The sequence below is a fragment of the Myripristis murdjan genome, chromosome 13, assembly GCF_902150065.1.
Source record: "Myripristis murdjan chromosome 13, fMyrMur1.1, whole genome shotgun sequence".
NCBI classification, from domain to species: Eukaryota; Metazoa; Chordata; class Actinopteri; order Holocentriformes; family Holocentridae; genus Myripristis; species Myripristis murdjan.
In genome coordinates, this window is record NC_043992.1 from 39,251,965 (window position 1) to 39,363,869 (window position 111,905).

Here is a 111,905-nt window from a genome sequence, read left to right on the forward strand (position 1 = left end):
AAAGCGGCACTAGGTGTGACTCAAGTGTATTTTTTCTAGTTGGCAACCAATGCTGTTGTCATTTTCTCGTCCAGCTCCCATGTTGTATAAATAGCAACGTCACTTGTGTCCATCGGTGCACACACAGGCGTGTTGGTCTTCAAATGGTGTGTACATTTGGTGAACTTTTTTCTGCTTTCAGCAAGACGAGCTCAATAAAACAGAAAAAGACAATAGTTATTCCATGTGTCTTAAAATTACAATATATAAAATGTGACACAGTATCTTTTCACATCACAATATCGATATATTGTCCAACCCTTTACTGGCCCGACAACACCACTTTCAGTGAGGCAAACAGTGCAGTATCAAAATCACAACAAAGCAAAGCCTTTGAACAAGGAACTCGAGTATTTCTGCTTATTCTGAGGTAACGACCACTCAATTTTTAACGCTGGAGTGTCGTATTTTTTATTTTGTTTTTTATTTTTTTACAGTTTTTTCCAATAAAACTGACAATTTTTTACCTGTATTTGAGGCTCACAGGAAAATTATCTTAAATTCACAAAACCTAACTGTTTATTTAAATGTATAATGCGATTTAACAAAATCTGTGAAAATAAAATGCATTGACTATGTTTTGACAGATTTTATATATCAGTTTACTAAAAGATTGACTAAAACTAAACAAGAAAACTAAAACTAAAAATAGAGCATTGTTTTGCTGCAAAATATATACATTTACTGTAATTTTACAAAAAAAATACTCTCTTAAGGTGACATATCACTGTCAAATACATTAAAAACACTGTTAATAATACATTTAAGTACATGTAAGTAAAATGATTGAAAAAAACAACAACAGATATTCCTGCTTATAAAAACTATGTAGGTTAAGGAAACCCACTGTCTTGCACCTATACATTCTATAAATAAAAAAAAAAAATCTAGCTGTGAAAAAATGTGGCAGAAATGAATTCTGTCTCTGTTGGTGACCAACACCTGAGTGAACACCAGTCAGTGGAGTTTCCCAGCATGCTGTTGGGCAGCAGACATTTATTTAGCACAGCTGATTGTTGGTTAATGTTTCCTATTTAGTTCTTTAGTTTGCATGAGTGGTGTTCTTTGTGGTCTTTATGTTGTGTTATTAAGTTTAAGGTTGGTTTTACATTATTTGTGCGCCGTGACTGTTGTCTATTCTTTTTGGTGTATCACCATCCACTTTCTATGATGTCATATCTGGATTTATAATGCTTCACACCAAAAGAGTGAACACTGAAGATGGCCAAAGCAGTGTCAGCTATCATAAGTAGACCAAGACTGAGGAAAAATGACATGACTGTTCTAAAGGATAATGTACTTTCAATGTTATAATGCTTACCCAACGTAGTATTGTGTTTTTATGTTTTACACATGAATGGTCCTAGATTTATAGTATTTTTATTTAAGAAAAAAAACAACAACAACAACAACAACAAGTAATTCACTGTACTTCACATTTTATTATCATTAAAAAAAATCAATTTGTGGTGGTGTATGACTCTATTCTTACAATTAATATATGTTCAAAGTAAAGTATTTAATGTAATTATATAGATTGTTTGTAAAAACACAGTAACACTGTGTTTTTATGCCAGAAAATAACAGTCTTTTTATTTTTTTGCAACCCTTTTTTCTGCTGTTAAAATAGCTTAAGTGGATTTGGACACTTGCACCGTACTCTTCAGACCGTGCACTGAGACTGTTAAAATAGAGCCTTTAGTCTTAGTTCTATTTGCAAATCCTCCCATAATCCAGTTTACCCTCTCTCACGAATAAGGCCTGAGAATCCCAAATTCCTTCATTTGAGATAGGTGTTCATCCCTCACCTGAACAGGACAGGAACTTTTTTCCTGGGACAACAATGGTGATAACTTGAACTCAGTTGAAGAGTTTATATGTTGTGCAGACTAAAGCCAATGTACAACCAGGCACAGTTTCATTCATGATACGTACTGTAACAACCTGAACAAGAGTTCGTTTGCTCTTTTAAATCCAGTTAGTTAATTCATTTTATTTTTCTAGAGTTCAAAATACATAAAAATAATGAAGAGAGCAAACAATATACAGTGCAGGAAAAGACAGAAAACCAAAACCCAGTGGGTGTATTGAAACCTCCACCTCACTAATGTTACAAAAAATCACAATATTCCACAGAACCCAAAACTGAGATATAGTGAATAATATGACTAGATAACATGAGTTTAGGATTCAAGATTCAAGGATTCAGGGATTCAAGGAAACTTTATTGTCATACCAACAACATATGCATGCACATGAGGAGGTACGAAATTAAGAACTGAGGCCTGGTCAAGCCAAGAACAATAAAAAGAAAAAACACTATATCTATATATCTATATCTATATCTATATCTATATCTATATCTATATATGTATATCTATCTATCTATCTATCTATCTATCTATCTATCTATATATCTATCTATTAACGGCAAAATTCACATCAGGTGTTTGATGCTCCAGCTCATCGAGGTCGTATCATTAGGGAACGGCTGCTGGAGACTGGGGTACCTTAAATGGAGTGGGCTGCACTTTCTCAGACCTGAATCCCATAGAAAACCTATGGGATCAGCTGAGTCGCCGTGTAGAGGCTCGGAGCTCTGTACCCCAGAACCTCAATGTCCTGAGGGCCGCCCTTCAAGAAGAGTGGGATGCCATGCCTCAGCAGACAATAAGTCGACTTGTGAACAGCATGAGACGTCGCTGTCAAGCTGTAATTGATGCTCAAGGGCACATGACAAGTTATTGACACTGACATTTTTTGTTGTGGTATATCCACCACTGTTGTTGGCTTTTGTTTCAAGAAATTGTTTGAGATGAGGAAATCACCAGTGTATGCTTCTACTTAAATGCCCTACTTTCATGATATAATATCACTGTAGCGTGAACTTTTTATATTTTCCATAAATTTCACCCAAAAGCCAAATATCCCTAACTTATCCCTAACTTGTATATAAAAGTATATATAAAACTGTGCGATAAATACTTGTCTAAATGTATTTACATTTACATTAGGACTAAATATTATAAATATTACTCCAATATAGAGAACCCATCCAGTTATTATGATGTTTTTTAGAGTGTTTTTATTGGATGCCCACTTGCACTGCATTGTTGTTTCAGGGAAACGCAATTTTGTTTTTATGTACTTGTTCTGAGAAATGACAATAAAGCTATCTTACCAAATAAAGTATGATTGATTGATTATCTTATCTTATCTTGTCTTATCTTATCTTATCTTATCACTTTTAACTCAAGAACTACAATCCATACTACTTTCTTACTGGATCATAATATGTCTTCATTTTATATTTCTTGGAGTCAACAAACAGAGGTGCCCTTATGTCAAGAGAATCGCCCTGTAAGATAAACTTTCCTGACTTTCCTTTTCTTTCTTTTTTTTTTTTTTTTTTTTTTTACACTCATCCATTATTGAGTTGGCAGCTGGTCGAGCTCCTCTCGTTTGTCTGTGGCTCTGGTAAACATCAGTGAATGTTTCCTCTAACAGGCTGAACAGCCATAAGACACAGGAATAACACATTTTAAGATGAAATTCGTTAGAATTTGCCTTAACATTGACTGGCTCACTGTGGCCAGCTCAACTAGCCTGAGGAAAATATTGGTTTGACAATAGTCGCTTATTGCCTTCATTCATTCATTCATTCATTCACTCATTCTTATAGCCAGTTTTGTCCCTGTAGGGATCAAGCCCTCGTGTCTACCACTGCAAAGGAGGGTAAAGCGACCTCAGGTCAACAACCACCCATAGCCTATAAAAGCCTCAAAAACAAAACAAACAAACAAACAAACAAATAAACAAACAAACAAACAAATAAATAAATCATTTGTAGGTCTTTTTTACAGACTCTTTATCTTTAGTTTGATTGTATTATAGATGAATTATGAATTTATCTCATGATGTATGTCAGTCAAAAACAGTAGTCAAACTGTATTCCGCATATAAACATATAAAGGTGAGAAAACGGCTCCGCCTGGTCCCTGGGACTCACGGGGTCGGACACGGAGACAGGTCGTGCCATTTGAATAATTTCTTGTGAGTTTTTGTGAAGTCAACAACAAATAGCCAGGAAGACACCGGATGGTGGCTGGTTTTGCCTTCAAAATTAAATTCCAAAATGAAAATATCAAGGACGGGGCAGCAATAAAAGCCCACTGGAAACCACGCAGTGATCTAGCGAGAGGTGCAATTGTAGCTGTCATAGTGATATTCAAGAAATATTGTAATATTCAAGAAATTTGCTTTTAAGTTCTTCTGATCAGATTTATTTTGAAAGTTGTCACCGGAAAGTATTTACTTTAAAACATGGTTGACTTAACTGCAGCTGATTTAGGATTTTTCCAAATTCCAGAGCTGAGGAAGTGGCGCAATGATGGTTACCGAAGAAATATGTTCATAGTTAACATGCCCGGAATGCGCAGATTGCTCCTCCGGTTGAAAATGGGACAATCGACGGGATTAAGACAAATTAGAAGTAAGTGCAGCCAATCGCTGCCGTCCTGCTGGATTGCGTATTGATTCGGGTTGGAGCGTCTCCTTTTGCCACCGGGCTGCTCTCATCAATCTTTGCCTGCGCTCGGCACCTGTGCGTCTCCTGTACATGGATCTGTTATTTTAAGTCAAAGGGACTTGGGCTACAGGTAAGATCTATCCTCCGGGTACATCTGGATACAGCATGGAATGAGAGAAGAAATTAAAATTCTCGAGAGTTTGGCGGAAAGTGCAACTCGTTTGAATGCGCCGTGGTCTGTTTTCTGGACTTGATCTCAAAATAAAGCACGGAGCCGCCAGCGCGACGTTTCGTCTCGGTGCGATGGGGGAAAAGAATGCACTCTGATCCATAAGGAGATAATTATTAATAGAGGAAACACCTGGTTATAGCCTATTACTGCGGAGTCCACATCAAGTCTCTAAACTGGATTTTAGTGCGGGCATCGATTACGGATTTGACTGATCACTTTCAAAGACTAACACCCTCGAAGGTAAGTCGGGGTAATGGCACTATAAATTACCTTCCTCTGAAAATGAATAGCGCTTATTACAGCCTATTGATGTTTGCTCCACCTGCATTAAATCACACAAGTGTTTGACGGAGGCCCACACCTGTTGTTCGGGTTGGTTAGCACCGGATACTCATTCCGTGATGAGGTTTAGGCGATAGAAGTGTTTCCTCCGGGCGCATAGCGGCTGCTCACACCTGCTACGTTTGGAAGGTTTTCTCTCCATCAGCGCCGAGGGGATGCCGCTGGGAGAGAGACGGCGTGTGCGCTGGGGAAATAAATCAGCCACATTACAGTTCCTCCTGTTTCCTTTCACTGTAGACCTCATCCGGCTAACCTGACCGACTGATCCGGGTTTACATTTCTTTTCTTTTCTTTTCTTTTTTAAAATTGTAACTTGAAATCAGTAGAGGACTAACGCATCCGTGTGTAACATATCCTGTTCCCCATTTGAGCGTTTTCAGTGCGGTGTGACTTCCCTCCAGCGGAAAAATCTCCGAGCATTAAATGATCTTTACTGTTTTTCCATTGTAATGGATTCTCACCAGGCCACTCTAAATGTCAGCCTGTTTTAATGAGCCTGCCGACACTGAGGCCACTGATGACAGAGATGAGTGACTGATGACTGTAATTTCTTTCCTCTGATGACGAGCAGTGCACAGGAAGTGTGTGTGTGTGTGTGTGTGTGTGTGTGTGTGTGTCGGTTTGATGTACTGGAGGTGTGTGGGGCTCCGCAGAGCTTCACAGCCTCACACACTGGACCCCCCGCCGGGATGCCGGGCGCGTGCTCCGCGCGGCATCCAGCGCGCGCTCCGGTTCCACAAGGTGGCGCACGCCTCGATGCGCGACGCGCCGCTCTGATCCGCTGTTGCTCTGTGCAGCGGCTCCGTGTTGACCTGCAGAGCGCACTGTGAGCGCAGTCCTCCGCGGTGTGTGTGTGTGTGTGTGTGTGTATTTTCTCTCCCACACACACACACACACACACTCTGTCTTGCTCTCTGTTTTTTTTTTTTTTTTTTTTTTTTTTTTTGGGTTTGTTTTTTGCAAGTCTGTCCTTTCTCACCGTCAGTTCCTCTCTCTCTCTCTCTCTCTCTCTCTCTCTCTTTCTCTCTCTCTCCCAATCCTACAAAAACAGCATTGCCAAAGCATGCATGAGCCTTATTGATCAATATTTCAGAAACCAATCCCCATTTCAGAAACCAATCCCCTTACTATGTATCACATAATTGTAGGCTTATACATATGTGCACCCATACGTATGCATGTACATATGTTCTGTCCATAAACTGTACATCGGTGCATCCAAGCGGCTCAAAGAAAGAAGAAGATTTGCTGGCAGATTTGCCGGCTGCATAGAAGTTTATGGTTGATCCTCTTATGGAATATTTAAGAAAAAGCTTAAATCATTAAACTAGGCAGAGGCTTTAGGTGGATGAGCCAGTTTCCACAAGAAAATACTTTTCTTTTTTGAATAGAGGAATATCAATTCAAGAGTGTTCATCATATTTTTGTTGCCCTGTTCACTTAACCTGACAACAAGCAACATACTGTTTCAGATGATCAGAGAGGCAGCTGACCTCCAGGTGTATTTGACTTCTCAGATCTCTTGTTGCTTTATGCCCACCCCCCACCCCTCTCTCTCTCCCTCTCTCACTCTCTCTCTCTCCCTCCCTGTGTGTTATGTGCTTGCAGCCGCAGGCAGGCAGGCAGGCTGTGTCTGTCATTGGGACTCAGTAATGAGCCTTCCACTCTGTCTCTCCATGTGGAGGAATGTTTGCACTGGGGACTGAGTGAGCGAGAGAACAAGGGAGAGAGAGGGAGTCAGGAGGGAGAGAGAGAGAGGGACAGAGAGAGAGAGAAGGCGAGAGAGGGAGAGAGGGAGGGAGGGAGGGAGGGAGTGAACAGGGAGTCAGGGAGTGGAGCGTGAGAGGAGCCATACCTGCTGCTCTCACTGCTCAAATATTAACAACGATTTTGCGGGAACCGATGCTGCTGCTCTGGGAGAAACTCAGATTGTGGAGGCTTTCGGGCTCAGTGGTCTGGGCACAGTCGGTGTGCCGCTGCTGCTGCTGCTGCTGCTGCTGCTGCTGGACGCATCGCTGCATCTAGGAGTCCGCCACGCCGGTCAGTCAATGGAGGAGGAGGTCACAGAGCCCGATCCTCAGACAGGGGAGCCCGCCGACACGACAGAGGAAAGGACGTGGTCCGAGGTAAACGGAGACTTACCAGGCAACCCCTACATGAGGGACAGGATGGTGGATCTGCTGGAGAGTCCAGAGAGGGAGCCTGTTGTGCTGCAGTATCCAGATGAATACGATCACCAGTATGGGTAAGAAAAAACAGGAGAGAGAGAGAGAGAGGGGGTCTCTTGTTGCAGGAAGCAGCCTGGAACGTGTGCAGTGAGCTGGCTCTCACACTTGGCTCCTGCCTCGGGACGCCGTCCGCTTCCCCCCCCCAGCCTCAGGAGCGTTTGACTCCCTTTGTTTTGCGATGATTATGTGATCCGTTGGCTGGTGTTGAAGCACCTTGCCCCGTCTCAGTTTTTCAGGGTGTGACCTTAGAGTACGGACAGTCCACAACTATGGAGGGTAAGTGAACGTCTGACTGCGCTGAGACGCTGAGACAATATTCATCTCCTGGATCCATAGTGCTGTTTGTCATTTTGGTGTCATATCTTACAGAGACAGACAGGCGGTGACACACTGATCCATTTGTTTCTGTCTGTGTTGCATAACTTCCTTGGTGTGTCATCAGCAACCTAAAGAATGAATTACACAAAGGTGATCGAATGCAGTGTGGAATTTCTCATTTGAAAAGTGATCTGTCCGAGGGAACCACACTCTTCTTCTTCTTCTTCTTTTTTTAGTTGTTGTTTTTACTACACGGCTGTGATGTTTGGTATCTTCTCGGACTCTTGGCTGCAGCGTCGCCAAAGGGTTCCTGTCTTTTCACAGATCCATACTGCATGTGTGGATCGAGACGTCACGCAGAACACCCAGCTCTCCTGCCACATGGCCACATCACTGAGAGTGGAAATAAAATTAGTGAGAAGCGTTGACCAGAGTGCATCACTTCTCACTCCATTTAGAGTTTCCACACTCTCAGAAATCACCCTGTCTTTTTTTGGTTGTTTTGATAGGGCTAACGTGCCAGTCTGATCATTTTTGATGCTCAGTTGCCTTCATGTTTTCCACACTGCTTTACAAAAAAAAAAAAAAAAAACTCTGTCCTTTCATTTGGCACTGCAGCGTGCCACAGCCTGCCTTCATTATTCATCATGGTAATGGAAATGACATTTTATTTACACCCCAAAAGGGTAATTTAGTCCTGCTGGTAATTCAAGCAACTTACTTACTTTTCTATGAGCTGTGACTGCTGTGTCTCCAGTGAGGCTCTCCTGTCTGCGTCTGTGATTAAACGCACCGATCACAAACGTGTCACCATGTGGGTGATGGTCCTCGGTGCACAGTTGTTTATGCAGTCGGAGGTGAGCTCAGCGTTGGGCTTGCGGCTCAACTCCACGTTCACCCCGTCGCTGCTGGCTCTTGTGCTGCAGGGTCTGATGTGAGAAACTGCCATCTGGCCTTCTCGTCATGCACAAGGCTGTGAATAAAGCTGTGCTCTTCTCGACAAGTTGCACCCGGACTCGTCACTCGGGCTTCAGGGCTGGTCTGGTGTGTGTGTGTGTGTGGCTGATGGCTGATTAGTCACACCTTGTGGCAATAAAGCGGGTCAAAGACAGAGATGGCTCACGGAATCACGCTGCAGGTTTTTTCACGTTTTAAAGAGGAGCAGGTCAAGGCGCTGTCATCGTCTGTGTGCCGTCGGGCCACTCAGGAAGAGATTCATTCCAAATCAGTTTAAATTCACTTTGGACACAAAACATCTGATGTTGATTGTTCTGTACTGCTAAGAAAACATCATATCCCCTGAAGGATACAGAGTAATGCAGAGGGATTTTAAAGGTAAACTATGTGGTTTCAAATGGGAGGGCACACCACTTCCCCACAAACCCCTCAGGTTGACACACACAGAATAAACTGAATACTTTGAAATGCCTATCTTGAATCTAATCTTTTCACTGCAAAAACGCAAAATCTTACCAAGATTATTTGTCTTATTTCAAGTAAAAAATGTCTTATTCCTGTCAAAATATCTCATTACACTTAAAATAAGACATGATCACCTCAGAAGTAAATTGTTTTTAGACAATTTTCACTTGTTTCAAGTGAAAATTCACTTGACACAAGTGAAAATTTGCTTGTTTCATTGGCAAAATTTGCCCGTGGAAAAAGTGAAAATTCACTTGAAATAAGTGAAATTTAGCTAGAAACAAGAAACAAATTTTGCCAATGAAACAAGCAAATTTTCACTTGAAACAAGAGACAACTGTCTAAAAACAAGTTACTTCTGAGGTGATCATGTCTTATTTTAAGTGTAATGAGATATTTTGACTAGAAATAAGACATTTTTGACTTGAAATAAGACAAATAATCTTGGTAAGATTTTGAGTTTTTGCAGTGTTGATGTCAAATTTACACAAACTAACAAATGAAATGCTCTTATATTTTGGGTTATGATGGAGTGAAAGAGTTGTCCTCAACTCCTGAGGCATTTCCAAGTTATTTTCCACTGAGATTTGAGCGACATTCATCACTTTCCACCACATTATAACAAAGTGTGGTACCTTCTCCACTGAAACTGCATAACTTGCCTTTAATATTCATGCTGTCAATTATTCTCTTAAGAGAAAGTGTCACATTTTTTTTATGCTCTTCTGCATTAAAACTTTGGAGCACGTTTTGTGCTTCAGTCACCCTTTTAAGTGCAAACCCCCTCTTGCTACATGACGAGCCCTTTTTTCTTTTTGCTTTGAGTGCAGTGAAGCATCTGCATTTTGATTAGTCATGTCTGTTACTGGGATGCTGATTGTGTCTTTTAGCGGGTTAGCAGGTGGATCTTTCACAGCTAAACGTATCCCATTACCTTTCTCTCAACTGCAGATTGTTGTGTGTTAAGGGAGGATGCTGGCTGTTCATGTGCTGCTGCTGGACAGGATGGCTTTTTGCAGGGAGAAATGAGTTGGATTCATGACGTCCTCACCTCCCGCACAGGACGCACACACACTTTTAGTGGCAACTTCATAATTGCATTTCTTTTTGCTTTCTCTCTCAGGGGGTAAAATGTTTTGATTAATCATCATTGTCTTATCCTTGAAGCGTCATTACAAGATGTTTGATTATGTACACACACACTCACACACACACTTGCACCCACACAAGCTTAGTGGTGGTGGTTTTATTTATTTCTCTACTGTAATTAGGTTCAGTTCTGCCATAACCCAGTCTAACAGCACTGAGCAGACTTACACGTTGTATAATGATGCCGTAATAGTCTGTCTACTGTCTGGCTACACTGAAGGAGGGCAACTCCAAATTACTCGGTAACACTTTACAGTAAGAGTACAACAATTAACGTTAGTTAATGCCGTAATAAACATTAAGTAACAGTTAACTAACCGTTAACTAATGTGTCTAAGAATCATGTACTAATGCTGTTCATGCTAAGGTATTAATTTATATGTTATTTAAGGCATATTGTAGATATTATTAACATTAGTAAATGCAATAATAATCATTAACTAAGTTAATTAACCATATGGCATTAACTAATGTTAATTAACGTTAATTGTTGTACTCTTATTGTAAAGTAACCAATTACTCTACAGCCACTTTACACTAAATTAGTCACTGATGTTCATGGCTTGGTATTTCAAGAAGGCAAGATTATGTCCTCCTAAAAGGTCTTTAATTTGGTATTGAATTGGCCTAACAGCGTCCAGAACAGTCCAGAATGAGTTAGGGTTAGGGTTAGGGTTAGTTTTGCAAAGGTAAATCATGCATTTAACAAAGCTAGCCATGAACAAAAACATCCGATGCTCTGAAAATGTACGCAACCACTCTATGAACGTCGTTTTTGACATTCTTGCAGTCTTCCAAACACGGAGAAAAAGCTCCCACACACTGTCCTCTGAACTTTGCTGTTAGTGCATCTTTATTAGGAATGTCTCAATAGTTGACGGAGACCTCCAGTTTATCAGATAACATAATGAGGGATGTGCTGACGCCTTATCGGTCATCAGATAATGCTCTTAATAAAGACACTCTAGTAGCAGTAAAGTTCACTAGACTGCAGAAGTTTTTCTTTATTTGCAAACCAAGTGTTGAAAATCTCTTCTCTTAATATGAAGTGCACTTTGAATGTCTGTCTCCTCCTTTTCGCTTGCCAGAATGAAGTATTGACCATAAAGAAAATCGTAAATGACGGGTGATGACCATGAACACTGAAGCTGTGGCAGACTTTTCTCAGCTGACGAGCTTGCTGATTATCCTGAATGGATATTTGGTGATTTGTTGATTGCTTTGTTCACAGTGTGGAGGCACAGTTAGGCCTAATCTACAAACATAAAACAGCAGGCAGCAGGTGACCACTCAGTAAGCAAAATGATCCCCACGGCAGCCAGTATCCATCAGTAGTCATGTGTCCCCTCAATGTGCCCCTGAGCCAGACGCTGAATCCTGACTCGCTCCCTCGCTCAAAGTCACTTTGGATAAGAGCATCAGCTAATGGCCTAAAATGTCATGTAAAATTTGAATTACTATGCCATACACAAGCAGGACAGATTGTTATCTGCTTTTAGCGTCGTGTACATGTGCCACTTCTCTAAAGGGTGTCCGCCCAGGTGCAACTGCTGAGCTAAGAAGATTTGTCTCCATTTTGGCCTCCATACTCCTGTTGAAACACAGTTCAGTGTTTGTTTACAGAGGCTCCGCTCATGCTCACTAAAATCTGTTGCAAACAAACATTTCATCAAAGACAGTCTCTACCAGATATATATCTCTGACTGTGATGGGTACATAGTGATAACATTTACATGTGCTGAGGATTTGTCCCCAGGCTATACTGTGGTGCAGATACACTCTTCCTGATATTATTGTAAGTCAGTGTTTGTTCACAGAGGTTTTGTTTGGGTCCACTAAAGCTTATAATACATACATTTACTGGAGACGGTTTCTTTCTCATATGGCAATTATCATGCAGTTCCTTGTCATTTTTTTTTTCTTACAAATGTTCTAAATATCATTAGTTTTAAAAAGGTAGCTGCACAAATGCCAGTAGAATACCATAAAATTACAGCACAGCCTAGTTGTACCCTACCGCTGTATACTGTAATCCAATATACAATAAGATGCTGTTGAACTAAATTACAGTAAAAACACCGTAGCTGAAGTAAATTACAGTCGAAACACTGTAAAAATAACATGAAAATGCTGGTGCCTCTGCTGACAGTATTTTGCTGTTATTTTACAGTGAAATTCTTTACAGTGTTTAGACGTGGTGGGGGAAAAAAAGCAGAAATCTCACTGAGTGAAATCCCAGCGCCCCATCCAGCAGTTATATCTGAGTGATTTCTACAGCTCATTTTTATCAGCCTGTAAATCTGGGTGTTAAATCCCAGAAGGATCCCCGTCTCTGTGCTGTGTCTGTGTTTAACGGATCAGCAGAACATGCAGTGAAATCACAGTGATTAGAGGAGAAAAACAGAAGAAGAAACAGAGTGTGACAAACCTTGGATTTAGACGAAGCTGTGGTGAGGAATCTGAAGCATGGACGCTTCCTGATTTAAGTGATTATGTTGCTGTGCTCCTGAAGGGCAAATTAATTTGCTCATTTGAGACCTTGATCACTTTAATCAAGCATAATGTCGGCGTATGCTGCAAACAGCTCTTTACTACATCTGGCTCCTCGGGGCTGAAGATCAGTTGTTCCACTGTTTCAGCCCATAATCTCACAGTTGAGTTTCCGCATTAATAAATATTATGGCCCAGTGAGATACTGCATTAATTTCTCCTAAAATCATGTCCTGTTAATGTTCTATGCTCACTCTCTGGTCTTAATTCAACTCTTTTTACATGCCACATCAGTGTCTTTGAGTGTGTCTGCCAATAATGTCAAGTTTTTGTTCGTCTCAAGAAAGACGATTGCCCATGGAGAGAGATTTGGAGAAAATAACAAAAAAATCTCTCTCCCATTGTTATTTAAAAAGAACAAATACTACGTATATATTCAGCGTTGCAGCACAGGTGATTTGTGTCACTGATTCAGAGGCACTGGCTCAGGAGAAGGTTCAACACAATATGCATCACCTCTTTCCTCTCAAACTTTACTCAAAGTCAACTTGACTTTGACTGAGACACTTATATCTTCTCACTCCGGCCCCAAAAAAGGTTTTCAAAGGGACATTAATGGTTTAAACAAGGCCACTTTAACAAGGCAGATCTAGAACAAGCTTAGATCTACAACACTGGAGGCAGCAATTGGTCAGTGTTCTTGAATCTTTGTTTCTGGGTTAGATTAGGATTTAGGCTGTAGCTTGGCTTTGTTGTGTCTGAGCACTTTCTGGTTTCACTCTCTGAGTTTTGATAGGTGGGTCAGCTGATGTGGGCCATGCCCACTATCTGTTCCTTTGTTGTGGAAATCTGAAAGTGATGGCTTCAGCCCTAGTAATGAGCTATGTCTAGGAACTGCTGTGGCATTTTCTATTTTTTAAACACAGCTGTGCTGCAGCATCAGTGGAAGCATCAGCCCTTCTTTTGGAAAGACCTGTGAGTCTACTTGGGCGAGTCCGCTGAGCAAGGACACAGATAAACTACTCTTATTTACTCTCTTGGTCTGGGTTTGCGCTCACTACGTGCTAACCTTACATCCCTGTCATTCCGGGCAACCGCAAAAAACACATCAATTACAAAAGACTGTGCAAGCCTGAGAACCTCGTCTCTCCGGAAAGCCTTTGCTACTTCCTCGGCTTTTTCTTTGGCTTACTGAACTGTCCAAGCACCGAAACCTGGATTCATCCAGAGAACACAGCCAAACCTGCTGTGCTTTCAGCTGACTCTACTGTAGGATACTCACTTGGATAGGCTGTCATAAGCAATATGAAAATTATTAAAATGTATTTTTAGTCACCACGATTAGTCTACCAAGGCAATTTTACCTAAAGCTAGGTGTGATACTAACCAATCAAAACTTTGTCTCTTGGTGATCGGGCAAGAGAGCAGCCTACGCCGGGAATATTACCTTATTTATGATAGCCTAATCATACAAATACACCCTGTGATCAATTGAAAGGCAGGCAGATCTTTTCTGAATAGGGATCGAGATTTCCACTCATAAAACACTCAAACAGACATGAATTTGAACACACTTTATTACTACAACTACTAAAAACACATAACTAAACTACGACACATAAACATGACAGACAACAACAATAAAAAACAGAAAACGAGGGTGGTGCACGTAGAAGTGAATGAATAGTGAGCCAACACCAACTGGTAATATAATGTGACACTAGTGAACAGTTAACCGCCGTGTACCTGGAGTATCGACACTACACCTTTCTACAAGTTAATTTGGAAATTAGTTAGAGATGCCGGTACCAGGGACCAAGCAAGTAGAGGGCTGGAATTCTTGCTTGGGCCTGGGGAAGTTTCTGCTGCAGTTTGGAGTTGCGTGGAGGTGATGGCAGAAGGTTGGGTTGTTTGCAGTGGAGTCCTGGGAGGGAGTCATGGTTGGCGAAGTGATGTCAGAGCTTGAGCTCGGGGATGACGCGCTCTCTGATGGAAACGGACTCTGCCTAACTGTCAGGTGCACAGTGATTTTTAACCCCTTGAGTCCCTTCTCAGGCGGGGAATATTTAGTCAATCAGATGTTTACCCATTATCGGGGAACTTAGGAGGGACATCCCTCGTCTCAATTTCCTGGCCAATCAGTCCTGCCCAAGTGGGTCTTTACTGACAGCAGTAAAACATTCTTCTTTCTAAAATTCCAATAGCATTTGATATGTCAGAGGAATTTTAGGAATTTGTTGAAATTAAGCTTCACCTTAATCTAGGTAGCACAATGACACCAAATATAGCACATTAAAACCTTAACATTGTCGACATCTACATCTCCAGTATAATTTATTTGAGACAATTTTGGCTCCTCCAATTTCACTAACTCTGTTTGCTGAGCATGTTGGTAATATATTGTGTTGTATAGTTAAGTGAGGAGCGCACAGTCCAGTGTTAGTGGAGAACAACTGTGGTTCTCCATTTCTGCAGAGGGAATGCTCCTGGGTTGTTCTCAAGTTTAAACAGACAGGGTGTCCTTCAGTGCAAGGGTGTAAGTGTGTGTAGGATGTAAACACCTTGCTTTGGTGGTGTGAGTCTTTGACCAGTCTGGCCAGGTAATCTTGTTACCTGTGGAATGCCAGACTTACCTGTCAGGTCTTGGTTTGTGAATTAGGGCATTGTTGGTGTCCACTGGGTCTTTGAATTTTGAATTGTATGTATCTTGATGAGGCTCTGGTTCTCCATATGGTGTGGGGAAATGTTTATTCAGTCCGTCACACAGTCTTAAACCAAGTCTCTGAATTTCTTGTTGCGAATAATGTACAGGAACCAAACATGTCTGACCTCAAAGGGAGACGCTCTGCCAAGACTGCACTCCTGTTTGAAATGGAAACACTGCGATCAGCTAGAGCTGCCGGTCAGTTCTCTGTCTTACTTATGTTTGACCTTTCAGCCGCCTTCAGAGTGTCATGGAGAAGGGAAGTGTCCAAATCCTACTGCTTGTCCACAGGGGTACCTCAAGGGTCAGTGCTTGGTCCCCTTCTCTTTTCAATATACACCTCCTCCCTTGGTGCAGTTATCCGCTCACATGGCTTCTCTTACCACTCTTATGCTGATGATAGCCAGCTCCTCAGGTCATTCCAGCCAGACGACCCCACAGTCTCGGCTCAGATATTGGCATCCCTCATTGATATCTCAGCATGGCTAAAGGAACGCCACCTCAGCTCAACCTGTCAAAGACTGAGCTCCTCGTCTTCCCAGCCGGTCCCTCTGTACAACAACAGATCACTGTCCAACTGGATTCTACACAGGTCATCCGCACAAAATCTGCCAGAAACTTGGGTGTCATGATTGGTGACCAACTGACCTTTGAGGAACATGTGACCTCTGTGGCTTGCTCATACCGATTTGCCCTGCACAACATCAGGAAAATCAGTGAACAGCGGTTTGAACATGCAGCACAACTCCTTGTACAGATGCTTGTGATTTCACACTTCAGCCTAAAACTGCACGTCACTCCACTGTTCATATCCCTCCACTGGCTGCCAGTTGCTGTTCGCATTAAATTCAAGTCCTTGACACTCGCCTACCAAGCAGCAACCAAAACTTCCCCCACCTACCTGGACTCCCTCTTTCAGGTTTACACTCCCTCCCGCCCACCTCATTTCATCATGGAGTGGTGCCTGATGCTGCCAGCACAACAAGGCCCTATATCACTAACTAGACTGTTCTCTCCTGTGGTTCCTCAGTGGTGGAACAAGCTACCAAACTCCATTTGATCTGCAGAGTCCCTCTCAATCTTTAAGAGAAGGCTAAAAACCCAACTGTTTAGGGAACACCTCACCTAATGAATTGTGTAATCCCCATATAATAATAATAATAATAAAATAAATAAATAAATAAATAAATAAACAATCTGCCTCCATGCTTTCTGTCTTCCTCTATTCAACCTTATGCACTGTATACATTACCTCCTTTCACTCTCTTGTAGCACTGTCTTGTAGTACCTATGTCCTTGGGACCAGAACCAGAGCTTTATGGCACTTGATGTTATTGTTCTCTCCTGAATAGATCTTCGCTTGTGGCGTATAAAAATCTCATATTTGCTTTGGATAAAAGCGTCTGCCAAATGTAAGTTCACAATGGCAGTTGCTCAATTGTAGCACAAGCCTCCAACTTTGTACAGATGAAACTGCTAATCCTTAAGAAATTCCCCAGTCATTAGTATTACATTTGGAAAGACTGTGCACTGTTTGTTGCCTGTTTTGGTGTCGGTCTTTGGATTGGGTTTGGTTGGCTTTATGTTGCATCTTGGTTTGGGATCGACTTCATTATGACTTGGTACTGAAATAAGATTAAGGCATTGAATACAGTCCTGAGAGTATCTGCATGATTTGATTATGTGCAGTCACTGAGTGATGCTTTTTAAGGCTGTAACTTTACATTAAAATTCAGGCTCATTTGGTTGCATGATACAGGGTTTTATGTGACTGAAAAAAATCCTTTGTTATATCTTAGGGAAACAAAAGTGCAAACTGTGAAAATAGTGAATACAGGTTTATCAAAGTTAAATTTTATATAAGACTTTTGCATTTAATCCGCACAAGTATACATCTCACTCAAACAGAAGTGCACAGAGAAACAGCTGCTTTCTTAAGACCACTGGAAACATACTGAGCAAACATACTAAGACTGAAATGCAAGGTTTTAACATCTTACCTGAACCTGGAATTTCTCCTTGTGGTGTGGTTGCACCTGGTGCAGCCTATTGGTGTTACCTGCAAGGCTCTTTTACAGCATACTTGTAAAAGAGGTCTTGTCAGCTGTCTTGTTTTCTTTTTTATTGGAAACCTGATAAACGAGGAGCCTGCACACTGTTCTTGCATAGCAACAACATTTATTCATTGTAATTACCAAGGAATTACAATATCATAAACCCGTCTCTATGCAGGTTACATCAGCCTGTCCCTCAGTCCCCTCTAGACTTCTGTCAGATAATTCAACATCCCAATTGGTCCGAATAATCTGAGGAAGGTCTAGAGAGACTGAAGCATCATCATGATGAATAAATGGTGATGCTAGATTAGAGCCGTGTGCAGGATTCTCCATAATCTGATTAGATATCACTTTCCTCCCGACAGACCTGCCTCCACATTGTTTGGATGTGCAAATATTTCTCTTGTAGTACTATTTTCTGAAAACTCAGAATCTGTAAATCTAGCTGGTTTGTGTTCAGACAGTGCAAAGAAAAACACATCATCTGAGAGCCATGAATTAAATTTCAGATTGCAGCTGAAATTGCAAACAGTTTTTCCAACGTAACATTTCATATCGTGTTTCATTTTCTTTACATACCCTGTGTGTATCAGCTGGTTGTTGTTTTTTTCCAAAACTTGTTCAGTAGTGGCTCAGTTCAGTATTAGTAGAGTAATTCTACTGATTGATGTCTTGTGGTCATGTGGATTAGTGCTGTTGTCTCCAGGTTCATACGCATATGCTCATTGAGTTAACTCTGCTTTTCTTTGTTTGTGACATCTATGTATCTATCTATCTATCTATCTGTCTGTCTGTCTGTCTGTCTGTCTGTCTGTCTGTCTGTCTGTGTCACCAAATGAAGTACAGATAAATGCACTCAGTGGGACAATGCATTAAACAAATTAATCCACACTGTTATTTGTAAGATTGGATTTGTGTCTCCAGACATCACCAACCTATCTGCACAAGTTGCTATGGTAACAACGTAGATGTCAGTAACTACTTACGCTGGTGATGCAGCTTTCCAAGCAGGAGAAATGTAGAGAATCTGCCGGCAGACAGTTTCTTTAAGCGTCCGTCAGTGGACTCTTGTTCTCGGTGTAGTCCTGCATAACGCTCTGCTAGTCGCAACACTGATTTTGCTCAGCTGCTCTGATGCACTTCTGTCACTCTGGATTTTATTTTATCATTGTGTCACTTTGCAAGTAACTCAAAAGACAGTTTGAAATCTGAGTGTCAAGAGCATCTGGACTAGGACGCATCTGTAGAAATCCAGTTGGAATCGCATTTCAAACCACCTTTAAATGTGGTTGGGATCCAGTTTGCAAAAAAATCATGTGCTTTTGGCTGTCCAGACATTCTACAGTCAGTCTGGATACAATCTGGCCATGCCCATAAATGGATTTGGGCTGGCAGTCTGAGCAAGGCCACCTTACAATCTGTCCTTGAAGAGTAAAAATCAAGCTAGAAACCTCTGTTGTCTTAAATGCAGACCTAAATCTCAGTAGTCATATTAATTCTCAAAACAAAATTTTTTTACGGCCTTAAAAATATCACAAGGGTCAGAGATTTGATGTAAAATCATGATCCTGAGAAACATGTACAGAAGATGCTGGACTCCTGCAGGACTGCTCACAGATCTGATCCAGAATGCTGGTGAAAGGCTTTTAACAGCAACAACTGAAAAAGCTCAGCATATTACTCCAGTTCTTAGATCACTACTCTGGCAAGCAGTTTATCACAGAATCAACATCAAAATACTATCCCATACATAATACTGTCCATAAATCACATAATGGTTTAAGTCCAAGATACCTATCAGCTCTTCTGACCCAGTACAGACTGTGCAGGCCTCTCAGGTTGCCTCTGGATTGCCAGCGAGTCAAAACTAAACATGCTGAAGCTGCTTTTAGCTTCCACACTGCTCAAATGTGGACCAAACTGCCAGAAGAGCTGCAACTTAAAACAATGACTGCTTCCAAGTCCAAGCTAAAGACCTACCTGTTTACCATCGCTTTTATTATTATTATTATTATTATTATTATTATTGTTATTATTATTTTTAAAAATAAAATGTACTTCCTTGCTTGCTTTTGTTGTTTTGCTGTGTTTCCTTTGGCTATGAAGTGCGCTATATAAATTTTAGATAGATAGTCACATTACTCAAGAACACAGAACCAAAGGTGTGAGAAGTGCCAGGCAACTGCAAATGCAAGCTACAACCCCGCCTACGCACTCATACACTTACACACACTCACATGCACACACCAGTCCACCTGATGTCTTAATCCATCGTGGGTAAAAGGATGATAATTACTGCAATCAGTTTTTGCCTGTCAGTCATAGCCTTTCCTCTCCAAAACAAAGCATTTGCAAAAGTATTAACATTTTCTACACATTAAGGTTTAATTTGTTGAATCACAGTTACATCACACAGCTGACAGAGTATAGGCTAGCTCGTAACAGTGATATTACAGGAGCAGATAAGAGCGATGATTGTAATATTCAAAATGACAGCTGAAAGATGGCTAAATAATTGATGAATTGGGAAATGAAAAATCCTGGCATTATGTGTGAGGAAAGCAGCTTGTAAAGAAAGCTTTAGGCATAGTTGCAGACGTCTTGATGTATGTGGTTATTAAAATGACAAACAAGAGGGATGTAGAAAACGGTTTTCAGTTTGTGCAGTAATGAATGCCTGGCAGCACCAACCTGTGAACTTTGAGTCTCAGGTATGCCTAAACTTTTGAAGACTTGGAAATTTCAACACTCAGTGTTTCAAAATTCAAAACACTAAAACCCCTAAAATGAATTCTAAACCTGTTTTTGCAAAGCATGTTAACATGATGTTTTTGTAGAGGTGGTTAAATGTGCAGTGATGACAGCTGCATATGCATTAGAGCCTGGGGAGGTAGCTTGAATGAATGAATGAATGAATGAATGATCCATACACTGTGTCTGTGCGATGAGGTGAAGTTTCCAGTCTGCCATGATCCTCACAGTCTCTCAGAAACCCAAATAATAAATGCCATGAAATTCTATGGGTTTTATTTTGTGGAGGTCAAACTGTCACATGAAAAATTCAAAAAGAACAGCTCTTTACAAAACCAGTGGCATGGATACTGTAATACCCAGCCCTTGGGGGCAAAGAGTTTCCTATAGGGGAACTATTTTCTGCCAGCCAACACTGGCAAACTCAATTTCTGCCTCAAATTTGTACATGTTGAGGGAGGATATATATACAGTGTCCTTTGAACTCACCTCCGTTTACCTCTGTCTTCTCATTTGACTTCATGCCATTTCCTCTCTTAATTCACTCTTAACTCATGGTTAGTGCTTATGTTAAATGTTTCTGTTTGTGTGTCAAGAAACTTTCATGTAGTGCAGTGTTTAAAACAGCCTTTGGTAGAACATTTCCAAACCTCTTTTTTTTTTAACTCCTCATTTGGTTTTTACTCAAAGAGTCCATCAAGATAAAATCCAATTAGAGAGAGGGAGGTACTCCTAGTCTCACTGCTCTATGTGCTCTATTTTCCCCCTATACTCTCTGGCTTCCATTTATTACATAATTGATGGTCTTATTCATTCATATGTGCACATGTGCATGTACACATGCATGCACGTGCACACATACCCCTAGTTGTACTGGTGTCCCTCACTGTGTGATTTTTCTCTTTGATGAATGAGTTCTGCTTCATTTATACTGTGCACACAGGGCACACATTGGTTTTAACATTACGTTTTTAAACTAATACCACAGCTGGTGCAGACAGGCCTCCTGAAGCTGGATAAAGTTTCACTTCTCACTTTTATTTGACTTGGTGATATGGTGTAAGTTTAGATGAAGAGGGAATTTATGCCCCAATACACTTAAATTCTCCATCTCTTTTGCAAGGTAGCTGATTTGCATGCCTATTACAATTTTCATGCACAGTCACATATGCAAGAAACTTTAATTGTTGCAATGAAGTCACTCACATGGAGGTTTTCCTCTGTTGATGAATGCTGTATTGATAGATTAAGAGTAATGGGAGGAATTTAATTGGCATTTGTGTTCGAACTAACCTGCCAAAAGCCCAGGAGATAAATTTCCTCTATTTCTCAATGCTGTCCTCCCTTTTTCACTGTTGACTAAAAGTTTCCCTTCGCTCTGTTTTCTCTCTAGGGAGAAGATGCCGTTCCACCATGTGACAGCAGGCCTGCTGTACAAGGGGAACTACCTGAGCCGCTCGCTGTCGGACAGCGACAGCGACGTGCTGGCCAGCATCTCCGTGGAGGAGCTAGATGGTGAGACTTCTCCGTAAAGGTCCTGGCTGCTGTCCTGCATCACATTTTAATGTCCATTAACAGCAATTTGGCTGCCCATTTTCCTCTCCCATAAGAAGCACTGACTTGTAATTTTAAATAAGGGAAGACAGATATTTACATGTAGCGACCATCATGTATGAACAAAATTTGAACAGCATGCTTAATTTGTGTTGCATTTTTCCCCTGGTCTTGCATTTATTTACTTGCAAACATTTTAATAGTTGTTAAAGTGTAATCTTGGGTGCTATGGTGGCTCATCCGGTGGAGCCGTCACCACGTGTCGTTGTTGAGGTGGCCTGGTTTCAGTTTCAGCTCCAGCCCTTTGCTGCCCTTTGCTCTTTCTCCCCGTCTCTCCTCTCTCATATGATCCGATTCTTTTGGAGAGCTCTTTGGTATGAACGATGGGAAAAGAGTCATATGTTTTTATTGCTACACCCAAATGTCACTGCCTGCCCTGAGCCACTCCTCTTTACATGAGAACTGTCACAAGGTCAACCCGGCCCTACTGTGCCTCAGACAGCTGTGCCTAACCCTAACCGTGACCCTGACCTACCTAAAAACCAATGGAGGCAACGTGTAGCAATGAGTACTAGCCAATATATATATATATATATATCGATACATGTGTGTTTTGTTTTGTTTGTACTAGCCAATATATATATATATATATATATCGATACATGTGTGTTTTGTTTCACTATTACTAGTTATTATAACTCAATAATGATTCAGGCTATACTCAATTCATGATTGCTTTTTCATGTGTCTGGTAAAACTTTGGTTCACACAAAGTAATTTCTATTAGATTCCTGGCAATGGTGATATCTCTGGAGTAAATAGAGAACTGGGTAGTTACATTGACCAGCGATGGCCAGCATGGCTGAAAGACAAGAGAAACTTAAACTAACAAGGACCACTTAGCATAATAATGCCGGCAAAATAAAATAAAATACAAAATAAATAAATAAATAAAAATACTCCATCTAGCAGTTTGATTTTTTTTTTTTTTTTTTTTAAAGGAAATTCTGTCAAAAGCATAAAATGTTCCATCACAGAGATGATCGTGATTTCTGACCAGTGGTCATTTTCACGACTCTCACCATACTTTGCTCCTTTGCTCTCCTCTTTATAGACAGTGAGAGGAATCTTGTTACTGTGCCGCTGTCTGGTGCTTTTAATGGACATTAAGCATTAATGCAGGAGGGGAGGTCTGCATGGAGCTGGTCAGTAGTTGGGTCAGGTGAAATCTGAACAGACAGTGACTCCAGGCCAGAGGCTGGGAGGACTGAGCTTTTTCATACAAGGCCATTTTGAGGCACTGTCAACCAGCGACACTGGACTCTTACTGGCAGACTTGGCAATAAAATAATCCCATCAGGCTTGGAGTAACATTGTAGTCAGCAATTATCTCAACAGGCTTTTTCTGCAATTTTGGGACCCCCGTCAACATTAAATATTAATGATTTTTTTTCCCTGTAAATTGTTGGAAGGAAAACATGTTTTACTTTTTGTTGAGTGTGCATTGTTGATAAATGCACATGTCAGTGGAGTTTTGGGAAGGGACTGTGTTTCCATGCCATTGCCTTTTGGGGAATACTGTAACATCTAGAAATGTGATTTAAAAAGGAGCAAAAACTATGAGACACCCTCTGGGTTTTACATCAGATCCAAGCACAGTATATTACCTTTTTGGACATTCTGGCTACAAATATGATTCTTTATAAGTTTTGTTTTACTCTGTTGTTTAAGACCACGTCACTCAGTCATATATCTCCAGGTATGGAACAATTTTCCTGAACTAGTTACTTTACAAAGGCTGCTAATTTTGTCTTTTTGGGCATGACAGCCAAAACTAAGCCACAAACCTGTGATAGCTGTGTTTCAAAATACAGATGCTCGTCCCAAGCAGTCCACTCAGCACTTTAGACAGTATACATTGCAATAAAACATGCTACAAACAAACAGCCTTCTCATCATCTGAGCCAACAGGAGTTTAGAGTTTCCAATCACGGTAATCTGTTATTCTTATAGCTTATCTCACCAGGAACGTTTGTGGTCTGCTGGCTTCACGCTTTTCACCATCAGTTCCCAGCACTGTAGCCAAGGCTGTGTTTATGAAACTTTTGTTTTGCGACTCTGTCTGCGAGTAATCCCCTCAGCCTGTAGAACACAAGCCTGATCGATAATAGTCTGCCAGAGTAAGCAGCGGCAGCCTCACAAGGAGTGAACAAAACCAGACACGCTAAAGCCCCTGAAATATTAAACCAATGATCTCACATTAAGTCACTGCCAGGCAAATTGGCTGCAGCTACTCTATCAGCATTGCTTGGACTTTTTAATATGCATAGGGATATTGGCAGTGCATGAATTTCTCATTCAGTCTCAATGAGTTAATATTGTATGGTGAAAGAGAAACAGCTTGTGGTTAGGAGAGGTCCTCGTGAGGTCAGTCAAATACTGTGGCACTGACAAATTGGAGTGTGTGAGCATTCATGCAGAAAATTATATTTCATTATGAAGACATACTGTATTTCAAGTGGCATTCGTAGCTGCATTCAGTGTATGAAAAGTGCCATATAAATAGTTATTATTACATGTTAGGTTAGTGGTGGTCTGAAGGTTTGAAAAGTGATGTAGCTAAACGAGTAATATAAATAAATACTCCATGACCTTCACAAGTGTTTAAGTGCTTTTGAGCAAGCCATCTCAAGTGCAAGTGCATGTTGGTCAACAGTAAAAGACTGTGATTGTAGTTTTGTCCTAAATATGTTTGTGAGCATAGGATAGGAAACCTTTTTGAAACATACATGCTTTTTTTTAATCCCTGAAAGTTGAGTTTTTGGGCATAAAAGAAAAAAAAAACTACCATTTTCTGTGCTCTCTGTATTTTGTCTTATTTGCAAAAAATAGCATTTTTTAATTCGGAGAGTTGGGATAACAACATGAAATCAACAAATATTCTTTCAAAGGAAAAAATCTCTGTAGACTGTTTAAAACAAACATAAAAATGCAGTATATTAATTAATTCATCTGCTAGTTCAACATATAATGAACACTCACTCTCAGTTGCCGCCATCACTGGTCAGATCTTTGCAGGGTGTGTTGTTACGGTTTGGTTTTGACCTCTAACAAAAGTATCTCAAGTGACGACAAGTGATGACACTTGAGATAGTTTTTGTTGCTTTGTAATTCAATTTTAACATTAATTAGCCATCTCTGTATATCTCCTGCTCATTCTCGTAACCCCAGTACACCCAAGACAGCCTTCACTTTCTGCACATTCAACACCTCTGCCTCACAGTATTTAAAGAGGCAATTTACTGTATTTGTCCAGGGCCATTAACAGTCGTGCTACACTGGGCCGAGCTGTCACATGGCGGCCAGAGTGGAATCAGTCAGCTGGTGTACTTTGTTAAGCTCTCATGCCTCTGGAGAGGGAAGCTGCTATTGCCTATAAGGCTACACAGAGGGAACAATCGCCCCTAAAGACTTTCTCACTGCATGGACAGTGCCCTGTAATTTGACAATACCATTCTTTGGCCACTGAAAGTTAGTCAACTGTGGATGAATTGATGTGGATTTGCAGCAGACAGTTATTCTCTGCCAGCAGCAGCATAGCAAAGGCTGGTAATTTACCAGCGTGGGCTTGACACATGCATGAACTTGGCACAGAGTTTCTGAGGTGTAATAATTTAAGCACCAAGATTAGCTACTGATTTTTTTTTTTTATCACTGATGAAGAAATTAGATATTGCTAATTCTTGACTATCTGTGGCTACATGTACTGCCCATGCCATCACATTTACCCTTACAGGATCAGATGTCAATGTTAATCTCTGGTGCCAATAAGCTGAGAACTAGCTTTGTAAATTCATAAAGCGTTAGTTTGACCATTTACATGCAAATGCAGGATAAAGTTGATATCGTGCTGCTTTTGAGGGGATTGTCTCATTTTCATCCAGAGACCTACAATATACACCCATTGCTTTTAAACATAGTACCAGGTGTGTAACAATTACCATTAGCAACAGATTCATCTAACATCATAACACATACAAAAGGTATAGGTATTTTTTATACCAATAGGTATAAAAATTTATACCTATTGGATTCAACAATTATTCAACAGTGCAGTATCCCTGTGTTTGTGTGTTTATATCTATCTATCTTTCTTTCTATCTATCTATCTATCTATCTATCTATCTATCTATCTATCTAACTATCTATGCACACACACACACACACACACACACACACACACACACACATATATATATATATATATATATATTCTTTTTTTGTGGTTGTGTTTTTGTGTAGCGGTTGTCCGGTAACCAGAGGGTTCCTGGTGTGTCAAAGTGCCCTTGAGCAAGATACTGAACCCTTCAACGCTCCTGATGGACAGCTAGGCGCCTTGCATGGCAGCCTCTGCCATCAGTGTGTGAATGTGTGTGTGAATGGGTGAATGTGAGGCAAAAACATTGTAAAGCACTTTGAGTGGTCAGTAGACTGGAAAAGCGCTATAGAAATGCAGTCCATTTACCATTTATACATAATGCATACTTATACATACTTTTTAAAAAAAATTACTAATGTACATATTTTTGTATTTCTTATTTCTTTTTCTATTTCTTATCATTTAACTTATGCTTATAATATATTCTTCTCTTAAGAATTTGAGCAATGGCAACTGAACCAGTTTCCCCTCAGGGGTCAATAAAGTATTTCTGATTCTTAACCAGGGGGTGAATGAGGTGGTAAAACATCATAATACAATTACTTTGGCAGATATTATGACATGATTCACAATTTTATCAGGAATGGTATTGCATCATTATTTTTATTTTCAGTGAAAAAGGATTCAAATTATGATGATGCAGTTTTTGGTGGGGTCTTTACCAAGCAAACATGATTTCGTAAGTCTGGGGATCATGATTTAGCACCATAATACCATTATCATCATATTTGGATATTGCCCTTGGCCAGTTTTTGATATCATTTCAATTAAGTGTCCTAGTTATGACTATGACTGTGTACACTGATCCTTCTGTATGTGTAATGTGACTGATACCATGTTGTGAAGCCACTTGATGTACACCTGAGTTGGACTACCTTTGCTCCATGACCTGGATTGGATTTCTTTCATGTGACAAGTTTTGGAAAATCACTGTGGTCCAGATTCTCAGATGTTACTTTGTAAGGGCAATTTTCACATATTTTGCACTCCAGCAGCTGGAGCTAAGAGCACAGGACCCTCATTTTGTTCACTCAAACATTTATGCAAATTACATCAGGGTGCAAATTAGCCCTCAGAAAAGTGCACTGCACAGGAAAATATCCCTTTTATACCACAAGCGTAAAGTACATGCTTCACCTTTGAGACTAATCCACCGACACTGGCATCGCTGTGCCCTGAGATGACTTTATAATCTGAGTTCTTTCTGATCTTATCTGAGAGCTCAGAAGAGAAAGCATCTCTCTTGCATACCTGACTTCCTGCCAGTGATGCCTTCACCTTGATAGCAGTCATTCTAAATGGCCACACTGATCTCCTTTACCAAAGGCTTTTACGCTGCCTTTCAAAGTGCCTTTATACAAGCCACAATTACTTGAAGGAATGGTGTCACAAGGTGTCAGTAAATTGCTCGCAATCTCGACATCCTCACTTACCAGCAACTGTTATGCTGATAAAATGAGATTTACACAAAATTTACATATGCATGAACATGACAGGCACAAAGAGGCTTTATTTTTTGACCAGTGATATGACACACCTCCCACTCATTGCACATGGCTAGTGAATAGCATGGCATTTTGATATGATCACTTTGCTGATGTGGCACACACTCTTTGTAAACCTTTGGTGGACCTGTGTGTTTCATGTTCTCATGATCATGAATTGCTGGTTGAGCAATGTTGGTGGTTCACGTACAACCAAGGGCAACTGCTGCAGGAACCCAGTGAAAAGTTATATTTGTCCTTTGGCACAAAACTTTTCTTTCTTTCTGTTACACAAATCAAATATCATTCAGTCTTATTTCTGGCCTCAGGCATTGGTGGGAATTTGTCAGAATATGACTAAATCCAACAGCAGGAACAGCAGGATATGAATATATTTGCAAGGAGTTTTGCGATGAAGTGCTCTTTGTTTTTTGTTTGTTTTGTTTTCTTGTTTTTTTTTTTTTGTTTGTTTTTGTTTTTCACTAAAGTGTGTCAACTGTTTACTAAAGAATAATGGGCTGGCCAACATGGAAATCATGCCGCTTTTTTAAAGGTTCAAAATCACCTCTCCAGTATGTTGGTGACAGTCTAGCCAAGCTATTAGATATTCTGTCCATCAACAGAAAGGTTAGAGGTTCAATCCCCAGAATATCTAATGTTTCCACTAGCAGAGGCCATGTGTCCTTTCACAGGATATTGAATCTCTACCAGCCCACTTATTGTAAGTCGTGTTGTGTTTAATGTCTGCAAAACGCCGTAAATATAAATAAATTAACATGCCGTGCTATTCAGATTAAAATTGACCACAGTCACGCTTGGATAATAAAAATCAAAGTGTCATATTACACCTGTTTCTTTTGTTACTCAGAGACACTTGTAGAGAGCAGGTGGAGGTTAAATGTCTTTTCAAGGACTATGAAACAGGATGCATGGCGAGTGATGAACACATTGGTTACTGGGGGGATCAAACCACTGACCTTCTGGATTTAAGATTAGTCTCTATAGCCAGAAAGGCACCTTTCCAGCAGCTGGCATGTGTCATCTGTATGTATAAAGAGGGGCAAACTTGGTATTTCATCCGTACAGGCGTGGTTTTTCCAGGACGTGGTAGTGCATGCTTTACGTGACTGTCTCAGCCTGTGTTCTAGGCAACTTCATATGATAACCTGCATACAGCTTAGAACAAAAACACTGAATTATGGTTTCATGAAAATCAGAGATTGGACTATGAGGCAGCGTATGGGCTGGTTTAATTTCTGAAGCTTAGACTTTATTTGATGCATGTCAAGTGGGAAAGCATACAGAATATAATTTTCATGTTTTATATAATTTGTGCATTTGGTCTCATACCTATGTACATGGAAACTGATATTCTGCTTTGTGAGCCCAATCAATCAATGGTATCAATGGGATTCACTGATGCCGGATACTACACTGTTATCAGACGCCCCATCTATGCAGATTTTTAAGTTTTTATGGAATCCCTGTAAGCTGCTCATATTGTAGCTTGTTGGGCTGGGTGTCGAAGTTCTGTGTTCTTGATATGATATTGGGGCATTTGAAGTACAGTTTTGTAGTACTGTTTATGTGATCTGTTAGTTGGCATAGATTTGCATGGTTAGTCAGTTTGTGCTAATTATTTCTGATCAGTGTGGCTGCCACCGTTTGCTGTTTGTTTGACTTTGATGTGATTTGTTTCAAGGCTGATAAGTGCTTGTCTCAATATGGGCTTGGATTGTATGATTCATAATTCTTGTAGGTTTGATAATTGCAGAGTCATACATCATGTGTCGCTGCCTATGACATTATGTAGTTCAGGCGCTTTAGCAAACACTTCCCCAAATGTCCCATCGCTCTGCTGCGTTCACCACATGTGTTCAACAAGCTGTAGTTTCATTCCAACATCGCATCCAGAGGGCATACACATGCAATAAGTGGGAGTAGAATGAGGGAAGATTGAACATGCATATAAACTCTACTCAAAATATATAAGAGTATAGCGGCATGAAATGAACTTCTTGATGTAATTGGCTTTTTTTGGCCTGTTTTTACCTGTTTTTAATGATTGGTTGGGTGTTTCAGGCTTAATTACGTTCATGTTTTACGTCACATAACCATAATTACTGTCTTAAAATAAAAAAGAGTACTATATCATTCATTCCATTTGACTTTCATTTTGATCATCACTTACTTTTATCATCACTTACTAATTCATAATTCATGTATTCATGTATAATAGACTTGTGACATGGAACACAAAACATTAAAAAGAAAAGAACATTGTTAATTTTGTTTTTGTTTACAGTGAATCTCTGGATGACGAAAGATATGAAACAGATCAGTTGCAGTTTTGAAAGATAAAAGCTTGATTTTATCCCTCATTAAAAAAAATTGCGGCTATATTTTTCATTTTTTTAAAAAAATGACATTTAAATTCAGCTCTATTCTCTACAGTTTTACTTAAAGAGACATAAACCTGAAAGAAAATTTAATTGATTTTTTTCCTGGTGTTTTTTTTTTTTTTTTTTTTTTTTAAATACTGTTCTTAAAGAAATTCTGTGGGCTAGCTGAAGGCTGCATGTAAAGGGATAGTATTTGAGTGGAATGTACCTTTAAAACCATAAATGTGTAGTGGTAGCCTGTATATGAAAAGACTGGGTCATCAGTGGTTTGGGGCCTGAAAAGTTCAAGGTTTTCAGGCTCTTGGCAAAGTTTTCAGGAGTTTCAAAGGCAAACCCTGACCAAACAAAAAAAGAAAAAAGAAAAAAGAAAAAGAAAAAAGAGAGGACCGTTTTGCCGTGGAGGACTGAGTGTCTCTGGCCTTGGTGCTGAGTCTCTCACGGCGCTGTCTGTGGTCCTGACTGCACTTGCTCTCTCAAACTGGAGCCAGAAATGAATCTGCTTTGCCTCCTGAGCCAACAAAAATACCACTCAGAGCAGGAGTTGCTCTAAAGTTAAGCTTAATGTTTTTTTTTTCTTCTTCACCACGGTGCCCAAGTTAAATAAAACTTTTAGATCTCAGTCTCAGTGCAGGTATTGAACTCAAAGCTCTGGTGTTGTGACAGCACTAGTATGCACCAGGCATGTCTCTGCAGCTGTATCTGAAAGGTCAAGCAGAAGGCCACAGTGGGCAGATTACATAATGCAGGCGAGCAGACAACATTCACTCAGGCATGCGTACGTGTACACACCCATACACACTGCACACAGAGGTGTGCACGCACCCGCATTAACATATAATTGTATATATCACAAAAGAACTTTACAAGGCATCCCACATATAAAATTAATACAGTCTCTCAATTTAGGATTCTGCTCAGTGTAAGCTGGACGTTTCTGTGCCTTCTTTTGTTTTTCTATCCCGCTGGTATTAACATTTTTCTACTAAATGCCAGAATTCAGTTGAGAAATCTGGCATATATTTCCCACTTGCCACAGGTCCTAATGGAGAGTAAGTAGTTCATGTAGATTGAGTCACACAAACATATAAACCAAGTCTCGATGTTGTTACTGTGTTCCGACAAGCCACAGACACAGGAAAGTTCTCTACAAAGGCCTGAATCACCGACCGGCTTATTCATGAAACGCTCATTTCAGTGTACGAAAATAAATCCCTGTGCCTTTGATGTAGCCATGTTGGCTTGTTAGCACTGTGTGTGTATGTATGCATGTGGGTTTGCGGATGTTTGTGTTTGGTGAGTGAGTGTGTGTGTGTGTGTGTGTGTTAGACAAAATGAGTGTCTGGATAACAAGACTTTCTGTTGTTACAGTTCAGGTTGTTGGTTTATTTGCAGATGTTTGTGGAATTAGCAGCAGGGGAGATGCTGCTCAGGCGTTAGCCCTCTGATATTTAGGCACTAAGCCTGATTCTTTGTCAGAAATCACTAATATAACCTGTTTGCTTTCTGCATGATTAACTGCAGTCATAATTTCTCCTTGATTACAATAAATATTTGAAGAAAGAGCTTAACATGTCTGTTCAAGCTGTTGGACTTGGTGTTGGGGTACAGGCTGACGATTTCCACCTCTGATTCTGCTCTCATTGGCAATTTCTGTTATCCACATTTGGTCCTAATGGGTTTGAGACTAGCATGGAGAAAGCAGCAATGGAAGGGGAAAGACAAATAGCTTTCAAATTAATCTGACCACATAGTGGCAAGTTGAAATGTAACACAATGAAACATCTTGTAACCTTTAACCTAAGAAAGGGGATTGTTGACTATCAGTAATGCACGCATGCACTTCTGTGTGCAGGTAATGCCACAGATGCTCTAAAGTAGGAGACAGGGCATTGAGTTTCATCTCTGATTAATTTAATGATTTAATTTAATTTAATTTGCAAATTTTGAAAAAATGTACCATTGTCAACAGAAAGACGAGATTGCTTTTCTTATTATATGAAAAGTTGATCATGGAGATGCATGGTTTTGGTTGGCCAGCAGTGATTTGCTTTTTGTATTTAGGGGCACTGTCAGATTGTGCAGAACATGGATTGCTAAAGTTCCTTCTGAAGGACTTAAGAGCCACAGAAAAATGTCTCATATGTATTTTCTATCCACAGCTCCATGAAACAGCAGGGTTATGACATTCTGCTTTGTGGCAGCCCTTGTAAATGCCAAGAGCTGCTTGTGTGTCTTACTTAGATGATGTCACCATCTTAAGCTTTTCCCCTTCAAATACTCATAACCTCGACAATAATAACACATATCACAGACGAACAAATCATACAATACTGTATGTATACAATGCAGCCAAATTGGCTATATTACAAATGCAAAGAGATAAAATAAGATAAAAGGTAGAAATAAATACTTACACCAGTTCAAATTCATGTGTGTATTTTATACATTTTATATCTTTTGTTCCTGCACAGATGATTCATATCATGTGTCAAGAATATAATAGAATAATAGAAGAAAAATAGAATAATAAAAAAAAGATTTCCTCTTCTTCCTCTCTGAAATTTCATTTTGTGGATAAAGAATGTACCCAGTCAAATAAACAAATTTGTAATAACTGTCTAATACAAGAAATTATGAAATTTTGTGAAGTCTGTGTTCAGCTTTACACAAATATACTGTATATTCTTAAATCTCTCCAGAAGGCCTCACTGTGCACAGAACTGAAGAACAGATGTTCAGGGTGATATTACAGGGGATGTGTAGGATTTTAAAAGATGACCTGGTGTCCTCCCATTTTAACCCTTTATAGGGCACTCATTGAAATACTTTGAAATTCAAAAAAAAAAAAAAACAACAACCCTAGACTGTTATTAGAGAACATGACAGGACTTTATTACTTCTATAAAATTTTTCTAAAATTTTCATTTTGTAATAGAAAATCAAAGCCAATGAGATTGGTCAAATGCAACGATCATGTGACCTGGAATGTAGAGCGATCTTTGCTGATTGGCTGGGTGAAGACCAAATGATTATTGAACTAACTGAGACAGGGGATGGGCCTGATATGGAAAATTTCTGAAATTACCAAAAATAGTCACTTGCCCTATAAAGGGTTAAACAATCTCTCTTAATATTGTTTTCTGTCTCAACTTCTAAATATCAGTTAACAATCTAAAATATTTTTCAGTGTATCTAGTCCTTTGAGAAGGCAGTGTAATGTCCTCTGTTCGCTGCAGAGAAGACCTCAAGCTCCACAGAACCCCCGACTCCTGGAAGGTTTACAGTTCAGCCACATAATCCTCCACCCTGCCTCGAATTATTCAGCGCTCAACAGTGTGCTCATGCGTGCCATGCAATCATAGTGTTCTTCAGAGATGTGACATTCCACCTCTATTTAAAAAACACCAGATGCTTGTCACTCTCTCTCTTTCTCTCTTGTCATACACCCTCTCCTGTCTGTGGGAACACTTATGAAATATGCATTTATGAAAGCACAGCCTGCCGACTTCTTCCACTGAAGACTGGATTACACGCCAAGCAGCTTAGTGAGCGGGTTGCTGAGACATTTGTGTAGAAATGAGGCGGTGCTGTCGCTACTGTAGAGGTGAGTCAGTTTAGTAAAGATGGGTGGTCACCGGATGGCTGAAACAACAGAAAACTGCAATCAAATGCAGTCAACTACTAATATACTGATTTTTAATATTTATGTAGTCCAGGGATATTAATCACAAAGAAGACTACAAGCAAAATCTGAGTACACACATGCACTGTCAGTCCATACATGCATCACCTTGTTCATTTACAGGTGTATAGTTGTCTGTTACTTCATATATATCTTGTAGCTGGTACTTTGTAGATACTAGTTGTCGCTGTAATAAAGTGTTTTACTTCACATCAGTTGAGTGTTTTCTGAGTGGAAATCTTGATCCCTCTTCAGCAAAAGACCTGCCTGCCTTTCAGTTTATAACAGAGTGCACTTGTATGCTTAGGCTATCAGTACTAAGCTAATAGCACTGATGTAAACTGCTCTCTTGCCTGATCACCAAGAGATGTAGTTTTGATCGGGTATCATTACGCCTATCCTTAGGTAAAATTGCCTTGGTTAACTAATAATCACTCTTATGGTGATTAATAATGGCTTTCAATAATTTCCCGTATCATTTATGAAAGCCTTTCCGAGCAAGTATCCTACATCACCATCATCCTTTCATGTATCTTCATGTTGGCATGGATGTTAAACAACAAATCCACTTGAGCAAAAATGTTTGACAAAAAAAACAAACAAAACAACAACAACAACAAAAAAGGTTGTAATAATGGACTTGCTACAAAGAGGCAAAAGTGGAGGCGGCGTTGTAGATGGCAGTGGTCTGTGACGTTATTGAACACATCATAACAGGAGGACAGAAAATTCTCTTCTATAACACAGGGTGGATTAAATGAGGCAAAAAAAAAAAAACTTCAATATCTACTCCTCATTTTGTAATAATTTCCACAGATTTGTCTGTTCATTTGCTTTTGTAATACATTTGTTAAATTAAGAGACTTGATGGACACCCTGTATTACCAGTGAGAGAAATTTCTTCCTCATGCCTCACTATTGGCTACACTGCCCCCATGATTTCCAGTGGTACTGTTCCTTTTCATCCATATCTGTAAGCTCCCTGAAAACATGCACAAATGTGGACAAAATGAACACAGGGCATGGGCATAATGGTCTGTCCATACACGTATCGGTTTCAATATTTAACATTTAGCATAAATGTATTTTAAGATGGTTTTTCTTGCTTGTTTATTTTAAATTTTCTATGGCACATGTGTTCGTTATTGGTCCTTGTCTTGATTTTGCTCCTGACCAGATCACATGGAGAAAAAAAAAAATCTCAACTAGACACGTAAGTGCTGATAGACAAAACAGTTCCCTAACCTGTAAGGTCCGCTGTGGTAAAAAAGATGATCACTCCATAGCATTATGTTATAAGTAGTGACTGTAGCTGCATAGTCCTGTAATAATTCTATTTCGTAACTGAACTGACTCCATGCAGGGTGGGAAACTGACACCAGCCAGGTGTGCTGATGGCTGGTTGGCTTTTTCTATCCAACACTGGCAGGAAACCAGCCATAACAAGGAGCTCCTGGACTCTTCTGAAATTCTAGTTAGCCTGTAGAAACTAGCCACTAGCATCTGCTACTGTGACTTGTTGACAAAAAGTGTGTTTTCTTCCCACACTACCAGAGCCTTTTACTAAGGTGAGATGCCATGCCAGCATTTAACTTCCTGCTGTATGAAGATGGATCTATTAATCTGTTTCTCTCTAAAACTGTAATTTGCACGTTTGGGTTCTCTGTCTCTCCACCCTACAGATTCCAGATGTACAGGGACTGACCCCCACGGGGGCACCTGACGTGGATTACTCTTGAAGTCACATCACCTGTGGTGGTCATGCACTGATTACACCTGTGGCTATAGAAGCACCATGCATGGCCTCTCTGATTCCTTGATTTCCACGGTCAAGCAGTCAGACGTGTGTGCTTGTTGGTGACAGCTGAGCTGTGTGTGTTAAGTGTGTGTGTTGACATCAGCGTTGTCCACTCACCTAGTGAGAAGGAGCATTGGTTTACGGGCCCCTCTCTGGATTGCTGTGTTATCTTTTCCACACACGCCGGTGGAAGCGCAGTAGCTGTGGCATCAGCTTTGCCGATCGGCTTACATAGCAGTTGTCTCCTTTGAAATCTGACCTGGTCGGGGGAAGCTGCAGGCGTGTTCCCCAGCTGATCGTTACATACCACCATGGCAAAGTGTGGCTTGTGTATATTAGCAGCAATGCTGTTTAACGCTCACAGCCTAGTCCCTTGTTGAACCTAACGTAGTCGGAGGGCAGAACAAACAGACGTGCATGGTGGCAATGTTTTAAGCAAACAATACAAACAAAACAAAAGAGCCTGGTAGCTAACATGTCTGCCTTGCTTTATCCTGCCAGAAAGAGTGAGGGAGGCCAGGGCTTTTTCTCATTTTCTCAAAAATTCCCAGCCACTCTCACTGAGCAGCTTAAGTAGAAAAAGAAGACGAAGCAGCCAAGATTAGTGATTTTGAATAACGGGGTCCCAGTCACTTTACACCCTTTATACTTCAGTGCTGATGATGTCCCCCCTGCCCCCTTCAGCTATGGGGACAGCCTCATCTACTAGTCACCACCCCACCTCCACCCTAGCAGGGCAGGAGGAGCCAGATCTGGTATAGTCTATGTCTGATGCTTCAGACGAGGGTGACGTTGATATCCTGGGGTGTGACACAGAGAGTGAAGACCTCCCTCCAGGTCAGGTGTGTGTGTAGGAAATGGAGGAGGAGCAGGAGCATCTACCTCCCCTCTATCATCAGTTCATTACACGGGCTACTCAGGCACTGAAAATAGAGATGCTGGCAGAGCAACACCGTAGCACCTCCCGTTTTGATGATGAAGGGGTAGGTCAGTCACACCCTTTTTCAGTTCCACTGCTTCCTAATTTGGATGAACTGGTACTCAGACAGTTTGAAAAGCCATCTGAAACCCATTGGTGGTCAGGATTATGTAGGCGACTGGCATGGTCCATGGTCTGGGGATTAGTTGTGGCCCATCACCTCCCATGGATCAGGCTTTAGGGGCCTTGGTGTCCCCCACCAAATTGGTCTCGGGGAAGCCAAGCTGCCCAAGCAGGAATATTAAGATGATGGATGCCATGCTTACCAGAATGCAGAGAGCAGTGGCAGTCCAGGGTCAAATGGTTAATACTGGGGCTATTCTGGCCTTGTATTAGTGCCAGCTGGCAAAACACTTGGAGATGAGAGATTCAGATCTAGCTGCTGAGGTGCAGCAGGTATCCTCCCTCCTAGCTAAGCTGATTAAGGAGCAAATGGTGGTGACTGGCAGGGCCCCCCTGTAGATGGTGAGGCGCTCTCTGGCTGTCGCAGTCATGGCTGCAGGGGGAAGACCAGCCCTGTTTGCTTAGGCTACCTGTGGTGCCATCTGCCTTGTTTGGGCTAGATGTGAATAAGATGCTCCAGCAGGCCCAGGATGCCCCCCATGTGTGCTTAGCAGATGTCAGGGATGCTCTGGCAGTGCTGTGAACAGCGTGCCTTAACAATCCCACAGGCTAGGCCTCATCAGCTGGTTTCAGGGGCTCCAGGTGACATAAGGAACTGGTTGGAAGCCAACCAGTGGAGCCGTGGGGACCCGTGGGGTGGACACCTGGGTGATTTCCACCATGACTCAGGAGTAGTGACTGCAGTGTCTGTGCTCACCCCCCCAAGGTCAGTTACCTTCAGTGGTGGCAGACTCTTGGAACAGGGCGTTTTGGCTGCGGAGAGCCACACTTTTGGCAAAGAAGGCCATCAGGGAGGTGGAGCAGAACAGTCAGCAGTCTGGATTCTATTCACGCTACTTCCTGATTCCCAAGAAGGAAAACTCAGACAGATGTTGGATTTAAGAGGGCTCAGCACGTTTCTGCGGCCCCTACACTGTGGAATGCTGACGGTGCCAAGGGTTTGACAGGCCACCCCCAGGGCAACTGGTTTGCCTAATTGCCTTGGAGGATGCATATTTTCAGATCCCAATATTGGAGGGATACACACGCTGTCTCAGATTTGCCTTCGATGGCAGAACCTTTGAGTTCTGTGTCCTCCCATTCAGTATATTGCTTGCTGCCCGCATGTTCACACGGTGCACAGATGCAGTTCTGGGACCCTTGCATTGGGAAGGTCTTTGAATCCTGAACTACTTGGACAATTGCTGGTGTGTGCTCGCTCAGAGAAGCAGTGCCACAACAATGTGAAAACACCTCGGCCTGCGTCTCAGCAGGACAAGAAGAAGGCTCCAGCCATCACAGTCCACAGAGTTCTTAGCTTTATGGTTGGATGCCACAGTAGGGTTTCTTTCCTTAACTCCAGGGAAATAGGCCGCCATCACAGCTTGCCTATCCCAGTTCCATCTGGGGGCCAGAGTAACCAGACTAACCCCATTTCTTGGGGTTGATGGCAGCCACAGTGCACATTGTGCCTCTGGCTCTTCTGAGCATGAACCCAGTGTAGCGCTGCCTCCTGAGCCTTGGTGTTTGTCTATAGAGAAACCTGCAAACCAGAGTGCTGGTGATATGCAGGTTGTGTACAGCTCTCCATTGGTGGGAGTGGCCAGCCAGTTTAGAACAGAGCAATGCATTTTGGCCAGTGGTGCAATCCCAGGTGGTATCATCTGACGTATCTCTGGTAGGCTGGGGAGCCATCCACGAAAGCAAGGGCATCAGTGGCCAACGGCATGAGCGCTGGCTAGAGCAGCACATCAGTCTTTTGGAGTTGCAGGTGATCTATCTAGCTCTTCTGCTTCCTGCCAGAGCTGAGGAGCCAACATGTGATGGTGAGAACAAATAGCACAGTGGTAGCGGTAAATATCAACAGACAGGGGGGTTGGGCTCCCCCTCGCTTTTGCAGATTGCTTCAAATCTGTGAGGGCAATAAATGTGTTGGGTTCTACAAACCTAGCAGTGGATCAGCTCTCCAGAGGGGGACCCCTCCCCAGAGAATGGATGCTGCATCCAGAGGTGGTGAGCGAGATCTGGGACTACAGGAGACAATGTGCTGCTTCCTGGGAGACAGCGCACTGTCCCCACTTTTTCTCCATAGGGAGATAGACTCTCCCTTGGGCACAGATGTGAGGGCACACCAGTGGCCACAGGGCCTGCTGTATGCCTTTCCTTCCTTCACCCTCCTGCATTCACTCCTACAGAGTGTAGGTGGAAGAGGTAAATCTCATTCTGGTGGCTCCCAATTGGGCTCAGATGATCTGGTTGTCAGCAATTGCACCCCTTCTTCAAGGACATCCCTGGGAGCTCCCTCCTTAGTGGGACCTTTTGTTCGCGGGACTCTGAACCATCCTTTTCCCCAGGGGCTCAGGCTGCCGCATGAGAGGGTGAGTTGTTAGCCATGGGGTTGCCCCAGTCTGTGGTTAGCACCCTTCAGGGAGCCCGGGCTCCATCAACTCAGGCAGCATATCGCTGGGAGTGTTTTCATCCTGATGCAATCTGAGACATGTGGATCTCCTCTCCTGCACAGCCCCGAACATCCTCCAGTTCCTTCCAGAAATGTTGGAGGTTAGCAACTCTCCCTCAACTTGGAGGGGAATGGTGGCAGCCCATGTTGGGCCTCAAAAACTGGCAGAGGGCTGTTGCAACCTTATGGCTCAGTTTCCTAAGGCTCATAGGGTTACTCCTTACGTCAAAAGGCCAGCTGTCCCCCAGTAGGATGGCAGCAGGACGTGGCTCTACGTACCATGCCTCCGCGACCACGGCTGTGTTGTGGTGTTTTTCTGTTAGCTAGCCTTGCAGCCTGGCAGGCTAGGAGACTGTTCACCCATTCAGAGTTGGCCTTAGTGTCTGGCGGGGCCAGCTAACATATGGAATATGTAAGGTGGAGAGATAGGCTTGATGTGATAAAGAATGGATGGTTACATGCGTAACTGAGGTTCTCTGAGTGGAGAGAATCTCTCTCCAGCTAAGACCCACTCTGAAACACAGCCCAGTCAAGGTCAACTGAAGAGGCAATGCATGCATGGTGCTTCTATAGCCTCGGGTTTAATCAGTGTGTGGCCACCACAGGTGATGTGTCTTCAAGAATAATTCACATCAGCTGCCCCCATGGGGGTCAGTCCTATGGACTCAGTCATATGGAAAATGTAGAATGGATTGATAGATTCTCTACTCAGAGAACCTGAGGTACGCATGTAACCATCCGTTATATGAAGTTTATTTATTCACTATTCTCAGTGGCCTTAGAGGTGATTTCTTCATTAAAAAACCATCAGTGAGTGATATTCCAGACATCAAACCAAATAATGAGATCTGTAACAACATAAATGATTAAAATGCAAACAGCAAAGTATGAAAACAAATAGCTTGGGGAGAGGCATTGCAAGCTTGCACATCAGAGAATATGAAGGTAAGGAAAGGAGTGGAAGTGACAGCAGCCGTGACAGCAGGTGGAGAAAATGAATTGATAGGTAGAATTGATCTTGTTAACTGGAGGCAGCAGTGTGAGACCAATCACATAACGCCCCCCCTTCCCCCTCCCCCTCCCACCCAGAAGCTGGGTCAGAGGGGGAGGGAGGGAGAGGGGGCTTGCAAATGGTGATGAATCGAGTGGGAAGGGTGAAATACAGAGAATGTTTAAGAGATGTGAGATGAATTGAAAGACAGCGAGAAGTATATTACTGTCACAGAAAGAGATGGAAAAACAAAGCAGGGTGTGAAGAAATAAAAGGGAGGGATGAGGCCGAGTAATGCAGAGTCACAGTGCTTTAGATGAACAGGGAGAAGACTCCATGTTTGTGCCACTCTGTATTTTAAGCAGGAGGGGTGAGGGAGCGGCGTGGACATTGTGTATGGATGCTGAGTCGTGTTCCTGTCTGTCTTGGCAGAGATCCGGGAGGCGTTTCGGGTGCTGGATCGTGATGGCAACGGGTTCATTTCCAAACAGGAGCTGGGCATGGCCATGCGCTCTCTGGGTTACATGCCCAGTGAAGTGGAGCTGGCCATCATCATGCAGAGACTAGACATGGACGGTGAGTCACGTCCTCATGCAGCACATGCACACACACACACACACACACACACACACACACATGTGCAAAGATATGCAGCACAGTACATATTTTGCATCCCAGCTCCCCTCATCTCTTCCGTCATGTACAGGCACATGATAAAATTGCAATAGTGTTCTCACCATGAGGAAAACAGTCCTGTCAATAGTGAAATTCAAAGAGTTAACATATATGACACTATTTTTCCTTGCACTCTCCTCACTTCAGATGCATACATACATATTCCCACGTGTGATGCATAAAACATGGATGGATACATGTTTGAGTGTGTACTGTTGTTCACCACTCACCACTAAACACGTGTACGGACGTAAAAAGTGGAAATGATCTCACTACAGATGCACTGGACATTTTAGCTCTTTGACATGAAAACACTATTTTTTCATATGCATATATCCTCGAGGCCTGCTGATGCAAAGAAATAACATCGATGGAGAAATGTGAGATGAGATGTGATGTGTGTAAAGTGGTAATCCCAGTCTCACGTTGCTCAGAAACCAAACTGTGTTCATTGCATTTGCAGGGACTTTGTAACCTGACCGCTGAATTACCTGCCCACTCTTCAGAATTTTATTCATTCAATTCAGAAGTCTGGTGTTGCCCTCATCAGTGACTTTGTTGGAAATGTATTCAGGCCAATCAGTGCCTTTGTTGGTGGGAGCAAACCTTGATGATATTATGAAGCTGTGCCAGAGCTATAACTAGAAAAATGGTGGCAGCCATGGTTAATATAGATGCTCCTATCCTGACCACACAAAAATAAGAGCAATATTATGCGCTGAAGGCATTTGTCTTAAATGTTTAAATGTCATGATTTGTAGACACTGAGTGCCATTGTCATAAAGTTGATGTTTATTAAACATAGTTTGTGCACTGACTAATGCCGTGTTCATCAAGTGAGGAGGTTTGTTCACTATAACTGGGAAGCCAGACAAAAATCATGTAAAATGGATTTGTGGTTGACACATAGCAGCAATACATCCGAAAACAAGGAGAGAAAGTGAAGAAGCAAAAACTGAGACATGAAAATATTGTCAGTCTCAGGCTGTTGTTTCAGACACTGATGGAGCTGTATTGTACCCCTTTATATAGGCTTTTTTTTTTCTAGCAAATATTTTTATAAGCACTGGCCAAGGGGTACTTGGCTGAAAAAAATATTTCAAAGGGGGCACCTTACTGAAAAAAGTTTGAGAACCACTGTATTAAGTGATACCTGTAGTGGTGATTATGACTAATAACGTCCATTCAGTGGTGTGATAACAGTTGAATCAGGTGCAAGAAAACACAAACACAGCTAATCACTGTGTTTTCCAATCTGTGTACTACATGGACAACAACCCACATTTTAAAAAGAGTATGAGGCGCAAATGTGCAAATGTAGGACATGGGGCCAGATCACAGGAAAAATATCTGAGTTTCCCTCGCTGCTAAAACACAGCCTTTGATAAATGTTTTTCAGTTTGGCTGTGGTGACAGAGAAAAATACTACAAAATGTTCAAGGCTCATATTAAAGTTTAAGAACTTGGACTGCGTTTATTCCTCCTCCTGACTCATCCGCATCGCAGTCTTGGAGACTACAGCTTCTTTTGCGCCTCAGGGCAGATCTTACTGCTCTGTCTGCTGTGAACCGAGAGGCAGGGCACCAACGCCTCTGTTTTAGGAATTTTCTGAAGTATAATGTTGTTTATTTATTTACTCATTTAAGTTCTCCTCTTATTTGCGTCTCCATGTGTGCAATACAAGTTCCCTGGGCTTGTTATGTGGAAGAGCTCTTGCTCTTTTAAATGGCCCACAGCAGCTTGCTCTCACTTACTGATATCAGTGGCAAAGGGTTTCTGAACCTGAGGTGGGACATTAGCTGACTTCTCAGCAGGAGCTTTTTCTTCTGGTATTTGGAAGCCATTCAATAAAGATGGCTTCCAACTGGTACATGTGGATGAATGAATGAATGAATTAGTTAATCAATGAATGAATGAATGAATTCAGAAAAAAGGCACACTCAGAGATGGTAGAGTGATCGTTCGGATGCAACCATAAAAATAAAAGTGGCAAAAACACTTTTTGCCACTTTTTGCACGGAAACTTCCACTGCCACAAGACAGTGTAAATGTCCGTGCACTCACATTGTTTATCAGCAGACTCTAAGGGTGATTTCTCACAGGCAGGGTTTAGGTCGGCCCAGCTGAGCTCTGGGCCTCAGTGCGGTTCATTTGGGCCGGTGTGAACACAACAATCAGAAAATCAGTAAATGGGAAATGCTAGCAGTCGTGGACAAACTTGGACTCAAAAGGAGATTCGTTGTCTCACAGAAAGACTTTATAAACATCAACGCATTTTTTTCAAGCTGCCTCGTGCGTTTCATTTTCAAACACTGTCATTTGCTGAGAGTGATAAATACAGAGAGTGTAGAATGAGATGACCGGCGATACTAACAAACTGCATACCTGCTGTGTCTTCACTGTTCAGTTTACTTCTCCTTACTTTTCAGAGCTTCCTTTTTCCGGTCGGTAGTCATGGAAACACGACGCTCTGCCAGTGCTGCAGCATTTGGACCAGAGCGAAAACGCTTTTGAATCCCAAGCATTCTAGCTGAAAAATGAAACAATGATAATGATAAATAATGATAATTCAGTGAGGTTACTTCCTATAAATTTGGCTGATGTCACATAGCAGCTAAGGAACATACTGTTAGCTTTTCCTGTTCAACTTCCAGAGGGTGGTTGTAGGCACACGGCCACTTCACTTTTTCAGCAGTTTGGGGAAACAGCAGACATGACTTTTCTTGGTCTTGAGGAGCGGCAGCATTTATTATCTGACACACCGCCGTCTTTACTGCACCTTTACTCTGCTCCACTCACATTCACTGTCAGTTTTCTGCCGCTTGCTCTCTCACACACTCAAAACCACACACTCGCTATTCACATACATTATGCACTGCCTTCCTGCTTAACTGCTACACTGCTCTTAAAGGAGCACTTTCACATGGGTGGCCTTTGCCGTGTGGTATGTCTGATGCAGATGCAGATCGTGTGACAACAGCACATGATTCAGATAATCGATTGATAATTCAGAAACGATACAATCGTGCCTAAAAACACAAGCTAATCCAATATCTAGCAACTGGATGAAAATACAGGATACCTTTTCCAAAGATCCAGAGGGATAGATGCTGCTTAGATGTAAGCGTCAATGAGAGTAATCCAGAATACTGTCTTTGGATGCCTCTATTCTGCAACACAGTAATAATAATAATAATAATAATAATATATATATATATATATATATATATATATATATATATATAAACTACCAGTGCCCATTTTGTTAGGAAATTACACAATTCTTTTCTTGTTATTTCCTGTTTAAATTGGAAAGTAGGTCCAATGTGTAGCATCTGCAAAAAACAAACAAAAAAAACAAAAAACAAAAACAAAAACAGGAAGAAATAACCTGATAGTACTTTCACAAATAATTGTAACTATGCAGTGATGTGTATTGAGAAATGCTGTTTTTTATTATTATTATTATTATTATTATGGTTTTATCCAGTTTGTTCATTTGTGTTTATGTGTTAAAAGTGTCCACAGATGAGAGCTGATCATTTTTTATTTTTCATTTTTTAAAATGTTTTCTCTTTCTTTTTAACATCCAAGACAAATGTTTTTTTTTTTTCCCCATACACAGCAGTTTGACCAATAACTGCCCTCTGTTGAACCCTGACATGATATCTAAAGAATGCACAGTGTGTATGGGGTGTAGCTGGTGTGTGTTTGGCTGATCAGTGTCTGAGCAGATAGAAAGGCCCATTCCTCACCAGTGATTTTGGACTGATAACACTGCAAAGAACCATCCTTCAGAAGATAAATGGACCAACATAAGTGCTGTAAAAGGGCTGGCCTGTGTGTGGATGCACCTCCGCTCGAGGTTGTTGTCAAAGCACTGATGTTCAAAGCAGTTTGTGAAATTATAATCTCATATTCATGTGCACTGACATAGTACCAAAGAGCGGGCGATCAAAAGGACAAGGCAGTGAAAGGCGGATGAATGGAGATTGATGTTAACGACTGTATCTTAGCCAAACAGGCGGCTGTGTGGGTCGGATCCTCGTTCACAGCCATCGATTCTGAGCTTCAGCAGCCAAGCCCAGCTGATTGCTATAAGATACTGATGGATTATCTGATCATTGTCTCTGCTGTCGAGGCGAGCTAAGCGACTGTTATTGAGCTCTGCATGCCCTTCATGGAGACGTGAGAATGCACGTCTTTGTTGGAGATCAGAGCACTGCAGCAGACTTTGGTTTTCACTATAGATTATCCACTCTGCTCTTCATCTCTGAGGCCTGGTGTTTATCAAATGACCTTGATGTTCACTCTCTCTTATCTTTGCTATTGTTCATTACAGAGCAGCAATCAGTTTTGATTCCTCTTTTAATTCCTCTCTAATTTTATTCTCTTTTTTTCAAAGACACAAGGAAACAGCATTTGATGTCTCACTTTGCAGAAATACGAAATGTATTTCAAGTTGAAATAGGTTGAAATGTAACACGAGGAAGATGATTCAGTTTCCCCTGGGTTTCAACAGTGATGTTTGAGTGAAAGGAAATAGGGTTTTCATGATTGCACACCAACAATGAATTCACCACTTAGCCATGTTGCTACTCCACACTTTGAAAGTTACAAAGTTACAGCTTTTATGTTGTGGGATTATCATTCAAAAAGCTGTGTTTTTTTTTTTTTTTTTTTTTTATGCTAATTTCAAGGTCATTTTTCCTGTAACCTTTTAATAATTTCTTGCATTCATTTCATGGTAATTCCACATTGCCTTTTGCCCATGGTTTTAAAAACAATTTGCTCAGGATTCAAAGTGTTGTTCAAACGCCTTTCACAAGCATTAAAAACAAGAAATCTGATGCTGATCCAGGATTCAAAGGGTTAATCTGAACATTTTCTCATTTACAATGAAGACAACAGTCAGAATATTTGGTCTCAGTAAACATATTGGTTATGATAGGTTGAATGTGGAATAATTGTTATATACTAAATCCAGCTAAGGGCGGCAAGGTGGTGTAGTGGTTAGCACTGGTGCCTCACAGTAAGAAGGTCCTGGGTTTGTGGAGTTTGGAGCCCTTTGTGTGTGGAGTTTGCATGTTCTCCCCCTGTCTGCATGGGTTTCCTCCCACAGTCCAAAGACATGCAGCTTAGGTGAACTGGAGATATTAAATTGCTCCTAGGTGTGAATGTCATTAGCTGGGTTTCCATCTACCTATTTTTATTCGCATTTTGAGAAATTGCGAAAAAAAAAAAAAAAAAATTGGATGGAAACGCCAGAAATTCAAAAAACGGCCGAAAATTTGCAAAAATGTTTTTACGCTTGGAGGGGGTGGATTTCTCAGCGTATCGATAAAAGAAAATGCGACTTTTTGCTGTGGAAACAGGTTTTGCGAATAAACGATGACTGGACCGAACACCATGTCACACTTCTACGCTACAGTCTTATTATTAGTTATTATTATTATTATTATTATTATTAGTCTCTTATTCCTTATTTAGGATGGTTCAGTACGAAGTTAGCACTGCCAAAATAGTAAGCAGACTTCTCCCAAGAGCCGACAAGTTCAGCAGGAATCTGTCCCTGATCAGCTGTTGAGTGTCAGCTGAGTGTTTGTTGTTGTTCAGTCGACACACAGACGCTATCTTATGACATCATCTCACGGCGCACTCTCCTCTCAATAATCGCAAAACAAAACTAATGGAAACAGGCATAAATTCGCATTTTCTTTTGCGCATTTTGACAAAATTCGCTCAAAAATTTCGATATATTTGGAAGGAAACCCAGCTATTGTTTGGGTGTTTCTGTTCTGTTGCTGGAGCTGGGATAGGCTCCAGCAACCCCCCGCGACCCTTGTGAGGATAAGTGGTTTGGAAAATGAATGAATAAAGTCAGTTTTCCATCATGGCATTTACAGTTTCTTTTCCGTGCGTCTCAGGGTGCGACTCTAACCTTATTTTGACCTGAGCACAATGCCAACCTATCATAGCCAATACGTCACTCATGAGTCCCAATATATATACTCACAATTACTGTATTCTGCCTTCATCCTGTGTAACATTAAACCTGTTCACCCTGTCGACCCTCATCTCCACTTTCATCCATCTATCTTTCCATCCTTACACAGCGGGGGTCTCAGCGCTGCCTCATTTGTCCCCCCGCCGTGCTCTTGCCACACGGTTAAAAGCGCGATCGATGGCATCAGTTGTGACGCTGCAGGTGCCAGTGTTGGTGGGGGCAGGTTGAGCAGCGCTGCATGAGTGGCTTTCCCAAACTCAGGGAGAGGTTAAATTAGAAAAAGGAAAAATGTGGGTTTTGAAAGAACGGAAAATTGGCAAGAATCGCAAAAGTCCTAAAAGTCATAAAATTGCATATTCTCTGTTGTATAACGTGAATCTCCTCATTCTAATATGCCTTCAATTAATTCAATTCCATGACAGCTGCAGAATCATCTATGTACCCCTCTAATCACCCCACCTCGCACTGTCTCAGTTAAATGACTTTTGGATGTTTTTTTTTCACTCACCTCTTAGTTTTCTTAGCTGTTGGATTGTCTGTTTTTTCAATGTAAAGCAAGCGGTTTCTCGTTTAGGTTTCATTTAAACATGCAGATTGTAAAGACTGGCAAACTCAGAGGAACTCTTGTTTCGTATTTTGCCTTCACACACTCGTATTCATATTCACATTCATACATAAACATGTACACTCACACATGTACACATACTCACATAGGTCTATGCACTCTTTTTTACACGCCTTTACACACATTTACTGCATTGATCTAATGTATATTTGCTCTTTTTTGTTGGCTTGTTTTTAGGTAATCAAATTTTGAGGTGGGATTCTCTTATAAGCCCCTAGAGGTTTTCTGTATCTCACCTGCACAATCTATTGTTATTTCATTCTTGTTCTGATGTTTTGCTTTTATTGTGCCAAAAATAAATAAATAAATAAATAAATAAAAAATTAAGAAAGAGTAAGGATTGTGCAAGGGGGGCCCAAGAAGCCCCCGCTGGGTCTATAAAAACTTTTCACAAACAAACAGAAGGGAGGAATAAAGTTCAAAATAAAATTGAAACGCAATTCAAGGTTGCACTGCTGTTATAATCCTCCTGTTACTCATCGGAGTTATTCACTTGAAAGTCAAAACCATATAGGCAGCCTCCTCAACAAGAAGCTATGATCCATTAGAGGGAATTGACTGGATGTTCACTGCTGTCTGCAGTTAAAGGGCCTTGATGTGCTGTTGACATCTGTCAGCGAGTTATTAACCGGTGTTTGAATCAGTGCACACAGCGGGTAATAAAGTTTCAACATTGCTGTAACTTTGATCTGCTTCACATCTACAGTTGTATTACATGAATCCCACTGAGCCAGTCAGTGCTCACTGCTATTATTACAGTCTCTGATGTAAATTGTAAATGATGTTTTAAGATGTATGAATTGAAGGGACCTCGCCCCAGATAATTACAACAAAGACAGGATGACTTTCTACAAACACATTGCTCATGCAAACCTGTGGAAACTTTTTTTTTTTTTTTGCAGCTCTGTAGGCTTCAGTTACTTGAGCGCTGTGCAGCCGCTGTGCAGCTGCTCATTGCTGTGTCCTCCTTTCCCTTCGTCGGCCTGTTTCACACTCATACGGTTGCAAACATTCAGACTTTGGAGCTGCCTGGTGCAAACACAGCTCTGTTGGCCGCAGATTGCTTTGCTCACATCAGTCTTTGTTGTTTGGAGTGGAAAAAGCATTTCACTTTTCCCTCTCCAGTCCTCTACTCCCTTTAAAAAGATTCAAACCAACACTATATATTTAATATGAAAGACCATTTGTGCATTCATTTGTGAAATTTCCTCTGAGCTTCATGATATACAGTTGAAACTGAATGGCACTATTGGGGGAAGGAGAAACGGGGGCATGCGTCTGCAATCAGATGAAAACCCATAAAGTTGCAAGAAAATGACAAGCGTCAGTTATTCTATGAGGTTCTGTTCTGTTCTCATGGATGTTGCCTTTTGTGTATTTCAGTCTTAAAGGTCACTCTTGTGCCCACTGAGCCACTTGATATCTGCTCTAAACTGCACCACTGAAGGAGGCGCAAACATTCTTATTATGAAGTGTCAGTCTCAAAAAAAAAAAAAAAAAAAAAGCATACCTCAGCTGTGTTAAATGATGCATCAGCCATCAATAATGTGTCACCGCTGGTCCGGATACTCGGCTGAGTATCCAGTACGGATAAAGAACTTTTGACGAGTACGAGTATTATCTGAGTAATATGAGTAATATGATCTGTGCTCGTGATGAATGAAAGTCCTCATTGGGTAGCTGCCTGTGTCCACGTTGTGTGATAGGCCAGTCGCACACAGCGCCCCTCCCCTACACACACACACACACACACACACACAGTTCACTGCAGCTGTGGAGCTGCGCTGCCACACACACTTTTTCTTTCCCCGATTCCAAATCTGAATTATTGCCCCAAAACAAACACAAATACAATTAGTGTTGCAGCCGCACTCCTCAAGTTCTCACATCGTCTTTCTAGCAAAATGTTGTCGGTGTCGCAACATAGAAGCATCACACACGGAGCATAGAGAGAGTATGACTGTTTAGCCATGATCAGATTGTGGCAGGTTTTCAAATGACTGATAATAAATGCGAATGCATTCTGTATCAACTTTCACTGTGGCCAAAAGCAACACAATCTAATAAAATTTTGTGAAATGAATACCAACTCTGATGTGGGCAAGACTTATGTGAATATTCCAAAAGGATTATAAGATAATGCTGCCGATGAAACATGACATTTTTATCTATTTGTCACATGAAAAGGGTATCTAATAGTTAAGTAAAGCAACTTTGGTTCAGGTGAGGGTAAAGGCTCTGGTTGTGGATAAAATGGGAAAAGCTTAAAATTAAAATTTTACTTGCAATATTTTCCTATTCTATTCTGTTTTTAGGGTGACTCTGTAACATCTGTCCAGGGACTACAGATGAAAAATAGCCTCTTGGCTAACTCTGGCGCATTTACAACAATGTTAATTAATGTGCACTGTCACTGTTAAATAAACAAACAATGCAAGAATAAATAACAAATATAGATGTGTATCGGTTAAAGGGGTAAAAATATGGAATGTATTAGATAATGAATTAAAAAATTGTAGTTCAATAAATAAAGTTAAAAAGATGTACAGATCAAATATAATAGCCAGATATAGAGCAATAGTGTGATATAAATAACGTAAAGGCTAGTTTCTAGTACTTTTCTGTATTTCTCTCTTGTAAATTCAAGTGATTTATTGTTTCATTTCTTTTTAGTTGTTTTTTGTGGTTTTGTGTTTTTTTTTGTCTGTTTTGTGTTAGTCTCTGTTTATTGTTTGTTTTCTGTTCTTGTTCTGATTGTGTTGTTGTATTTTCTAGTAAGAAGATATTTAAGGGTCTAAAGGTTAGGCACAGTAAGCTTAGGCTTCAGCCTACACCTTTTTGGTCTGTTCTCTCTGTGAAAGTGAAAGAAAATTGTAGTGTATTAACTCACTCTCCAATGACCAAATAAAACTACTACTACTACTACTACAAATAAAATGAATAGAAATTTGTTGGTGTGAGATAGGATTTGAACCTGTGATGCTGGAATTGAAGACAAATATCTCCACCCACCATATCAGTCACAATGCCCTTTTTCTCTGCACGTTTTCTTTTTCTTTGATTCTTGTTTTGGCTGTTTATGTAATAGTTATCAGTGGAGATCGACAGGACAAGGTTGGGTAGAAAGAGGGAGATAATATTCCACAGAGGTCGCAGGCTGGACTGAAGAAATGGACCCAAGAAAATATTTTCAGTGAACTTAACATTTTGTTCCATTTTGTTCCTTTTTGTTGTCATTAGGTGATGGGCAGGTCGATTTTGACGAATTCATGACGATCCTGGGACCCAAACTCCTGTCGTCTGAAACGAGAGAGGGCTTCCTGGGGAGCACGATAGACACTATCTTCTGGCAGGTAAAACATTATTATCCTAAGCACTCCTGTTTAACTTTACTTTGCAGAGATAAAGGTTCCGTGGAAATGGGAATTGAGGTGTGGATCTATCTCAATTTGAATCGTGATCCCGTAGAAATTGAACGGAAGCAGAAGAGACATTGAACTGTTTGCCGTGGTCGTTTGACTTGCACAAAAGAAATTGGTGGGACCATAAATCAGCCTGTGCAGTGTCTCCTCCATAAAATGTGCACAATCCTCAGTTCCCCTCTAGCAGCAAGGCAACAAAGACTGTGCACAGAAAATGCCTCTCCGTGCTTCGTACGGCTCCACGACTCGTTTGGTCGTTACAGCAAAACATTACCTCAGTGAGTCTGCGACCTGCTACTAGTCAGTTTCTATGGAGTTTGATACAGCGACAGCAGTGATGAAATAAAAATGGCCCCCGCTCTGACTGCCCTGCTGTGTTCATTTGAAAGGGAATGTCCGTTCTGCTGGAGCGGAAAAGGGTCTAACGTGGTTTATTCTCCACGGTATACTACATCCAAAAACTATATATTTTAGAACAATGACTCACCCTGTGTTGTCTTGAATGTCACAAAGAAGTTTCTGATCTCATGCCTGATGGTGAACAAGGGTTCCAAAAATAGCTGATCCACAAGCAGCAGCACAAATGATATGAAGATGTCTCTTTGAAAAGGTCAAACTCTTTGTGTAGCATCATCCAGTTCTTGATTCTTCATTTCTACTGTGTGTGTGTGTGTGTGTGTATAAACAACATATAGTTTTGGCTGAAGTACTCCTTGAAGTCTTATCGGAGGAGAGACTGTGTTTCCTGCTCACCAAGCCAAACAGTAACTATTTTTCCTGTTATAAAGGTGAAGACAGCAGTTCACCTTTCCTCTCAACAAAAGTACACCTATACATTCTATTAAAGGAAATATTGCCATTTTTTTCTCAGTTTCCCCCACTCACACAGTTACTGCACCCCAGCATAGAACAATCTGTACTGCACTGCGTCTGATATCCTCTGTGTGCTTCATTGCATTTTACTTTGTACTTCATAATTGCATACTCACTGCAAAAAGTCAAAATCTTACCAAGATTATTTGTCTTATTTCAAGTAAAAATGTCTTATTTCCAGTCAAAATATCTCATTACACTTAAAATAAGACATGATCAGCTCAGAAATAACTTGTTTCAAGTAAATTTTCACTTGTTTCAAGTGAAAATTTACTTGAAACAAGTTAAAATTTGCTTGAAACAAGAAACAAATTCTTACTTACAAATTTTTACTTGTTCACTTGTGTCACTAGTAAAAACTTGCTTGTTCCATTGGCAGAATTTGTTTCTTGTTTCAAGCAAATTTTAACTTGTTTAAAGTAAATTTTCACTTGAAACAAGTGAAAATTGTCTAAAAACAAGTTATTTCTGAGGTGATCATGTCTTATTTTAAGTGTAATGAGATATTTTGACTAGAAATAAGACATTTTTACTTGAAATAAGATAAATAATCTTGGTAAGATTTTGACTTTTTGCAGTGGCATGTGTTGTATTCATTGTTGCACTTCAGAATATTCATGTTCTGTACTTGCTCTGTAAATAGTTTGTTTACTATTGTGATCAAAAACATTGATCTGAAGCTTCGGAGGCTGTTCTGTAAATAGTTTTCTAATAAACAATAAATATAGCAACTTCTGATCAACCCGTATCAATTTCAGGCTTAAAATAACATACTAGTTAAGCCCCGCCCATTTCCGGTCAAACCCCACCGTCTTCCGTTTTAGACGGGACTCCATGTAGCTGAACAGTCGCTCAGAGGACAGTCAGTTGAATAAGCAACAACAAGATGCAAAATGTTGAGAGTGAGAGTGAAAGAAACCGATTGAGTGAAGCTGGCACAAAGTTAGCGATGAACGTGTGAACGATGGAAAGAGTGAGAGCAAGAACGGGAATGATGACAAACTGAGCAGACGCAAGGGAAGGAGAGGGCCTTGCCAAGTGCACGGATAGTAGCGCTTGTCAAGGCCCTGCCCTCGATGTAATCACGGGCTTGACCCGGGCCTTTTCGCTTGTGGTTTACACACCGAGGACACGAGGCTTTGGAGGCTTGAATGCAGACAAAGTGGATGCTCTGCCAGCTCTGTTTGGCTGCTGCAGTGACCTTGGCTTGCATAGGAGAGCGGTTTTTGGGGCTTGTTTGTTATACACACAAACCCACATTTATCTTTTTATGAATGAATGCCCTGTCGTAGGCACCAGCAGGAAATATCCCCGATGTGTATGGAATATTTGTCTGTTATTTGGTGGGGAAAATATATATATATATATTAAGCTCGATTCATCAAGGTTACTCATCACTAATGATTGGTCGGTTTTGCTGTTCTGTTTTGTGCTTAGATCCTCCTGTTAATGGGCAGTGCTGTCTGACTCACCTTCTTATTTATTCACTTTGTGCTCACTGCACATCCTGTTTGAATGCCTTGTCTGAATCAAAGGTTTGTCAGGTGTTTTGAAATGCTAATATCATTTTTTGGAATAGCTAACCCTAACCCTTTTTGGGTTGGCCTGTGGGTGATGGACACTGTGCAGTCGATTCATGGTCTCCTATTTAAAACCAATATTACTCTTAATTCTGGGTATTTCGGCCGTTGTGGTTATCACGGCCAGGAGGACGAGTGTTTTTGTGTAAAACCAGCAGGAGCAGGACTGTTGAAGTAGTGATGCCTCAACTTGATACAATAATGTTGTGCTGTTACTATTATTGTTTAGATTTTTGATAGTAATAATGGCAGTAATAATGATAAGGGCTAGGGTTAGGAATTTAGTGGTGCAAAATATTGTCAAACAATTATGAATAGCTACAATAAAGACTTAATGGTTTACTGTAATTTAATTGACTTAACAGACTGTGAAGGAGCATAAGAGGAAAAGCAGTATTACAATGTAAATTATCTTAGCAATACAAGCAGACATAAAGTATTAACACCACTCTGAACTCCAGCTATAAACTTGAAAGTCCCCCCAACAATTAAGCAAATATCACAGTGATAGTTCTGATTTTAATACAGTTGTTGGTCTATGTAAGTGTAATACATCCAGTAGGTTTGGTTCTGTAACTCCTTCACTCATAATCGTGTTGTTTTTCTGGTTTGGATCTACTTCATTTGGTTTGGAGCAGTAGATTCCCGGTGAAGCTCTCGCTCCGGTGACAGGGAAGGGAGTTAATGGACAAAACTTACACAGACCAACTAATACCACTATATGTGCAAAAATCCAAACTATAAACTCATTATGGCTTATCAATGTGCAGAAACTAAACTAGACAATGTTTGTAAACTTGCTTATAAAAATAAGTTTTCATAGCTGTGCCAAAAATGAAGACAGAGTTTCAGAAACTGTCTCTGTCCTACATGTTTCTTGAAATTCGGAGGTCTGACTGCAAATGTATCATGACTTTTTTGGCTGCAGCTTAAGGTTTGGCAACGGTAAAAAGAGATGAGCACAGTCTTAAAACCCAAGACTTCCATCCCTCCGTGTGTAGAGTAAAAACTAATATAAACTGAGTTCAGCTACTGAAAGTAATGAACAAAAACAAATGAATTGAATGAACTGAATGCATGCATAAATATGAGCCAGTTTCCATGGGGGTACTACAATAGTACAATAGTGTATTGTTAAATTGACATGAAAAGTAATATTATGTCTATGCCTGTATAACCACATGTTAACATATACATAATACATTGTGACCCAGAATAGAGACTTGATGTACTCCACAGTGTAATTTCACTCTAGATCAAATTATTCAGGGCATCAGGGACCTGCCTGTCTGAGAGATACAGTATAGTAAACCATATCATAAAATAATAAAAATGAGCTGTTTCTATAACAGTGTGAGCCGGCTGTGTGTCAATATTAACATTCACCAGTATCAACAACAACAAAAAAGATCATTTGTACTAAAGCAGTCTCTGAATTCTGTTGTAATGTTGATCACAATTTAAGTTTTCAAATAATGTATGTTCATGTAATTGATTACATAATACCATCAACTAATACAGAAATAGGAGTTTAGAAATTGGTCTGTTGGCAATGAAGGGATCCAGACCAGACTTTTTCAGAAGAGACAGGAAAAGTGTCTATTTGCCTACCACCATAAAATTTTCATTGTGTTTCACTGACTTTATTTAGTACTAACCTGTCACTTTTAACGGGCCTGCTCTGGAAGAATAAGAACATTTAAACCTCATCTGGAAGGGGTAATCACTCCACCGTAATACAGAACTGGAAGAAGCAAATAGTAATTACCATTTTTCTTAGGTTCCGAGACTGCTGTACCCTTTACCTTAACACCGAAAAGCAAAACAGACACTAAGCAGCAAGACCAAAGTGCCTGAAGCCACTGAACAAAACCACAAACCTCTGCAGCTTTATGACTGATAAACCCTGCATACAGCCTGGGTGAAATCTGAGCAAGTCTGAATATACAACCTGCTCCATAAAACATGAATGATGACATACCACATGAGCGCAACACCGACAGCATTTAGCTGGAAGGGCTTTATGTTTACATTTGATTCAAATCTTCATTTATCAATGCATTGGACAGTGTTTCACAGATCTCCTGTTCCTCCGACAGGCATTTTGTAGGTCCTTGCAATGAAGTATTTATTTTCCCCAGCATGCTGTGTCAGAGTTCATCTTCATCAGCTCTCGCTCAGTAAGCGGCACAGTGACGCAAGCAGACCCCAGCTAACTTATTAAATACCTTTTAGAAAACCTCATATGTTCTGCTGTAGTATTTTGGGCCGTGATAGCAGCTGAGTCCTGTCTTCGCTGAAAGATTTTTCTCTCTCCACTAATGTCAGGCAAAGCAAAGTGTTGCATCCGGACCAGCTGGAGTGACTGGATAATGATTCACTCTCTGTCACACACTCACCTTCCTACTCACTCATATCTGCTCTTGTACTGTTTGCTAATGTATCTAATTATCCCGTTTGGATGAGTATGAGCATGTAATTGAACAAATGCATTATGATGTTTTTTTTGTTTTTTTTTGTCCATTTTCACTAATCATCATCAGCATAAAGAGGGCTTCAAAATAATAAACACTAAGAGACATGTGGAATTGTATTTTCCTAATGAGACTTTTAATTGCTGCTTATTTTAAAATGCCAACTCCGTCCATGATGCGATGACTATATTCCTTACAGCTACATACAGTAGGACTACATCTCCTTCACTTGATTTCAACACATTTTCTCTCATTTGTTCTGCCAATTACAAAACGCTTTCATGTTGTGAAATATCAGCATCACCATAGTTCCCCACATGTTCTCACATGTGATTCCTCAGTGTACCACTTTGCACCATTCAGTGTGCCAGCTAGATGGGGGATGGAGGGGCAGGCATGGTGGAGAGGATGAAGGCCTCTCTGTGCTTTCACTTAGCTGTCAGTGTCCCTTTATAGTGTCCTAATTAATCCCAGAGCAGGATAGTGACTTGTCAGTGAGATGGTGATTTGTACCGATTAACCCCAGCTACTGAAGTAACTGTTATGGTGAGAGGGAAGGTCTGTATAACTCAACTGGTTTATTACGATTGTGCCCACCAGTGGGCATCAGACAGAATGCACTACAGCCAAGATGTTCCTTTGGTTGTTCACTGAAAACAGGAATGAGTGTGTGGTAAATGTCTTCCATGTATACATCGAAATATACTTCACAGGTGTCTGAATTAAATATTAATATTGGATGCCTGTAAAGCAAATAGAAAAAACAGAAGAAAAAAAAATAACTGAGGAAACATGTGATTACTGTGCAAACAAACACAATGCCACATTATTAGGAGATAAAACTAGCAACAAATGTCAGGGTTACCTACTGATTGTTGCACACACACACACACAAACACACACACACACACACACACACACTCTTGACATGAACATTATTAAATATTAGACACTCTATATACAAACATTGCAGTCCCTCCACATCCACAGTCTCTTCCAAACCTAAACACCCAAACATGGGGCCTTGTGCGGCTCTGATTGGCTGCTTCTGAGGACGCCAGGTTCTGACTGACTGCAGATGTAGTGCCTTATCACCGTAATGGTGGATCCACAGCAGCTCTGAATGAGATATGAGGGACTATGGATAAGCTTTAACTTGTGAAAGTCATAAGATTTGACTTGTGAAAGTCATCAGTCAGAACTCAAACAACAGCGTGCTCCATCTCCATTTATTTCAGATTTATTAAATGATTTGCGGAGAATGGCAAGCTGAATTGTGAGGTTTTTGGTTATACTGGGGCTGACGTAATACTATAAAATGTTCCATGTTGCAGTATTCCTCCTGTATATTTTGATGGTGTTATGATCTAAGACACTACACAGAGTTGTTGCTGTTTTTGTCAATTACTAAAATCTAAAAAATGAATTTGGAATATCATTGCACTGTGTTGTTTCATTCATGCATGCCAGGGATTGTCTCCAACATGAAAATATTTTTAGGAGGCTGGAACACACTGCTCTTAAATCAATATTGGAGGCTCATTCAGTGCACGTATCATGGCACAAAACACTACTCCATGCTACACTACCACCACAACGCCGTGAACTGCAATACAGTTTTCATCATCTAGCTGACACGTGGCATCTGGATTCCATCACATCTTCAGATGTGATTAAGTTAAGCGGTACGTTCAAGGACAGGCAGCAGCAGAGCATGGTTACATCCTCAGGGGTGACACAAAGTGTCACTACAACATTCAACGTTTTATGTAGAAATCAACTCAGAGAATGTGACAGTACTGTGAATGTATTATTATTGTTATTATTATTATTATTATTATTATTATTATTATTATTATTGTTATCCTTTTGTTGCCTCAGTTTGAATATATTATCTCCACATTGGTTCTGTTTAACATAGCTCTTACACTACAGCAGATTAGATTAGACTAGATTAGATTACAATCCCCTTGGGGAAATCAAGCTGAAGCAAAGTAAAAGGGTGCATCAAAGACAAAGAATATGTGAAACAGCTGCAGCACTAGCACCAGAAGATAGGCAAGTATACAGTATATAACAATAAGAAGAATTGGTAACACTTTACAATAACAGTACAACAATTAATGTTACTTAATGTTAGTTAATGTTAGTTAATGCTGTAATGGTTAATAAACTGTTGATGATTATTATGGCATTTACTAATGTTAATAATATCTACAGTAACCCTTAAATAACATATAAATTAATACCTTAGCATGAACAGCATTAGTTAATGGTTAGTTAACTGTTACTTAATGTTTATTAAGGCATTAACTAACATTAATTGTTGTACTGTTATTATAAAGTGTTACCGAAGAATTTGAAAGGTTGAGAAATTACAAAGAAAAAAATTACATTGTACAGTAACTTGTTAGTATTCTGAATAATGGGGCTACAGGGGCCATATGTGTTTATTGAGTTATGTATGGCACATATATATTGTGAAAAACTACACTGCAACCAAATAATTTTTCTCTATTTGCAGATGTAAATACGCAGTGTACAGTGACATTCTATCTATCTATCTATCTATCTATCTATCTATCTATATATATATACATATGTGTGTATAGATAGATAGATAGATAGATAGCTATAGATATAGATATAGATAGATATAGATATATAAACAGTGCCTTCAGAAAGTACTCAGTGCCCCTGACTTTTGATGCATTTTTTGATGTTACAGCCTGAATTCAATATGGGGTGAGAATTTCTGTCAACAATCAATACAGATTTGCTCTCAACAATCTACAGTAGCAACTAAGTGAAAACATGTTTTGCAATTTTTTTTTTTTTTCTGTTTTTGGATATGAAATCCAAAAAGTGCAATGAAATTAGTATCCAACACCTTGAGTCAACCCCTTTAGACCCCGACCCCCTTTAGACCACAAGCACATTTGGCATCTTTAAAATTTTGTAAAATCACCTTTCAGAGTCTACTCAGATACACCACTATCTATCACTAGCAGAACGGATTTTGGCAGACAAAAAAAAAAAAAAAAAAAAAAATTGGATGAAGTTAGGTTTGTAAAAAGCCAGTGAAAGCTGACTGGAAGGACTGAGATTCTGTTGCGTTATTAAGAGAGGATCACAGGTTTTCCAGGGATATGTATGGTGTATGGTGTTCCTTGATTTCCAATTCATGAGAAATGTTTTCTTTGTGATTGTTAGGGCCATGAGAAGTCCTTTGTTTGTTTTGTCCTGGTTTGATGTTGTTAGGCCTCCTAGTGGGCAGAGTGAGGGAGATGATGGGATGTGGCAGCCCAGAAAACGGGCTAGTGACTCGGTGTTTGATGGGTGAGCAGTACCCGGTGGTGTGAATATAAGTGTCGGGACAGTTTTGTGTGCAACGTGAACAGATTTCTGAGGTGAACCCCATTCTAAACATTTTTTTGCCCAGTGTAGAGAATTCTGTGGAGTATCTTATATTATATGAGCTGTAGGTTATCATTTTTAGTCAAGAAAATAATGTTTTTATAGATTTGCGTCCAGAAGTTGCCATTTGGAGTAATGGGGAGGTCTTGTTCCCATTTTATTAATGGTAGGGATATGGTTTTGTCACACTGTAGTATTATTGTATATATTTTGGAGACAAGCTTTTTCAAGGAGGGGATATTAATGGAATCTGTGGTTTCAGGGGAAAGGTATAGGTTGGTGGCTCTAATGTTAATCTTAGATGATTTGAGGTGTAAGTATTCCAGGAATTGATTGCTCCCGATGCCGTACTCCTGGACCAAGTGGGGAAATGAGACCAGGGTGTTAGTATGGAAAATGTGTTTAAGATGGGTGATAACCGTGTCAGCCCATGTGTGAAAGTGTTTTCCTTTTTTTTCTTTTTTCTTTTTTTTACTTAGGAAGTCAGTTGTTTCAAATGGGGGATGAAAGTGGATGGTGCTCAGGTCGAGTTTGTGATTTTGTGGAATTTCCATCATGTTGTGTCAGAGCTGAAGCTATTGTTATTACATTGAAACATGGATGTTGTTTGGTGGATTGACTGAAAATGAAATATTTGAAATCTCAATGTCTTTACAGTGTTAGTTCTGTGTCTAACCAAGTGTTATCTGAGTGATTGGGGTGGATCCATTTGTATATATATATATATATATATATATATATATATATTGAAGTTAATTTGCCAGAAAGTAATGGTAGAAATGTGGAGCTCCTAAGCCTCCTTGTGGTTTGGGTTTTTGCAGAGTGGTCATTTCAATCCATGATGTTTTATTTTTCCAGTAGAATTTGGTGATGATTGAATCCAGAGATTTGAACCAGGTGAGAGAGGAGTTTATTTTGTGAAGTATTGCCATTTTAATGCTTTCTATTCTGCCCAGAATGGATAGTGGTAGATTCATCCACTGGTTGAGGTCACCTTCTAGTGTTTTCAGTAGTTGAGTGAGGTTGAGTTGCTGACAGCCTGGAGGAAACGTTAATGCCTAAATATCTGGTGTGGCCTGTGCATAAGGGGATAGGTGATATATGGGCTGCCGTTTCCCATCTGGTGTTGTGCAATGGGAGGATGGAGGATTTGTAGATTCAGTGAGTTAAATTGTTTCTTTAAGAGATGATTGAGGGTTTTGTAGAAAGAGTAAAATATCATCAGCGTATAAACTAATCTTATGCTGTGTTTGCAGTGTTTGAATCCCTTTGATGTGCAGATTCTGGCAGACAGTACTACTGCTTAGCCGCAGCTGCTAAGGGTTTGATAAAAATGGTAAATAAAGAGGGAGAGAGTGGGTATCCTTTCCTAGTCCCCCTGTGCAGTGTGAAGCTTTGTGAGGTTAATTCATCAGTGGTGATGGTTCAGTATGTAGAATTTTGATCCAATTAATAAATGATTCCACTTTCACATTCTTGTGGATTCTTGTGCACACAACCAGTGTTTATTTGGCTGTATGCTCAGAATTCCTGCCTCACTGGAATAAATTGTCACCCCAGCTTGCGATCTTTGGCAGTCTTAAGCAGGTTCTCCACAATCATTTGCCTGTATATGGCTGTATGTATTAGGTCCTCTTTTCTTACAAGCTTCCTGGTCCTAGCTGCCCCCCAAATACACACATCATGACACACTTTGTGGTGGGTAGAGATGATGTTAGATGGGTGATGAACTGTTTTGGTTTGTAGATTGGTGACCTTTTTTTTTATTGCATCCGTTTTGAATTCAGGCTTCATTGCAATACCACAAAAAAGTCAAGGTGGCACAACCCATGCCAAACGTGTATAAACCCTCACAGAACTGTAAGGTTCTTTGGATTTAAGCGTCTATCAGATGGCAAAACAAACAAACAAAACATATTCAGTGCAGTTTGTTCTGGCAAGATCTTGTATTTCATGACCACATGCATCCTCACATTGTTCAACATGTTCACTGATTGAGTCGTACATTAATCTATATTTTCTCAGTGGCAGTTTCTCATGTTATACTCTCATGGTACCTAATTTCTGATGCCAAAACTACAAATCTTTGTTTCTTTAAAAGCATTAGTGAACTTGAGGACTGAGAAACCATTCCCAATTGGTTTCTGTCTGTTATATATATAGAGAAATAACTTTTGCTTTACATTGTATTAAAAAAAAAAAAATCTCACAGATACAGCCTCATATCTTCCCTCTCAATAAGAACGGATGCAAACTGCTGCTCATAATTTATACAAGAAGTTTATTGGAAGGTAACAACTCTTTAAATGTTTAACAGTGGTTATGTGTTGGATTCTCAAAACAAAGGATTGAATATGACAGTAGTGTTAGTGATGCAGCAAGTCTGCAGTGGAGAGGGACGCACATGATTGAACACGGTGCATCTATAGGAGTTACACGTAGTGTTTTCACAAAACTACTACAGGCTATGTGCTCATGCTAATTGGTTGTTTGTGCCAGTACAGGTGCACCCACTTTACACCGGTATAATGGTTTGAAAAATGGCTTTTCAAATGTGCATTGTTCTGTGGAGTCCTTTGGGTGTGTTTCTGGATGGGTGTGCGTGCATTTGTGTATGAGCGTGTGTGTGTTTGTGCATGTACACGTGTGCATATGTGTGTGTGTGTGTGTGTGTGTATATGTCTGTGTGTGTGTATGTCTGTGTGTGTGTGAGGTCTGTACTGCAAAATGAGACTCACTCACTGGACTATAGGGTTCCTCATCAGCAGCTTCCTGTTCACCACTGATCATGGGTAGCAGTGGGTAAGTCTTGGATTAACCGTTTATGTCCAGAAGCGAAATGCAGAACTCAAGGGAGGAGGGTTAAAAAGGGTTGTTAGGACTGTACTCAGCATGTACTAATCAAAAATATAAGAGGTGGATCTTTGTGGCTACTGTGGCTGGATTTAAAACAAACAAACAAACAAACAAACAAACAAAACTGAGGTGCATGAATGCTGACCATGGCCGGCTCCCATTTGTTCCCATAGCGTTAAAAATGATAAAAACCTAAATGCATTAGACACAGAGCTACAGTCTCCTCGCTTATTTTCATATCAAATCAAATCCACCCCTAGATAATGTTAACAACACCTATTGCCTTTTGACTTATCTTGCATTTCTGAGTCCATGTTATTATTTGATAGTGTTGCTCTTGCTGTGTTGCTGTGGGTAACTGGCCAAATGTAATGACATGTCATCCCATAGAGACATCAGAAAATGTTTTAGGGATCTAAAACATGGACAATACACATCAGGTTTTAGTGTCAGGCCCTCACAATCAAACAGCACGAGCTTCTTTCATGGCTCGTTTTGCACCAATGTTTAATAAGAAAATCCATAATATTAGACGCAGTGATAACAGTTTCTCCACCAGCAGTAGACTCAGCAGACCAGAATGCATTGCAGCCACAAGACATTCATTGCCTTTTAAGTAATGGATGTGATCACAGTCAGAAACATGAGCCAATGCTCACAGACTCGCAGAGCAGTTAGCTATGTTTATATGCCATCTTTTGATCAAAAGCAACACGTTCAGATGTTCAGAGAGAAGACGCTTCGACAGAACCACGAGTGATAATTTTACTTTTTTCATTGTTATTGAGCCCCTATGGAAAATGAGTTTCCAGATACATAATCCCATGTGCACAAATTCTGACTTTTGGTGGGGGGGTTGTAAGCCTTTTTTGTGAGACAATGACCCTTTCCATCTGTGAAAGCTTACTGAAGTGCGCCACACCATGTAGGCTGTTTCATGGGTTCTCAAAGCGTTCCTTTTGGCAATGATATGGTTCCAGGTTAAGTTCCCGGAACCTTATTCAGTCCCTACTTCAGAAATGATACTAAAATCCAGGAAAATCCAGGAAAGAGTTCCAGGAACTTTTAGGAGGAGCTAGTGGAGCTGTTGTCTTGATGAGCACAGGCAGTGACTTGACAAGTTTCCATATGCACTATCAGAGGAATACAACACAAAGCAGCCAGCAGAAAACAAACAGCAGAACAATGCAAACTGTAAGTTTTGCTGCTGGGTGCAAACCGTGATCACTGTTAAGGGAGAATAAAGTATTTACCCTAAACTCCTCGTTTACACAGTTTAACAAGCCTGCAGGCTGAATGGAAGAAAGCCGCCTCCTGTGTGCAGGAGAGAAGCACTATAAAAAGTATCAGAGTGTTATAATCTGCCAGTGAGCGGGGATTAAAATAAAGATAAACAGCCTGACGCTTCACAGCTGTTCTGATGTAACTGACTCAGCGTTTAATTGAAATTTTACAGTATTCAGCAGGATCTCAATTTGGCTGTTAGACACACTGATAGTTAATAAAAAAATTATAGATCAGTGGTTAGAAACGAGAAAAAAACAAGTGTTTAAAAAACCACTGCGTTTAGGAGAGCAGGGCATCCAATGCATTGCCAAACATCACATGCATATGTGGTCAAATATGGACTCAGTACAGCACATTTTAGGACCTATATTAGGATACTTGATATATCTTATTTTTTGCCATATATGTGTTCCACATATGACCTTATGTCATGTCTAGAAATATCCAAACTCAATATTTTTCTAGAATACTGAGTTTATCTCTGGCATATCTGTGTGTGCCATTGCACAAACAAATACTGAGTGCATATGTGACTGAAAGTCAGATCTTACTCTGGATTCTCTAAAAAATACAGATCATTTCCAGTGCAGATTTTTGTCTGCATATACCATATCTGGTGCAATATGGATGAAGATACATCTGCAGAACATATCTTGCATCATTCTTGGTGAAGATCCCAAGAATGCAGGTATATAATTTTCCTAATTCTCTGTAGAATCTGGTAATATTTTGAGCATGTGTTGTTAAAAGATAGGCATAATATCCCTGCATGTATCAAGTTAGCATTTGGCGCACAGACATATAGTATATTCATTTAAGCCTTTGCATGTCGTATTAAGTCTGGATATGGCATCATCTAGTATACAGTATACAGTATAATATACTGATCTTGTTTTGGGGAGATTATTTAACTGATACTGATAAAGTGACAGATCCAGATATGACCTCCAGCCATATCTGATCCCCATATATGACTGCAGGTCATATCTGGATTTGGATATTTCACTGTCATTTTAGAACATGTAAATCTGGAGATAAATATGCGTAGGGCTGCGGCCTGAAAGTCAACAAGTCGAATCATTTGTCAGAAACCCCCGATGCATCTCAAGTCAAGCAGTCCTGTTTGTTTTTTAATTTTAATTTTATTTATTTATTTATTTTTAAGATAGTTATTGGGTGTTTAAATATGACAATAACATGTCACTTTGAATTCAGGGGCTGCAATAGGGAATGGAAATATATGATGTTTTTGTATCCTTTTAGAACTGGTAGATGATGTGCAATTAACTGGATTAACTGAACAGAGAGAATATACCATAGTCACACTGCTATCTAGAGAATATTGATCACGTTACAACATATTTGGAGTTACGTTGGTATGCAGTGTATCTGAGCAAGTGTTTCTATGTCCTCAGAATTATTTACTGTTTGGACATGACTTGTACCAAAGGGCCAGCATCTGGAGAGAACTACAGTTAACATATTGCTGATTCTCACTGATCATTTTAGATTACATTTCGAGTTATGTTGATTAGCAGTATATGCGATCAAATATTTATTGAACACAGTTGTACAACAGCTTTTATGACAGACAAAGACATTTTCAGCTCCTGGCATCATATAGTCCCAGTAAAGTCATTAAGAATAAGAATAAGAATTCACTCAATTAAAATAAACATTAACTAATAGATTGATTAACCAACAAGGGAGATAGACAGACAGACAGACAGACAGACAGACAGACAGACAGACAGACAGACAGACAGATAGATAGATAGATAGATAGATAGATAGATAGATATGCTTATAATAAACACATTGGAGAAAATATAGATTATATATTTGAAAAGATATGATTTGTGCCTAGACTAAACTGCTCCTAGACAAAAAAACTCCTGGGTGCCACATTTGTGGTCTATTGAAAAGTGAAATGTGATTGGCTGTTGTTTGCTTTGTGGTCCAACAGCGCTTTTTCTCTCAAACAGTGAGACTGCCGTCACAAACTTTTTCATTCAGAAGGCAGAAGGAGAGAAATGGAAGGCAGAAAGAGAGAAGGAAAATAAGCAGGTCCAGGTCCAGATCTTTGGCCAAGGAAGACACAGCTCCCCTGAGCCCCTGGGACGGCAGCACATGCTCCCCCAGCTGGAGCCACACACCTCGGAAGCAGGAGTTTGACACAGTGGACCGAAATGACATGTGGGGGTAAGATTTGCTTGGCTCAGCACTGCCTTACATTATAATGTCTTTTGGATTATTATTTATTTATTTTTATGTAGAAACAAGTTTAGCTTTCGCCCACTAGCAGCCTAGGGTGCAGTTCATTCGCCAGTATTGACAGAGTCTATAGCCATTGTAATGGTAGCTTGCTGCCAAAAAATCTGAAAAGGTTTAATGGAAAAAATAGGAGTATATTTCTATGTGATAAAGTGATGGAGCGTTGGTATAGTGGTGGCTCCTGCAACATAAAGACAAAGATTGTTCCTTAGGCTACACACTGAACAGTGTTTGTGGACAGCTGTGGATAGCGTAAATGCCTTGACTAAAAATATTTTGGTGGAGCAATGACTGAATAATCCAGCAGGGTCATCAAAAGACCACCAAGACCACCAACTGTTATGTCAGCTTTCCCTCAGAAATACCTTTGAATGTGAAGAGAGAGAGACTTGGGTTACTATTAATCAAATAAAACTGAGTAAGGTCTTCACTCATAATCTGATCTGGTCGTCATCAACATTTTATTTTAGGTGCAGCAAATCTAGATCTTCTGATTAATCAAAGAAATGAATATAGGCACAACCTCCTACTTACAAGAATGCACAAGACTCAATATACCATCAGTCACTGATACAGACAGACAGATGGACTTTAGTTAGCAAGGGAATCTTTGGTACGAGCAAGAAAATCATTGCAGCACTCACAAAGTTCATGAATCCAAAAAAAGTAAGAACATACTCAGCTACTGGTGGAGAACAAATGATGAAACTGTGATATTGAAAAGCATTATGTTTCATAGGCAGCTTTCAGTCGGTGTGAGTGAGTACTAGGTGAACAGAAAATTGGATCAGCTGATGGAGAAGATGGAGCAAATGAAGAAGATGGATTTGAAGACGCCTAACACCGAAAATTCCGCTTGAGGTTTCGTTATGTATTTGGTTTTTCACTGTCGCTCTTCACAGCACAGTGAAGCCTCATTGTACGCCATTATGATTAATTTCTATGTTCCATAAACCAATTGTTTTAATAATAGTTATTAATACTGTATGTACATCCAAGCATCCAGGTTTAATTAACATATTCTCTGTCTTCCACTGCACGATTGCACACCACTGACTATAAATGTCCTTACAGTTCGCCAAACTCCCAGAACCTGCAGTGGCACGTCTGGACAGCTGGCAGGTATGTTCTTGTATTTATTTTGAAAGGCCTCTGTAACATTACAAAACACATCAATCAATTTGTATCATATATGCCATTTCTAATGGACAGGTATCTTCGGCTGTACAAAAGTGTGTGTGTGTGTGTGTGTGTGTGTGTGTGTTCAGCTTCCTAACACCTCATAATGAGGAAGTCACAGTGGCTGTGCTCCAGGCCATAAATGATATGGAGCTGGAGTGGAGAGCCCACCAGGTCTGCAGTATCTATAATATTGGGGTTTTCATTTTGGGGGTAATGCTGCATGTCCTTAAATTGGTTGTAGTTTTAACAATTTTATTGAATTGGATGAGCGTTCATTATGCACAGACACAGTTAAAGATGACAGTCAGCACACTGACCTTCATCTAATATTACCCAAATAAATTTAAAATACTAACTAACATTGGAATGGCAGCAAGCTAACACATAAATTAATATCCATTATCAGAGCTGCCAACTTTTCAAAAAACCTTGGACTGGGCCTGACTGGGTGGCCACTCACTGTGTGGTGCCGCGGCCGGTGCCGGCCGGCACCAGGTCTGCCGACTCTGACAGGTGCGCTGCGCACACAGACTGCTGTACTTCCATTATAAACCGACTTTTGTTTCTATGCGGTTGCAGCAGCACAACTGACATCACAGACAACATGGTTGATTATTGATTGCGCAACTCGGCGATTCACCGGTAATCGCACTGCGCGCATTAAACGATTTTGCGGAGGCAAGAGGAAAGTTGCATGATTTACACCGTATCCACGTTCGCGCTGCGTGCGTGACCGTGCATGTGCTCGTGCATGAACGCTTGGGTGCGGTACAAACTTTGTAATGTGAGTAGCCTCTAACTCATTCATTTCATTGGATAATATGCTGGTGGGGTGAGGGGAAGTCCCTGACTGATCAAAAAGATTCTTCTGATTGGCTGAGCCTCTTGTAAAAGTGGCCCAGCCGCCGCAGCCTCTGTTCTGCAGGCATAACTTATCGATCACAAGTGGCTTTTCTCAGGCTCAACAGATAGATCACAGATAATCAGAACCATTTTTAGTCAAAAGTAAAAAAGGCTCTTGATGAGCACTTCAGCGTGAGAAATCGGAGGTGCGGCGTGAGAGCGTGTGAAGCCAATCAAATGCGTGAGTCTCACGGCCAATGCGTGAGAGTTGGCAGCTCTGCATTATCCTACATATTCCAAACAAATAGAAAAGCACGTAAAAAGTTCCCACCTTGTGCACAATTGGGAGATATCTCTTTTTACCTCTGTTTGCATAAGTAAGATAATGTTGTCGGCAGCATTTTTAATATAGCCTCTTTCACACAAAACATGTAAAGGCAGCAGTTTCTCCTAAAAAATGCACTCTGTTCTCCTGTTTTCCCATAATGCTTCTTTTTAAAGTAAGAAGGCAAGACTGTTACATTGTAATTTCCAATTTTTAAATTATCCACTGGAGTCAGTCAGTTATCCACTGGAGCTAAGCAAGTTGGCTGCATAGTTATTTCTGTTATTTTTATAGTTCTATAGTTCTATCTGTTATTTCCACATCTGCCAAATTCCACATTCTGGTCAAAAACTAAAGCTGCAGCCTGTTGTGTAGTGGGTTGTAGTTCCTTACTGAGAACAGAGCATCCACACATTGTACTGCTTGTGCCATTCATATGACTTTATTGTACACACATACACTTGACACAGAACTTTACCAGTAATATTACAACACCAAACTGATCATTCCATGATCAAAAATTGCTTTACTATTCATGTTGACATGCCTTTAATACATTTTGAGTTCATAATGTGTTGTGTGCATTTCTTCTGAAAATGCTCATTCAGGAGCCTGCCTCAGGGTATATGAAAATCTCAGAACAAATGAAATGATCGAGCTGGAGGGGGACAAGGACTACATCAAGAGGCACAAGGTTCACGTGAGTTGTTGCCCTGCTTAGCTATGGCTGTTACTTTTATTAATCATGTGAATAGTGGCCTTGTTGGTAAAATTATTATTATTATTATCATTATTATTATTATCAATATGTGCCTGTTGCAAAGCAGACACATATTGCTACTACTGCATACTAAATATTATTATTATATTACTTTATTCTTCCGTACAAATTTTGGTTCGCTGCTCCCACAGTTTTAGTGTAGACCTGTACAATAAACATGAAAAACGTGTGGCTCAATGAGAAGTGTGCTCTGACTTTGCTAAGCAATCCGACTTTCCAATATCTCAGGAATACACTTACAGTGAAATTTTTTCCCATCCGCGTAACATGGGTGAATTTTTGCTAGACTCTCCATTGCACAGCTTTTGTTCTACACCCACGCCCCAAATATGAAAAATGTGCGTCTTGGTGAGGAGAAGTGGTGTGTCAATTTTCAAATTGATCTGATTTACAGATTTTTTTTGCAATAACACATAAAAATCGCAGAAATCACAACCTCACAACTACTGCATACGTTTCCCCAAAAAACTCCATTTCAACCTTAAGTATCATCTTGACATCTGTTGTACTTTGGGAGAAAACACAGTTTAAGTTTGAAGAACAAACAGCATATTGAAAGAAGACTGTAGCTACAATGGGTGCCCCTCCCCCGCTCTGCCACACACTCAGTGAGACAGACATTATCCAAAATAAAAAAGGTAGTTTTTCATTACAAGAGGCCACCATTCTAACAGACATGCACATATGAGACATAAATGTTTTCAGTGTTTTTGCTGAATCAGCAGTACCAAATGTGAAACAAACAGCAGACAAAAGAAGCATCAAAAGCCGACGGCACCATTTTTTTAATATTGCCAGCTGTAATGTCCTCACACTGCCTGTTACACAGGTACTTTTTGTCTGTGTGCCTTCACACATTTTTTGGAACTAACATACAGATAGTGGACTTCTACTTTCCCAGCGTCTCATGCTGATCCAGTGATAGCAGCCTCCAGTCAGTAACATGTTGCAGTGTGCGGTCATCAGGTGTATAGGAGTTGCAGCGGTCAGTTTGATTCCTGTCCCCAACAGAGTGAGCTGACGGTTTTCTGACCAAGACCCTGGCAACTACACAAACCACGATAAACATAGAGCAGCAGGCACATTCAAAATTTCTCATGAAATTTTCTAGTCGTTAATACACTTGTTTATAATGTAATGTTTGTTTGTTTTCAATCTCCCCCTCTTCTCTTTTATCACAGCTCTTCAGAAAGCGGGTCAAGGTCTGGGAGAAACTGCTCACTAAAGATGACCTGGCTCACTTAAAGGGCGCTGATGCCGACTTGGTCAGTGATGAAGGCAGAGACAAAGACAAGACGGTGTACAAGTTTGACAAGGATCATGTCTGTCTGCCAAAAGGCCTTAGATGAAAACCACAGGAAGACAGTGGAGCCCAGTGGAGCCCAGGCCGACCGACACACAGACTAATTCAGGACACTTCTCAAAACGACACCCCAGAGAGCAGAAGAGTCTGTGACGGAGAGAGAGAGGCTTTTAAGTTCTTTTTGCTCTGTAGCTGGCATTTGGCCATTAAATCTTGTTGCTGTTTTTTTAAGTGCTTTTCCACTTAACTTTTTAAAAGTTAGCTTTTGCACATTCTCTGTTTTGTACATTTGTGTACTGTAATAAATGTGACTTATCTGCAGTCAAGTGGTTTTCTATATGTAATTTTCTTTGGATATCCTCACAACAGAACACATGTTGGTCTTTTTCTGTAGTTATCAGACAAGACGAGTGAATCCTGCCTAAAAAATTCAGAAAACAAATCTGCTTGATCTTAAAATATGATTACTGGTCACATCTACACTATCCTGATGTGGGACATCTCTGCTATATCCTCATCAGATCAACTTAGACTCAAAATAACTTATTTTGAAATTAATATTTTGAAATATCCACACAGCCAAAATCTCTGGTTAAAACAACAAACAACGCAGACAGACAACGCGGCTTTGGTAGTATTTTGAAATATCCAGACATATTATGAAGTAGTGATACTTAGGAACTGTGTTAAACTTAAATCAATCTGACTGAGTCATCTCTACCGTTCAGTTGAAGTATGCTGTGCTGAAAAATTCTGTGTCTGAAAGTGTCGGTGCATCGGAGATGTGGACTTTTCACAGGTAAGCATATTTTCTCAAAACATAATGGTTTTAGAGATCTAACTCAACAGAATCATGTATCTTTATTCATAATACGTTTAGTAAAGGTCAAACAATTTTCTAAAAACATGCTCAACCAAATCGTTGATTTGTCATTTTATGGAAAAGCTAATGATGAAAAGCTAATGTAAATAAAATTAACTCTTGCCATGAAAAAAAAAAAAACAACAACTTTTGATCTCATTTAATTTGGTCCCATTACATAAATGTGAAAACAAAATCATGGGTGCGATTGATTATTTAACTGTTTAAAAACATTCTGTATCAAACGGTCGATTTGTCATTAAATGGTAAATGTAGTGATATGACAACATTTTTATCTAATACAGTTCCATGAATATTCACCCTTGTTATGATCATGTAATTAACAGTATTTCAGAAAATGTTTGAATGAAAAAAATCGTCCATCATTACAATTTTTACCATGTCTAAAATGTTTTAAAAGTATATAGGGTACTGTGGAGACAAAATATACAGAAATAAAACTAGTCTGGTTATACTTTTCATGGTAACAAACTGACGTTGATATACAGGAACATATAACAGCTATTACATGATAACATGTTTTTTAAAATTGTACTTTTCTTTGTCTGTTTTACCAATTACAGATGGACACTAAGACGTTTTATGGTGCAAGGCCACGCACTTCTCTGACCCTTGTGCCAGAAAATCCAGGAGACTCTGATGCAGAGATGATGACAGTGTAGATGATCCTGATTACCAGCCCACACAAGTGGAAGTGACAGGAGACTCTTTTCTTGAATCAGTGGATGAGGATGAGGCCGGCTCAACAAGCAGATCTTCTGCACCACCACCCCGTGTGAAGAGCAGAAAACGGAAATGTGCCTTGAAAACAGTTTCCTCGGTGGAATCAGAGGACACTCCTGAACCAAGTTCAAGTTACCAAATTTCCCCCTGGGGACAAATAAAGTATGATTGATTGATTGAAGTTCACCCTCAGGCCCATGCAAAGGTGCAAGGACAATCTTGAAACATGAAGATATTGTGGAATTCCAGGTTCCTGATGCAAGATTTGAACCCTCTGAGGGTGGTATTGGTCTTTCTGACACGCTGGTTCACCTGTACAAGACCCCAACCAAGGCCAGCCGGTGGTGCCTTCCCCTCTTTGGATATGGTCCTGATCTGTGCATCTCAGACTCCTGGCTGCTGTACAAGGCAGACTGTAACCTACTCAACAACAAACAGTGCCTCTGAAAAGGTTCTGCTTTGTGATTGCCCACAGTTTGAGGCAAGTCAACAAGCCAGCATCCAAAGTTGGCCGACCATCAACCTCCTCTCCACCTGCCCAGAAGAAACACAACACCCAAAGACTCCCACACTCACATGCACAGCCAGATTTGCGTTATGACAGTGACCACCAGAAAGAAAGTGGATCAAATGCCCAAACGATGCCTGTGCTGTGTTTGAATGAAAAACTTCAATGTTTTGTAGCCTGCCAAGAGAGAAAAAGGGGATTCGATACCCCACGAAACATCTGAAATGTGTGTTTGCTCAAAAAGTTTACATTTTGTACGACCTCCTCTACGTCTTTCAATATTTGAATACATGTTGGTACTTTTACCAGAGCGTCAGGTCAACCTTTTGGTAGAGGTCGATATCTCAAGAACAGACTAAAAAAAACATTGATTGTTGTTATTGTTGTACAAATGTAATTAAAAATGCTTACAACATTTTTTTCTATTCCTGTTTTCTTTGTGAGGCAGTTAAAGGGATAAAGTGGTTCCATATCGAAGTTTGATACACTATATTACCAAAAGTATTCGCTCACCTGCCTTTACTCATACTATGAACTGAAGTGCCATCCCATTCCTAACCCATAGAGTTCAATATGATGTCGGTCCACCTTTTGCAGCTATTACAGCTTCAACTCTTCTGGGAGGACTGTCCACAAGGTTGAGGAGAGTGTTTATAGGAATTTTTGACCATTCTTCCAAAAGCGCATTGGTGAGGTCACACACTGATGTTGGTCGAGAAGGCCTGGCTCTCAGTCTCTGCTCTAATTCATCCCAAAGGTGTTCTATCGGGTTCAGGTCAGGACTCTGTGCAGGCCAGTCAAGTTCATCCACACCAGACTCTGTCATCCATGTCTTTATGGACCTTGCTTTGTGCACTGGTGCACAGTCATGTTGGAAGAGGAAGGGGCCCGCTCCAAACCGTTCCCACAAGGTTGGGAGCATGGAATTGTCCAAAATGTTTTGGTATCCTGAAGCATTCAAAGTTCCTTTCACTGGAACTAAGGGGCCAAGCCCAGCTCCTGAAAAACAACCCCACACCATAATTCCTCCTCCACCAAATTTCACAGTCGGCACAATGCAGTCTGAAATGTACCGTTCTCCTGGCAACCTCCAAACCCAGACTCGTCCATCAGATTGCCAGATGGAAAAGCGTGATTCATCACTCCAGAGAACGCGTCTCCACTGCTCTAGAGGCCAGTGGCGGCGTGCTTTACACCACTGCATCCGACGCTTTGCATTGCACTTGGTGATGTGTGGCTTGGCTGCAGCTGCTCGACCATGGAAACCCATTCCATGAAGCTCTCTGCGTACTGTACTTGGGCTAATCTGAAGGTCACATGAAGTTTGTAGCTCTGTAGCAACTGACTGTGCAGAAAGTCGGCGACCTCTTTGCACTATGCGCTTCAGCATCCGCTGACCCCTCTCCGTCACTTTACGTGGCCTACCACTTCGTGGCTGAGTTGCTGTTGTTCCCAAACGCTTCCATTTTGTTATAATAGAGCTGACAGTTGACTGTGGAATATTTAGGAGCGAGGAAATTTCACGACTGGATTTGTTGCACAGGTGGCATCCTATGACAGTTCCACGCTGGAATTCACTGAGCTCCTGAGAGCGGCCCATTCTTTCACAAATGTCTTGTTTCACAGTCTGCATGCCTGAGTGCTTGATTTTATACACCTGTGGCCAGGCCAAGTGATTAGGACACCTGATTCTGATCATTTGAATGGGTGAGCGAATACTTTTGGTAATATAGTGTATACTCCGAACATTAAATCTGTAAATGACTGTAAATATCACTATGGATATCATGATATTTGGATCATATCTTGGAATATTTGGGCAACGATTCCTACGATACGATACGATACGATACGATACGATACGATACGATACGATACAACTTTATTGTCAGTGGTACTGAAATTGGTTGTACGACACAGCACCTGTATGCAGACATAATCACATAAAGCAACAGAAAGCAACATAGGGGGTTCCTGGGGGTTCCTGTGGTTTTTGCACAGTGACGGTTGTTTTTGGTTCTGTTCAGAATGGCAATTCAACATTTATAGGTAGCAGATGTTTGCATTTTGTGTGTAAGTCAGAATTTTGGATGACGACATTTTTTGGTTGGGCAACAGAATTAACCCCACCACTGCAGTTTACTAATTACTTAATCTAGTTTATTTTTCATCAGTTATGATATGCTATCATTTATGTGAAATATTAATAAACACATTGTATTTATAGTAACCACGTTATGAAATCAGATAGTGTGAAATCGCATTTAATCATCTGCTGAATAACACAGAAGAACTGATTATGTAGATGTTAGTTATTATAGTTTATGTTACAGTTAACAGTCTGGTAAAGGAGCCTGATTTTATTCCAATATTTTTATTTCAAGACATGCCGTTGAGTGCCATTAATTTAATGTAGTTAACTGACAGAGCTTGTTTGTTTGTTTGTTTGTTTGTTATTTAAAATTTTGGAGTGTGTACCGCTTCAGTCCACTCCTTTCCACATATAATATATGTGCCTTTCTGCATTAAATAACTACGGCCCAGTGAATTAGGTGTTATACAGCCTAATTCACTAATTCACTAATTAAAAAGATGCACTTGTGCCAGTATTTTTCCCAGTTTGTTTACAAGCCTTAATTCAAATCACACTCATTACAGAAATATCATTTACTTGTTTTCCAAAATGATAATCTTTTTAAAGTAATTGGGGATAAAAGAGTCAGAGAATTTCCAGTTGGTTTTTCTGCCCTCTGAGGTGGCGTCTGGTGCTACAGAGCAGATGTCAGGAAGACGAACTGCTGTGTGGAGGGAGGTGTGAACAGCCTTGAGCTTAATGAGCAGATTTTCACTTCACATAGCAGCACTCACAATGACTCGTCCAGATAAACTGATTATCAAGGGATGTTGTCCCATTTGTTTCAGACAGCAGGCTGGAATACACTTGTAGCACTGCAAAACGCTAAATCTTTTAATTCTCTTCAGTTGTTATTATCTGCCCCAAATGTTAAATGTTTCGTGCATGAGTCATTTCTGAAACGGTCCTGGTTCATCGTAGCTGTCAAACCAAGATCTTACTCCAAAGAATCTTAAGGGGGAGGGAAGAGGTGGAATTTCTAATGAATGAGAGAAGATGTCCTCAGTCTCTGCCCATAGACCGCAAATGCCAAGCTAATGTTGCCTGTTGATACTGTGGGTGTAATTCTATTAGTCTGTAACAGCCATGTTATGTGCAGATGTGCATTGTTGATTGTTGAATTTGGTTGATTGTTAATAGGAAAGGTTTTACATCAAAACTAGTGAGGTTTAAGGGCACTAGTTTAACACCACAGGGAATCAAAGTGTAGCCCAAATCTTTTTTTTTTTTTTTTTTTAATCAATAGAATGACATTCTAAGTTAAACACGTCAAAATATTGCAAAGGCCCTGTTTATTTCAAATATGCTGGTCAAACAAATAAGCCATGCGTTTACTGGACTTCCTCCTTCAGGTTTACGCTCCCGCCCGCACACTTTGCTCTGCCATGGAGCAGCCAGCGCAGTCAGGCCTGAAACCAGCAGCTCGACTCCTCTTCTGTGCTGCCTAACTCCATTCGATTGCAGAGTCCCTCTCAATCTTTTAAAGGAGGGTAAAAATCCAGCTCTTTAGGGAACACCTTCTCAGGTACTGGATTGTGTAGTCCCCCATTTAATAATAATAATAAAAAACATCTGCCTCTATGCTTCTTCCTTCCTCTGTGCACTTAATGTAGTCTGTACATCACCTCCCTTCACTGCCTTGTAGCATGGCCTTGTAGTACTTATGTCCTTTGGAACAGAACCAGAGCCTTATGGCACTTGATGTCATTGTTCTCTCCTGAATAGATCTTTGCTTGTGGTCTATAAAATCTCATATCTACGTCACTTTGGATAAAAGCGTCTGCCAAATGCAAATTGTAATTGTAAAAATAATACCTCCAGCGGCATTTATTTTGACTGCCGAGGCCTGTTTATTTTTCCAGAGCTGATGACCAAAGTAGTAAGTGAATGCATCGGCTCACTTCTTTCCCGCCTCTGCTTATTCACCTGGAATCAATCCGGAACTCAGATGCACACAACTAACTGGCTACTAGGACAGAGAACCTGCAATACTCTGCATCCCTTGGACCCGCTTACTGTTACTGGAGGCATAATGCGAGTTAGCTTAGCTACTGACAAGTTGACTGCACTTGGCTAACTTTGCAAGCAAGCAGGGTTTTTTTTTTGTGTTTGTTTGTTTTGTTTGTTTGTTTTTTCAGTTGTGAATTGGACTAAACTCTAAACTTTCTAATTCTCAGTGCTCATTCTATTCAAACATGAAACATAAAATCTAATGCACAACACACAAATGAATTGCTAAACCATCCTGACTTAAATCATCACCTAGCAAATTTATTTATTCTAGCTTTTATAGTATCTGTTCACAACAGTATCCCAGACTGAGTGCTGTAGGAATGGGTCAGCTTATAAACCATATTATATTGCACTTTCGGACAGTATTCACCGACAGCTGTACATTTCCAATTTTCTGGTCCCAAATGTCCAACAATCATCACAAACTCGTGACTCTTTTTGAAAATCTAGCCTTTACCTCCTTGAAGCCTCAGAAATGTGAACTTTTATCTTAAAACAAATTCCTTATTCTTTCACTTTTCTCTTTTCTGTGCCAGGGCACAGTTTTGGATTTGGCATGACTCTGAGACAACTCATCTGTGATGAATAAAACATGGTCAAGGCTGCTTTTTCTACAGCAACGCAGGAACTGGCTAATGTTTGTGTTGGCCCCTCCAGTCAGCCCAGTGCTATGACAGTCAATCATGTGCTCTGTAATTGTATCTCTGCTGCAATTCTCTGTGAGATGTATGGATCAAATAAACGGAACATCCTTGAATGGCGAGTCATTTATACAGGCTGTCAACTATTGATTCAGACTGCATGCTATATTTATTACATGATGAATACTGGGAGGTGGCAGCAGGTTCTTGCTAACATAAGCTGAAGGTAAACACTGGGAGCTGACATGATAAACAGCCATTTCTCTAAGATGTTTCATTAATCATTTCATTAATTTTGCATATAAATGACAGTCGCAGCCAGTAGCTAAGAGAGCTATTGCCTCATAATCATCCTATTAAAATAAATGATCAAAAGCAAGATTTAGCAGGACAAAATTGGTCACCACCCACAAAATATTAATATTTATACAAATATTTGCCCCAGCCAAAACAGACTAATAAATAGGTAATTACTACAACTAATGACTAAAATAAATTTTACAGCCATATCTTATCATTGATTTGTTTCTCAGCAGTGTCCAGGATGTCCAGGATGAGCACACACAAAGAATTAAGGTGCTAGTTTTTCAGAATAGTTGGAGGAGCAGGCTGCTAACTTGGCCGTGATGAAGATCGCTTGAAAATCTGTTTAGGTTATTGGTAATATGCCAGTTTATGATATAAATGCGGTCCGGTGCTGTTCCTGGCCTGTGCATCATCTTTCTTCATTGGGTGTGATAAGGGAAAGATATCATTGGGAAAATTTCATGCAGCTAATTGCTCATAGGAAGTTGTTTTTCAAGAATGAACACAACCAGCAGGCGTGCTAATTAGCACTTTCCCTCCCCGTTATCCATTATTTACTGCATTTGGCGTAATTCCAATCTCTGAGGAGCCAACTATCACTTGTACACTAGTTACACCGGTTTCTATTTTGTTTTTCTTGCTGTCAGTCTACAGATTAATGACTAAACTTTGGGCAGAATTTGTGTATGCTGACAGGTACCCATTCATAAGTTTGACTGATTAATTGTCTGTAATTATTGTCATTTTTTATCCAAACTGGCCACATCACTTCAGGTGAAAAGATGCAGAAATGAAGTTCCCTCACCAAATTGTTGAAATGCAAATGTAGAACTGCTTCATGTCGGCAGCCATGCTTCAAGCAGGTACGCTGAGGAGAGCAAGCACTTAGCCGTTCTTCTCACATAAGCCCCGGGCTGCAGTGAGGTTTACCATGGCTTTTCACCTTAATGCATAAAAAACATCTGACACCACATGTTTCTGCCTCTACTTTTTCCTCACAGATATACATTTTAATGTAGGTGAACTGCAGAGCAGAGAACTCAATGACACCTTTTTTCATCAGGGAGAGTGGTATCTGATGATTTGTAGGTTGATAGTGGATCCTAACTGTGGGCTGTGTCAAACTCTCGAGTTCGTCTCACCCACATAGCCGCGGGAAAGCCTCTGGCACTGCAGATACTTGCCATTGACAATGGCCTGCTGGTTGTCTGATTGATTCAAGGCTAGCATGTAGGATGTAAATACACTGAGAGGGCGTTCACCTGCCTTCTGCAAAGGCAGAAAGGGTAGAAAATCATAGTAATATTCCCTTTGTCAGCCATGGCCTTGAATACTAATGAAGGTGGCACACGGACGTGACATTACTGACAGCTGATCAGCACCTTCCCTACCCCGCTCCCCCTTCCCTCTCCCTCTCCATATTCCTAATCAGACTTTTCCCAACCAATCCTCTGTGAGCAGCATTCGTGTAATATGCTGATCCTCAGATTCCAGTGCAGAGGTCGAGCATGTTGGATTATGATGCATTATTGTGGTGAGAATGACTCCATTTGTCTCAATCTCTCCAGCCGTTACAGTGCCGTCACACACAGAGGAGAGCAGCATTTTGATCCCTGGCCAGAGCTGGCACCTCTTCTGAAGTCTTCACTCCACATATGCATTCACTTAGATCTGTATATGCACACGTATATACACATACATAAGCCAGAGACTCGGCAAGTACTCTGTGAGCACCAATTTTCTCTTAATATTCCCTAAATACAATGACATTCCTTAAACATGCACTATGGATTTTCATAACTAATTAACAATCCTGAAATGACTTTGTGGTTTGTGCACTCTTTTTGAGACGCTATGATACAAACCAATCCCAGCTTTCGGAGACCAGCTATGATGCTGTTTTCAGGCCTTTTTTTTTTATATATCTCCTCAATGTTTGTTGCCAAAACTTGTGCCAGACTCAAGCTCCTCCTGCTACTCCACCTGTTGTTTCAAAGAGGAGCTCCCGCCTTCTGTTCTTGAAAATCCACAGTGGTAGAACCCATGAATCAAGTGAAAGCAGCAGTTGGGGCAAGTGGTGGCACAAAATCAAAAAGGCCATGTTTAAGTCAAAAAGTGAACGTGAATACAAATGTAAGGAAATCCCCCATGGTTGGTTTGGCTTAACTCTTAGCCAGTAAGCGCTGAGTTTAGCACAGTTTGTCCTGGACTGGAGGGGCAAAGGAAACAAACATGTTGTTGATCTTAATACCATCTCGTGGTCAGATAAAATTGCATTGTGCGTGTTACACAGTAATCAGTGTAATCTGATAATTATAGCCCACAAACGCTCATTTATTTTGTGCTGTGTGTTGCATTTGAAGATACACATTCTATATTAAACAATGTAGTTACACATGTGCAATACTATATTTAAAATGTATTCTTCTCAGCAAGTTTTCACTTCTTTTTTCATTCAAGGATGCATTAATCCAGCCAGGCATCTATTTTTTTCACTGCATGGAACAAATGGTTGACACAGATAGACTTATGGGGTACTCAATGGAATGCCTTCCAATATTCATGTGCAAAAAATACAGGAGAAAAAAAAGAGAGTCATGGAATTGTCAGACAACATAATTTGTCTTACTGTAGTTGCGCAGTTCTAGTGTGGTTGATGTAAAACTAAAGGTCAACTGTCCACAATAATGCACAATGCACGGAGTTTAATCGATGGGTGATTGGCTTAGTAATCATGTCTGAAATTATTTGGCATTAGATTGAACAAAACAACGCATATTTATAGCTAGAAGTTCCTTTCTGTAAATTAACAGTACAATATTTACGCAATCTGTATACTATTCAAAACAACCCTGTTATCCCATTTATGAAACACCTGAAAACATATCTGGAATATGTCAAGTTTAAATGCTTTATTTTACACCTTATGTTAACTTGTCTGCAGCTGCTCTGCCTCATGATGTATAATCACAGCATTCCCAGCATGCATCACTTCATGTCCTGTAGATCTGCTGAAGAAAAGCACCACCAACTGTAGCACAGAATTGACTGGAAAATGACAGTTTCCAGCAGGAACATCATTTTTGGATGCAGGATGACTGTGCCTGTTACAAACGTAGGGGAACCAGGATATTAAAGATGCACCTAAGAGGCTTATTCAAAATAAGACCTCAGCCACGTGCTATTATCCAGAACGCTGTGTGCATATTAATGAAGATGGAGTCTGTGGCGAGAGTCCTAAGCAGTACAGCGTTCCTGCACAGCAATCTGTCCTGTGTAAGTATAGGTTGGACGGATGCTCTCCTCTCTTAGCCCTTAAAAACGAGCACAGTGCTGTTTGAAGTTTTGCTGCTTTTGAAGAAGCAGCTCTACCAACCCGTCCTCAGCTTCTCCAGTTGTTATGTCTCTTTCTTATGCTTACTCTGCACCAAATGAAGTCTCTCTACATGATCTTTTAGAAAATTTAATTTCTGACCTTTTTGATCTTTTTCTCCAGCTTAGCTCACTGCCCCCTGCTGCATGCCATCCTCCATGTGTTCTATATAGCTTTATTTACATTGGAGTAACCTTGGCTACTAGTGATTCTGGAAAGTTTCAGTAGCACATTATTGCATCTCCTGCACAGTCACTTAAATTAAACACACACACACACACACACACACACACACACACACACACACACAAAATGCAAAAAAATGTCAGTTTTCCAATTTTCAATTCATTTTAATTGAATTCAGTGTCAAATCATAGCAAAAGTTATCTTAAGGTGCTTTACAGAAAACCAACAGATATTGGCCAAATCCATGGACCAGAGCGCAGGGCGACAGTGGTGAGGAAGAGGGACAGAAAGAGAGAGAGAGTAGGGAGGAGCACATTGCAGGACATCAATCAATCAATCAATCAATCAATCATAGTTTATTTGTCCCCAGGGGGAAATTGTCCCCAGGGGGAATGCAAGTTCGACATAGGCCCGTATAGTAATACTAGTGGTGATAATAGCAGTAACAACAATACTAATACTAATGGTTGCAACAACAGTAATAATCATAATAACACTAATAGCAATAACTAGAATTGGAAAACAATTCTGACGAAACTTTAAATGTGCCTGCCCCCGTTGGCGACTGTGTAGCCATGTGGTAAACCACCAACCCTATGCCGTTTGCAGGTTGTGTTTGTTTTCTTAGTTATTTTGCTAAACTGTTGCTATTGTTAGGGGATTGGCAGGCAGTTACTGTGGTCCAGGTTGTTGCCAGGCAGCTGTTGTGGTCTTTTGAGTGGTCACTATGATGTCTGTGGGCAGTTGCTATGGTGTTGTGGGTGGTTGCAAGGACGCTGCTAGGTGGCTGCTATGGTATTCCAGATGGTTGACTAAGGTGGTTGCTGTGGTGTTCCTGATGGTTGCTAAGGTGTTTTTAGGCAGTTGCTATGGTGTTCTAGAAGGTTGCTATGGTATTTGGGGTGTTTGCTAAGAGGTTGCTAGGGTGTTTGTGGTGGTGGCTGAGATGGAGTGGCAGCAATGCCAGTGGCCACTGAGACCAACATGTAGAGATACATAGAGGCAGGGACATTTGGAAATTCTAGAGTCAAATGTAAATCGCTTTGAAATGTACACTAAAAGTAAATATTTATAGACATTATAGACATAGATGAACAGGTGTTATATGGCCAGTGGTGAAAGACATCTTCTGACAGATCTTCTGCTAAAGTAAAAGTCATACTTATGCACTAGGGGTGTCATTATTTCGATTTTTAATTGAAATCGATCAAAATTATGTCATGGTCTCGATCATCGAAATCAAAGAGAGGATCGACGATGCCAGCTATGCTATGTGCGTGTACCATACCCGGCCACGGGAAACACAACCAACATGGCAGGACACATTCGCAGGCATCATTGCACACCTCTGTATCAAAAAGAGCCACTAGATGGCAGGCATGCTCTGTGTCCTCTCATTTTTGTTATTATTATTATTATTATTATATTTGTTATTGTTGTTTTCCACTTGACTGAGAACAAGATTGTTACTTTTATATTGTAAATAAATTATTTAAATTTGACCATTAGTGTCTATAATGTGATACATTACACAAAAATCATGAAAATTGCATCACTTATGAGACTATGTAGCCAATCTTTTGAAATAAGATTTACAAAATTTAATGAATAAAACCAATGATTGTAGACTAGACTTGTCTAAAAATGGCATAGGCGCCTGTGCTATAAGAAGAAGAAAAAATCGAGAATCGAATCCAATCGTGACCCTAAAATCGGAAATCAAATCGAATCGAGGATTTGGAGAATCGTGACACCCCTATTATGCACTGTAGAAATATTCAGTGTCCAAATATACTTATAGTGCAGAAAGAACACAGCATTCAAAATGACAAAAACCTTAAATGCTACTCCGGGTGTCAGCTAGCCAATGACACGCAGGTCTGTCAGTGTCTGCTCAGAGACAGAAGTCATGTTCTAAAAAGTTCACCGCATGAGTGCCAGTGTTCAGTGTGAGATAATCTCTTCAAAGTAATTGTCAAACCAATGCTTATTAATCAATGACAGTAAGTCCCATCAGCAAATAGAATGTATCAGCAGAAATGTAAGGCTTTGACTGGCAAATTGTGCAAAAACTGTGTGTCAGTTCCCAAAAATGTCAGAACTGGAGCGAGGTAAAAAAGTGTGTTTCCTATAGGCAACCTATGGGCAACATTTTTCGTTTAGGTGGAATTGCAAAAAATTGGTAAGTCAAATTGCTAATAATTGTAATAGCGTACTTCTTGCAATTGGACCGCACGTTTGTCATATTTGTTGTATGGGGATAATGCAAAAGCTGCAGGAGTAGTAGCACACCGAAAAGTGTCCAGAACAATAATAATAACTAGAAAATTTCAGAAGAAATTTTGAATGTGCCTGCTGTTCTGCGCATATAGTGGTTTGTGTAGTTGCCATGGTCTTGCTCAGGAAAAAAAAAAAAATGAGGATGAGAATTGAACTGGGGATGTTCTGATTAGAAGCCCACTGCTCTGCCCACTGAGTCACACAGACTGCACTGTTAGAAACTGCAGTAATCTTGCTCAGAAAAAAAAAAAAAATCAACACACAGTGCTGGGGATGGGATTTGAACTGGGGACATTCTGATAACAAGACCACTGATCTACCCACTGACCCACACAGACTTCACCTTTGTGCAGTGCAGTAATCTTGCTCAGAAAAAAAAAAGACAATCAAGACAAACAGGATTTGAACTGGGGGTCTGCTGATTACAGTCCCACTGCTCCACCCACTGAGCCACACTAGCTGCCTGGGTTTTGATGGTCATGAATCATAATGTGTTATTCATGTGAGGCTGTTATGACCAGACTGAGCAGAAGTTGCTGAGAAAGAAGACGTGCACCATCTTTATGTTAACAACATGTGTTAAGGCCCACAGATAAAGAGTTAGTGTCTATCAGGCAGTGTGAAGGCATCCCAGCTGGCAAAAACATCGTTCAAAATGGCGCCACCAGCTTTTCACACTTACCTCAGCCGCTGCTGGCGTCACTTTGTTTCACATTTTGACGACGACGTCACAGACACACTGTTATGTAACAGTGTGGTGCTGCAATCTAGTGGTTGTCTTTTTTAACTGCATCATATCTGAAACTGTACAACAGATATTCATAGCAATATGATATTTTACACACCAAAAAATGCCACTGATGCTAACCTGTTTAAACTTGAAATAAAAAGATATTAATAATTTCAGAGTTAATCAAATTTTCTCAGACTTCAGTATTTTCTGTAGAGAGGTCATATTTGGTTCCCATGTTCATGATTGCTTAGAAAAGTTACAGCACACTTCTCCCCACACGCTGGTTGAGCGATCTCCGGCGGGAGGTACTCAAAACAATAACTCTCGGTGAGATCTGATTCACCGTACAGTGTCCCAGTCCGTAATGGGTCTTGCCGACAGGAAGTCAAGGTGTTTGTTGTCATGGAAACAAACGGGACAGACACAAGGAACAGCCACATCGGGGAGAGCACCGCCATCTTGACACATGTATTCTCTTTAACTTCATCACCACAAACACCGTAGCAAGTCCCTGGTAACCACCCCAAACACCTTAACAACCCTTTAGCAAACACCTCGGATACCATAGCAACCACCCAGAACAACATAGCAACCGCTTTGCACCACCTTGGCAGCTATCAGGAACATCACAGCAGCCGCATAGCAACGCCTTAGCAACCACCCAACACACCATAGCAACTGCCCAGGAACACCTTAGCAACCACCCAGAGCACCATAGTAACCGCCTGCCAATCCCCTAGCAACAGCAACAAATAAGTAAAATAACTAAAAAAACAACCGCATAGCGATGGTGGTTTATCACATGGCCACGTGGCTGGCAGCAGGAACGAGCACATTTAAAGCTTTTTCAGAAACTTTAGCCACTTCTAGTGTTTCAGTATTATGCGCCTGCTTTATCATGTCACCATGGCAACCGCTTACCAAAACCCTGGCCAGCACACACGACACTAAATGTGTCGAGCAGCAGGAACATTCAAAACGTCTTAAACGTCTTAAACGGCTTTTTTTCTAGTGCAATATTATAAATGTAGTGAAAAAATGTCTCTCTTCTTCCTCTTCTGTCTCTTGCAGTGACCAACGTCTGAGTGAACTCCAGTTGGTCGAGTTTCCCAGCATGCTTTTGGGCAACAGGCCTTTACTTAGCCCAGTTGATTGTTGTTTGGCTCATGTTCCCTATTTAGTTATTTAGTTTGTATTTGTTTTGTTTATCATGTGGTCTCTGTGTTGTGCTATAATGATTTTACATTATTTGTGGACCATGACTGTTATTGTCTGTTATGCCCATCTGCTTTGCAGTTGGTTGTAGAACATCTGTGTGTGTATGCTGCTTCAAAGCAGAAGACTGGATGTCAGACAAGCCAAAGCAGTGTTATCTTTGACAAGCAAACTCATGTTGTGACACGGCCTAGTTCTTTTGTCAGAAATCCATAATTTGTTGCTTGCCAGATATGGATTTGAAATATTGAATTGAAAGAATGGAGTCCTAGCAGCTCTATCAACATTTTCAACGTGACTTTTTATGTTGAAAAAATTCTCCTCTTAAGTGGGTTTTACTCATAATGTTAAGCCAGCAGGTAGGCATACGTTTTTAAGATGAACTGCCATCAATTTTTTTTGCAGTTCACACACACACACACACACACACACACACACACACACACACACATAACCAAGAGGAGGATCTCCTGTGGTCTTGAGTGCCCAGAATTTTAATGATTCCTCTGTCAGTCAAACTAAATGCCTTGGACTACATTATGCCACTGCATTAGATTTACTGGAGGGGTGCTTCTTCATTTTTATCTGTTAAGTAATCACAGCGTAGGATCCGATGCAGATGAATAGTCAAAATCGGTCGTTGGATAGATTGAGCTGAAAAGACGTAGGCCTGTTGCTCACTGCTTGCTCATCATTTCACACCAGCACCAGAACCTTCAAGGACGAAGGGCTGGATGTTTCATATTGGATATAAGGCTTCAAAAAATTTAGGCCCTTTGCTCATCATTCATCATTATATGCTTCAGTGTATTAGCATTTCCTGTGATGGTTTGACTTAGGCTTTTCTCTGAGCTGTGCTCAAGATGGTAGGGAGCCAAAAAAGGGATGAATTCCTTGATTTTTTCCTTCATTTGAGTGTATGCTTTGAGTCCTTAGTCCTCGACGACAGTGAATATATATGATTTAAAATAAAAAAATAAGAAAAACGAAACCTTATCGTGACATTTCCGTGGAGTTGATTTTAATTTCAGATATGTGGAAAAAGGAGGTGGGCCAGGGTATAGATGCTTCTCTCTGCTTTCTCTTGCATTTCATGTTTGAGGTTGTTTTTTAAGGCCTTTGCTAAGAGCAAAGAGAGAAAATGGCAAAATAGATAAACAAACAAAAAACAGAGATCTTTCATGTGCCTCTCTGTCATCCAGTGATGTCTGTGGCATCTGTAGAAGTTAAGAGCCGCAAAAACATCAAGATCACTTCTAGACATCTTTGGAACTGGTAGTGTTATTTGTATATGAAACCTGTTTTTACAGCTCGACAATAATGCCTGGACAAGATTGGTTTTAGGTAAATTCGGGCTAATCTTGACACTTACTCAGTCAGATTTGGGTTAAGCTGGGGTAAAATTTGCAAATTTAAAAATATGAACTTCAGCAGCATCAGCAGTTTTGAGTATGGATTGGATTTCCAAAAAAAAAAAAAAAAAAAACCTCATACCCTTTGGGCTTAATTATAGTCTAACTTACTAGAAGTTGTTCAGATTTTTATCAGGCTGCGTGCAAGTTCTACTCACAGTTAATTTGGTTTCCTCCTTTCCCTGCCCTCAGCCCTTTGTCTCTTGCTGTCTTCTACTCTGCCCTCTCTTCTCCTTCTCTTGCCACCTCATATATTCCTCATTCATTCTCCGCTAAGGTAATGAATTAGATGAGTCTGGGCATATAGATCCACTGAATCCCACTAATGAGGGCCATAACCCCCAAGCAGCTCCTCTAGCCTTCTCCTCTCCAGGGGTTAATGGGAGTAATTTCTCCTTGATTAATCATACCAGCAGTAATTGGCTACCGATAGCCAGCTCAATGGCTTCAGGCAGCTCTCATTGTTCCCTCACCTTCCACAAATAGCCTTAGAGTTCAACACATCTGAGGTTAGCTGTCCTGTGGTTTTGCCTTGGGCCGTGGCTTCACGTCATTGTGTTCGCAGTAAATGAAAAGTGAATATAAAGAGAGTGAACCTCCTCTTAGAGGTCAAAGTATTGTCTGTTCAGTATTGAGCTCCAAATAGATTTCCCAGAGGGTTTCACACAGTGTAAAAGACCTGTGAGCAAATGCTGCTTCTGAAGTCCTTTGATCAGCTTGAATATGTTCAGAAAAGCCACAAGAACAATAACTTCATATATGGTGCATACATGTTAACATTAGTTTTTAAATCTGTGAACCTAATATGTTTTATTGGCTGCATTTACATGGACCCTAATATTCCACTAATAGTTGGAATAATAGCATATTCAGAGTGGGAAAAAATGCCTCATGTAATGTAAATCTGTCAGTGTGAAAGGAGCGATATACACCTTTAATTACAAATATTTGGGCCTAGTAGTTATGTAAGCAGATCATTGCCTGAAAGATTTTTTATTCTCTATGCACATGTTCGTCCACATGAGAGGAATGTAAAATAATATCTGGGAACATCTGAAACATGTCAGCTGCAAAACAAAACTGAACTGACATGACTTGTTCCCGACAATATTTAAGGATTAGGGAATGCCCCAGTGCAAGTTTATTGTTCTCTGTAAGTTGTGAGGATTCTCTTGCACAGTCCTCCCTCTGTTTCATGATGGAAAGAAGAGATCTTTGTGTTCATCTCTATTAGAAGGCATGTAAAATAAATAAATAAATAAATAAATAAATAAATAAATAAATAAATAAATAAATAATAATAATAATAATAATAATAATAATAATAATTTGTTTGCCGATGACACTAATATATTTTGTTCAGGTCATGATCTGAAAAATATACTTATATTGGTTAACTCAGAAATGAGCAAATTAAAATCATGTTTTAATATAAATAAACTATCATTAAATCTGAGCAAAACAAAGATAATGTTATTCAGGAATTGCAGAAAAACTACACAAACAAAGGTTCTAATTGATGGGGTGGACATTGAAAGGGTAACAGAAACCAAATTTCTTGAAGTAATAATTAATGAAAATCTTAATTGGAAACCTCACATAAAACATTTACAGTCCAAAGTGTCAAAAACAATTGCAGTGTTAAATAAAGCAAAATAGGTTCTGGATAAAAACTCACTTCACATTCTGTACTGTTCTCTAGTTTCACCTTACTCATACTTAACCTACTGTGCTGAGGTCTGGGGTAACAATTTCAAGAGTTCTCTACAATCTCTATTCGTTCTCCAAGAGAGAGCAGCCAGGGTCATTAACAAATCAGGTTACAGGGATCACACACATTCATTGTTCCTTCAGTCAAAACTGTTCAAATTCAAGGATCAAATAGAATATCAAACAGCACAAATCATCTTCAAAGCCAAAAATAATCAACTACCAGGAAATATTCAGGGCATGTTCAGTCAGAATAGAACTTAAGGGGGTTGTTTTATTTTAAGAACGTAAAAGTGAGAACTACCAGGAAAAGCTTGTGTGTGTCTGTTTATGGGGTAAAAATCTGGAACAGTCTGCATGATGAACTGAAACCATGTCCAAACATAGAGCAGCTTATATAAGAGTATAATTTTTGAAAGGTATAAAGATGAAACTGCCTAAATAGCGCTGATGGTTGACACAGCTTCTTATTTTGTTTTTGTTTTTTTTTCCCTCTTTTTTATGTATTTATTTTTATTTCTTGAGTATTATTATTTTTATTATATTATTAGTATTTGGTTTGTTTTGTTTATGTTGTGATCATTATTATTATTATTATCATCATCATTAGTAGTATTATTATTATTATTTGGAAGCAGGTTAATAGTGTAAGGTGAAGGGGTGGGACTAGACAAGTTTCGACTTCCTCCCACTCCCTTTTGAACACATATGACAGATTGATTTGGCTCTTTGGTTGTTGTATGCTTTTTCTTTTTACTTTTTGTTCATGTCTTTATTTTGTTCTATGTTTTCATGTTAAAAAAAATAATTAAAAATAATAATTAATAATAATAATAATAATAATAATAAACATTAAGTTGCTGTATGTCCTGCTTAAAGTCTTTGGAGTAGATGAGCAGGCATTTATCAGGTCACTTTATTTTGCATCCATGTAAGCACTTCAGCTTGAAACTGGAATGATTTATTTAAGGTTCAAGAAATCTCCTGCATGTAAGCACAGGTACTGTCAGGCTTCCACTGTCTGTTGGATGTTTTGTTCAGTTGTATATTCCTGCCTGATGTTTTTATATCTGTCATGCTGCTGCTTATTTGCAGCTGTGCAGATTCTGTTTATGTATGTTTTTTAATAGTGTTCATGATCTCTTCTACATAAACAACTGAACAAGAGATCTGAAAGCACAGCATAAGGATGATAAAATATTGTCATCAGGTTTTATAAACAAGACTCAAAATGTTGGGCCGTTATAGTTGACTCCCTCTGTGGTCAGTGTTTCTGTCACTCTCTACACCGTGGTGACTGGTTTGAGCTGCAGGCCCCAACTCATTCCCCCGCCTGTTGTGATTCTTATTGTGTGTTATGTTCTCTTTTTTTTTCGTAATTAATCTTCTGCCCTTTGACGGCTGGGTGACACAGTGGTAATGGAGACATAAATTCCTTCTGAAGGCTGGGGCCTTTCAGCGTGGATGGAAAGGCTGTTTAAAGGTGGAGATCGATAAAGATGCTGACCCTCCATTTGATAAACAGAAAGAATGTCTGTTGGACCTACACGTTAAACATGGCCAGAAAAAAAAGATATAATGTATTAACTATGGTTTGCTGCCTGTGTAACACCTCACACTGGCTGTATATAACTGTAATTTTTTTGTGTTATTTTGAAAAACTTACAACTTACAAAAACAAGTCAGAACTATTGTATTAAGATAAGATAAGATAAGATATTCCTTTATTAGTCCCACAGTGGGGAAATTTCCAGCATTACAGCAGCAAAGTGGATAGCAAAATATTAAGCATAATTTACAGTAAAAACAGACAATAAATAGCAACAAGCAATATAAACACTATAAACAAGGAATATAGAAAAAAATAGAAATATGAACAATTTAAATAACAGAAGAAAATAGACATATGAACAATTAAAACAACAAAAAAAAAGTAGTATTAGTATTAATAATTCCACTAATATATATTGTGATTATTACAAAGGAGCATTGAACTTTTGCAACCATTTCAGTGTACAAAGAGTCGCTGTAATTACAGTATGTATTATGGTTGCATGAATAAAGTAAGTTAATATTAATATTATGAGACAGATGAAAAAAAGTTTTGAAAATGTGTATTTGATAAGATTTTTCCCTCACACTGAAATGTGTCATAGTTAATAGACAAGTCCTCAGCATTGTCCAGATATTGTGAGTGGAACAAGACTGTGCACTAACTGCCTGGGAAATAATAAAACACCTAGCAATAAATAATAGTAGAAATATGCATTTAACAGACAGAGCAGCAGAAAGGGTTGCATATAATTGATGCCCTGAAATCTGAATATAGCTAAAAGGTTGTTACATGGAATTCAGTAATTGCTTCCATTACTTTATGACCTCTTGCATAGTCCATTTGGTCACTGCATACTGGCTAATGGCTGTCAAGACCCCTGCTCATTAACATTCAATGTTATTGCCAGTAAGATGGGCAGACCAGCCCCATTTAATTCCATGTAAAAATATTCAATAACTGGAATGAGCCGAGTCAGTAAAAATGCTACTTTTTTTTCCAGTTGGCATGCAGGGTTTTTCTTTCCTGCACTCCTGATTGGATAGAGTTGCCAGGCAGGGCAGCACAAAAGTCAAAAGGAAAGAGTGAAATTGTAACTCTGACGACTGCAGCCTCCAGAGTGTAAGAAACTGCATGACTGTATTGGCATAGTTAGGGTTAGGGTTAGGGTTTTTTTTTTTTTATTATTATTATTTTTTTATGGTGTTTCTGGAGCGATGCTGAGTCCCTGGGTTCAGGGACTGAGAAAATCTCTCTCTCTTTTTTTTTTTTAAAAAAAGAAATAATTTACTGTACTCTGCCTCGTGAGCAATTTGTGAGTGCAGAAAATGCCATGATGAATAAATAACTAAATAACAAAAAAAATATTGGGCAGCCCTAATATGGACTCACCTTCAGTTCTGATTTATTGTTGTGGGATTTTTTTTTTTTTCCCTGAAAACCAACTGATCACATGAGGTCTGATTCCTTTGTAACGACTACAGAAGTCTTTTTTTGGGTTAGTTTTTGTTTTGTGTCACTATTTTACATCCCCTGTTTACTCATTGAAATTGCAGGAGCTCTGACTGTTGCAGACACTTTGAGCAGCGTTTCTCCTGCCTGCCAAGCTTATACAAAGCCCAAAGGCTGTATCTTTTCTGTTCAAATGCTCTGTGCTTAAGTGTCATCCACTGTGATATGTGTTCTGTAATCCTGCCAGAAATTCAAAGTGATAATGAGAGACTGTCACCTGCCTAAGAGAGATACTGTTACACTGCTATTTGAAGGAGAGGATTGGTTACTTGTTGAATTTTACAGTATACAGTGATTACACTACATATTTGTATGCAATGAAATCCAATGACCCCTTCAACAGCACTTTTCAGAGGCATAGATATTTATTCTATGTTGGTTTCAAAAACAGTTCCTAGTCCACTGCCTTGATATTTAGATTAGCAAATGCATATAATCAGATTCTGCACAGCCTGTGAAGAGCATTGTCTGAAAATTTATAAGTGCAAATTTATAAATTGCCAGTTGAGGAAAGGGTTGAACCCAGCAGGTCCATCAGAGAGAGCGAGTGAACACGCCTCGGCTCTCGTTCACAGGTGTCATGCTATAAAGGACATAGCTCGCTCTTATAGGGTGACTCCCACCCCTCATCTTACAGTCCCACGTCCTGCACTTGGCTGCATGTTAACCCCTTACCACTCTGTCCCTTTCTTTAGACACATCTTAGAGGGGGGAGGGGATATTCAGGCGGAGACAAAAGGTGAACGGTAGATGCTAAATAGAAGTGGTACACATCATCTGAACGCTGGGAACCTGACGATTGATTTGAGATGCCGGTCAGCACTGTGTGTCAAGTTATTATAGCCATAAATCTGTGATAAACATTGTCTTTGATTAGGCACCAGTTTTTTGTTTGTTTTTAATTGCCCTAGGTCTCTGTTTTGTGGCTGTAATATTTCAAATGGCTGTAATTATTCAAAAATGAAGTCTGCCCCAGTCTGCACAAATACACCATTTTACAATGGGCCAAAGAATACATCTGGACTGTATGCAAAAACCTGCACCTGATTTTGTTCCAACTTGTAAGGGATGCATAAGGTGCACATTTCTGCAAAGGGGAGACCTGCGCAGGCCCATAGAACCCATTTTCATTCAAATATCTTGAGGTCAGAGGTCAAGGGACTTCTTTGAATATAACCATACCAGTTTTTCCCTCGTCAAAATGCTGGAGCAATATTTAGTCCCTCTACAGCCTCTGAAAGACATTATGTCAGCCAAACCCACCGCTGGAACGTTAAATGGTACATAAACAGCCACACAGTCACTCGAGCCAGCTACTTCCTTCAGAGTAAAGATCCCTGTTTAAATGTCCTTAGACTGACCTGGATCATACTTTTATCATTTCAATTTTGTTTTATTGGTGACTCTTAAAGATGAGAAGAGATTAGTTAGGTTGCTGACATGTTCTAAGTTTGTACTTTTTGTGCCAAGTGATATCTTACTCACACTGCTTCCTATCACATTACCTGTAATTTATTTTAGGCACGATGGTGTATTTTGAAGGTGGAACACTTTAAAAGTCACCCAAGCTGACTATCTGTCGGCTGCATGGCTTTAACAATGAGGCAACAGTAATGTCAGCCCTGACAAATGATGCAGGTGCCCTTCAGCCAATCAATAACAACATGCCTCATCCCTCCAGGGTTTGTAAAAGGCCTGTGGTGGAGCGCTTAGAGTCCTCCCACCAGACTAATCAGTGTATGTTATGCATCTTTCCAAGTTTCAGGTTTCATAAAAATCAGACTCATATTATGTATGTGTGTAGCTAACGTACTCCTCTGTCATAATATCAGTTTTGTTGGTTAATATATAAACATTTTATAATGATTATCAGAACAGTATTAAGAGGGGAGAGGACTAGTATGAGTTAGAGTTTAACTAGCAGCAGGTGACGTAAATTACCTGCAGCCAAGTGTTGAAAAGCCAGTGATGAATAGAGACCATGGCAGAGACAATAATGAGATATGTCTTTCTCATTACTCTTCGAGAAATATGTCATGAAACCGTAAGGCGATGCTGAGGTACCTTGGCAAGGACGATCAGATCACATGGCAAGCAAGAACACCTCGAGCCGTCTCATAACATAACTTGCCTTAACATAGAAACCGGCAACACCACACTACATGAGATATTACCCCACTCGTGACAATTCATTGCTAGGTTCATTGCTAAATTCAGGTACCCAAAATACTACTAGAGGAGAGGAGGTCTGGAGCTCTGCAGTTACTGAGTCAGCAGAGCGTTGGCGACTTGTATGTACTACGTGCTTCAGCGCTCGGCGACCCGCTCTGTAACTTTACACGGTCTGACACTTTGTGGCTGAGTTGCTTCCACTTTGCAAAAATACCACTTACAGAGGATCGTGAAATATTAGGGAGGGAAGAAATTTCACAGACTGACTTGTTGCAGTGGTGGCTTCCTATTATATTATTATTACAGCACCACACTCGATTTCAGTGAGCTCTTTGGAACGACCCATTCTTTCACAATGTTTGTAAAGGCAGACTGCATGGCCAGCTGCTGGATTTTATATTCCTGTTGCAGTGAGACTGAATGAAACACCTGAATACAGTGATTAAAAGGTGTGTCCCAATACTATAGTGTACTTAATATAGTGTTTGAAATGTTATAATGTGTGCAACAATAAACTGAACATATTGTTTACTATGTAAGAAGTAATCATAATAAATTATCGTTTCATTGTTTGCAACTGGAAAATAACTTTTAACTAAAGTTGAATTAACTATCAGTTTACCATTTATCAGTGATTTTATTTATTTTTTATTTATGTTTATTTAACAGGGACAATACAAAAAACAATGTATCAAGTTTTAAAAACATGAAACCGTTGCATTGTATCAGGGATTTATAGCTGAGGCTAGTTTGCGACCCCAGTCCCTGGTTGGGCCTGGGGTTATTATAAAATGTTACTGAAAAAGCAATTAAACTGATTTGTGTGATTTTTACAGGGGCCTCTATCAAACAAACATGTTTTCTTACATCTGGAAAATATAGAGCCAGGGAGTCTGTGTAGCACCATAATCTTTCATTTCCAATGCTGCTGTGCCACACGAAAAATCTAAATTCATCAAAAAAATTATTGCTCCTGTGATTTGGATATTGCACTCTGCCATATTGTAATCTCAGTAACTTTGATTAATCGTTCAATCAATTAATCAGAGTTGTCTAATGAAGCCTTAGGCAGTTTATAGGAACCATTGAAGCTTTCCTCTCTGCACATGGTGAGAGGAAATTTGCTCCTGGGTGTTCACTTTATGAAACTGTGATCACACATCACCAGCTGTCCTCCTAAAAATCTTTTCTGCAGGAGTGACTTTATGTCCAGTGTCATCATCCTATTCTTCTTCCTTTTCTGTTTTCACTCTCCCATGAAGGTCACTCTCTGCTCAGGTATGAAAATAGTCTGAGTGGGGGAAGTCGGTGGGAAGGGGAAAGAGAGAAGAAAATGAGACTTTTGTCATCTGCCAGTGAAGTGGTCAATCAGTGAATCCATCCCCTGGCTCGTCCCTGTTTCCCTGGCAAATGAAATAGTGTCAGGCCCTTGATGTCCCTCGATGATGGCATCATTAGGAGCAGCGAGGTTGCATGAAGGTCAAGTAAACACAATTAGGATAGCGATCTGTTGCCCGCGGGGGGGAAAAGACTAACTTGAAGTGGCAGATGCTGCCGGATCGCTCGTGGTGGAGCTGCCTGTTGAGGATCTGTTAGCATGTCATTCTGCTTCAGTAATCCCGAGGGAGAAGGGAACATCACAAACAGGCCTCTCTAATCTGCATCTAAAACAAACATCTGCTTCAGCCTGTTGGACATATGAGAGAGATAAGGCCAATTATACACATGAACACTTTGGAACTGACTTCAATATTGTTCCTACTTATCTCTAGTGCAGTTTATCAAGGTTTCTGTGTGATTTGATTAGGTTTCTGGTCTGTGTGGCCTCACCTTGATACACCAGGGCTGGCAGGGTGTTTGTTTGTGGAGCCTGAACTATCATTTATGTCAAATTTACATGTGAAAAACTCAACAGCAGCAGCTCTTACATGGCATGATTAAGTTGTGAAACTTACACCCAGTCAGTTTTCCTAGTCGCAATGAAGGCTCTTTTCAACTTTGTAAATACATTTTTTTTTTCCCAAAAGAGTTGGAGGGGATGAAGGTGACAGATAAAACATGATGACACAACCTGTTGTAATAAAGAAGCATCAGCTGCTGCTCCTGATTCACATTTCATGTCAGGTGGAGTATTATTAACATTATTATTTTAATTTATAGTTATTCTGCAATAATAATAATAAAAAAAATTAATAATTCTCATTGCACAAATGTAGTTGAGTTACAGTAGGAATATTATACAAATAAACATCGCACAAAAAGTAAGGAAATTTGTGTTTAGTAGATGATTTCTTTGTTGTAACAATGCTTCTTGGCAATAAATCTTATACCGTTGGAAAGCCTGTTTATTTCCCTCTTAAATGGAGCCACATTTGTATAGAACAAAGAACACTGGCAAAACCATCCAAGCCGAATTCATACTCCTTGTGGTGGGCAGGTGTTTGAATGGGAGGTAGAGTTTGGGGGATGCAGTTTGCTTGTGGAAAAAGAAAATAGTTCCCATCAAAATGGAAATATATATATATATATATATATGTATATATATATATATATATATATATATGTGTGTGTGTGTGTGTGTGTATATATATATACACACACACACACACACACACACACACACACACACACATATATATATATATATATATATGTATATTTGAATCTTGGGCTAACTGTTTCTTTTTATCCATCACATGTAGAGTTCAGGGGACATCACTATGATTGTCTTCAGATGTTGATCTCCTGATGCTGATGAGCCACAGCAGACACACTTTAGATAAAGGCCTGTGATGTTAGCTTTTGATGTCTTTGTGAAGTTGAAACAAATGCTCAAAGCTTTTGGCTTGATGGTTATCAATGGCTTCTTTCACTTCACAGCACTTGGGGAGCATGACATTGAAATATATTTAGCAATACCCGTTTTAGCCGATGCAGCAGGAGTTGTATTTTTAAAGATTTTTTGGCCTTTTTTTCCATTTTATACAATAGAAAGTGTTGAGTGACAGGAAATATTTTTGAAAAAGTTCTTGCATGCATTTGACGACCCAGCAGTAGTATATAATGCTCCTCTTAAAAAAAAAAAAAAAAAAAAATGTGGTTGTGTGGTGAAAGTCTGATAGCATGCATGATTTCTTTGTCCAATCTATCCTTTACAGCTGATTTGTGAAAATGTCACGCCTTTTTACAGTTGAAACAACATGCAGAAACACAAACCACTTTTGCTAGGAAGTATTAAATCAAGTACTAAAGTATTAAAAATTCAAGCCTGATGCTGTATTGACTCTTGAGTGGGAGTCTTACTTTGTTACTAGTTTGCTTCTGCTTTTATCCCCTGACACAGTTTATGTTGAGTTAATGCCAGCGTATATGAACAAGAAAATGAGCCCATATCTGCTGTGATTTTCCCCCAAACACTGTAACCTTCTCCTGGCCTGTCAGTCACTGTTGATGAAGCAGCTTCAGAAGATTTTACTTGATGCCAACACAAATTAGTCTTGGTTTTCCTGCCCTTCTTTCAAAAGAACCTTTTTCGACATCTCCAGCCTCGACTGAAAAGCACAAGGTCAAAGGAATAACAAAGTTGTTCTTTAAACTGATATAGGACCATTAGAGTGATTGAAATAGCCCTATGATTAGCAACTGTTCATATACCAAAAGAAAAAGATGTAGCCTCTATTTTACTTCTTTTCTTGTTCTACCGCATCTTCTTAACAAATGTGGACATTTTGCAAGTCCCGAGAATAAATGAGAAGTTATAACACTGGCATCAAAGCTTACAGTCAGCACAGTCAGAGGCTCTGCATCACTATAAGATATTTCACTCAACTGGTTTGGTTCAAGATGCTGGGACATCAGGCAAAACCCACACATAATGATGCACTGCCCAATTTAATAAAAGTAGAATATTTAGATTAGACAATTAAATGTAAATCCTAAAACTGAATAAAATGTATATAAGCCACATTTGCAGAATTACATCCAGGATGACAAATATGATCCCTAAATTTTTATGGCACTGTTGTTAGCTGAAGAAGGCATATGCGTATATCGCTTTCAGATGTTACAGCATAAAACTATTTTGTAAAACATTTGAAGCAATTAATAAGTGTACGATATAGTTTTCAGATTTTTCATGAGAATTAATTGTTTCAAGGCAACAAAACAAACAATGCAATACAGCCTGGCTTTGATCTATGGGCCTCTCATCACCAGCCAGAGTGGGAGGGAGAAAAGCTCGCTCACAGATCCACGATGAAAGAGCATCTTCGTGCGATTTTCCCTGATGATTATGACTTGGCTCCAACAAGGGATGTGAAGTAAGCAACTAATAAGCGTTTATGATCAAACTACCCAGTCAGTCATGAAGTGTGTTCGGTGTGGGAAACCAAGATGTGATTTTTTTTATTATTATTATTTTTTATGAAAGGGTGTACTGATGCCAGAGTTTGATTCAGAGGGTTTCACAGTGTGGTCAAGTGCCTCTGAGCTCTTGTTGATGATATTTCTGTCTTTCTCAGTCTGCCTTTTGGTGTGTTTGCTCATGTGCTTGCTCAGGATATTTTTATGTTGTGTGTTATCGCTTTGGTGCTGTTGGGCACCTAAAAATAAAATATTCATGAAATCATTCATTTCTTAATCGCCACTTTCTAGGGTCAGATGGAGTGTTGTTTTCGAGCAGAAGGTGCCAACCATCGCTGTAGGGTTTGTAAATGTTCTGCTGTGGTGTGTGTTTTGGGTTGGGGTGTGTAAATGCCTAAAGTTTAATCAATCACTTTTCAAGCAGAAACTCCAGGCATTCAATTTAATCAGCTGCAGGGAGACACCCAGTGCACACGGTTTGCAGGAAAGGAAAATGAACCCTCTGTCCATTTTTCTGAAATTCTCTTCGTCCCCTTCTCTCTGCAGTTTGACATGCAGAGGATCACCCTGGAGGAGCTGAAACACATCCTGTTCCACGCCTTCCGTGACCACCTGACCATGAAGGACATTGAGAACATCATCATCAATGAAGAGGAGAGCCTGAAGGAAAACTCGGGGAACTGTCAGACGGAGTTTGAGGGAGGTGAGCTATAGAACCGGAGCTAGAGCCATACAAAAAGACAGCCAGACAGGTGTGTGTGTGTGCGTGTGTGTGTATGTGTGTGTGTGTGTGTGTGTGTGTGTACCTGTGCACACACACAAGTTGGAAAGGAAAGTGAACGAGTGAGGGTACATCTGTACGTGCACAAGTGAGTAAATGCGAGCGAGTGTGTGAGAGAGGGAGCAGGAAACAGCGAGAGAGAGCAGCACAGGGCTGTCAGGAAGGATTTGACCTGTCCCATCGTGACCCACAGCCAGCAGCACCACAGCACACCTGCTGATTTATTGATTTGGAGCGTTCATGGGGACGGGCGTCAGCTGATCACCTGTTTGGGAGCAGAACAAATTAAATATGCATGGCCTGCCTCTACAAAAGCAGCCAGCCAAGATTCATAGATATGAGCAGACCAATTCTGGATTTTGTTTTCATTCCATTTCAGAGAGTGGAAATGGAAATGTAATTGTTTCTTTCAAGCAAAGCCTGTTTAAAGCCATGGGAAAATGGTTCCACATGTGCAGGTGTATTAGTAGATAGGCTACCAATTTGATGAGTCAGTCGTGGAAGTCTTTCCTGCTTTGGGGTTTTGGCACAAAGAAATACATTGATCAGAGAATCTGACCAAAATGCATTTAAATTGACTTTTGAGCAATTGTAACTAAACAGCAATTAAACTCGGAGTTTTGCATTATTTAGTGCAGTCTGATAAGCACTCCACAATTTTCCCCTGCTGTCTCCTTCATTGCTATAAAACACAGATTAGCATTAGCCTTTTAAAAACACCCTTGCACACGAGCCCTTGCAGCAGGGATGGCAAATTTTAGATGACATGACATGTGTTTGGGTTTTGCTTCAGTTTGGACCAAAGCAGAGTTACAATTAGCATTTTCAGTTTAGCAGCTTCTGCATACGAGCACAGATATTAAATATGTGCTCCGTGAGAGGCAGGTAGCAGATGGTGCTGCATTCAGTGTTCTCATTCTCATTACAGCGTTTGGACAAGGTCTGCAGGCTTTATTTATTTATTTATTTATTTTCCTGAGGTCTAAAATAAATGCTCAGAGACCAAACTCTTTTTACCTGCACCGCTTCCTTCTGAAACTGGAGTGGTGGAGCGATACAGAGCCAAAAATGGCCGGTCCTAGACGACATTTACAGGGCACTGATTCTTGAGAATTTGGATAAATCATGTCCCACTAAGAAAAATGCTATTTTTGCTGGAAATTTACAACATTTTAATGAATAAAAAGAATCAAGGGCATAATCAGGGGGTCCTTTGCACATTTGTAAGGTTCTTTTATAGGTTTATTTTTAATTTGTATTAATTTAATGATTATATGTTGGTCCATGGCCTACAAAACCAGTTGTCCTTGGATAGGAGATAATCATTTCAACTTGATTAAAACAACAAAAAGTAATAATTTCATTGAATAATATCTGAAAGAGTACATCATAACATGTATTAAAAACTACAAATGATGGGTTTTGAACAATATTTACTATTATTTTGTGGTTGCTCAAAATGTGTCCCAGATATTCGTCACCACCGTCAGATATTTATTTAAAAAATAATAATAAAAAAACTACAAGGTCAATTACATTCCTGAGGAGCCCTTTTCAAACCTTCAGCTCTACTGCATGCTTCAAGACCGCTCAGGCTCCTGGAAGTTTTCTATTTTCTCTTAAATCTCTTCATATTTTGGGACACTGCTACTGTCACAACCATAACATGTCAACACCGTCACTTCTGTATAAAAAATATTAAATTAGATTATGGAATAAATGTATACTTTTTAAGAAGAGGTCTGATGCAGGTAGCAACAGGGTGTAAACAAGCTGGCTAATGTGAACAACTCCTGCTTATCATGTGAAAGAGCAGGTTTTTGTCTCCACCGTCAGACGTCACCACCGTCAGGTTTTCTGTCTGACGGTGATGACTGAAGTCTGAAAAATGCTTATAACAGAGCTCAGGATTGTTATTTTTTGTACCAAATAGTTAAATAAAGTTGTTAAGCAAGAAGCCATTGACTTGAGTGGTATAAATTTTGGAAATGTATGTTTTAATGAGGCCACTGTCACCACCGTCAGAGGCAGTTATATTGGTTTTAAATGAATATGCTTACAATATGTTTCTTTGGTGCTGTTGAGTTATTAAAGTAATAGTCTCTTTAATACAAAAATATGTTTTTCAAATTAAAAAAAAAACATTACGGTGACGGTGTTGACAAAAACAAAGTAGCCTAATAACTGGAAAAACGCCTATTTTATGAAAAAAATGCAAAATGAGGAGGTTGCACTGGTACCTTTTTTTTTCAAAATTAAAACCTGTTTTATCCAAATTCCCAAGAATCAGTGAGGGCTAAGAGTGTTGACAATGTGATCAGACACAGATTGCACCACACTCCACCAGGACATTGTAAAAGTGGGGGGTGGGGCAGCGCTGGGAGCAGGGTAGTGAACTCTGAGATTACCACATGTTCATCATGTTGAGGAGAGGATGCCTCTGCTCGATTTTTATGACGGTGACTTACCGCCTCAGGATCCTTACAGAGCAATCAAGTCTGCTGGCCCCTGAGGACTATGAGGACCACCTGCCACCGAGGGACACCTAAACGTCCTCAGTCACGCAGAAATCAATATGTGGTGTCACAGTACAGTTTGTACAGAGCACAATTCATCATGCCCCTCTAGTGCTCACTGCTTCTGCACGCTGATGCATGAGCTCACCTGAGAGGCACTTGATTTCCCCCTGGCTTCACCTGACTGTGGGATCAATGTGGTCTTTAGCTGAGAAACAGCTGAATAAAGAACGTAACCGCTCATGCGTCCAGGTTCACCAGGCGCTGATTCATCGCTGAACAACTTACAGCAACGGCACAAGCACGTAGGACACGCCGTGTGTGGAGTCGAAGCTGTCCGGGGATTGCTTGGCTGCCAGCTGCAGGCATGGAAATCAATTTTGAATGCTTATCATTGCACAAGAGAACATACAGTTGATGGTGATATGATATATAATGTATGTCAGCAGCCCAGCAACCAGTGTACACTCTGGTCGTTTTACAGGAGCGGCGGGTTGCAGAGAGAAATCCTTGTGGAAATTTGGTCGCAGCATGATTGCCTTTGGGCAGCTGAGGGTGTGCATGAGGGTGACGGCAGGTTCATACGTCTGGATCACAGCTCTCCTCCCATCTTTAAACTCCAGCAGAAGTAGAAAAGCACATTGTTCTTTCCACTGACACCCAGTTCAACTCAGACAGACGGACATAAAATTCTTGTATTTCCCACCATTTGAGAAATACACGTTTCTGTGAGCCAAAGAAAAATAAGAAAGTTTGTCTTCATCTCTGATATTTTCTGTTATATTTTCTGTTATTTACAGCTTTTGGTCTGAGTAAAATATTTATTACTGAAAATCCATTTTACCCCGGTAACAGCACCAACACTGGACAAAGTAATTGATTAAAAAAAGCAGGGAAAAAGTCCTTTTTTTCCCACCATCTGATGTTCTGGAATCAGGCGGTCTTGGGTCACAAAATTCCAAAAAATCCAGAAAGTTTGGATAAAATTTTCAACACCTCCATTTCAGACTGGTATCAATAATCAATCCCCTGCGCTCGCTGCCTCAGCGGAGCAAAGAGCCTCACAAAAGGCAGTTCACACCCCGGCCTCCACCTGTTTGACCTGCTGCCCTCCGGGAGGCGCTGCAGCTGCATTAAAGCCCGAACAAACAGACTCAAGGACAGTTTCCTTCCCGGAGCCATAACCACTCTGAACCCAAACAGCGATATCTCGGGGACTATTTGTACTGTATGTTGTTTTGTTTTTGTTGCTGTTGTTGTGTTTTTTAAATTGACGTATGCACCTTAAGAGATTGCTTACAATTACGTTGTATCTTGTATGAAGTGACAACAAAGGAATTCTATTCTATTCTATTCTGACAGATAGACATAGATTGTTAGAGGCATTTGTATGACATATAATAAATTGCAAATAGTTTGGATTTTGCTGTACAGCTGTCCCTCGCTATAACGCGGTTCACCTTTTGCGGCCTCGCAGTTTCGTGGATTTTTTTAGTGCAATTTTGCATGTTTTTTTTTTTTTTTTTTTTTTTTTTACAGTGCATTGTGTTCTGCGTCGTGATTGGCTAAGGGACTGTAGACCATTGTCAATCAGTCTCCTCTGTGCCGTGTCTCCTGTACAGTACAGAATGCGTTCAGCTTGCCTAAAGTGTGTCGTGAGGGGTTTTACAGCCTTAAATCATCTAGAATAATTATAAAAAATAAACCTGACTAGTTTGCAGATTTTGCCTATTGCGGGTTATTTTTAGAACGTAACTCCCGCGATTAACGAGGGACCACTGTATTTGATTTATCAAGCATAATAAGCAGTTTCATAGTTTCATTACAGTATACTTACTTAGGAATAATAATGACTGCAGTGAGCTCTGGCTTCTTATTGGTTATAACAAATCACATGTGGATGTGCTCGTTAGGTAGTTTAGGTGAAGGTGTGGCGTCCTGAGCCCACCCTAGTCTTTGACCATGTTTTCCATGTTTACTGTGCTCTTTTGTACTTAAATAAGAATGTTTTCAGTAAACTGCTGAAACGGAGAACATGGACTACAGAGTTTATGCTTATATCTGCTGTACGCTGCTGTACGCTGGGACTCTGCAGCTTTAGTGGGCATTTCCAAGAGATAGACGGAGCCACTAACATACATAGATGCAGGTTTATTTAGATTAGATAAATGATAAAGATAAATTGTCACGGCAGCAGCACACACTTGAGACACTACAACCAACAACAGCATAAGTCAGTAATATAATACAGCTAACAACAACAAAAAAAAGCATCTTCTGTGGCTGTAGCATCCACACAGGCCAGGATTCACACGGTGTTGATTCCACTGTGAGTAACTGGCTGATAGCCCATTGTTCGATAATTCATCCGGTTAAAACTTAGTGTTTGTGTTAAATGAGAGCCTGGAATAGTAACCCACACCGAGGGACTGCCAACTAAAGACGCCGCCACGAAGCGTCAGCCAAGAGAGATGGAGCAATTCCTGTCTATGTCCTACTTTCCACATTACATTTTCTTTGGAACAGCAGTCAAGAAGCATTTTTGATGACTTCAGTGCTTCCTGAATTGAGAGTTAAAAATAGAGTGAGTGTGTGAGTGAGTGTGTGAGTGAGTGAGCAGGCTAACCAGAGCCGTGTGGCTGCGGGTCGTTGGCCCAGCTCCCCTAATTACCGCGGCCCCGTAACCCATCCAGCCTCTCGCAGGACGCCATTGGCTGTGGGGGAGAGAGGTGCTGACTTCCCCGTCCACAGCGGAGGCTAATTGAGCCAGAAAATGATCTCATGGAGGGAGAGCCTGGCTTGTGTGAAGACACATTAGTGTGCATGTGAGTGTGTGTGTGTGCATGCATGCTCTCACATCAGTGTGCATTCATTGATCAAGACTTTTATTTCAGCATGCAGACATTTTCTCCTGTTTTCATCTTTCTGGTGTAATTCCAGCATGCCTTTCTGTCTTTTAACAGGATTATGTAGCGTGTGTGTGTGTGTGTGTGTGTGTGTGTGTGTAATAGGATTATGTATATTTATGTGTAAAAGGAGGATTATGTCAACATCTGATGACCATGTTCAGTGTGTTTTTTTTTCTTGCAGCTGAAACAAAAGGAGGATTTAACATAAAGGTAGTTTAGACTAGATTAGAATAGAATAGAATAGAATGTGTACGTCTTGAGAAAATGAGAATTAATATCAATCTCATTGTCCATTCTAATGTGTTAGGTATTGCACATTAAACAATGTTAAAAGTTAAAAATAGTTTAGAATAGAATAGAATACAGTAGAATACAACAGCATACAACAGGATAGAGGAGAACACAACAGAACAGAACATGTAAATTGAAACAGAGTTATCTGTTTGTTTAGGTTCAGTCTCTGTGGTTGTAAGTGAACCAGTGGTGGAAAGAGTACTACAAACTGCTACTCAAGTCAAAGTACTGTGATTTTACTGATATTTTACTGCAGTAGAAGTACAGGTTCTGCTGTAAAAACCTAATGAAGTGAAAGTAAAAAGTAGCGGTAACACTTTACAATAAAAGTACAACAATTAACGTTAGTTAATGCCATAATAAACATGAAGTAACAGGTAATGAACATGAAGTAACAGGTAATAAACATGAAGTAACAGTTAACTAACCGTTAACTAATGTGTCTAAGAATCATGTACTAATGCTGTTCATGCTAAGGTATTAATTTATATGTTATTTAAGGGTTATTGTAGATATTATTAACATTAGGAAATGCCATAATAATCATTAACTAACAGCCAATTAAACATTACAGCATTAATTAACGTTAACTAACCTTAATTGTTGTACTCTTATTGTAAAGTGTTACCAAAGCAGTTCATTTTAAACGTGAGTAAAAGTGACTGAGTGCCTTTTTCAAAACAGTAACTGTGTTAGCTGTGATCGTTTTGGAGTTATAACACGAGGACAGAACACGCTTCAAGCCATACTCTCTTAAAGGGGCATTATGTAAAACTTCTGAGGGTCTGCATGGTTCTCATCATTAAGCCAACTCACTGATATTACTCCACATTTCTGCCAGTTGAGTCTCAACGTCCTCACCTCCATCGGCCATCGGCACTTTTTCATCCTGCACCTTTTTTTTTTTTTTTTGGAAATCTGGAAATGACAAAAAGTAGAACCAACAAAGCAGAAGCAGATTCCTCATCTCATCTTTGCTGGCTGAGCTCTTTATTGTGAAAGGTTCCAGAATCTGTCACTGATCATTTGTTTTCTGTAATAGATGTGATTGAAAATGTAAAATGTAAGTAAATGTAATTAGTTACTTCTTCGTTCTGAGTTGGGCCAGGGGCTCTGTCCTGCAGTCTCACATGCCACAGGTCTTCACAACATTTTGACACTAAAGGGGCATTTTTCACTTCAGTCAGAGGAAAAGTGACTTTGTTTTCGAGACCTGCTTTGTTTGAGCTGACGACTCCCTGTTGGTCGTCCCTGCTGCCGAGACGACGGTGTCCACTTAGGAGACAGGGAATGTGCACCATTTCTGTACCATTTGCCACCTTGTAATGCGTTGTCTTCCTTTATTAGAGCATCGGTGGTTGAGTCAAAGCACATCTGATTCCAGGTCCAATAAGCCCAATGGCCTTGTCTGTTCTTTTTGTTGTAGTTCACCCTCTCAGATGTTCATACCAGTTCAGAGGACATGAAGAAATAGCTGAATATACACATTAGTCCACACTGAAGTTTGTCCTCACTTCATTTTGTTATCTCAGGGTTTGCAGGCTTGAGTGTCTGACAGCTATCATACATAAAAATCGCTCTCCTTATATCCATAAACCCTTGCATTTCCTGTAGCTGGTTCAGATTATGCTTTCATTCCCAGTGAATTGTACAGTTCACTTGGAAGAGGACAGAGATTTGCATTTTCTTGTGGGTTTTTGGTGCCACCTGAGTTTGTGTGGCATCAATCTCTGCTGCCTGATCAAACCGAAATAAAGGAGTGAACGCAAAACCCACTACTTAAAGTGAATGCACCCATGGCTTGCCTTCATTAATTGTATTCTCTCTCTGGGAGCAGAAAATGAAAAATTCAAAGATGCAGGTAGCGCCATCTTTTTAAGTGGTGCTCAAAGACCCATAAATACTATAAATCTCTCTTGTCTCTTTCCCGTTTATTTTCCAGTCCACCCTTCAAAGAAGAATCGACAGACGTGTGTAAGGAAGAGCCTCATCTGCGCCTTCGCCATGGCCTTCATCATCAGCGTCATGCTTATTGCCGCCAATCAGATGTTGAGGAACGGCATGGAGTAGCCACACGCACTGTGAGCGGGGAAAACGCCAGCCTGCATGTGCATGCCAGTGGGTGAGGTCACATCCCTGTTTATACAAAAAAGAACTACAAGAACAACCCTCAACGAAATCAGACCACATTTTGCTTTTTTATGATCCTTTTCTTTCTTCGAGTGAGTGACGCTCCCCGACCCGACGTCTAATAAAACCGAGAAGCCAGCATGAGGGGTCGCACTAGACTCCTCCCCCTTTACTCTGACAGGGACACTCAAGGGCTGACTGTACGCATACTACATAATACTCTGTTGTCTTTGTTTCCCTGATGCAATAAAAAGAAAACGGTCAAGTGCAGGAGTTCAGAACTGCTCACTTTTGTCCAGCAGGCAAGATTTGGAATGCAAGTGTGTGTGTGTGTGTGTGTGTGTGTGTGTGTGTGACTACAGCTTAGTTGCCCACAGGGAGTCTGATGAGCTACCAGGAGCTGCTGTAAGGACCCCCAGAGGGAACTGGAAGAAGGGAATAATTGCCCTCTTATTATACATCCTAGAAGACGATGGCGGAGCCCCCCGCCGCTCAGGCAGGAGGATGTGTTCGTGTGGAGCTGCAGCTCCTGGAGCTCTGGTGGCGTTTTGATACGAGCTCTCCATCTTTTTCTTTTTTTCAAGCTGCTGTGTTTGTGAGCGGGTACGAGGCGCTGTAATCAGTTCATCAGTCCTAATGATAACTTACGCAGCCTTGAGAGTCGCGTGCCGCATGATAACAACAGGCCATTTAACATTCATTGTTGGAAATACGCCAACCCTGAACGCCACCGAGTCTCGGCTCATGGTGATTCTCACACGTATTGGCCCGGTTTGTTGAATATTGCGGAGATATAACGTGTTATGTGGAAGGGGCTCTGCGAGTCTTAAGATGTGGGTGCTGCTTTCACGTTTCCTCTTCGTCATGGACACAGACGGCTGCTTGCTGTTCAGAGCAGCGAGGAGAGCCTCCTGTCCTGTTCTAAGAAAAATCCACCATCAGATTCTTTGAAAAGTGTCACACATCTTCGATCTGTCATGGTCAATCCGCTCCACAAGTTCTCTTGTGATGAAGTGATGTCGTTTATTTTCCTTCCACCTGCTTTGTCTATTTAAGTGATTTCTTACATTTCCCGGAAAAAAAAAAAGCAATGTTGCATTCAGGTTTGTGTTTCTATGTGTAGGCAGAGAAAGCAAATTGTGATGGCGTTCAGCGCAGTGAGAGCAGGAGACCGAGGGCCGCACCCCCTCCCTTAAAGCACAACACGTCTTGTGGCTGCAGTGCATTGTGGTCTACGGAGGCTAACACTCAGTGGAGAAAGTGGAATCTCCGTCTGTTCAAAGATTTTTACCTTATATGAACACACAACATCAGCATCGAATGACGAGTCTGGAAAAGACGCTCCTTGATTCTGAGGAGGTGAAGTCTGACTTTGACTGTTGACATTTTGTTCTGCTGTCAAACTCCGTTGTAGCTGCTGTGCAGGAAACATCTTGCCCGGACGCCACATCATCAGCATGAGGCCAGTTATTAGCTGGAATAAAGAAAACAACAAAAGGGCCCAGAAATGCAAGGCACACCCATCACCAACAGCTGTCTTTAACTGTATTTTAACGTGCATTTTTCCTTTAAAATCCTAAGGGGGTTGAGGCAAAAATACACCGTTACATTATTGGCTGATCATAAGTGAACGCCACGTTTTCACCCATCGTCTCCCATGATCACGCGGTTAGGGCTGGGGTGAGCTCTGAACTCCTGCACCGACTCTCGTTTCAACATGTTGACCCACGCGTGGCGTCCCGGGGCTCAGACACGCCCGTGTTATCTCACCGCACGCCACTGAGGCGGTGTCGTCTGTAAATACGGTAACCCGTGTCAGAGAGTGTCTGCACGGTGTGTATTGGAGATGTACAGTGCGGCTGTGTGTGCACTCTGCTCACACGGGGCTGGAGGTGCAGGGAGGGGCCACAGCGAGCGAGGAGGCCGCCGCCTCATCTCACCACAGCAGACCGCCACGTGGTGCAGGAGCCTCTTGCTGGCGTCCTCGGCCCCCGCTTGCCAAAGCCATAGAGACAACGCCATGCAGACGCTTTCTCTGTTCCCGCATGGAAACACAAGACCAAACGGGCATTTTGAGGCTAGAATACGTCTGTCATGTTGGTTTTGTTTTGCTCCTTTGATTTGTTTCTATTTTTCTTTGTTTTTTGTTTGTTTGTTTGTTTGTTTGTTTGTTTGTTTTGTTGTTGTTTTGTGTGCTGCACCTGCCAGCCAGCCATTCCAATGAAGTTGTAGGTTTGTGCAAGAGTGCCATCTAGGGGTGAATTGAGAAACTGTTGTGCAATTTACCCTCATGCTCTTGTCCCAATCATGGTGTTTGTCTCTCTCTCTCTCTCTCTCTCTCTCTCTCTCTCTCTCTCTCTCTCTCTCTCTCTCTCCACAGTGAGAGCTTAAAACAGGATTATCATGGCATTAATATTTCACAATGTCTAGTCGATGTTGAACAAAAGTGTTAAAACATTGGAGGATTTTTATGTCACATGTATGGGTTGAATTTGACCTGCCAGCATTAATGGTAGAGCAACACTTGTATGTGAACACATATTTAAACCCAGTATATTTATAGGAATAGATTTCTTGCCTATGGCAGAAAGAGTCCTTTTGACCTGGAAAAGGTTTCATGTAGAGATTATTTAATAACACTGCATTGGAGACTGAATAAAGAGCATAATGTGTGAAATAGCCTTGTAGGTCACACTGGTTATTATTATTATCATTATTATTATGCCACTCTAGCTTTACGGGTGGGACATTTCTACCTTAATTAACAGCAATTCACTGTTGTTAAATACTGATCAGCTGGAAAAAGAATACCATTATTTATTTGGTCTTTGAGAAGAAGGTCGTTTTTGTTTGTTTGTTCAGTTGAGTCTTTTGTGTATTTGGGATTTGGGTTACAGTCACTGTGGTTACACTTCTGCTGTAATGACACTGTCCCATCCTCTCCAAATGAGCGCACGTCTTGATCACTGAAGTAGAATTTTAATTACGACGGGGAAACACACAAAGTCTCTTCAGTAGCACGGTGGATGGATCCCACATGATTTTTTTGTTGTGTAACTTTGTACATAATATGAAAGCATATCTACATGACAAGCACATACACATACTTTGCATGTACAACATTTTAACAAGTAGACTAGAGAGCATAACTTTGAGTTGTACTATTTATTAGTGGCATAAAAATGATGAGTCTGTAAATAAAGAAATCTGTACAAACTCAAAGGATGAAGCAGTGATGCAATAAAAGCATTTTTTAACAGCGCTTTTCATTTTCTTTTACATTGGATAACTGTGTATTGTTATTGTGTTTTGTTAATGACTAGTTTATTATCATACACAAAGCAGCCGTTTTCACATGAACGTACAAGAAGTCTGTCAGTAAAATTAAATCTTCGCTACAGACAATTTAAGTTTTTTTTTTGTTTTTTTTTTTTTTTGACAGTCTCAATAATCTCTGGGTCACCCAGGTCACGCAGTGAGAAAAGTGCTCACATTATTTTGTGTTTTTTTAAATGCAGCTCAGTTCATAAAACTCTGTCAGAGGAATAAAAAGAAATAAATCCCCTTTATTGATTGGAAGAGTAAAGAAAGCACTTTTACTCCATTTGACACCCAAAAAACTCCCATGCTTAACCGTGTAAATGGATCCATATTAAAATAATGATCAATACTAGTTACTCCTTCACAATATGGGTTCAGCTATTTTACCTTACCTGTCTTGCTCAATAAGGTATCACTTATAATTTATTATTTGTATCCCTGTTAGCCCTTAATGTAACAGCTACTCCTCCTGGGTTCACATTAGAAACACAGGATAGGCTCTTCTTTCATTTGCTTTACATGTGATCCTCTGCATGACAGCTGGGACCCTTCACGTGACCAAGAGATGATTTTAATATATTTTATAATATTTACAGTATAATTTAGGAAATCTGAGAAAATACATTTCTAAATTACAGTTTAAGTTTTATTTTTTTATCCTTGTAATAAATGCAGTTCTTGTAAAACAGCAAAGACTGTCATCCTCTGGGTTTATAGCGACATAATCAAATTTAAACAAATCAAAACAGGGTTTATCATTTGGTGTCCAATCAGCATTCTGCACATTCACTTCTGCAAAAGGGTAAAAAAAAAAAAAAAAAGATTGGAGACGGCTTCATTAGTAGATCAGTGGAATAAGAAATGTGACATCAGGCTGGAGCGATGTTTAGAGAGACCGACCGATGTGACAGTCAAAACATGTTGGACATTTCAAAGTGTCTTTGAAACAAAATACTGACTACTTGAAGTCTCTGCTGAGTGTAAATCACTAACCCTGTCTCCAAGACAACTCATCCATATTATCCTCTGGTACATCCCCAAGATGATCCAGGGGCACAGGGGAGTCACATAAAGCCAGATGAAGAACCCAAGGAGACATGGGAGGAAACATGAAGCATAAACATCAAAGAGAGCACAGGCCAACATAATAAACTACAGTCCCTATCTGGGAAACACATGGCTCTTGATCTAATGAAAAGAAAAAGTTACAAACCTAGAGCTTCCTACCATTCACAAAAACAGGAGAGAAAGGACTGAAACCAAAATGGCAGCTCTCCCTTCCCTGGCTTCCTGGCTCGAACAAATCTTAATAAATCAAAGTCTCACAAGATTCACACTGACTGAGCTGTGTGTACAGGCCACGCCCACATAGGGACGACAACACACACACACACACACACACATATCTCACAAAACTGGATCAGGTACAGCAGCAGCGACAGGAAGACAGAAGATCAGAAATCAGACAGACGGCAGCGCAGTATGAAACAGCACCGCCATTTTGACAACAACATTCAAATGTGGCGCTACGGACGGCGGAGGAAGTGAGTGAGAGGGTCAAAGGTCAGGGAGGACGTATGTAGTGTGTCCCAATAGTATGCATGCACATGCATACTGCATACTACACTGCATACTTTGTAAGGGCAGCTGCAGTACATACTAAAAGTAAAAAGTAGAAGTATGTGATTTGGAACGCAGGGCTTTATACCCCTCAAGCTGCAGCTGATGAGCTGATTGGGCTGCCCTGATTGGCTGGCGATACCCTGGCACCGCCCACTGCACAGGGAGGAGGAGGAGAGAGTCCAGGGCTGAGGCCTACAGAACAGTAACAGTAGCTGGGTTTCCATCCAAATATATCAAAATTTTTGAGCGAATTTTGTCAAAATGCGCAAAAGAAAATGCAAATTTCTGCCTGTTTCCATTAGTTTTGTTTTGCGATTATTGAGAGGAGAGTGCGCCATGAGATGACGTCATCAGATAGCGTCTGTGTGTCGACTGAACAACAACAAACACTCAGCTGACACTCAACAGCTGATCAGGGACAGATTCCTGCTGAACTTGTCGGCTCTTGGGAGAAGTCTGCTTACTATTTTGGCAGCGCTAACTTCGTAAATCCTAAATAAGGAATAAGAGACTAACAATAATAATAATAATAATATCTAATAATAATAACTAATAATAAGACTGTAGTGTAGAAGTGTGACGTGGTATTCGGTCCAGTCATCGTTTATTCGCAAAACCTGTTTCCACAGCAAAAAGTCGCATTTCCTTTTATCGATACGCTGAGAAATCCACCCCCTCCAAGCGGAAAAACTTTTTTGCGAATTTTCGGCCGTTTTTCAAATTTCTGGCATTTCCATCCAAGTTTGTTTTCGCAATTTCTGAA

General features: G+C 40.3%; 1 protein-coding gene across 1 annotated transcript; it reads left to right on the forward strand.

Moving 5' to 3' along the window:
• Positions 1–4,925: 4,925 nt before the first annotated feature.
• LOC115370607 (calcium-binding protein 8) lies at positions 4,926–106,138 on the forward strand. Its single transcript, XM_030067710.1, has 6 exons — positions 4,926–5,039; positions 21,654–21,775; positions 40,362–40,505; positions 50,477–50,589; positions 98,115–98,271; positions 106,011–106,138. The coding sequence occupies exons 2-6, from the start codon at positions 21,661–21,663 to the stop codon at positions 106,136–106,138; spliced, it is 657 nt and encodes a 218-aa protein (XP_029923570.1). The 5' UTR covers positions 4,926–5,039; positions 21,654–21,660.
• Positions 106,139–111,905: the final 5,767 nt, after the last annotated feature.

Bases quoted from the DNA above. Each gene is read 5' to 3' on its own strand.
- LOC115370607 (XM_030067710.1), top strand. From the start codon at position 21,661: ATGCCGTTCCACCATGTGACAGCAGGCCTGCTGTACAAGGGGAACTAC. The intron at 40,506-50,476 runs GTGAGTCACGTC...TGTTGTCATTAG, and splicing joins GCAGAGACTAGACATGGACG to GTGATGGGCAGGTCGATTTT. The intron at 98,272-106,010 runs GTGAGCTATAGA...TTTATTTTCCAG, and splicing joins TCAGACGGAGTTTGAGGGAG to TCCACCCTTCAAAGAAGAAT.